This window comes from Columba livia, chromosome Z (assembly GCF_036013475.1).
Source record: "Columba livia isolate bColLiv1 breed racing homer chromosome Z, bColLiv1.pat.W.v2, whole genome shotgun sequence".
NCBI classification, from domain to species: Eukaryota; Metazoa; Chordata; class Aves; order Columbiformes; family Columbidae; genus Columba; species Columba livia.
Window position 1 is genome coordinate 3030033 of NC_088642.1, and position 121896 is coordinate 3151928.

Genomic DNA, 121896 nt, shown 5'->3' on the forward strand with positions numbered 1-121896 from the left:
AAAATGGAAGTGTTTGGGGATTTAAAGAACAAAACAAATCAGGTTCTTCGGAACCCGAGGACAAGTGACCTCAAAGCATCATGGACAACCATGTAAAATAGAATGTAGCAGCCATTTATTTATTAGTTAAAACAAAACAACAGCAACAAAAATTAAAAAAAATATGCCTGTCATGGATCTTTTTTTGTTGGTACCAAAGTTTAGGTCTTTGTGTTTTTAGAAGGACTGTTGAACTTGATAGAGAAAATGCTTTTGATGAATCGTACAGATAAGCTGTGAAAGGAACTGACAATACTTTTAATGCAACAAACGCTTGACAACACCTGCCAGTCACCTGTTGCTTTTGAATTGTGATTGTTTTATGGAAAGAAACGTGCGTTTTACTGGATGGGCCAGAACCACATTTGGATGGATGGATGGATGGATGGACAGATGGACATATAGAGCAGCATTAGCCATACACAGTGCTTTTTAAAAAGCAGACTGGAAATTCTCACACCCCTCTCCCTCATGCCCTTTCCTTCTCTGGTATTTTGCCTGCTGTATGAATTAAGATTGTACTCCTCTGGAAATATTTTACAATTTAATATTGAGTGTAATTAAGAATATAATCACTGGTATCAAAAAAAAAGGTATTTAACTCTGTTGTAGTTTCTTTATCATTCATGTGGATAAAAAGTCTATAATAAAAAAAAAAAAAAAAAAGAAAACTATGAGATAATAGTTGAGCTTCCCTGTAATTTAATACTACACTCACTCCACTAAAGGACCGGGAAATGTATCCCCAAGAATATCTTTTTAGGAATATTTTAATTCACAAATAATGTGTTGAAGTATTAAGTGGCAGAAATCCTCTACCTCTAGTAATTTAGGAAAGATTTGGAAGTAGATTTGGTGGCATTTCAGGACATGCTTCGTAGATTTGATTTGTCTTTCCTCCCACAGAAATAAAAGGAGACTTACGCCAAAACCAGTTAGTTTTTAAGTCCGCAGCCCTATTTTTCTAGGTCTTTTCCTGCTGATTTGCAACACCCCCATTGCCAGGGATTTCCTGAGGGAAACTTGTTGTCGTGCAGAAGGTCTTGGTCCCGTGGATGGTGTCATCCCCGAGCGCAAGGCTGTGGAGAAGATGGTCCACACCAGTGTCTGAAAGCGTTTTGAGATGTTGCAGAGTTGCTCTTTCAATATTCCCCCTCGTTCCCAGCAAATCCCTGGGAGATAAAACCAGCTGGTTTTACAGTTCCGTGGTACAGCCCCACAGATCTGGAAGGAAGAGCACAGGCTGTTTTCGTGCCCTTCCCTGCGTTTGTTTGCTCCTGTATTAAGTGAGTTGGCAAGACTCAGATACATATTCGCTGAACCGGCAGCATCATGGGTTTTGTAGCATGGGAAATAAAAAATAAAGCAATGAAAAGTGCCAGAAAAGCTGGACCAGATCAAACCAAAAGTTCATCTGTGCCAGAACCCTGTTCCCCATAGCAGGTGAAATCAGATACTTCATGAAAGCATGCAAGCAGGTAGAGGTAGTGTTCCCAGAATATTATTCTACCATCTAATGATTTACGGCTTGTGGGTTTTCTGATCTAGACATGATGTCTCGTTTTTCATAACCCTCAATGGATTTTTATTTCCCTGAGTTTGTCCAGTGACTTTTTAAAACCCAGCATCCTATGGCAATAAGCTCCACAGCTTAAATACGGGTTATGAGGAAAATAGACAAACCCACAAGCTTTTGACGTTTGGAGCTCATTTTATGCCCTGAGCTTTTCGTACTGGATGAGACAAGCTGCCAGTTGACTCCTGGCAATCCTTGTCCACCTTCTCCATGCCAGGTGTGATCCATTGAGACTTTTCAGTTGCTTTTATTCCAGGTTGAAGAGTCAGAGTCATCCCTCCTACAGAAGTGGTCCCTAGCTTTGTAGCCTTCATGTACTGATCAGCTACATCCTTTTCTTTGAGATGGATAATCAGCTGCATGTTCAGGATACTATCTAGATTACAGTCTAGGGTGACATGATACTTTCTGTGATTAATGAACTCGAGTGTAGCGTGGTGGTAAAATGTCTTACCGCTACAGATCAAAACTTTTTGCCCAGACATAAAATAATCCTGTTGCTCAAGATGAAATCACTTCTCTAATGGTTTCTGAGTGCCAGAGCTCCTGGATGTGGTCAGGCACGCAGAGTAATCCTTCGTTCCTCACCCTTTGAGAACCAGCCTGTTGAGGCCCTGGAGCAGACACGAAGGATCTACAGCAGATTTGTTTGGCTTTTGCTCCCTGCTCAGCAGCATTCAGACCATCACGTTCCCTGGTGACTTCCTGCAGCATGTAAGTAGTGCGGCTGTATGTTGTTGAAGTTGTGAAACTGTGCATTAAATGCATAGTTTACACAAATGATGCAACAAATACATTTCAATTTGAACATTCAAACTGGAAATGTCCAATTTGCATTTTGTTGTTTATGCTAAACTCCCGTCAGGAGATGGAAATGCCACTTGTTTGGTTTGTAACTGATCTACTGACCCCAGCCACCAATGTTAAAATGGGACATAAGTCTCAGGATTAAGCATGAATGAATAGTTTTGAGTTTAAAAAATCATCCCTCATGATGATAAAGCTCAAGAACGTGATCCTGGAAAACAAACACAGAGCAGCCAACTCCTATGCAAATCTGCTCCTAAGGAAATGTCTTATCACTGGTTGCTTTTTGTTTGCTTTCATTTTGTGCCAAAGTTTGTGCATGTTAAAGTAATGAGGGCCCCGTTAAACACTTGTGTTCCACAGACTCAATCCTCAACATTTCCACCAGCATCTCCAATGGAACAAGTGACAGGACAAGAGGAAATGGGCTCAAGTTGCGCCAGGGGAGGTTGAGGTTGGATCTTGGAACAATTTCTTCCCCAAAGGGCTGTCGGGCATTGGAACAGGCTGCCCAGGACAGTGCTGGAGTCACCATCCCTGGAGGGTTGGACAGACACAGAGATGAAGTTCTCAGGGACATGGGGTAGTGCCAGGGGTGGGTTAACAGTTGAACTTGATGATCTTGAGGGTCTTTTCCAACCAAAATGTTTCTATAAAGACAATTAAAAAAAAGATACTGGAAGATTCACCCAGTAGCTGATATGGTTGTATATGACACCCCAAGGCTGTGTCTGTACTGATCTTCTCCACCCTTGGCCCTGGCAGGGTTGTGTATGAGCCCACCAATGTCCTGGGGAGCAGCTCCTGGCATGCCCATCAACCCATCAACCCAACCACTTGGCCTTTCCCAATGGCAGTTTGGATGTGGCCAGCCTGAGCTGAAGGGTCTAGGTGTTGGGGTGTGCGAATGGTCCCGGCCACTGTGAATTTGCTGGGGTAAGGTTGCCCGTATTGTTGCTGTCCATAATATAAAATTAATGCCATGTTAGAGGGGAAAATAAACATTCAGCTTTTCGTACACATGATGTGCAGCCTGTCAACACCTTTAAGAAAGCCACAAGGTTGATCAAGTATTAATTCTGCAGCTGTTACCACAAGAGAGGCAAAACAATAGCTGTGTTACACATCTTAGTTTTAGCTTTTCTTCCAACAAAATTCCCTGAGAATGGCAAACCCCACAGCACAGGCTGTGATTTGAATTTTCCTGGGTGCTTGAATGAGCAATAAATAGATACAGAAATCTCATTAGTTCTTTTTATTTCTGCAGAGTTGCATTTCCTTGTTCCACCCATGTCTCCAAACCACTTGGAGCTCTGTCCTTCACACATGGTGGTGCTTCTACAGGACTTGTGACTATCTCATTTGCTTCTGAGATACTTCAGCATGGGTATGTATGTCAGTGAAGAAGTGCACCAAGCAAAAGCAGGAAGGTATGTGCTTGCCCTTACCCAAAATAAAGCCTTTGACACTGTATCCCGCAGGATTCTCCTGGAGAACCTGCAGCTCATGGCCTGGATGGTGTATCTGTGATGGATAAAGAACTGGCTGGGCTACAGAGAGTTATGGTGAATGGAGCCAAATCCAGTTGTTAGCCAGTCATGAGTGGTGTTCTCAGTGATCAGTATTGGGGCCAGTTCTGTTTAATGTCTTTATCAATGGTCTGGATGAGGGGATCAAGTGCACCCTCACTAAGTTTGCAGATGACACCAAGTTGGGTGGGAGTGTTGATGTACTGGAGGGTGGGAAGGCTCTACAGAGGGAGCTGGACCGGCTGGATCAATGGGCTGAGGCCAGCTGTCTGAGGTTCAACAAGGCCAAGTGTCGGGTCCTGCACTTGGGTCACAACAATCCCATGAATGCTGCAGGGTCAGGGAAGAGCGGCTGGAAAGTGCCTGGGGGAAAAGGACCTGGGGGTGTTGGTGACAGCAGCTGAACATGAGCCAGCGTGTGCCCAGGTGGCCAAGAGGCCACCAGCATTCTGGCTGGTACCAGCACTGGTGTGGCCAGCAGGCCCAGGGCAGTGATTGTGTCACTGTACTCGGCACTGATGAGGCTGCACCGTGAATCCTGTGTTGCATTTTGGGGCCCTCATCATAAGAGGGACATTGAGGTCCTGGAGAGAGTGCAGAGGAGGTGACAAAGCTGGTGATGGGCTGGAGCACAAGTGTGATGGGAGCAGCTGAGGGACCTGGGGGGTTCAGCTGGAGAACAGGAGCTGAGGGGAGATCTTATCACTGTCTACAACTGCCTGAAAGGAGGTTGTAGCATGGAGGCTGTTGGTCTCTTCTCCCAAGGAACAAGTGATACGACAAGAGGAAATGGCCTCAAGTTGCACCAGGGGAGGTTGAGGTTGGATCTGGGGAACAATTCCTTCCCCAAATGGCTGTGGGGCATTGGAACAGGCTGCCCAGGGCAGTGCTGAAGTCACCATCCCTGGAGGGGTTGAACAGATGTGAAGATGAGGTTCTTAGGGACATGGGTTAGTGCTAGAGTTAGGTTATGGTTGGTCTTGATGATCCTGAGGGTCTCTTCCAACTGAAACGATTATATGATTCTATGAAATCACAGGAACAAACCTTCTTGCAGGACCATATTTTTAGGTGCCTTCAAACCATCTGCCTCGAAGAGCTGTTTTACCTTTTGTTGACCTGGTTCTGAAATGGCAGGTGAAATCCAGTGAATCACGAACAAGTTATTTGAAGCCGATGGCATATCTGAGCACCTGCAGCTCCTGCTATCGATTGTGCTGACAAATCAATACCTTGATTATTACAAAAAGTTATCTCTACCCGAACAGAGCCAATTGACAAAGGTGTTACTGTTAAGACTTGGAAGTTTTGTCTGAACTGGGTATGGCAAGTGAGATAAGGCCATGCTAGTGAATAGTAAATAAAATTTCTGTGTGTTTTTTGTAAAGCTGATCAACACTCAGCTGTTCCTTTGAATTTTGTCTTCTGTGAGGGATTAAAGTTCATGTTTCCTCAAAATTTATTCCTCCTTTTTCATAACTTTTACGTCAAACTTCAAGGCAGTTGTACCAAAAGCTTTGTGTGAATTTTGTAGTGTACAAAAAATAGCACCTTCTCAGCAAACCTGTATTTTTTAGGCTTTACCAGCAAGGAATTAACAAAAACGAAGCCTAGCATTTGCTCTGACCCTTTTGGATAAGCACTTCAACCCCCTGGGCTTTCAAAGCAGAATCACTCTGCTAAGCAAAACTGTTGGGAGAGCTCTTGTAGGATGTCTCACTAGTTTCCTATAATCTTCTGTAGCTTTTTTTTCTGCCTCTAAGAGGTTTGTCCATGGAGTTTATGCCCGGATGAGCATGGCAGGGAGGTTGGAACTAGATGATCTTTAAGGTCCCGTTCAACTCAACTGGCTTGGATTATTTAGTGCTTTTTTGAAAGGCTGTTTTTTGGTTTTGTTTTCTCGATAGTAATATTATCCTTGATGCGTACACTGATATGAAATGTTTCATAAGTGAAACGAAACATCTCTGCGGCCACGTCCACACTTGGCTGGTTGCCCTGGCCTCACCGGGTTGGTTTTATCCGCGTTGGCCATTTGCGGTGCTGGACTGCACCCAGTCCCCATGAGATAACACGTTCCTGCAGGAAAGAGCTGCCTTCTCCACCACAGCTCCCCATTCTGTGATCTCAAGCTTCTCCAGTTTGGAATCAGGCAGATACTGGGATAAGAAAGGAAAAAAAATATTAAAAAGTTATACATGCCCATCGGGAATATTCAAAGCATCCCATTGCTTTTTTCCTAAATGTCTCTGAAGGTTCAATAAAAGGGCATTTCCATTCGTAAGAGATGTTAGTGGAGAAGAACGTGTCTCAGACACTTCCATCACGTCTTCACACGATGAGTGTCTTCAAGTACCCTTCAGGAGATGTTCAGTGGCTTGCAAGAATGGGGTCTGCTTTTCATTGAGCATCTTTTCCCCACAGACCATGGTCTGAGTGCCAGACAAGTCAGTAAAGAGACTCCCTTTGAGTTTGGTGAGCTTTGAATCAGACTCAGAGTCATGAGTTACGAAGCAATTTAAGGTTTTGGGTTGAGCTTTCTGTTTGTTTGATAAAGAAGGAAAGCACTGGCATCTGCCTGAATATCGAGTCTTTCTTCTCAGGAATTTTTTTTGAGCCATATATAACATGGAAACGGTTTTTAACATCATGCTTGCTGTGGCTCAAAGCCAAATAAAAGGCCAATGATGACCCAGAGGAGGGAGAAAAGGTACTTAGGTACTGAGTGTCTTCCTCTACTGGTGGTCCAGAATGGAAAATTGGTGTGTGGCTTAACCAAAAACAAACCTACATATATCTACAGGCCTGCTGTCCTGTTCACCTCTCCGTAAAATCTATTAAATGTAGTTAATTTGCTGTTTGCTTACTCCATAAAAAATTCACAGCCATGGTCATTATCAAAACGTGCACGGTGATTTGGACTGTGGACACCTGAAACCCTGCCAAACAATCTCTGGGGAATTTGGAGAGGTGCCTTGGTCCTGTTTGATATCAGCAATGAGGGAAGAGGAGCTTCAATTGTTTTGCAGCTACTTATCGAGGCACAACAGAAAAATGCGTCAACCTCTATTGTTAGTTTTGAAACACCTGCCAATCTGAAGTGTGTTAATGTTATTCTGTGTGAACTTATTAACAAAAAAGGAGTCTCCACCCTGGAGCACCACTCCTTCTCTGATCACAAAGCACAGGTAATCACATTTTTTTCATGAGATAAGTCAGTGCCAACTCAGCTCCAATGTGGCAATAAGGACCAGGGGCTTTTGCAGAGCAAAGTGAGGTGCAGATCTGCAGAGATGTGGCTTCACCAACAGAGACACAAGAAGAGGCAGGCGAAAGGGATTGACGATATCCTCCTGCCCACGGTGCGTGAAGAATGGCTAAGCCAGGCTGCAAGGAAAGCCAAAGAGAAGCACATCTGAAACCCAACCCTAAACTGTCCACCACCAATGAACAGCTCAACAACAACTCCTTAAATTAATACCTCATGGTTTTCAGTGTGAAGACCCAAAAAACAAGGACTGGGCTCAAACTTACCATGGTCTCTTAGTCACCTCTTGGCCATAAGCCATCTCAGCTTGGGGAGGTTCCTGTTCTCTCCACCCAGCCTGCTGGAGAAGACCCAACGCCACTGCTCCTGGCACATTTCTGCAATGACTTCTGGATGCAGACTTCAGGGATGGTGTTTCTGGAGGACTTCATGCAATCATGGCATGTACAATGACCGGCAGAAGCCCTGGAATTCTTCTAGGCAGAGTCCAGCTGCGTCTCCTGCTCTACCAGAAAAGACTTACTTAACAAAAGGATGGTGAGCAAAGCCTCTCCTTGATCCACCTCCGCATTTTATTGATTGGCTATAAACGGAAGAGATTATTCTGCCCTAATATAAAGCACGGTGAGAAGAAAGCGATCAGCAGAGGTAAGGGAAGTCAGCACTTAGTCTGAAACCCTTGAGCCCAGCTTTACTTTCACTCAAGTTCCTAACAGCGTGATGCCGACGGAAGGATCTCGAGCAGTCACAAGGTAATCCAGAAATTTGTAATCTTATTCTGCTATAGATTTAGATTACCATGGGTTATTTTCTTTTTCAAGAGACCGAGGTGCTCCTTAGGACATCTTACTGCTGTGAGGAAAAGAGACTTGGCTTTTTTTTCCTATGGGGTTGTATTTTCTTCAGTCACTCGCTTTTTTCTTATGCAACCTGTGGCTATACAGATTTTCCACAGTAATTCCATTTAAAGCTAAGCTTACTGATGCAAAGAGAGTAGAATTTAAACTGCAACATCTAAGACTTTAGACACAAGCTCATTTTTATACCTGGGAACATACTGGCAGACAATTTATTCTTGTGTTTATTAACTGGATGTCATCAGGATACACACTGTGATTCCCCATTTCGTTTATATTCCAGGAAAGGAGCTAGAATAGAATAAAATAATGATCAGAAATCTGCATATCACACATGCAAACTGGAAATATGTGTGTGTGTCTGTGTTTTTGTGGCAGTATTAGTATGAGGTGACACCTGAATCTGACTTGAGCACTTGCTTTTTATCCATTATACCTTCCAATAATAAGGTGTATCATAGTTTGAAGCTTCTACAAGAGGAATATTACCACGTAAAGGAATAAAACTAAGAGGCAGGAGATCTGCTTGAAATTCCCAGCAGTGCCACAGACTCTCTGACTTATGTAAGGCAAATCGTTTGCCTCAGTTTCCCTATCTCGACAGCGGGTTAATGATCCATCCCTGCCTCACACGCTCGCTGGGAAGAAAGTTTATCCCACCATTTTGAGAAAATTAGTGCTTGAATGAGGGTTTTGGTAACAATATTGCTGTGGAAAAAGAATGTTGTTCTTTGCCACAAAGCAAGAAACTGTATTTTCCATCCCCACTATCTTTCCGTCCGCTTTTTGCTCTTTCTTACTTACTTCTTTATGTGACAGCTCAGATTTTTTTAATGGAATTAAGCACTCCACTTCTGGGGACAGTAAAATGTAGGTATAACCTGGGCTTGAGAAACTTGGGCCTTGTCCATGCCCAGATTAGATGCCGTAGACAAACACGAAGTCAAACTAAAGGCACCTGGGGAAGTTCATTGCCTTAAGAGGAACATTCAGCTTTATGACAGCGGATTAAATTCTGCTTTTGTTTGGATCTGTCCCGTCTTGCTTTGATCCCCCAGTCTGTAAAACGCCAATAGCAGAATCTATCTCACAGGGAAGCTGTGAAGATCATTCACATTAGAGACGGTGACGTGTTCGGTTGCCATAAAATGGATCTGAAATAAATGTGCTGATTCTCATTAAACTGGCATCTGAATGAATATTGGCTTCTTTTTTTGTTTCAGGATGGTCCGCTCTGGTGGAGGTTTGCACAACACCATGGTTTCCAAGGAAGGAGGTGCTTTCCTTTCCTGTTTTTTTAGCATTTTAAATAAGTTTTGCAGTGTGTATTTGTGTGGCGGCCCTTCTGAGAGGTGCCAGGCAACACTGGTGTTATCGAGTACATAAGAGCAGCAGAAACAGAGCGTTGAATGTGCTCAAAAGGAATGAATTAGCCATGTTAGACCAATTTCTGTTGGGGTTTTAGGGAGGGGAGAATGGTGGAAATAACAGGAGCTGCTGCAGCAGAAAAGAGGAGCAGAAACGGGGGTAGGTAGGGGACATAAGCCAAATTTCACCCCATTAAGTTTGGAATTAAACCCAAGAGACAAAAAGGATGGAAACTGAGATTGATAAAGGTGGAAGCGGAGGGAAAGTGCTGGCTAGAGAGGCAGTAAGATTTGGGATCCTGCTATGGCTTTATTGTGAATAGGCGGATAATATTTGGAATAATTTTGTGGTCTTTTCCACCCTGAGATCCTTAGGGCTTGGTTTCAGCCTTGCGGAGCAGTTTTGCTTTGTACTTTGATAGGTAAATACCAACAAGTTAATTCACTGGGCTGTGAGATTTGTGAAGAAAAAGTTGTTTTCCAGACCAGGTCACCTCTCTCCGTCCACAGTTTTCAGCAGGACAATGAATATTTGCAGCCTGTAACAACCTGGGCTAATTTTGCAAAAGGTTATGTTTCTTAAAGCTCTTTGTTGGCAAAACCCACCTGTGATTTCTTCAAGGTTCATCAGCGTCTACATATGACATTATCATGGTGTCTCTCAGTGGAAGCCTCTTACTGTTGGTTGCCATCAGCATCGCAATCATCGTTCTACGGAGGTGAGTGGTCACGCAGTAGGAAAAGACACGGGGTTACCACGAAAATGTGGGCAGCAATTAATTCCTCTAGGAGCCAACTGCAATCAGAGAGCCTACGGGGAGAACTGCCCAAATCCTGGTGCTTCCTGGGGTCCTCCTTTGTGTAGGTTCTTTCTCCATTAGCCAGCAGGAGAGTTTATTAATGATGGTTGGAGAATTGCTATGCTGGGTGCTTGGGTAATGCCAGTTTAGACTCATAAAATCATTTTGGTTGGAATGATGATCTTCAAGATCATCAAGTTCAACCATTAACCCAACCCTGGCACTGATCCATGTCCTTGAGAACCTCATTTCCGTCACTTCCCCATCCCCAGATTTTAGTGAAATGCATATTTATATGTATTGACATTTTATTGAGGAAATTTAAGAGATCCCCTAATTTCTAACTACTGCCAACATGTTCTTTTTTTTCAAGAGCAACCTAAAGTCACAAGAAGAAGGGCAATCCTTGAGATGTTTATTTCTATAATGAAAAAGTAAAAAATATATTTTGAGAAATTTCTTCAAACAAATAATTTGTTCAGCTCTAGTTTGAATGCAGTTTGCCAAGTGGAAGAGGGTGATGGGGCCAGAGGGTGAGTTTTATGTGAAAGGGCAGAAGATTAGGGGGAGAGGAAAAGGTCACCTCCATAATTAATTAAATTATCTCTATCTCGGCTATCAGTTCTGTATTGCCATTAGTTGTATCCTGTTTTAATTGGATTAGGTTCAAAATACAAGCAGCTCTTTGTGTTTATCTAACACTTAGTGATTTGTTTTGCTCCATTGCTGTTGTGCCAGGCACTGCACATCAAACCGTTCCTCCAAAGATCTCAGCACACCTGTACTGGTGGAAAACATCACGGTGACGAACAACAGCTCAGATAAAATTTCAACGGGGGATTTGACTGGCCCGGTGTGTATAAGTTACATTTCTGACAAGGCCACTGGATCCCCCGACTTGGCCATCTCTGAAGAGATGATTTCCATTTTTGAGTTGCCGTTCTTCTCCTTTGCTTTCTCAATAACACCCCCCGATTCAGCACCAGAGCAGTGATGGGCCACGTCTTTCTTCTGGAGAGAAAAGCAGACGAAGGACTCGGGGTGAGCTGAGGGACTGACGTTCCTCTCTTCATTCCCTCCACCGTAGCTTTGGACTGTGAACCTCTACCACACCAGTATTAGAAAATGCAGGAAAATTGAATTATTTTTTTTTCTGGAAGTGGAGAAAAAGCGTAGCTTTATGTACCTTATCTCTGTGAAAGGAAAAAAAAATGCAGGGGATAATTTCTAGTAATTTTGACAAAGATTTCCCAGTCCCTGACTCACACCTGAATCCCACACATTACGCTGAGACTGAACCTTTTGCACATGGTTTCCTACTGACTGTACGATTGTGGCTCTGCGAATGTTATCAGACATATTGCAATTTCTGTGATTTTTTTTTTCTTTTTTAATCAGCCCACTTTTACAGCCCAAAGGAAGATACCATCTATTAATCTTTAAACTGAGTGCTGCAACTCTCCCAGCACCGGTGACCTCTGCCTCTTGCTAAGGCTGTGCTCCCCGCTCAGGTGGCAGTTCCAGGGGACGGGTTAGTCTCGGGTCTGGCACACAGAGGGTTAGGCTTGTCCTCCCTGGCTCTGCCCAGCCTAGTCCAACTTCACGCCCTTTGCCAACTGCTTCTACGAACTCTGCAAGAACTGTGGGATATATAATTGGTATATAATTTTCTATTTATCTTATCAACTAGAATCACAGAATGTCCCGAGTTGGAAGGGACCCACAAGGATCATCGAGTCCAACTCCTGTCCCTGCACAGGACACCCCACAGTTCACACCGTGTGTCTGAGGACTTTGTCCAGTCTCTTCTTGAACACTGTTGGTCTTGGGGCTGTGACACCTCCCTGGGGAGCCTGTTCAGTGTCCAGCACCTCTGGGTGAAGAACCTTTTCCTCATGTCCAGCTGACCCTCCCCTGGCACATCTTCTGCCATTCCCTTGTCGTTGGTCACTAAAGAAAAGAGCTCAGCCCTGCTCCTCCTCCTCCCCTTGTGAGGAAGCTGGAGCCACCAACAAAATTCATTTCTTCACTTCCAGCTTGGGGTTGGTTGGGCTGATTTCCAGCCTTTTTTGTGTCCTAAAAATATTCCTGCTGAGGTATGTATGTCTGGATATGTAAAATATCTAAAGAAGGAAATTGTCAAAGCCAGTTCAGAAAAATAAACTCAGAAGATGGTGGCACTCCTCTTAGTGTCCACTTCTCCAGGCTGAACAAACCAAATGACTTTACCCAAATTTCTTGACCTACCCACTGCACATTTTCCATATAACTAGATGGAACACTGACGGAATAAGGAGAAAAGCCCTTTGGGCAACGGGTATTCTTCCAAAACGGGGTCTGGCGTGGTCCGTTCCTCTTTGTGCTCACACGTTGCAAAGCACTTGAAGTATCTGCAGGATCATTAAGGCACTTAACAGTCACCAACGGGTTGGAAGTGTTGTTGGCATCAGTGACTGGCCTTTCTGTGCTTAAAGGGGACTGAAAGAAAGATGGGGACAGATTTTTGAGCAGAGCCTGTTGCGACAGGACAAGGGGTGATGGTTTTAAACTAAAGGAGGGAGATTCAGGCTGGACACGAGGAAGGAATTGTTGTCCCTGAGGGTGGTGAGAGCCTGTCCCAGGTTGGCCAGAGAGGTGGTGGATGAACCATCCCTGGAGACATCCCAGGCCAGGCTGGACGGGGCTCTGAGCAACCTGAGCTGGTGAAGATGTCCCTGCTCATGGCAGGGGGGGCACTGGGGGAGCTGGGAAGGTCCCTTCAGCCCAAACCACTCTGTGATTCTATGACTGTGCAGACATGGAAACCAGACCTGATTCTGAAGCTGAGGGGACACGTCAGCGATCCCTGGTCAGGAACCAGCAGGGTTCTTTCTCCTCTGACATCAACCATATTTCCAACCAAAATATTGCTTCTGACACCATTTTCCACAGTCAGATGGAGACATGTTTGCACATCCATGGTGACAAGGACCAACTCCTCTGCCAGTGGACAGACCAGGATAAGCAGAGACTTCCAATCCCCAACAAAGTCTGTTTGTTTTCTTGCTGCCCCATCTCCCGTGTTGCTCGGCTTTAGATATCCACTGTTTTCCTGGAAAATCCCTGAAAAATATCTATATGGTAGCGAGCATAATGGGCTTTGGTTCTGGACTGGTGTATTCTGGCATGGAAACAACGCAAAGGTTGACTGGGGTGAAGATGCCAAAAATCATAGTACAATATAATGTAACATAATGTAATACCGTACTATTGATAAAGCAAAATGAACAGCAGCATGTGTGTGTGTGCATGCACTGGACAATAAATGACATTTTGAGGCTGTCACAGAGCCAAGCATGATAAACTTAGGAGATGACATCAATAAACTTAGGTGTAAATTCAGGTTTTTGTGTTTATTTTTTCGTTTGTTCCTCAATATCTCTGTATGAAGCTATATTAATGTCTTTTCAAGGTACAAATCTTAGGAAGGCTGTCAGGCTGTGTTTTTGAAGGGGACAGCTATTTCTGAATATGCACGGGTGGAGACGATACTGCGCAGCACATTAAGAGTCATGGACAGGATAAGTATATTTTCTACACATAGCTGCTGAAGGGTAAGAACCAGACACACACTCTCTCAAATGTACAAAACCTTATTGCATTCCCAGCGCTGGTGGTTAAAGCGGACAACTGGATATTAAATCAGTTAAATGCTCAATCTGTGCTCACAAGAGATGTGTTACATCTGTACGAAGCGTCATGAACTTTCGCAGTAGTTTCGTAGCGTGATGGGTGTGATTGCTAAGGGATGACAAAGGCTTTAGTTTAACTGCAAAACGTAGCTATGGGATTTATTTATAGCACCTAAGTGAGCCCCAGAACCTACATTTTTCACATTATCAGAATTTTTCAGGTAATTGAATTACTCATGGTAGAGGTTGGTACTTGGTAGGACTCAACTCCTTGGTTCAACGCCCTGTTCCACATCACGCAATGCTTTGTGTCCGTTCAGAGCCCCGTTGAGGTAAAACCATGAAGTAGCACGTTGCCTTCTGGACTCCGAGGGTGAATATTTGAAGTTTGCTTATTGCTCATGAGGTATGACTCGGCCCATTGGCAAAACTCGTCTAGACACACGCGTTAATTAGCAACTACTTGGCAAGTAGTACCGAGAACAGACAGATGCCGTGTGCCCGTTACGGGACTTTCCGCTGGCAATGACAGAAGTCAAGAGTTGCCACCAACTAAATTCACTTCTTCACTTTCAGCTTGGGGTTGGTTGGGCTGATTTCCAGCCTTTTTTGTGTCCTAAAAATATTCCTACTGATGTGTGTATGTCTGGATATGTAAAATATCTAAAGGATTAAATTGTCAAAGCCAGTTCAGATAAATAAACTCAGAAGGTGGTGGCAAGTGAAGCAAAAGATGCAGAGATTGGATTTGTGAGAAATTTTCATTTGACCTGGTATTTCCTGACCAGGAATAAACTAACACAATCCTGAAAACTTTGATGCAACGAGCTCGAGTCTCGTTAACTGTAGAGGATAGTTAGACCCAAGGAGCTGTGCTCCGCCTGACAATATTGAGTGTTAAACTGAGAATAAAAAACGCCAAGGTCTTCACAATACTTCACCAGCCTGAAGTTTAATCCTTTGATACCTGTAAGGTGGTTTAAAACTCTCCTTTATGGTGATGGACTGCACTCTGCAGATGACACCACAGGGATTTACTGCCCTGAAACGTAACACCTTAATGAGTTAAAAAAAAATATAAAAGCTTTCCTTCTAATGCAAGCAACTTTATCTGGCTTTCCCTTCAACCACGTAAGACGATGATTCAGAGATAAGACGAGTGTGGTTGTTAAGTTGCCATGATGAATTTACAAAGGGGAAAATCACGTCAAGTTGATATGAGCTTGATAGCACTTGCTCTTTGGAAATACATCTTAATTATGGGTAAAAATACTAAGCCATGACTTGTATACTTATTTTAAACACCTCATTTTTTTTTTCAGTGCCATAATTCTAAACATTAGCTCTTCACTGAGGTTATATTTATTTATAGGTTGGATACCGTAAGGAGGTAGCCCAGGAAATTATGGTGGTTATTATATGTGCCTGTTAGTGACCCCTCATATTTATCTGTATTTAATTATAGAATTACTGCCATAATGCCCTAAATTATGTCCAAGAACAAAAGGCAGCTCCATTTGTCTGACCATTTTGTGCTAGCACTCACAACTTCTTAAAAAACAGTGACGACCTTCGGGATTAAATCTTTTCGCCCCATATTGACTTTCTCTGTGTGCATGGAGTTTGGTAAAATCAAGATCAGACTTTTATATTATTTATAGACACAGGGGAAAAGGATGGTTTGAATTATTTAAAAAAACCCACAACTTTTTGCAAATTTAGGGGCCCCTGGGTCACTAGAGATGGCTCAGTTTTTAAATGCTAAACGGATAGTTTTTAGGTTTGTAGTTATACACAAATTAAAAATATAAGTGAGAAATAAAGGAGTTATGTCGGAATTCCTGAGTGTGTTCACAAGTGCCAGCGCACTCGAGCAGTGCCGCTAACTGCTGACACACATGAGGTTAATCATACACATAAGTGTTTGCAGAATCAGAGCCAATATTTGGAAATATTTTGAGCTTTCATATAACAAAACACTTCAGTGTATGCTTAAATAATATAAATTTCACTGGAAGTGCAATAGGCGTTTTATTCACTTCCTTAAATTGAGAGTATATTTATTTTTGAGACTGAAATGACAAATACTTTTGATCAGATGACAAAACTCTGATAAATATGTGTGATTTTTGTCCTTTATCCCCCTTACTTAATATTAGTAATGTTGAGGATAATTCAGTAACAAAATATGCTGTGGCTCTGCTGATGGGCTGCTTTCTCTTGCTTCCAGTTCCAGCTGTTAAAAAGTAACATATTTTATTAGTAATGATTAATTAGATGCATAATACTACATCATTGACTACACTAAAGTTTTGGAAAGGAAAACTGAAGACAAAAGGCAGCTGAGGTGTGGGCTTCTTGTGGCTAATTTGCGTGGTGTCTGTTTATTGATCATACAGTCCCAACGTTTAATTAATCACTGAATTTTCAGATCATCTTGCGCTTGCTGGTGAGTGGATCTAAACCCAGAGCTGAAGCGTGGAGATATAATATTGATAAAGGGTGAATAATTTACCCAGATTGTATCAGAAGTCTGTGGCGGGGCAAAGAATCAAGGTGAGGTCTCTCCAGTCCACCACATTAAGGGCAAAGTTATCATTTCTTTCACGAAGAATGGGTTTAATAACCATCAAAGTGCAGTGATTATGCAAATTGTTGTAACCTGATTGAGTAATAAAAGCTATCAACCATCCGGAGTTAAGGGGTTTGCGTATTGTATGATTACTGAGAAATAAAATCAGAGTGATTATGCAAATCACCCCCTTCAGCCAATCGGACTGAGAGATGCAAGGGAAAGAAAAATATATTTATGCATCAATAACTATACAGTATCCCTGAGCTCCAGTTATTGTTATTTTTGCTATTTGACTGCAGAAGTGCCCAGAGGCCCCGATCAATCCAATATAAAATATAATTGTTTTCTTTTGGATTCTTTCGAGAATCTCGACTTCCGTAGACATCATGTTTTGGATAAAAACAATTGGGCTGATTTCCTGCCAGAACAAAAAAGATGGTGAAAACTTCTGAGCAGGGCCTGTTGTGATAGGACAAGGGGTGATGGTTTTAAACTAAAGGAGGGAGATTCAGGCTGGACATGAGGAAGGAATTGTTGTCCCTGAGGGTGGTGAGAGCCTGTCCCAGGTTGGCCAGAGAGGTGGTGGATGAACCATCCCTGGAGACATCCCAGGCCAGGCTGGACGGGGCTCTGAGCAACCTGAGCTGGTGAAGATGTCCCTGCTCATGGCAGGGGGGGCACTGGGGAGCTGGGTTCCAACCCAAACCACTCTGGGAATCTACGTATTGAAAAAATACCGGGGTAGCAGAGGGGGAATTTTTTCGTCCATAAAATTAAATATTAAAAAATAAAGTATTTTTGCATAGACAGTGGTTTGTTTCTGATATTAGATCATGAACAGGTGATGTCCATAAGAGGGCACATTCCAGCCCCTCAGCGGGACGATGTTTCCCAGCCAGCCCCCAACTATTTGGAAGACGCGAAATTAAAATGACTGGTGGAGAAAGCTTAGGCCGCTCCTTCCTCCTCCGCTGAGGCCGCGCTGAAACACAAGCCCGCTCGCTAAGGGCCCACGGGTGCCCCCAAACCCCGAAAACCCAGCGCAACCCACGGTTCTAGCAGCAACTCAGCCACGCCTCCGCGGGCCCGCAGGTCACGCCCCCTTCTCAAACCCCGCCCCTTCACAACGTCCGCCCCATCCGCAACCCCCGCCCCATTCACAAAGCCCGCCCCCTTCGCAAACCCCGCCCCTTCACAACGTCCGCCCCATTCACAAAGCCCGCCCCATTCGCAACCCCCGCCCCATTCACAAAGCCCGCCCCATTCACAACCCTCACCCCCGCCACGTCCCGCTCGGCCGCCGGTTCCCGCCCCGGCGGCGCGGCCATGGCTTTCACGCTGTACTCGCTGCTCCAGGCCTCGCTCCTCATCGTCAACGCCATGGCGGTGCTGCACGAAGAGCGCTTCCTGCGGCACGGTGAGACCGGGGAGCGGGGGAGAAACCCGGGGCCAGGCCCGGCCGCCGCGACGCGTCTCCCGCCTCCACACACACCCCGGCCCGGCGGGGCCTTGTGAGGGGAGGAGCCGCCGGCTCCCCGCGGGCCCGGGGATGCTCGGAGGCGGCTCGGCGGGCACGGGGAGGCCGCCCGGGGTGGGTGGGAGCCGGGGCTGAGGAGCGGCTCTGGGGTTTTGTTTTTAAACTTGAGTTTCCTGCCTGTGTGGGTGGATTTTGCTCCTGTCGTTGCGTTATCGCTGTCCTTTTTTTCCCCTATAATCTTCTTTTTTTTTTCTATGCTTTTCATCGCCATTTGTGCCGTTATCAGTGTGTTGCCGTAGCATGAGGTGGTTTCCTTCATCTTGTCCTGCCTTTATTTATTTGTTTTTAATGAGATAACGCTTCTCAGGCTTTGCACGCTCACGCAATTCTGAAGAAAGATCCCCAAGGCTGGGCATCCTCGCCCTTTAGAAGAAAACAAAACACAGAAAAGCCACCTACACAAATATCTGCAAAGATAAAAAACATCCAGAGTTTCCCAATTTCCTGATTTCTCCAAGTCAGGCTGCGCTTGGATTTTCGTCAGGAATGCAGATAATTATCCCTTCCTTCTCTTCTGCACTGGGATTCACCAGGGGAGATTTGCTTGATTTTGGGGTTTTCTTTTGCTTTCCTGATGAGCAGCTGGATGAAAAGGGCGATGCGGGGACTGACAGGGTGGGTTAAGCCAGTTGTTGATCCCAGGTCAGGTTTAGGAATAACTCCAGGCCCATCGCAGTGGGAAGCAGTGGCTGCTGAGGGAGAGGACTCACCTACTGCCAACAGAATGAAGGAGATGGGAAAGTGGGGAAAACAAATCGCTCAGAAGTTGTCTCTGGAGAAAAGAAACATGCAGGTTGCACTGTGCAGCTTCAAATATTGACGGCTGCTCCTGTCCCTGGTCGGATCATCCCCAAACAGGACAGGATTGTTGTCCCCTTAAGGGCTTGGTAAACCTTCAGTACCGTTGCACTCTGAAAAGTTCCCAGTTTATTATTATTTTTTTAGTAGCAGTTACAAAAATCATCCTGATTTGGAATCTCTGACCATTTTCTATCTTGCAGCTCATTTCTTGGTGCCAAAGTGTCACTTCATACCCAACAATTATTTGCTGTTTTATCTTCTGGTAAAGGACTATGAACGGATTATTAGTTTGTTTTTATTCTGCTGTGTGTGGTTTCTTTTTAAGCCCAAATAAACTAATTTATTTCTCCAGCACCCAGTGTATTAAAAATTTAGGGTTTCCTTTAAAGAGACATTGATCTGTCATTACTGTTGCATTCATTAAAACTTTTCAGCATATTGTTTTAAAATCCCATCTTGAAACATATTGGTTTGTCGTTTGTTTTTCCAATGTTAGTGATAGTCTAATTCAAGCTAAATCGCTCATTAATATCGCTGATAACTTTCTATTGGGTGTTTTTTTCCTAACATTTCTGGCTGTTTTTATGTGACACAGTTGGCTGGGGGAGCGATCAAGGGATTGGAGGATTCGGAGAGGAACCAGGAATTAAAGCACAGCTAATGAACCTTATTCGATCTGTACGAACTGTTATGAGAGGTAAGGTGACGATCTTTCACTTAAACGTTATTGCCTGTAAAGTTCTGTTTCTGTGGTTTAATAATCTAACAACAGTATTTTGAATTATTATTATTACTTTTTTACCAAACAGTTACTATTTCTGCTCCTCCCTTCCAATCTTTTAGCACGTGGGCTCTGTATGAGAGGGTGCAGGTCCTGGCGTGCGGTGCTCACGCCCTAATTTTGATAAAGTCTTGCTAAAGTTCCTTTAAATAACTTTTTGATGAAGTAAAATGTTCCCCGACACTGGCTCATTGTGCCACTGCTGCGTCTGGTCTTTCCTCGGAGTTTTGACACTGGGAGGGGGTGAAGTGTGGTCATCAACCAGTGTGTAATTTGCTTCAATTCAATCAAATTCAATATTATATGAAGTACCTGGTGAGGGAAATGTAATTCCTGCAATTCTTAAAGTAAGACAGGTTTATGTGCCTCAAAGGACGGGGAGAAAAAAAATCATTTGTAAATTACTAAGTCTTCCACTATAAAGCCCACCAAAAATTTATTTTATAGGTGATGGTAAAGACGAAGTAACAGATATTATCTGTCTTGCCCATGACAGAGTAAAAACTGATACATTTCTACTAAATCACAGCAAGCCCAAGGGTAGAAATGGGGTTCAAGGTGTTGGGTTTTTTTTCTTATTTGGAGAACGGATTTTTTGGGTCAAAGTTATAACGTGATGGGCCATATAAAAATATATATGCTACTGCTTCCTCATTTTTCGTGTCCTAGGTTTTTGATCCTGTCTCTGTCCATTAATCCTGATTTTTCCCTAGGAAAATTCAGTGTATTTTTAAAATTTTGATTGATTTTGCTCCTTAAAAGTCATTCTCCAAATAAGAAATTGTCTCACTTTGTGACATGCAGAAGCAAATGTTCACAATTGCTCTTATTTTTTTTTTCCTACAGTGCCATTAATAGCATTAAACTCGGTTACGATCGTTCTCCTCCTTTTGTTTGGTTGAAAATACCTGTTGCGGAATCTTTTTGGACACCCAAAGAAGCCAGTTGCTGATCATCACCGCTCCGGATTCTCTGGAATCCAGCACGGTTTAGCTGTCAATTTGACATTCAACTTAAAAATAATAAAGACACTATTTCTATTTATCCTATTTCCTAATGTTCACTTGCAGTTTCATTAAACAAGATAATGGGATCAATGCAACAACGCTGCAAATATACTGGACTACGACCAGTTCTGTTGCTGCCTGTTAAATAGTGTCGACTGTTAAATATATGTCGTTAAGATATTGCGCTGATTGTCGATAGGATGTGTTTTTTTCAAATGTCTCATTACTCAGGGATGAATTTCCTTCAGTCCACTTCCCGAATTATTATTAAATGAAGAAAAAACAAGTGGTTTTTGTTTCAGTTACTACCAGAGTACTACATAAAGAATACAGATCAGGTGTTGAAGATGTTATAAATTATTGAAGTACAGTTGTGATATTGAGGGGGATAAAACTAGATGGGTAAAGTCTTAATTCAGTTCACATTGCAAGGTGAATTTTCCCAGTTTGAGAACAGGATTTTTCTCTTGCGTGTTTAATAAGACTCTTCAAATCAAGAATGTTCCATGCTGATGGTTAAGTAAGTTGAAAATAGGTGCAATTGCTATGCAAAAATCTAAAAAAGCTGTACGTAAAGCTGGGCAACACTGTTGTTAATTTAGACTAGCAGGCAATATTAGTGATACAGCATTTGTTACTGTTCTGTCGAGAATTATTATAGTTTTTAAAATGTGTGTTAAATTTCCACGTGGTGATTAGTGTGTTGAAAGTGGGGAATCATTTGTAGTCGGAGCTTCTTGAGAAACATGGGAGGGGGGTAATGTGCCCTTTCCAAATGCAATTCTTTGTCAAAAAACAGTGAGTTTTCAGCCTCTTCTATTAGTGCTTCTTCCCCCTGCCTTCCATCTTCCTTTGCTAAATGAACAATTTGCTGAAATGGAAACTGTGAGTGTGATCTTGCAGTTCTGTCACAGAGATTATTGCTAACTGCAATCTTATCTCAATTAGGACTGCTGGGTTAGGTCCAATGTCTTCTAACAAGTCTGAGCTAAAGAAATCTGATTCTCATGTACTGTTTTAGAAAAGCTAGGAGTCTTCTGTCTGTTCCTCTGCTAAAGTGTTATAGCTTATTTTTAAAGTGGGGATAGCCACAGGAAACGTGGCAGTTTCATTAATTTAAAAGTTTATCATCCCTTCTTCTGGCGCCTTGATGACTAAAGCATGCACGGTTGTATACAAAGATAAATCTGTAAAATGTGTAAATGAATCTAACGCTCTTCAGTTGCGGTGTTTTGCAGAGTAGAGTTTATCCACGAGGAGAGTTTGCTGGTGTTTTCTTTTTTTTTTAGTGAAAACTTGTAAATAAATTTTTAATTTCTAAGTTAAAGCACTTTCTTTCGTAACTCGCTCTATTTCTGTCTGTAGTGGGAGTATTGCAAAACTCAGCATCATCCTGTTCCAGATAACCAGCATTACTGTTTTCACATGAAATACTTTTTTCCCTGTGGCATCTCTTGTTCGCTACAAAGTTGTATTTTGCTTTATGTGGCCAAGCTAATGAGCAACAGTAAGTAACACTGGCCAGAGGCAGGGTAGGTTCATGGTAGGCTTTAAATTCTTAAGTATGTAAACCTATTATAAAATATTCCTTATAATTTTGTGTAATTCAGAGGTGGCAAGGGTACAGTCTGGATCAGTTATTTTCATAGATTTATTTTTCATGGCAAGCGGACAGTATGTATGTGGAACGGATAAAACACAGAATGTACACAGGGAGTTTTGTAAAACTTTTGTAAAAAGAGCAGTGTTTCCATTGCTGATGCATTGGGAGTACCAAACTATTTGAAGCACAGCTAGCATATAATTTCCTTTTGATATATATTGACTGTTAAAACCCTGTTTCTTCCTAAAATAAAAGCCAGTACTGAAGATTACAAGCAGCAACTTTAAAAATGGGTAAAAAGTGTTTTTTCCCCATCCCCCTGTCCTTTCCAAAAGGCTGAACTTTTAATGTGTGGCTTAAAGCACGTGGGGAGATAGTTTTAAAATCAATTAGGCACGTGCGGTAAAAAGGAGCAGTGGTTCTCTGCAGCAGGGATCCTGTATATTTGAGGAAAAACTGGGACGTGTTTTACTTGGCAGATGGAAAATACTGATTCAAAGTGGGGCAAGGGCTGAAGATCAGGTCTCCCAGGTAATGAGCAGGGAAGAGGGCAAAAGGGCAGCCACAAAACAGGCCAAGAAGGGAGAGCAGAGAGAAACCATGAGGGAGTAACTGCGGTGCCGCTGCCTCCTCGTGTGGCTTTGAGCTGTTCTGCAGTGACTAAAAAATGTTGTACCTGCTAAAGAGCTCCACATGCAGCCTGTGCTCCAGCGGTCACTTCAAACTAGGAGGAGCTTTGTCACTTGTACCTGGCACAAAAATGACAATAACCAGGACATTTAACAGATCAGAATACGGACTAAGGCTGTGTGGTGAAAGTGAAGCTTGCGGGAAGGTTCAGAGAGTCTTTAGTACAAATACAGACAAAAAAGAGGGACCAGTTCCGCTGGGTGCTCAGCACAGGACACACATGGACCTGCTGGAGAGGGGCCAGAGGAGCCACAGGAATGATCCGAGGCTGGAACAGCTCTGCTGGGAGGACAGGCTGAGAGAGTTGGGGTGTTCAGCTGGAGAGGAGAAGCTCCGGGGAGACCTTATTGCACCTTTCTGGACCTAAAAGGGGCCTGTGAGAAAGATGGGGACAGACTTCTGAGCAGGGCCTGTTGTGATAGGACAAGGGGTGATGGTTTTAAACTAAAGGAGGGAGATTCAGGGTGGACGTGAGGAAGAAATTGTTGTCCCTGAGGGTGGTGAGAGCCTGTCCTCTACTGTTAAAGGTTTTGTTTTGGAGGGCATGGGGACAGCTGAAGGGAAAAGTTAGGTCTCTTTGAAATCTCACGTTAGGTTGCAATGTTATGAATTTAAAACTCTACTATCTAATATACCTTGGATTTTTTGATGTACCATCACAATATAAAACTGTGAATGTATATAGTATGTAATTAATTGATGTGCCCTCCTTTCTTATGAAATCCTAACTGCAATAGCTTAAAATGCAATTGCATCAACCCATGTTTTCTGGAGGTTGCTTCTCCTGCAGATGAGCATGGAGTGTGCTATTGCCCTCACATCAAGTGGTCTCCACAGGCCGGGGATTGCTGCTGCCGTAGTCTTTACAGTTACCTGTTACCCACAGAGCAGCTGAAGGAAGCCGGTCTTCAAAAGTGTCCACCAACACCTTGCTGAGCGGTGGTGGGAAGTGCACAGGAGCTGATAGAGACCAGAGAATGGTTTGTGCTGAAGGGACGTTCCCAGCTCCCCCAGTGCCCCCCCTGCCATGAGCAGGGACATCTTCACCAGCTCAGGTTGCTCAGAGCCCCGTCCAGCCTGGCCTGGGATGTCTCCAGGGATGGTTCAGCCACCACCTCTCTGCCCAACCTGGGACAGGCTCTCACCACCCTCAGGGCCAACAATTCCTCCCTCATGTCCAGCTGAATCTCCCTCCTTTAGTTTAAAACCATCACCCCTTGTCCTATCACAACAGCTCCTGCTCAAAAGTCTGTCCCCATCTTTCTCACAGGCCCCTTTTAAGTCTGGAAAGACTGCAATTAGGTCTCTCCGGAGCTTCTCTTCTCCAGCTGAACACCCCAGCTCTCTCAGCCTGTCCTCCCAGCAGAGCTGTTCCAGCCTCGGATCATTCCTGTGGCTCCTCTGGCCCCTCTCCAGCAGGTCCATGTGTGTCCTGTGCTGAGCACCAAGCGCTGGACCAGCACTGCAGGGGGGTCTCACCAGAGCGGGGCAGACGGGCAGTCACCTCCCCCCCTCCCACCCTCCCGCGTTCCCGGCGGTTCCCGCGCTGCACACCCGCGTTCCCGGCGGTTCCCGCGCTGCACACCCGCGTTCCCGGCACATCCCGGATTCGAACTCCTAGCAGTTCCCGCCTTCCCCTCTGAGGCGCCGCGCGCCCTTTGCACCTCAGCCCCTCCGCGGGCTGCCCGCCGCGCTGCCTGTCGGCGGCTGCCGGAGCCCAGGCGGCGACAGTGGCCTTTGAGGGCTGAGCGCTGCCGCCCTGCCGCGCCTGGCGGTGGCTGCGGCTGCCGTGCCGGTACGCCGGGTACCGGCGCTCTGAGGGGCAGCCCCGGCTCCGCGAGGGCCCCGCGGCGGGCAGTCCGCAGGGGCGGCGGCGGGGCGGCTGGAGCCAGGTTAGTCTCTGGCGGGGGGGAGGGCTCGCCGCCATGCTGCTCCCCCTTCTCCCCGGAGTGGGCCCGCCCGGCTTCTTCGGGCGCGAACGGGCGGGCGGAACCATACGCTTTAGGGGAAAGGGGAGCCCATCGAGTTCGGAAGCTCCATCGCGGAAGAATGGACCAGCCCATCTGCTCTTCGTAAAGTGGCGGAAAGAGGCGGTACCATCTCCGTGGCTGGGGTAGGGAAGGGAGTTGTAGCCTCATGCGCGCTGTGGTGCGGGGACAGGATGTGGGGCAGGTTGACAGTCGCTGCCCCGGCTCCTCAGGGACAATGGCCGGCCCGGGGAGGCCGTGCGGGCGCCGCCTGGAGCTGTGGAGCGGCCATGGAGCTGCAACCCCGTCCTCTCAGCGCAGCCTCACCTGGGAAGCAGCTCTGTGGAGACCTGGGAGTCCTGTGGGCAGCAGGCTGACCATGAGCCACCAGTGTGCCCTTGTGGCCAAGGAGGCCAATGGTCCCTGGGGTGCATTAGGACAAGTGTGACCAGCAGGTGGAGGGAGGTTGTTCCTCCCCCTCTGCTCTGCCCTGGTGAGGCCACATCTGCAGTTCTGTGTCCAGTTCTGGGCTCCCCAGATTAAGGACAAGGAATCACTGGAGGGACACAAAGATGCTGAGGGGTCTGGAGCATCTTTCTGATGAGGAGACAACCAAGGATAGGACAAGGGGCAACTTGAGAGAGTAGAGGAGCTGAGAGGGATCTTATCAATGTGATAAATATCTGCAGGGTGGGTGTCAAGAGGATGGACCAGACTCTGTTCAGTGGTGCCCAATGACAGGGTGAGGGGCAGCGGGCACAGACTGAAGCACAGGAGGTTCCATCTGAATATGAGGAGAAACTTCTTTCCTTTGAGGTGCCAGAGCCTGGCCCAGGCTGCCCAGAGAGGTTGTGGAGTCTCCTTCTCTGAGACATTCCAACCCGCCTGGACACGATCCTGTGTGATCTGCTCTGGTGACCCTGCTTGAGCAGGTGGGTTGGACTGGATGATCTCCAGAGGTCCCTTCCAACCCCAACCAGCCTGTGATTCTGTCCCTCATGGTCTGACCAGCCTGGGGTATCATACGGCTTCATCCCCTTGCTGTGACTGTAATGCCAGCACAAAGGTGACATTCCCGTGATGCGCTGGGCTGCAGTTGTGAAAACTGAAGTTTTTTAGGACCTTCTTGTTAGACCCTGAGTTTTATACTTAAAATCGTCTGTGCTGGAAACTGGCTCTGCGAATACCTTCCATACTACCCAATTAAATACACTGCGAACTGGAGAACCAACAGATCTAGGGTAAAAGAGGAATCAAATAAAAATTCAATTTTTGCTGAAGCAAGGTATTCTGTCCATGTCCTTAGCTGTGTTATCCATGCAGGCAGGGTGCAGTTGTTCTGCAGTCGTGTCTTTGCCTAGAGAATTTCTATAATAGCACCTTATTCAGTCCTCTTTTTAATCTCTCTCAGCACTCAAAAATTCCCCATGCTGGAGTTGGAAGTGCCTGAGGGAAGAGAGCTTTTTTTGTCATGGAGATAATGTAGAGTCATGCAAATTCCATTCTGTTCAGGCTTTTTTTCTGCATTAAGTATTTTACCCAGAGAAGGTGTCTTAGGAACCTGGTGCCCTCTTCTCAATTGATGACGCTCCCTTAGGAGTTCTGTTATCAGCTCTTTTTCGTGGACTTTTAACCTTGGCCTGTGTAGCAACAAGCATACTATAAAACCAACTTTTGAAAGTTTTGCTTTGCTTATTGCAGGGAAGCAGCAGGAATAATGAAAGCAGAATGTGAAAGTTTTCTACAAGTATGTCTTGTACCTGAGACATCAAGTTCACATGATCATTGATAAAACCGTCTGCAGAGATAAAACTGTCCTGATAGAAAAATAAATTTATTAAGGTGGGTTCTAAGCCTTGTGATGACTAGTCTGTGTGTTTTTTAAAAGCACACACATGTTACGTGTCCTGTTTTTAACCAAAATAGCTCAACATAAAATCGTGATGACTTGCTAGTGATGACAGATTGCAGTTGTTATTGTCGAACAAACAGGAGGAATTGGACATTTGCAAAGAAATAGCTCAGCAAACTTGCTTGTGGGGCAAAATACAGTGCTTGCAGCACACGTAAGGAGAAGGACAAGTTTCTGAGACAACTTTTTAGCCAGGTGACTTGAACATCACCTCACCGTTTTCTTCCCCAGTGTCTTTACCCTTTGAGTGCTGGCTTCTGTTTTGGGCTGAGTCTTGTGTGACACCGAAGTTTGCTCTAGAAAAAATATTTAACTGTTGTCTTCATGAGAGAGTAACCCTTCAGGGTGCTGAATATCCTCGAACGCTGACAATTTGCAGGCTAAATCCACAGGCACTCAACCACCAAATAATTTAGGAGTTAGGGCACCTGGATTGCATTGTGGGCTGGATCACCATAGATCTCGCTTACAAAAATAAAATTAACGCTACCCACTTTTGCAGAGCATTTTGAGCTTTATAGTCAGAGCTCTGTATCGTCGCTTAGTCGTATTTTATTTATTTTTACTTGAACAATGCCATTGGTGTCGGTGGGACTTGACAAAATGTGCTTGCTGAGGCCTTGAGCCGGCAATACCAGACCTAATGATCCTCTTCCCAACAGCCTTGCTTGTTTAGAGACTTTTTTTTGACGCGCACAAATAAAGGCACTTAAAAAACAAATAGCACCTGATTTCCATATATAGAGTCTTTGGGAAAATACCACCCCATCAATTATGTATTTTTTTTAAATGTCGCCTTTTATTTCTCCGTCTAAAGGGGCCCATTTAATACTGCGAGTAATGTTCTGAGTAATACCGGGCTTGGCACAAATGAGGCGCTTAACTGAGTTTCTTATTTTTATTATCCATTGTCTGCTAACCGGTTTGTCGTTGTTTCATTTATTTGCCTTTTCCCCGGGGAAGGAAGGATGGCAGCTCGGCGCGCACTGAAAGCCGTGCTGGTGGATCTCAGCGGCACGCTCCACGTTGAAGACTCGGCTGTGCCGGGCGCGCAGGAGGCTCTCAAAAGGCAAGCGACTTTTTTCTATTCCCTCCGATATCTTATGTCAGTGCCATTTGCACAAAGACACTTGTTTAAGTAAACGGGCCCAAAGCTTCTGCCTTTTTATACTGTCATGGATAAGCGAATATGCAGCCAAATTCTGCTTTTATTTACACCTGTGTTATTACCATGAGAAATCAGCAAAGATAGCAAAAAGTTGCCGTGTATCACCTGAACCCCCTGCAGCTTTACAGAGTTGCTCTCTAGGTCTTTTCTAAGCCTTTTCTAGGTAGAAAAAGACAATATTCAGAGTGTTTCAGAGAGAACAGCCTGGGCCAGTGAGCAAGGTGTCCTCTGCAGAGTTCTCGTTTCATTTGTTCTTTCTGCCAAGGCTTTGCTGTATTATTTTTAAATATTCTTTCTGCTAGGTAAATGGTCTTGGTCGTTTTTTAATTTTGAGAAACATTTGATAATACAGTCTGTCTTTTGTAGGAATTTCAACACGTTAATAAAGAGGACAATTAAGTACCTCATTCTCTTCTCATGAAAAGGTGCCTAAATAAACTGAGACGCAGTAAAATGACTTAATCTGTCCGAGTCAGTGGCAAAATGGGATATGCAACCCCAGCGGTCTTTGTACTGTGGTCTTGACACTGTTTTTGTGGAGGAGACGTGTTGCAATGGATGAGGAAAACCCCAAAATGATGTGTGCCATCATGACGAGGGAGAGAGCACACCTTAATGTGCTGGGACAGTAAGAATTAATCAAGGTTGAGGTTGAATTAAGGATGAGATGCTTTTACTGGAGTTGTATTGCTCAGTTTTTTATAAAGCTGGGCTGTAGCTCAGAGGAAAATTCACAGCAGGAATAGAAAACTCTGCATTTGTTTTCACAAATAATTCCACGGAAATAATAATATCTTAAAGATGTACAATTGCAAGAGGGTTTGATGCTGCAGGGAGAACTCATGCCAGTTGAGAGTTGGCGTTCTTAAAAATCCATGTTTTTGCTTAGATGTTTGAAGAAAAAAAGGATTTTCTCAATGCTCTTTTCTCCTGGTCCATGTCGTTGTTCTTACTAAAGAGATGCCGAACTGATTGGCTGCAGCTTAGGGAAGAAATGGATAGATTCTCAATATTTCTCAATAGTGAGGTCCATAGGAAAAAAAATAATTATTTTATTAGCAAACCGGGGACTTTGTAATAGTTTATACTTGTGAAGGGTCAATATATGTGACAAATGAGAAAAAGGTGGCATGTGCGAGCAAGTCTCCAGTGTTGACCAACTTTATCCTGACGTTCTCCATGCAGCAGTGATGCTGGTGTTTGTCACTATAGCAACAAAACCAAAGTGATGGTGGGGGAATAATTAAAAGGAGCGCCGTTGAAATTGTTGCTTAAAATTATTTGATTGTTTGGTAGCTTGTACTGTCAGTGTAGGGCAATAATGTGTTTTTGTGTGATGTCGGTGTTCCTCAGTAAAGGGAGAAGTGGCTGCAGAAGCTGACGAAAGAAATCATCATGCAGGTAATGTGGGCTTCTGGAGAATCCTGCATCTCCAGATGCGCCACAGCTGCTGCGAAATTCACCCAGAATGCGGAATTCAATATAATAATTTAACAACAAGGTTCTTTTGTTTGTCTATTTTTATTCAGGCTGCTGTTGATCCAGTACATGGGGCTGGTTTCTTTATTATCCAGTTTGAATTAAAAGGCTTTTCCAACTAGTTGGTGTTGCTACTGTGATGGTAGAGATTGGAATCCCCAGGCTTTTCCTGGTCAAAGCAAAGCAGGGGAAGCTTGGTCTTGTCCTTTTTCAGTCTCCAAGGGACGTACAGGTGTGAAAATAGCGTTCTGTGGCCAGTTTCCTTTTGCTCTTTGTCCATCAGGCTGCGCAGCGCTCCGGTCACCATTCGGTTTGTGACGAACACAACGAAGGAGTGCAAGAGGGACCTGCTGGAAAGGCTGAGGAAACTGGGGTTTGACATCACAGAAAATGAGATCTTCACCTCTCTGACGGCAGCCAGAAATCTGCTGGAGCAAAAGCAGGTGCGGCCTCTCCTCTTGGTGGACGATAAAGCTCTGCCTGATTTCACAGGTGAGGCGGCTGTTGCATTAAGATGATTAATTTAACAGAAGTTAAACCCCGTGCAAGGCAGCTGGGTTGAACTGTTGAGTGACGCAAATAACTTCACGTCAGCACTATAAGTCTAAATGTGCTCAACGGCTGGCCTGGTGCGCAGATTCACTAATAGTACACTAATGTTGAATTTGCACAATGAGATTCACAAATATTGCAGGCCAGTTGTGATCTGTGCTCTGCACAGACTCACAAATAGTATAATATGTACTGTAGGTCTGGGAATGTTCAACGAGGAATTCTCACAGCTAGATCCACAAATAAGGAGGTTTATTAAAGCAACCAGCGCAAGTTCTTTTAGATGCCATTGATAAACACACTGCCTGCAAAACAACACTTTAGTTGCAAAAATGCACTTTAGTTGAAATAAGATGTTAGTTGGAAGAAATAAATATCAGATATATATAAATTCTAAGATGAGTATATAGTGCTATTAATGTGATTACAAATACAAGCTTGAAGTCTAAACTTGGGATAACGAGGTGCACAAATCTTACCCAAGAAGACAGGCTCAGCCTACTCACTGGTCCTAAAAGTCCCGTTATACTGTTCCCTTGGCTTCTCAGTGATGGTGTCTTCCCCCCACTCTTTCTCGGTTGTTAGGGTATTTTATACTATTTTCTACGTTTAGGTGGAGCTTGAGAGGCTCTAGCCATACAAACCTTTGTTATGGGCTGGTTTAGAAGTCCTCGTTTCAATTTTTAAGGTAAAAACCTCACTATGCATGCGTGAAGGTAGGCTGGAGGTGGGTATCCTTTGCGATGGAGGTGTGTTTTGCTGTTATAATGAGCAAAGTTCATCTGTTGTACAAATTCCTGGCTCAGTAACTAGCATTTTGGACAGAAATGAACGCTTATCCTTTTTAATTGACAGCAGCTATACGTTCTCTTCAAAACTGGCAGCACCTCTACCATCTGGTTCTTGTACCTGCGCCTTGTTAAGAGGGCCCAGCAATGATATTTCCATATTACTCTCCCCCCTGTATCTTTTAATTGATACTACACGGGGCTGTAAGTGAACATTAAACAGTCTGAAGTCATCGCTTCTTGAGGATTAGTGGAAACAGCAGCCAAAGCCTTCAAATAGTCAGGAATTTGAGTAAAACTCAATACTTTGTATTAATTTCTAGTATAAAAAAAAGAGATGCTTATCACCAGATCACTGGAGATTTATTGTACCTACCAGTGCTGATTTGTTTTATAGCTATGAATCAGGTTTCCCTCAGCTATTGTACAGAGGTTTTGCTCATATAGAGATGAAAAGCCAACGTGGAGGTACACGCAGGAAGTTATTTCTCTCTTAATAGTTTATTATTAAATGTAAAATCTCCAGGTAGTTATTGTTACTTATGTTATATTGAGCATTTAGGTCTCACTCCACGTGTTAATAATTACATTATTAACACTTTGATACCTTTATTGGTGACAGAAGGTTCATCGCCCCGTCTTCTCTAGATTGTCATCTCTAAAGACCTGGTTGAAACTTGCTTTACTTTTGGATGTTCCCATTTCTCTCCCTCAACAATAAAGGAAGTAGAAAATGTTATATCCTAACTTGGACACTTCTGGCAGATGCTTGAAACTGAGACAGTTAGTCTTGACTTAACCACATCACTGTTTTAAGAGTAGTGAAGATACCCACATTTTTAACATACTCAGAGTTTAAAATTGTGTATTGTGTGTTCAGGCTTTAGATAAAAATTAAGGCAGAAAAACTGTGTATGGCTTAAAACCGTTCCCTAACGCTTGCCTATGAACTAAAATCCTTATGGCTGTACAATTTAAGTAGGTTCTAAGACATTCTAGACATGTCCTGTTAAATTTTAGTGCCGTAATCTAGTCGGTAATCTTCAGAAAGATAAGTGTTCAGGAGAAAAGCCTCCGTGGGCTCTGAGAGCAACGAAACCTGATAATCTGTTCCACCTAACATCGTATCCAGGGAAGCACGCCCCCAGCAATATTCTGTGTTTGTGCTGTCAGACAGGCTTTCTTGGGTCGGAAACAGCAGAGGCAGCAGCTATTTCACCAAAGGTGGTTAAATCAGTTTAATCTCTGTGTATTTGGGATATTTCCATTGGTTTTACAGCAGTTATTGCTAATTTGGTAAAAGACGTCAAAGACAGAGGTGTCAGCAGAGCACATTAGTGTCACTATCCATGTTGCTTGGATCTGGGATGGATTGCTTTGTTTCTTTTTGCTGCAAGCTGTTTGTCTGCTGCTCTTGAAACACTGAGGTACGATGGATGAAGTTTTAAATTCCTGTTAGTGGCTGCTATTGAGCTATTCTTGGCTAATCTCTCTATAGAGTTGGTCACAGATGGATGAACGTAATCTATTTTTTGTCGAAGGACCCAGATGCTATTAGGTGGTGTCACAAATCCACGTTGGTGTCTCTTGAGTGTACGTTTTGCTGTCTGAAGGACATACAGCAAGAGACATCAGACACTCTCTGTAAAGCCAGGAGCTCTAGCTATCCCAATAAAGGTGCAGAGGATGTGCTGTGTGAATGCGGAACAAAAACCCCAGCAAGTGCACGTGAAGCTGACGCTTAACCTGCCCTCAATAAAACTTCCCGCTATTCCTGTTTCTCCTGTAGATGCTTCTCTGCTTCCATTGCTGGTTCTGTTTAGAGGTGGCACCACCATGTAAAATCAGTCGTGCTCCTCCAGAGAAGTGCAGGACAAAAGAGGCTCAAGCTCTTCTCAAGGGGACTAATCCACCTTAAAAGAAAGACCTTCCAGACGAGACAAAACTTATTTAGTGTAACACCTTGTAGGTCGTGCTGCAGTACATCATAACTAGACTGATATATAGAACAAGTCAGGCTTTATACCCTAAGTGGAGTTTTCTGTGACTAGAGGGAATAGAAAAACTGGATGGAATTCACTAATCTTCCTGCTCTACTGTCTTACAAAGCAGATGAATGTATGTAGAAAGAAATTCTCGGATAACAAAAAGTTTAAAAAATGTTTTATATGGTCTGCTGCATTTCAGTGTAAGCAAGGAGAGAGTCACTGTTGAACAGTCACTGTTAAGACAACCCAGCTGCAGAGTTGTGTTCATCACAAAGGACAGCAGAGTCTGGATAGATCAACACCTTTTCCACAGACCTAAAGACCTTTTAAGACCTTAGGTCTAAAGATGTAAAATGAGTCTATGTGATCTACCTTTGTTGTAAAATGCTATTTTTTCTTTGTTTTAAAGTCATTCATTGCACTTGTTGAGTGTCTGTTGCTAAGTATGAATAAAATTCTCTTTGTTCAAAGTCGTGTTTTGATTTTCCAGGGATAGCCACTGATGACCCCAACGCAGTGGTGGTAGGACTGGCTCCTGGGCACTTCCACTACGAGATGATGAACAAAGCATTTCAGTAAGTCAGATCCTCATGGCTGGGTCTGTTTTCTGTGGGGCTCCCTGGATTTTGGGTTTTAACCACGAACTTCAAGCAGTCTGGCCCTGGTTTTCATAGCTCGCATCTATAAATAAACTGTAGAAGTGGAGCTGTGGGTGTCATTGAGGTGAAAAAGTTAGCAGTGCTTCAAGAAATACACAAAAACAAGGATGTTGGGATGTTTTCAAGAGACAGCTTCTATGTTCATACCATAGCTATCAGATATAAAGTATTGTAGGGAAGGAAATGTAGTATTTAGGACAGATTATTCCTTATCTACCTCATGCAGGATGTCTGGCATTATCTTCTGAAGCATCTTGTATTTGGGAGTGGCCAGCACAATACGCTGGGCTTGGTGAACTGTGGATCAAATCTGGTCCATCTTATTTCTAAAGCTATTTGTTTTTTTTGTTGATTAAAGGGTAAAACATAAAATTTGTTTGTGACTGTCCACGACCCAGGCTGCAATAGTGTGTGAGAGCAGCCCTGTGGTGGGGAATGCGAGATGGGACATGAGCCGGCAGTGTGCACTTGGAGCCCAGAAACCAATTGTGTCTTGGGCTGCATCACCAGGAGCGTGGGCAGCAGGTCAGGGAGGTGACTCTGCCCCTCTGCCCCGCTCTGGTGAGACCCCCCTGCAGTGCTGGTCCAGCTCTGGGTGCTCAGCACAGGACACACATGGACCTGCTGGAGAGGGGCCAGAGGAGCCACAGGAATGATCCGAGGCTGGAACAGCTCTGCTGGGAGGACAGGCTGAGAGAGTTGGGGTGTTCAGCTGGAGGAGAGAAGCTCCGGGGAGAACTTACTGCACCTTTCCGGACCATTCCGGAATTATTCCATAGATGACGTTCTTAGGGACATAGTTTAGAGGTGGACTTGGCAGTGTTGGGTTAACAGTTGGACCTGATTATTTTAAAGGTCTCTTACAACCAAAATGATTCTATCACATTTTGGATAAAAAACAGTTGGGATCTGAGCTGATTTCCTGCCAGAACAAAAAAGAAAGATGGGGACAGATTTTTGAGCAGGGCCTGTTGCAACAGGACAAGGGGTGATGGTTTTAAACTAAAGGAGGGAGATTCAGGCTGGACATGAGAAAGGAATTGTTGGCCCTGAGGGTGGTGAGAGCCTGTCCCAGGTTGGCCAGAGAGGTGGTAGATGAACCATCCCTGGAGACATCCCAGGCCAGGCTGGACGGGGCTCTGAGCAACCTGAGCTGGTGAAGATGTCCCTGCTCATGGCAGGGGGGGCACTGGGGGAACTCTGAAGCTCCCTTCCAACCCAAACTATTCCATGATTCTATGAGGTGCATTACCATGCGTCCTTTTTTTCTAGTTTCAGATCTTTACAACCACTAAATACATAGAGGGAGTATCAGTTACTGCTCACCAGTATCTTACAGAGGCTCCTTGGTGCAGGAAGCCGATGCTGTCCTTATCTGCATGACAATTCCTCATCATAAGAACATGTATTGAACCAAACTGATTCTCTGGCAGTCTCATTAGTGCATGTTGCCAGTGGCATCGATTTTAGAGTTTTACAGTCATGAGCGGATTCTAATTTCACAACTTAACCCATCATGTATTCCAGTGCTTACATCACTGGGTGGGCTCTGTCTGATCTTTAGTGTCCCACTGACTTGTTCTGGGTTTATCCCCCAGTCCTTTATTGAGGGTAAACTGTTCAGCTGGTGTCAGCTTTATTTGGTCTAATGGTAATACTGGCTACTGGCCACATACTCTTCTCGAGCCTTATGCCATGTCCTCATCACCTGTCCTTTAAGTCACTTGCGGTTTGTGTCGCTCATAGCAAAACTTCTAAGGCGAATCTGATTAAATGCAGATATCTACAGTGCCAGTGCCTGTATCTGAGCCGGTGACCTGGCCTCCTGAGGGAGAGAGGACGTGTTTGTAAGGCATCATTCATTTTTCCAGACTGTGTTCAGTGGTGCCCAATGACAGGCTGAGGGGCAACGGGCACAGACTGAAGCACAGGAGGTTCCATCTGAATATGAGGAGAAACTTCTTTCCTTTGAGGTGGCAGAGCCTGGCCCAGGCTGCCCAGAGAGGTTGTGGAGTCTCCTTCTCTGAGACATTCAAACCCACCTGGACACGATCCTGTGTGATCTGCTCTGGTGACCCTGCTTGAGCAGGTGGGTTGGACTGGATGATCTACAGAGGTCCCTTCAACCCCAACCAGCCTGTGATGCTGTGATTCCCCAGTGGTGCTTAAAGTAGGGCAGCTGAACTGTGCTCTAGAAGAGCTTTTTCCTCTCCATTGACTGTGAAGACTAATTACCTGGTAGGCAACTACTTGGTTGATATCCAACATGAGGTTAGGTAAATCCAGCTCAATATTAGTCCCCAAATGACATACGCAGGGTAAGGCCATTCTCTAGGCACCTTTTACAATGACTGAGACTAAATCTCTCTTCTTCATACATGGGATTTTGATGCCACGTTTAAAATAATTCTCTCGAGTGAGATGTTTCTTGCAAACTGCTGCACACGAGTGGTTGTGGCGCCGCTGTCAAATTAAGTTTTTCTGTATCCTGGAGGCATCCTCCCATCGTGAACATATCTGGCTGCTCACAGACACAGATGCCAGCTCTCTTCTTGAGCTTGCTTTGGAATGCATTGATTCAACAGAAGTGCTTTTTGATAATTCAGTGAAATATTATCATTTCTGTATTGCTCAGAGTGCCCAGGCTGCTCCACAGGCATGTGAAAAGGAGCAGACATCCTCCAAGGAGCACAAAATTCACCTCAGGCAGCCTCTTTGAACGGAGCTGCAGCAGAAAACCACTGAAGAGTCAAAGCAAGATTGGTTTTTTGTTTGTTTCTTTTAGTTTTTAGTAAATTTTATTTCCTTAAGGGCATTTTTTTTTCTTAAAAAAATTCATAAATCAGGTGTGGTTAAGAGGAAAATAATCTGCTGACTTTTTGCTTTGAACTCTATTCCACTTGTAATCTCTGGTTCCCAGCAGCAAGGAGCCCAAATCCAGCTTTGTTTCCACGAGGCTCAGCGCTGTCAACTGAAGAATTTGGTGGGAACGTACCTAATATCTTTATGCTTTTTTGTGTAGCTTACTGTAATTTCTTCAATGTTAAAATACAAATTTAAGGTAAAATGACTCACCTTCTCCCTGGGATTCATGTGAACACCCATCTCTGCCAGAAACACACAGTTGTTGATACCAACAGGCCCAAAAGCTGCAGATTTCCTGACAGAAGCCGCTGTGTTTTCAGTCCAGGCCAGGCCATCAAACTGCTACCTACAGCCACTGCCTGTGGTTCATTTAATTGATTTTAAAATATTTGCGTGGGGAAATCAGATGGGTGAAAATTGAGGCTGCTTAGTGAGATCAAATTGCATGAGAGGTATGGACAGGATTTAAAAATAGTTACCTGTTAAAATACTGAAGAGAATAAATTCTTTATTTGGGGGATTTGTTTTATTAGCTGTTTCTGGGGAAAAGGAAGGAGCTTTATGTAAGTCACCAAATGCTAGCTCTCTTTATGATTTAGAGCTTCATAAAAGTCAGTGGGAGTTTTGTCATCACCTTAAATGAAAGCAGGTTGATGCCTTCAGCTGTGAATAGCGCTTGTTTAATACAATTTTTGTGCTTTCTTCTTTAGATTAATTTTGGATGGGGCTCCTCTTATAGCTATACATAAAGCCAGATATTTCAAGAAAAAAGATGGCTTGGCTCTGGGACCTGGACCTTTTGTCACTGGGCTGGAATACGCGACGGACACCAAAGCAATGGTGGTGGGGAAGCCGGAGAAAACCTTTTTCCTGGAAGCTTTGCGGGGGACTGGCTGTGCTCCAGAGGACGCCGTCATGATCGGTGATGTACGTGGCGGCTCCTTGTAGCTGCTTTTATGTGGCTGGTTAGTGATGTGCGAAGCAGAGAGTGTCACAAAAAAACCAAACTTGTTAACAAATAATGTCTATGAGCACTAATGAGCTGATCTGTTCTGTCCCAGGACTGCAGGGATGATGTTGGTGGCGCGCAGAACGCAGGCATGCGTGGGATCTTGGTCAGGACCGGTGAGTGCTCGATGGATCGGTTGTTCCAGGAGACAGTGGCACAGTCAGTGGCAAGAGGAAACGGCCTCAAGTTGCACCAGGGGAGGTTGAGGTTGGATCTGGGGAACAATTTCTTCCCCAAAGGGCTGTGGGGCATTGGAACAGGCTGCCCAGGGCAGTGCTGGAGTCACCATCCCTGGAGGGGTTGAAAATACACACAGATGAGGTTCTCAGGGACATGGGGTAGTGATAGTGTTCGGTTAATGGTTGGACTTGACGATCTTGAGGGTCTCTTCCAACCAAAACAATTCTGTGATTCTATGATTCTACCTTGCCCAAGGCAAAGGTGCGTTCCAAGCCCTGGTGCCTTGTAGAGGTTCGACATTCCTGTTGCCTGTTACACCACGGGGTTGCTCAACACCCTGTGTCCATCACCCTGTTTATTTTGGGGTGAATTTGGCAGATATATTTCCTCAGCTGTAGCGTGGCAGGCTGGCAAGCTTAATGAAAGTCAGGATAGGTTGTTATATTTAAAGTTTCAACAATGGGGCTAGAGCACACACCTCAAACTGAGAATAGGATGTAAATAACATAATAAAGTAATAGATGATCTTGTAGGTGTGAATTTTTTGCTTGAATGACTCAAAGATCCTGAGCACCGATCAAAGAACAGAGAGAACTGTTACTGTGACATTTTAGATTGCCAAAATCAGTCATCACGATGTAACCTCTGATCATTCAGGAACTCTGCTGACATTCCCTACTAATTACACTGGTAATTATAAAAGTCATTTTGCTTCAGAGAGAAGCGGAACCATAAAGGACTGACAAGTATTACCAACGTTATTGATGGTGCCAGGGACTGCTCGTGCCACGGTTTGTTATGTTGAAAGCAAGTCATCGTGCTCTTCCTCATAAAAGCCAGAAGGGAAGATGATAACATTATTTTTTCAAAAACCTGCAAGGCAAATATCTGAATAGTCACTGAAAGAGTAGTACCAGTAGAGTACAGAGAAACCAGTGTATAAATAACACTTAATGTTGACCCGGAGCTGCCCCTGAGGAATCTTCTGTAAGGCTCGGTGTTTGTTTAGGGAAGAATTTTGAGATGTTTGTTGCAGGAGAACCTCAGATGGATGTTCCTCCTGTGTCTGGTTGTTACCCATCTCAGGAGGCTGCAATTTTTGTGGAAAAAGAAGGGTACTAAGTGGAGCTGAATAAATCTACTTCTTTGTTAATCTCTTACAGGTAAATATCGACCGGCAGATGAAGGCAAAATCAATCCGGCTCCTTACTTAACCTGTGAGAACTTCCCAGAGGCAGTGGAACATATCCTAGAGCATCTGCTTTGAGAAAGGGAATAGTCAGTTTGAAGAAACATCCATTTTGCTTAATTTCCATTACCGTTGCTTCAAAAATTAACATCACAGTAGCAATGCATGTCTTACATTGGAAACCTGGACGTGGGCTCCTTCCGCTCAAGCCGTGACAGGACAGAGGAGAATTCCGTTTGTTTTCAAGAAATAACTGATGAAAAGCCCTGTCTGGAAAGTGTCAATTTCTTCTGCTGAATAAGCAAAACTGAAAAAAATATCACACTGGAAATAAATAAATAAACCTCAAAGAGTAACATAGTCAGCCTGTAGTGATTTCACCAAGCATGTGTCTGCTCTAATTCAGAGATTACGCACATTTAGAAGTGACTTTTAAATTAAAATATCACCTCTGTTTAATAATAACTACTGTTGATGTCTTTCCTCTCATTAGAACAGATCCTGGGTTTTGTTTTTCAAATTTCACATAAAATTAAAACTGTCAGCATTATACAGATGTTTTAATTAGATGCTGTTATTAAAAAGAATGGTACAGAAACGAAAATCTGGTATTAAATGCTTTAGAGACTGTGAATTTTTGAAATTAGACCTCAGCAGAGTCCTATTAATGCTACAGTTGCAAAATTTCACTATTGGTGGGTTGTTTTGTTTCTTTTTAATGTTAAGGGAAAAATCCTTGACAAGCCATGGGGACAGATTCCGTTTTTCACACAGTTGGTTAATAGAGCTGTAAAATGAAATTTAATTCTGTAGTACACCGTGCTTTTCCTGTGCGCTAAATCCGCCCAAAATAAACCAAGTTTGTAATGATGGTAAATAGCTTTTCTGGTCCATTTGCAAAGTGTAATAATCAAAGTCCTTTACAGTTGTTTTACAGGGCTCCTGAGTGTTAAATTATTAGTTTGTAATTATACATTACTGGAGTATTAACCTTATTGAAAATATAGTTTTGTGTTAATGAGCCGTGCTCGTTCTTGTTAAGAAGAATCATCGTGGTGAAGGAATGGGAAGATCTGTCTGCAGCCTCACGTGGTGGGTGGTCACCTAAAGTCAGACTTAATCTCCCTCCGAGACAGAAAGTGTGGACAGAGTAGACTCAGCAACAGAAACACAAGAAACTACAAACCCCCCAGGGACAAAAAGGTGGTTTTAGATACTATTCGTGTGCCCTCGTGAATTGTAACCTACGGTTTTGAATAAATTCACGCGTGTGGTGTTGACGTCAACAATTCTGAACCTGCGTTGGCTTCTGCTTTGGCCCATAGTCAGAGTCAGCTTCAGGAGGCAAGAGATCTGTAATATAAGCTGATTTGCTACAAACTCGCCAAGTCCCTCTAATTCTTTGCCTTTTCCACTTTGGAGATACCCCAAACTGACTGGAAAGCAAAACATTTGGTACATCAAGGCTTGGATCGCAGCTGAAAATGATGACAGACTTAACCGAGTTTAGAAAGCACTGCTAAGCTCCTGAATTTCACTGAAAGCAGCCAGATTTCATTAAAGAAAGGCAGAATGACACTAATTATCTAACCATTCTTAAGTTTTCTGCTCCAGTTCTATGCCAGATCTGTAAACAACCATCATAAAAAACAACTGACAAGCAATTGATCTTTCAAGTCTTTATACATAAAATTAAGGCTGGAGTTTTCATTACCTGGCAACCGCCGTTACATTATTTCTACGAAGAATGTTTTTTTAAAATGGCAAATAAAAAATAAAGCACCTCTCCCCATCTGCCTTTTGAAAGATTTCCCCTTGATGTTTTCTTGCCTGGAAACAACGGCGCTTCCTTCCCCATCACCGTTTGATGCTTTGGAGATGAGGTGATGCCATTCTGGGTAGCGAAAGTCTTGGAAGTTTTCAATCTTTCTCCTTTTCCCCCTTCTTTTCAAACTGACTCGAATTCTCTCTGCCAAGCCGCGTACTTCTGGCTGAGGTTCTTTGCTGACGGCTTGGTGTGGGCGATCACATCCAGGAAATCTGCTGTTGTGATCGTGTCTAATTGGATCACGGGTAAGTTACTGTTACCTAAAGAGAAGAGAATTTATCAAATACTGTTATTATTTCCAAAAGGAATTCATGTCCCTGCCTAATGCAGCACTTAACATATGAAAACAACAGAATAAACCTAGTGAGATCGAGAAAAAGTTCTATTTGAGCACAGATACTGACAGCATTAAAAAAAACCCACAAAACCCTATTGTCAGAAACATTCACTTAAGTAAATGTTGTAGAAATGCAGCTTCAAACTTTTCTAAGCAGAGAACAGAGCTCCACCTGCTGGGGTTAACGTTACGATTTCTAGAGTGACCGCAGCACATCGGCATTTCCCAGATGGGATTTTCTGATCGGTACCTGGCCGATGATTTTCGAGAGCATCGAAAACTTTCCTCACTGGTCTCATGGCCGCTTCCTTGCACACGAGTTTTATGTCTGAGCCGGAGTACCCATCCGTTTCCTGCAACCGGATCAGAATGAGACCACAGGCTTAGAAATCGGGCGTTTAGAAGCAAATATATTTATATATAATATTTGTAAAGTCTATTCCTGACCGAAATAGATGTGTATACATAAACACATATATAATTTTATGTGTACCCTCCACTCAACGTTATGTTGCCTGTTCTTGTAAATGCCCACAGGACTTTGTAGCAGCAAAGGAAATACTGGGTGTTTTCTTTCTATAGGGCAATTTTCTGTAGGTCAAATAAAACCTGCCTTTTTTTGCCTCTGTTCCCAGCTTTTCTGTGAGCAAAATAACTATGTTTTCTTATTAACATTTATGAAACGAAAACTGAGCAGAATTGTCTCTGTGGACAGACATAAAAAGGGACAACTGGGTAAGCTGTAAGAGATTTTTGAAGAATTTAGGATGTGACAAAGGGCTAAATGAAGAAAACCTGGTATCTAATGCATCTCTTCGTTCCTTTCTCTCGCAGCGGTGGGGCTGTGACAAACCTTCCCTTCACAATTAACTGTTCATTACCCTGATGAATTGGAAGTGCTCCCAGCTTGGTGAGAAGAGGGACAAAATAGAATGTTGCTGGAAGTCTCCCTGTATTTAAGGCTGAAAAGCTGGCCCAGCAGAGAGGAGCAGGAGACACCATTTTTAAGCAGAACTGTGTGATATCCATGGACAGGCATGTGCCTGGGAAACGCTCGGCTCCATGTCTCCCTTTGGCTGGAGGTTCCAGCTGAGCCAAGGTCCTTCCCCCAGCTGCTATTGGTGATGTACAATCATTTTGGTTGGAAAAGACCCTCAAGATCATCAAGTCCAACCGTTAACCCAACACTGGCACTGCCCCATGTCCCTGAGAACCTCATCTCTGGTCTGTTCAACCCCTCCAGGGATGGTGACTCCAGCACTGCCCTGGGCAGCCTGTTCCAATGCCCCACAGCCCTTTGGGGAAGAAATTGTTCCCAAGATCCAACCTCAACCTCCCCTGGCGCAACTTGAGGCCGTTTCTTTGTGTCCCTGTGTCCCCTCAGCTCCTGTTCTCCAGCTGAACCCCCCAGGTCCCTCAGCCGCTCCCATCACACTTGTGCTCCAGCCCCTTCCCCAGCTCCATTCCCTTCTCTCCACTCGCTCCAGCACCTCAAGGCCTTTCTTGGTGTGAGGGGCCCAAAACTGCTCCCAGGATTTGGGGTTTGGCCTCCCCAGGTCCCAGCACAGGGACGGTCACTGCCCTGGGCCTGCTGGCCACACCAGTGCTGGTACCAGCCAGGTTGCTGGTGGCCTCTTGGCCACCTGGTTGTCACTCTTCCATATAGTTCCCACCCAGAAACACCTCGAGCAGTGAGTGGGCATCGTCCCCACTGCCGTGCTGTCCCACCTGGCCCAGCAAGCTGTAGTCCAGGTCCGTTCTCAGCTCCACTCCTCCGCTGTTGCTCACAGGGGGCAGCCAGTGCTGGATCATCACCCGTCGTGCCTCTTTACTTGGGAGATCAACCAAAATCCTCTTCTCCAGCCTCCGCAGCATGGCAGAATCTAACTCCCTGCAAGCAAAGGAGGAGAGGAATCATCTCAGCATGTCTCTTTGAGACACGGTGTTGATAGCAAGCGCCTCAATGCGGGGACTGATATTTTTCAATCCCACGTGTGATTGTCTCAACCTAGTTTTGAAAAAAGAAAAATGGATTAATTATCCAGTGTATTCCTGTTCAGCATGTTAGTGATACATTGGCTTGTGACAATGAGGCTTCACAACAACAATCAGAAGTTGTAGTTATCTTCCTTGACTCTGGTACTCATCTCCAGCATGTCTCATCAGCAATAACCTCTCCTTTTCTCCCTTTGCAATTAAGGAGATACTGCAAATTGTCTGTCTGGGGCAGTGTGAGGACTAATTAATTGCTACTTTGTAAGGGATGATTATTAGGTATGAAATACAGACTGAAGGTCTTGTGAGGGTCATGTTTATGGCAGAACAAGACATTGATCTGAGACTGCTCCTGCAATACAGATTATAAATAACACAGCCACAAAGGAAAATATCCTTATAAAAAGGATCATGTGAAGGATGGATGGGTTGGATAAATGTGTCAATGAACCAAATAACATGATGCTGGCAACATCAACACTGAGAAAGGTGTTTGCTAGAAGTGAAAATAAGCAAAAAGAAGAGAAGAGAGTAAAATCTAAAAGACCGGGCACACCAGCTCCTCTCAGACTCTGAACAGGTAATTTTAATCTTTTGCCAAGTGCTTTTCAATTGTTTTCATCTAATGGTAACACAACCAAATGACTAAATGCCAATTCCTACTCCAGTTCATCCCTTGTCACTTGTGTAATGGGAACAGTCTACAGCTACCCCAGTAATTATTACCATTTTCAATAATAAACATCTACTACTAAATATTTACTCGCTCATAAGTCTCCGGTGCCTTCCAGGAGCTGCTCTGTGCTATTACCCTTCTCAGTGCTGTATCAGTCTTTCTCTACTGGGCCCATTCAGTCACAGGCTTCTTGTTTCAGTTTAAAATATCATTCGGTCCTCAGACATGCTGAGAAACTCTTATCAAGGGGAAACTCATGTCAGCGCGTGTTGTGCAGACAGAAAAACTCAAGCCCAAAGCATCATCTCAACCTTTGTTGGCTGAGCCAGATAATAATTTATGCTTAATTAACCTGCCTCTACCTTTGCCAATTCACTGGGTGAAACCTTCTTGCCAGCAAAGTCAACATTCAAGGAACATCTCTTGTATGAAGCTCCTCTTTAATTTACAGGGAGCTCAAAACACACCTGTAGCACCAATAGAGCTTATTTCTGTCACCTTTGGTGACTCATCCTTGTTTTGTAACAGCAAATGTTTTCTACCGGTATAGCACGTGATAAAGAAACCCCAAAATGGGCTCTCAAATCCCCATCGAGGTGCCTGCCTAGGTTTTCCATAGACCTCAGCAGGGGCAGCATTGTCCCCTCTCCCCAAAAAGGAACCTCTTTGTTTGGGAGAGCTTGTTCCATGTGCGCCGAGCAAATGAAAGCAAAGAGGAGAAAACCAGATCGATAGGAACTCAGAGGACAACAGGAATCCACCCGGATCCATCCCAGTACTTCTAACCAAGGCCTCAGAAGAAAATACCAGTTTGCTAATCAGTGGGTGTTGGTATATTGATGTTATTATTGATGTTTTTACGCTGTTTTAGATGCCATACAGCATTCAGCGCAACGCCTCTTGCACAGAATCCCATCCAGACCAGACAAAGAACAATTCCAGTCCCCGCTTTCCACCCAAATGTATTTTTCAGCTCAGCATCTCCTCAAAATGGTTTGGTTTGGCTGGAAATATTTGGTGTGTCCCCCAAGATCACAGTTTCACGAGCTCCATGTTCTGTAAATAATTCTGCTGATAAACAGAAGTTGCTCTGTTTATCCAGAAAGGTTGTAGTGACCCTGCTTGTCAGCTAAAGAGGAAAATAAATACATGATATTTTTGTTATCTTAAGTGTTTAGGTTGTTTGCTAAATTGTTTTGTTAGTGACCAAATGCGAGGTTAAGTGACATTAAACAGAAAGGCATAATAAGCACTGAACCAATGAAAATATCCTCTGAAATAATAGCCAATAAAAGTATTACGAAATGTTCATTAAAAGATACACAAAGCTGTACAGGAGCTACAAAAAGAGTGACTATTTGGAGTTCCACCAGGTTGACATCCCAAGGCATCACACCATGTTATCACTCCCAAATTTCATGAACCTAAACAAGACACCAATTTTCATTTCCAGAAGGAAGAAGGGTAAAAAATGTGTTTTAGGCAGAAACTAAGAGACATCAGCAGAGGTGAACCCAGAAACAGCAACAAGGGCTGACTGGTCTGTAATTAATCCTGGCCTAATGTGATCATCACTCAGTGCTCTGGAGGAAAAGGCACCAAGAACGAGCGAGCTTCTCATCCTTCCCACCTTCCATCCTTCTGGGCAAAACCCACAACCTGAGGACTTGTTCTAACTCTACATCTTCTCCTTGTCGTGTTTGGGCTTCCTCTGTTCTCCTGGGTCGGTCTCCTCCACCGTACGCACCATGCACTGCTGAAGGAGAAGGAAAGGCTCACTACAGGGTAATCCCAGGCCTGATTTGGATTTCACGACCCACCTCTTGAACTCATCTTCGCCATGTGTTCATGGCTCTGACAGGACACGCTTGGCCAGAAGGGAATAGTATTCCAGCCTGCACCAAAGCTTCACCCACCCTGAGGCTGGGGAGGGAGAAGAACGCAGCACTGCAATGGAAGCAAATTAAATGTACTCATAGAATCATAGATCATTTTGGTTGGAAAAGACCATCAAGATCATCAAGTCCAGCCATTAACCTAACATGTCACTACCCCATGTCCCTGAGAACCTCATCTCTGTGTATTTCCAACCCCTCCAGGGATGGTGACTCCAGCACTGCCCTGGGCAGCCTGTTCCAATGCCCCACAGCCCTTTGGGGAAGAAATTGTTCCCCAGATCCAACCTCAACCTCCCCTGGTGCAACTTGAGGCCGTTTCTTTGTGTCCCTGTGTCCCCTCAGCTCCTGTTCTCCAGCTGAACCCCCCAGGTCCCTCAGGTGCTCCAAAACATTCACTATGTGTTTAAGGATCACTTTATTTCTTCACTAACAAGGCCTTGATTTTATTTAATTACATTGAATCATTTCAACGGGTAATTTGTCAATAGAAAGCACCTTGCTGATAAAAAGTGAGAAGTGAAGCTGGGCAGCAAGCACTGGCTGAAGAAGATCAATAACTCCAGCACAGCTTAGGACAGCATAAAGAGCTTTGTTTAGGCTTCTTTTCATTCATCTAAAAGCAGCTTGGTACTAATTTTTTTCATGATCAATAAATACCCAAGTTCAACAAATCTCTTGAAATCCAGCTTAATACCAAATGTTTGCAAGAACAAAGGGCCTGTGCTCTGAATCCACAAACTCAGACGGTAATACTTGGTTTTTTCATAGAATCACAGAAGGGTTTGGGTTGAAGGGACCTTCCCAGCTCCCCCAGTGCCCCCCCTGCCATGAGCAGGGACATCTTCACCAGCTCAGGTTGCTCAGAGCCCCGTCCAGCCTGGCCTGGGATGTCTCCAGGGATGGTTCATCCACCACCTCTCTGGCCAACCTGGGACAGGCTCTCACCACCCTCAGGGACAACAATTTCTTCCTCATGTCCAGACTGAATCTCCCTCCTTTAGTTTAAAACCATCATCCCTTGTCCTATCACAACAGGCCCTGCTCAAAAGTCTGTCCCCATCTTTCTCACACACCCCTTTTAAGTCTGGAAAGGTGCACTGAGGTCTCCCCGGAGCTTCTCTTCTCCAGCTGAACACCCCAGCTCTCTCAGCCTGTCCTCCCAGCAGAGCTGTTCCAGCCTCGGATCATTCCTGTGGCTCCTCTGGCCCCTCTCCAGCAGGTCCATGTGTGTCCTGTGCTGAGCACCCAGAGCTGGACCAGCACTGCAGGGGGGTCTCACCAGAGCGGGGCAGAGGGGCAGAGTCACCTCCCTGACCTGCTGCCCACGCTCCTGGTGATGCAGCCCAAGACACAATTGGCTTCAGGGCTGCAAGCGCACATTGCCGGCTCATGTCCCATCTCTCATCCCCCAGCACCCCCAAGCCCTTCTCCTGGGGGCTGCTCTCCATCCCTTTACCCCCACCCTGTGCTGATACCGGGGGTCACGCCAACCCAGGTGCAGGACTTTGCACTTGGCCTTGTTGAACCTCATGAGGTTCACATGGTCCCACTTCTCGAGCTTGTCCAGGTCCCTCTGGATGTCATCCCATCCCTCAGGAGTGCCACCTGCACCACTCAGCTTGGTAATACACTCATGGTAATACGCTCAGAAGCTTTCAGTAGCTTCTCATCCCCCTCAAAGACCTTTCCAAGCACCCACTGAGCCACATTTTAAACCACATTATCTGTGGTAGGCACATTTCTGCCACACAACCTAGTCGTTACAGTCATAGGTTGGATTTGCTTAAGAGAGGACAAAAAACAACCTGCCTTTGAGCAATGCTGAGAACGTCCTAAAGGAAATTTCAAGCTTTCAGGTATAAAACTTTCAAAAGCGGGAGGTGGCTTCTCACAATGGCTCAGCTGACACCCTCGTACCGACACAGATTGCTAGCTTTCTGTGGGAACAGTTCCCCCAAAACAGAAATCTTGTCATTCTGGATCTACCTTACAAAAGCTGTGTCACTTTTGATGTTTCCAAGAAGCGATTTTGCAGAAATTAGCACTCCATCATTGCATGATCCAAAAATTAAACGTGTAAGATGCTCAAAACTGTATTCTGTAATTTTTGCGTGACTTTCCAGGAAGAGTTTATTGGTTGCATCAGGCAGACATACGTTAACACAGCAGGTGCAGGAATCTCTTTCCCCAGAAGCAAGATCAGCTTCTTGCTTACCTTAACACATCTCCAAGATCACCAGCCTCGCCGTGACCTTCAGACCAGTTGCCAACTCTTCCTTGGTGGGTTTCACATACCCAATTTTACCTTTTACACCAGTGTAGGAAGACACGGATCTTCTAAAGACATCTGATCCTTTTTACTGCTGCCATGCTGCAGCATTGCATGTGAAGCTTAGCTACTCACAGGAGAATTTAAGATACCACGAAAAGGTGCAATGCACCGCTCAGAATTTCTCTTTCTAAAAAAGCAACAATGCTACAATAAACATAAACATTTATAGTGTATTACTAACAGACCATGAAGAGACAAATGTATTATTAATGTATTAATTCTCTTTCAAACTTAACTGTTCGCACACACAGTAGCTATTTATTTTTCAGCATTTTCTCGTTCCAATGCAACATAATTAAATCAAATTCTGTTCAGTTCCTTTCATGTAGACACACTAACAGAAAATGGGGTGGATTTTGTCCTGATTTAAATTCATGAGCTTGTCCAAGGCATAAATCCTCCAAATCTACACACAGGTTCTGCTATTACGTCTATAAAAGCCAGTGATGTATTGTACTCCCATTGTTGGACCAGGGTAGGAACCAGTCTAACTTGTACATCTAATTTCTACATAAATTTTAGGTGCCCACATGGCCATTTTCCTCACTAAAGAGCCTGAAAGCCCTGGGCAGACCCACTAAGAGAGGCAGATGGAAGCCTCTGAGTATGTTGCCTTTTTGGCACTTGAATTTCAGCAGGTAAGGTGTCTGCCTGGTGGCTTCCAGAAGGATCCTTCCTCGACTGTATGGGAAACGTAAGGTTTTGCATTAGGAAAGAAAATGTAGAGGGAAAGATGGGTTTGTAGAAGGAGGAGGACTGGATCTCTTCCTGTGATGGGCAGAAACTCCAGCTTTTACATCAGAGAAGAACTGAGTAATTCTCAAGTGGCTTCTCAGGTATTTGTTTTAATTTATCTAATTTTAATGAGGGATACTGAAGGGTAACACACTTCCTGTTTTTATGAAGCAACTGTGCCCCTATGCCCGACTTAGAAGACCCCTCCCATCGGGCTTTCTTACATTCAGAAGAGAGAAGTACTTCTAATTGCTCTCACAATACCTAGATATACATCACTTGTGCCTTGATTTACATCATCTCAGAATGGCTGAGGTTGGAAAGCGTCTCTTGGAGAACATTTAGTCCAAGCCCCTGCTCAACTCAGGGTCAGCCACAGCGGGTTGCTCAGGGCCACATCCAGCAAGGTTTTGAGCATCTCCTGGGATGGAGAGCAACCAGTGTTTGATCACCCACACTCAAGCTTTCATGGAGATTCCTGTGGGATCATTCCTCCAGGCTGTCAAGGTCCCTCTGGATGTTCTTCCACTGAAGATTTCATGGATTGGTAACCCACGGACAGAGGGAATCTTGGGGCAGGCAGAAATCCACAGACTAATTCTAGATCTATGAAAACTGACTTCAAAAACAAGCCCATCACGAATGTGCTTCAGTTTCTCGTACAGGTGTTGGCTCCTACTCTTGAAAATGTTTAGTGAGCTACAAATTAGACTGTTAAAAATATTAAAAATAATAGTTGTGTTGTTACACTACACGTTACCTCCCTACCTGATCCTTTCCTGTCTGTCTTGTTCTCAAAACATGTCCTGCCCAGTTTTAGAACCAACACGATAAAATGCCATGCTTTTGGTCTTAAACTGTTTATTCTTCTATTCTAAATTATGTTAAAGAAACTGAAGAATTTTGTCTGTCAACTTTTAAAAGTCACATTTGATACCAATAAAATCCAACATTCCTATTTATGGAGTATCCTTCTAAGCACTAGATGTTTTAAGCACCTTACAGTTCCAGGCTGAAACCCTTCTTAGCTTAAACATAGTAAATAACTTGCCTATAAAGTCAAATACTGCATTTTAAATATTAGCAGCTGGTAGCACCAGCATATGTTGACTTGATTATGGATTATTCTCATGTGGCACAAACAGCAAGAATTGTAGAGTTTAAAAGTAAAAGCTCCAAATTAATCTTTAAATGCTTTAACCAAATATCAAGGCTTTTTTTTTTTTTTTTTCTGCAAAAGTCTAAATAAAATCTTTATCCGTGCTTAGAAGCTCATGCAAATGTATTCAAAATGTACTCTCTGGATCTCTTACCATGGCAGATTGGAAGCTGCTAAAACAAATACAAGATCATCAGATCGGGCCAAGCCATCCATCTGCACCAGTAATTCTGTTTTCATCCGCCGACTTCCTTCGTGTTCACCACTACCAAGATTCAGAGAAATATTATTTGCTCAGTGCATTAAAGTAATCATCTTTATTTATACAGTGTCATTCACAGCAACTGAGCCCTTGTCACAGTTTTGCCCCAGTTCAAAGCATGATTAAGCTCCATTAGCTAACATCTAAGCATTAAAATCAAGCTTTCTAATGATTACTTAAATGGACTCTTCAGTGCATTAAAGTGAGGAGAATTCACTATTACTGAATCCAAAGAAAATATTTAGATTTATTTTTTTCTCCACGCAACATTGATGTTTACTGGAAAACAGCTAAGGCTTTGATTGATGTATCTATATAAGAGAATTTTTATAATGTGATAGCTGCCATTAAATAACTAACTCACCTACTTATTCAGGGCAACTAATGGCGTTTTTCTGTGAGTGAATGTTAAGGGCACAAGAAGACAAACCTACTACTGAATTCAATATTTTGAAAAATGTTTTAACAAAAGCAAACAGAAAAATCTGCTGTATTGAAACATTTAAAAATGGGGCAGAGACCACCTAGAAAAGGATCCTTCCTCAAAAAGAGAAGGGGAATTTAAGCAAAGCGCTGAGAATTCTGGCCCTGCTCCAGCTAACCAATTTTGTAGGAAACCACTTTGAATTCGTGGTTCCAGATGTGGAGTTCTTGGAAACTTCTGGATCAAACCCAGAGAAAACATCAGGGCCTTCAATGCTAAGAGTTTAATGGCTTATTTTTGCAAAGGCATCCCCAGATTGGTGCTATGTCAATATTTTATAAGGAAGTGTGAAAATAACTACATAATCTTGGAGAGAAAACCTTATTAAAATATATAACACAGTGACGTTAATGAGAGCTTTTAAAAATACATCTGAAGGCAAAATTTGGCCTGTAATTTACAGCTATTAACTGACAAATATTACAAGTTGTATCTTTACTATATGGCATATTGTATTTATATGTCTTTGTGAACATATAATTTACAGTACACAAAATCCACTGAGATGGGCTCCTAATGGTTATAATAATATTTTTATATTTCTCCTGCTTCTTCCTCCTTCCTAACCTTTTAATCTGTTTTTAACTATAAACCGTCTACACCATGGATGGCAATAATAACACCCTCTCATTCCTGCATCTCTAAGTCTGGACAATGCCACCAAAATTTGTCCCGTTAATGGAAATATCACACCACGGTGTACACTCCGTCTTACCCTGATATGCCTACGCCTGTCCTAAGTGTCCCAAAATCAGCTGATTCTCACCTCTAACAATCTGTTGTCTCCTCCTCACTGCCTTTATTTCCACTTATTTTAAAGTACAGCACTACTGGTTATACACTCTTGCACCTGCCTCCTTCTCATGGTCTTGCTAATCTTCACAAAACCTGACTTTCACACTTCCTTCTCTATTAATTTCATCTATGAATGAAAAAACCACCACATCTCTCTTTTTAAATCCCCACAGCGTATACAACACTTCCAAAAATAAACTTTTTCAGAGCTGATAAGCATCCTGACAAAAACACACTGTGAGGCTCCTAAAGCTGACAACAGAAAAATATAAAAAGTCATGAAAATTACCGTTATCACTCAAAGTAATGATAATGTCAATAAAAATCTGTAAGACGGGTTCTTCAGGGGCCCAATCAAGCTCCTATTGAGGTTTATGGAGTAGCCTCAGGCTTTAGTTTAGCTAAGGTTTGTTTCTAACAGGTACAATGTAGGATTAAACATCGGTCAGCACCTCAGCACACACATACTATTGAAAAGACGCTGTAAAAGGGGGATAAATATTCTCCTAAAGCCATAATTTACCCAGAAATAGTGCCTCTTTGACTCATTACTGACTCCAGCTCGTCCAAGAAAATTGTGGAAGGAGCATGGTACCGGGCAAGCTCAAATAACACCTGTTTAGAGAGAACAGTAAACACGACAGAAAAGATTAACAAGAAAATTAACACAAAAAGGCATTAAGGGCCACTGGCACAGGAGATAAATATCCGTAGCCACATTCTAAACTTTTAGGATGAAAAAGGGATATTTGTTGTGAAAAAGCTCCGGGTAGGCTGAGGGTCCCTGAATCCTCTCAAATTCTGAAAGGTTTGCAAAGGAGATATAAAGAACACAGGCTTGTAATCCTGTCTTTGTATGTAAATCTTCCTGGCTAAATCCTATCAGAATACCCTGCGAATAATGGGATAGAAGACAATGATCCATCAGAGGATTCTGGGAACTCCTAAATTGTTCTTGGAGATTAAACATCCGCCTTTTGTTGCTGCTCCATTTGTAGCTTTTTTAAATAAGGATTTGAGAAAATAAAAACCGAAAGTTGTCTGAACTACAGTTGAAAGAAAATGGACTGATTCTCTTGATAAAAATAAAGCAGTTATTTTGTTGTTGGTGTTTTTTTTTTTTTTTTGTGGTGAAAACAAACTGCTTGAACAACCAAGATTAAAAAAAACAGAATATTAAGCTGACACAAAAGAAGTTCCATTTGTTTTTCTGTAAACAAAGAGAGGTTTATATTAGCAGTAAAAAGATATTGTCAGTTCTCCTTCAGTGAAGTGTCCTTTGAGTTTACAAATAAATATCACTAACAATATATATTAATCCAGGACTACTAAATCTGAACACTTAAAAAAAATTAAAATATATATAGTATTTTCCACGCTTTGGATATGAAGCAGGTGGTTTAAATTACTTGCCCAGAGTCACAAGTAGTCCATGACCAGGGTACAATTTTACTACAAATTTAAAATATAAAAATCACACTAATACAGCTGAGAACTGAGGAAAACGGGATGAGTGGACATGTCTCCAAATGACCACAAAACCCACATGTACTTCACACAACTTCAGGAATCTGCACCAACCTCACATCTGTTTAAGATATAAATTCACACAACACTTAGAGCTGTCCCAATCCACAATCTTTTATTTCATTTCTGGATTCTGCCAAAATCTCAACTGAGGGTGAAATGCCACAAATTCAGTATCACTGCAAATGCTGCAGCATGTTCACAAAACCCCTTTTGGTGTCAAAAAACAGAGTGTCCCATCCCTACACCTGCCAGAAGGGAAACTTCTAGGAAGCTACTGAAACAGACGTCAAGAGGATCAATAACATTGGGAGGTGAATGCCAGAAGAAAAATGTGCCATTTTAAAGGACAAAGGACACGGGAAGAATAATTACATCGCAGATATTGCCTAAATTTCAAGAGAGATTAACAACGCCTGTAATACCATTTGCTGAGCGCAATCTGTTACGATTATTCATTTTCAAGAGCTCTGTATCTATTGAAGTGTAGCCTAAGAGATGAATGTAAAAGAAAATTAAGAGCTTGTGGATTTCTTACACTGAAATAGGGGACATTACAGAGAGATTATGATGGGCATCTTAGGGCAAGGACGCTACACCTGAATGCCTGAATTTTTTTGTACCACAGATGAACCACACACGCTAGTTACTGGTTTATATGCAAAAATACATTTACCCATTTGCCATTAAACTACTTTCCTGAAAACAACTTTATGTGTGTGTGTCAACGGAACTCTTTTTTCAATGCTGTGACCTGAAGACTAAGAATAGTAGTAAATTTAGGAATCTAAATAACACTTTCTAGGGAGCCTGGAACCCAACCCTTGCAGAAGAGACATGAAGTGCTTTGGAGGAGTCACTAAGCAAACACTGTTGTATTATAGTTGTGAACTCTGCTTGCCTGTGTCTTATTCAGTGAGTCAAAAATCTTTGCTGCCTTCAGGATACCTACTTCATTTCCCATCACAGAACTAGAATTCCACTATGAGAATCTATTGTGAGTATTCTGCAGAAGTGATGTTATTCCCATTTTAAGAACTAGATATGAACAGTGTCACATGTTTTGTCCAAGGTGGGAAAGATTATGAGCATCAGAGGCATATTCACTTTCCAGTTCTGTGGTAAACTGCATTTCTTGAAGTGGGAACCTGACGTTTGCTAAAGTATAATGAATAAGAAGATAATTCTTACCCGGACAAGTTTTTCTGAATCACCTCTCCATTTGCTGACAATGGTGGATGCTGATATGTTGAAAAACGTTGTATTGCATTCTGTGGCAACAGCCTTAGCCAGCAAAGTTTTTCCAGTACCTACAAACAAAAGCACTGAAGAAATTCAGTCTCTAAAGAAACACAATGCAAATATTTGAATAGAATCATAGAATCGTTTTGGTTGGAAGAGGTCTTCAAAATCATCAGGTCCAACTGTTAACCCAACACTGCCAAGTCCACCTCTAAACTATGTTCCTAAAAACCTCATCTACGGAATAATACCCTTCATCCTATTATTGGTCAGATAAAAACACTAAAATAGAAAAAATCCTAGCATCATAGAACAGTCTTGGTCTCTCCTTCAGTTTAAAACCATCACTCCTTGTCCTACCGTAACAGGCCCTGCTCAAAAGTCTGTCCCCATCTTTCTCACAGGCCCCTTTTAAGTCCAGAAAGGTGCACTGAGGTCTCCCCGGAGCTTCTCTTCTCCAGCTGGACACCCCAGCTCTCTCAGCCTGTCCTCCCAGCAGAGCTGTTCCAGCCTCGGATCATTTTATGGCCCTTCCAGGATCGTCTGGAGAAACTCAGGTAATACAGAACTCCAAATGCACTCCCCACATTCTGAACTGCTACATGCTGAAATGGTCAGATGCCTTCTGTGGCAAGTAAATTTAAACAATCGCAGGAACAAATGGAGTCCATGACACACTTATTCACATTTTGTAAGATCAAGTCAAGTTGAACTTGATTTATCTGGCCCAAGATGAGTGAAAACAGAGGTATGAGTTCTCACTCCTCTGAATGGTTAGTATAAGTACTTTGTTTTTGAAGATTCAGGTTTGAATGTAAGAGACAGATGTAATCATCCACCATTGCCTCCTTTTATTTAACTTTACAGAACATGTTCTATATTAACACATTTGATTTAATTACCATCAATGATTTATCCGCGGGACAAAAAAGTAGTGATGAACAAATGGATATGGTATAACGCTCTTCATACCTGGTGGTCCATAGAGTAATAATCCTTTCCAAGGAGACAGAATTCCTGTAAACAGCTGGGGATACTATGGAAGACGAAAAGTAATTCAGGGATTGAAAATGTATCATGTATAACAAAACACAAGAGATTCTAACCCCTAGCCTCACTGCTCTCAATGCAGTCAGGAAACATAAGAGATTTGAAGAGAGGAGGGAAAAACGCTTCAAAACAATACAATATATACGATCATGATCTTTTGAGGTCCCTTCCAATCCCAAACATCCTGTGATACTGTGATCTGATTACCGAGAGGAATACTGTCAATACAGTATTTGAAATTAAGTCCATTCTTCAAATGCAATTGGTCTGATATTCTCTCCTGCAAGTCATTTTCCATTTAATTAAAATAGGCCAAATCCAGCACCTCTTACGTTTGCCAAAAAATAGGACCCAAAACCTAGAATTTTAATACTGAAAGGCCATTTTTCTATGGGAGAATGTGTATGGAATTGTCAGATGAAACAGGAAATTGAATAGTTCTAACATGAACTGCCTACAAAAGCAAAGAAATAGCGATAACTTTAAAACACCGCTGTAATCACAAGGAAATTGCTAATGATCCCAACAGTATTTTACTCAAAACTTTCTAGCATCTTACCCTTATGGGGTAAACAACTGCTTCTTTGACCAGCCTTTTAGCTGCATCCAGCCCAATAATATCATTCCACTTCACGTTTGGATTATGGAGATAAATGTCCTGCAACAGAAATTGCAGCCTGTTAGCAGATCTTAAATTCTTCCGTACTAGGGTTACCACCTCTGGCAAAGTAAACCAACTCAGTGAAAAAGGAATAGTGGCATTAAAGGATAAAAACTGTATTATTTAACCCTACGTACTAGGCAGCTCACAAGAGGAAAGCATGTACAGCAATCATTTCTACAGGATTGCTCCTTAGTTTCCCTATGAGCATATATGCTGCCAAATGTATATGCTGAGTGAAATCTGTTTTTCAGATCAGTTTTCTGTTAGTTGGTTTTAGTAACTAATTAACATATGAAGAGCTATCATGATATGAAGCTTCACCCAGCTTAATATTTTATCTCTGGTGTCGGTAGGTATTGGATGTTTAAAAAATACATAAGCAATAGGAGTGACATGTTAGTTCATATTTACATCCATGTTCTGAAAATCTGCAATTGAAAAACTCTGAAAATTAAAATTATACCCTTTTCTTTGAGTTCAAACACCCTTTGACATTCATTCTTCAGCAAATTTCTTTTACCTGTTTTCGAGCATGATTAGTCTGTAGTAATGAGTTCCACAGTTTAATCATATGCACTGTGAAAATACTTTCGTTTGTTTTAAACTTGACACTCAGTAACTTTATGGCTGCATCTATTACTTATGTTATTACTTCTGTTATAGGTAACAGTAAGAAATTGCTATTTACCCCACAATATGCAAGATTTTACATGCTGCAAGAAAAGGTGTGAGAAGCTCCGTAACAGGAGGAAAATTTTCCCTTAAGCATCTATCAAAAGATAGTCGGTAATTAGTCTATGCCCTGAAGCACTCACTAAATTAATTTCATTTAATTCATCAAACTTTGCAAATCTTCTGTGAATCTTTCCATTTGCCTTAGTCATATTTTGTGGCTTTGTGTTCCAGTGACTAATTGTTCTGCAGAAAATATCATATCCTCAGTACAAATACTTGGGATAAATCCTGCTCTCCAACGAAAACAGGCAGTCCCCAGAGACTGAAGAAAAATTATGTGCTTATATCTGAGGGGAAAATCTGATTTCATACAATTAGAAAAATTATTTATATAAAGTAGGTTCCACTTTCCTTTTCTATTAACAGCAAATTAAGATGAATCAGTTTTATGATACTAAGTAGAGACTTCCATAATTGTTTCCAAATTAAATTAGATTGTGTTGTGAAATAGATACCACATGCTATTTATTTGTATTGATTTACACAGTGTTGATTACCATAGCAACTAGGAAAATACTAGCACATTTTAAAAAAAAACATACCATAATGAAGACTAAAGCAACCCTATCGCTTTTTGCTAAAGTAGCAGCAAGAACAATACTATTTTAAAGGTTTACCATATATTAAAAACCAGGCAGGAATTGAAACGAACGAGAATTTTCTTACTTCAACGTTGGAAATTTCTTAAGACTTCAGTTCTAAACTGCGAATGCAAATCTGCTGATCAAGAATTTGGGACATACGTAGCTCTAAAAAGCAATCCAGGCTTTTTAAATGAGTTCATTTTGAGTATGTGAGAGCAACAGTTGATACCATTTCTGGAATGGTTGATACCATTCTAGAATATATATCTAGAAAGAGTCACAAGACGATCAAATATTGTGATACTATGAATCTTTTTGGATAAGTACATAGCAGGGTTTGGTAGATGATGCATGTGAAGCATTTACCTGCTTACATGCCTTGAATGGAACTGAGCCTATAACGTTGAATTGAGGTTTTCCCAGCCATTTTATCACAGTTAGATACTAGTTGGTGTTAGCTAATATATTTAAATTTCTCTTTTCAGTCAATCATCGTACATTTTCTGCAGCAAAAAGAACAACAGGAAAAGCTATGATAGTCTTGTGGGTACAGGATGATTAGATTACACATTCCCTCTTAGAAAGGAATGGTCTTAATTACTTCCTCCCATTGTGTATTGGAAAGAAACATCATGACATGTAAAGAAATTACTGGCTGGGAGTTGCATCATAAGAAAAATAGCTTGTAAATTCAAGAATAAGCCCCATCAGTGACAGTAAAAAGAAACAAACAGCATTCTCAGATAACAAAGAGAACCAAGATCTCCATATAACTGAAACAGAGATCCGATCTTACTTTGCTTACAACAGTTGCAAGTTCTCTCATCTCACCAGTCATGGCCATAAAAGCACTAAGGGGTTTCAATAATCGTTCCTAAAAAAGACAAACATAAATTCTTGTCAGGCTTCAATGATTTTTAAATAGATGAACTATGAAATAGTTCCAAAAAAAGCTGGTACACCATAATAATATAAACTTTAAGAGCTATAAAAATACTAAATAAGATTTTGGGGTAACTCTTCATGTAACAAAATCCAATCCTCAATTAATAATGAAATGAGCAGGTCTCTTGTTGCATAAGTAGTCGTAAACATAGATTAAGAGGAGTGAAAAATATAACTGTGGGTCACCGCATTGTCACATTTTCTGGTATGAAAGTCTCTTCAAGTGTCGCAACTCTGCTCTTGTCTCAGCTGAAGTGAAGGCTAAATAACATATGGAATTCAAAGGAAGCAGAATTTTACCCTCAGAAGTTCTGTGGGTTTCTGCAATTTATCTTTTTTGTGTGAATCATGAGGTATAATTTGTATTTGTTGCCTGCTTTCCTGTTCAAAAACACCTATAAACAAATTAGACCAATAGAGTGTATTACTGTCTATTGAAGAAGGAAATATGCCACTCAGAAATCTAAGCCCTTTTTTAGCAGTTGGGAACAAAGGCAAGATTCTTGTGGTATTTTATTTTGTTCCTGGCTATGTAAAACCAATGTTCCTTTTCACTGGATGGAAATAAGAACAGAAGCACTTACAGATGGATCTGGATCATAATTAAGGCTGTTCAAGGCTATTCCATTAGATGATACTTTGAGAGCATCTTGAATTATCCCATGGTAGTCAATTACTTGGCCCTAGAGGAGAAAATAATGTTGCGATAAGCTTTAGTTTGAAATGCTACGTAATGCAAGCAGAGCTTCCTATGCAAAGAATTACTGCCCAAATCATAAAATTGACCCTTCAGCTGATTACACAGGAACATTTTATACAAAAATAGACACAAAAAGCTTGCATTTGGTATTTGTGAAAAATTTCCATGTGTTTTTCTACATATACACTTGTATCATAAATCAGATACGAGGTTTCTAGCAACCTTTCTTGGGTGAGCGCTGTCTCCTCCAGATTTGATTGCCGAGATGCTTAAGCCGAAGTCAGATTGATCCAGTGTAACAGCACTGTCATTATTCTAAAGAAAAAAAGATTAAAACACATGTATTGCCAAGTAAATGAGTTGCAGATATAATTCCATATCATCCCACCTCTTCATACACACCCAGATGAACTGTATCATTTCATGGAAAAGCTAATTTTTTTTAAAGAGTGAGAGAACTGGTCAGAAATGAGATCCACCCTAGGCAGGAATATGGACAATGACTTAAAAAAGAAGAGAGACTCTCCTTCACACAGTTCCTCAAAAGCTATAACAGACACAGCGCTTGCTCACCAACCTGCTGTTCCTGATCCCTCCTCTGTAAGGGGTGGTAATAAAGCCATTTTCACAGCCATCTTAACAAAATGAGACTTACAAAACTGAAAATTACAGTGCCAAATGACTCTCCCAATCTCAAACACCTTATGCACAGTGAAGATGTTTACAACTGACACCAGACTTTCTACTCTATTTGTTTGTCTGGCTTTCTGGCACTAAAGGACAAATCTACTGGTGTTAATGGGAAAACCCGTTGCTTTCTATATACGTTGGATTATATGACACCTTTTCCTCTAATTTTTGCCTGTGACTTGCTCCTCAACTCACAGCCATAAAGCATATTCTCCTGAAGTTTTGCATCCTCAAACTGCATAATTAGTAAAAACCATTAGTTACACAATTACTAATCGTGTAACTTGCATTTTGTTGCTGCCTATAGCCTCTCAAAATAAAAAAAAACACATTTATTTCAACTGTAACGCTGTCAAGGTAAAACACGTTTAAACCTGTTTGGGGCTCTCCTTGGTGGATGATTTAAATTCTGTTGTAGTCCCAGGTGAAGTTTTGGACGATGGTCGTTGCACTGTCTGATGTTTGAGCTTTGGGAGATTCTGAGAAGAGCTTGCTGCCCTGGAATTTTAAGAAAATATATATACTGAAAGGCTTCCACAACTTTTTGCCTTCAAAATAGCAAAACATTAAAAGGCAGAGTTTTCCAATAAAGCACTTTTGGGGTAATTTTGTTGCCACTGGAGTTAAAGTACCAGTTTCAATCACAGCAAAATTCAGTGCTTACTGCTTTCAAACACACCACCTTAGAAACTTCGTAAATTGTTTGCATCTCTCTTCGGGAAATAAGTCTTTATTTTCCTCTAAAAGATACAGAAAAATACACCACACAGTCAGCAGCATGATTCTAGGCTTTAGTATTCCTATGGTATCAAAATAATCTTTTAAACATATGGTATATTGCTTTTAGAGGAAAATTTTCTGCCCAGAAAAAAAAGAAAACCCACACACTTCTCTTACCTTCTTGGTCTTCCTCCAGTTCTCAGCTGTTGTTTATTTTCCACTGTGGCAAAATTAATATCAAAATGGAAATTAATCAAAAATTTTTAAAATAGCAACTTTTTTTTTTTCCCCTTCAAACATATATTTGAACACACATTAATGACCTTGGAAATAACAATGTATAAACAGGAACAAAATTATTATAAGCAATGCAAGCCTGCAAAAACCTTCTGAAAACAAATGGATATTGGAGAGAGTAGTTTGGCTTCATGCTTGTTAAATTCAAGGCTCATTCAGTCTTTGGTTTCTTGGCTTACGTTTTAAAACCAGTATCATTCTCACAGTAAAATGGACACTACCAGAAATTAGATCAAGCACAATAAACTAATTTAATAAACTGCACAGGATGCTTATTTAATGCCAATAATTTTTTTCATTGCTGAACTGGAAAATAAGAATTTACATCATTCTTATTAATAATAATTTTATCATGTTCAACATACCAAGACAGCCTAAATGTCACATTGCAATTGTGGTTACCAAACTATGTTATTTTTTGCACTTACATAATTTGAAACAATTTCTGTCAAAGAAAAGCACTTTTTTCACAAAATGTCAAACTCACAAAGCCCAGATGTGAACTCGCAAAGCTCAGGGCTTGTACCACACTAGCAGGTTTCTCTGAAGACATGACCTACCCCAAAATAAGCCTTACCACGATTTTTCAGGTTTCTTGTGAATGCTCGAAATATAAGTACTACTCTAAAAACAAGCCCTAGTTATAGTTCATTAAAAAGTCAATTTAAATAGTTTCCAGGCACCTATACATGACAAAAAGTAATAAGTTTTGGAGCAAAAATTAATATAAGACCCAGACTTATTTTTGGGAAAACAGGATAGTTGTTCCAAAATACATCAGTGTTCTTTGTGCAATGCTCTTACACACAGATTCTCATACATTTACATAAAACAATCCTTCCCAAAAAGCTGTTTCACTGAGAAAGTGGGGGAACACTGTGTACTTGGAGGCAGCAGAGCCCATGAGTGAACTTGTAATTCCCGCAGGTGCATCTAAAACCCAGAAAACTGAAATTCAGCATGAAAATGAGTGGGTTCTGTAGGACTTGCTGACAGTATTAGAAATAATTTTGTAGGAATGAGCACCACAGTAACTGTTTTGTTTGGCCTGTGTATACCATGATCTGAGCACAGACACAATTTAATGACAGAATCAGAGGATCACAGACTGGCTGGGGTTGAAGGGACCTCTGTAGATCATCCAGTCCAACCCACCTGCTCAAGCAGGGTCACCAGAGCAGATCACACAGGATCGTGTCCAGGCGGGTTGGAATGTCTCAGAGAAGGAGACTCCACAACCCCTCTGGGCAGCCTGGGCCAGGCTCTGGCACCTCAAAGGAAAGAAGTTTCTCCTCATATTCAGATGGAACCTCCTGTGCTTCAGTCTGTGCCCATTGCCCCTCACCCTGTCATTGGGCACCACTGAACAGAGTCTGATCCATTCTCTGACGCCCATCCTGGAGATATTTATCAACATTGATGAGATCCTCTCCCAGCTCCTCTTCTCCAGCTGAACAGCCCCAGCTCTCTTAGTGTCTTCTCATCAGAAAGATGCTCCAGACCCCTCAGCATCTTTGTGTCCCTCCAGTGATTCCTTGTCCTTCTTAAACTGGGGAGCCCAGAACTGGACACAGAACTGCAGATGTGGCCTCACCAGGGCAGAGCAGAGGGGGAGGAACAACCTCCCTCCACCTGCTGGTCACACTTTTCCTAATGCGCCCCAGGATCATTGGCCTTCTTGGCCACAAGGGCACACTGGTGGCTCCTGGTCACCCTGTTGTCCACCAGAACTCCCAGGTCCTTCTCTGCAGAGCCGCTTTCCAGCAGGTCAGCCCCTACCTGGACTTCTGCATGGGAGATGAGATACATGCAGGAAGGAGGCTGGTCAGGCTTCAAGGAAAAAGCACAATACCTTCCTGACAGGACAGAGACAATTCCAGGCTTGGGTGTGACACAATACCCCATGTCTGAGTAGCTTTACTGACCAAAAAATGGTACTGAGAACTTGTGTCTATGAGTAGATTTTTGGGATTTTTTTTTTTTTTAATAGTAAACAAAGCAGTGACAACTGCTTTGTAATACATTTTCCTTCTTGACTCATAACAAATCCCTTGGGTTTTGTCCTGCAAGGCTGCTCCTCTTTGTATTAGCACCCATCAATAGGTTCTAGCCATTAATCTCTCTTTCATGTATATAATGCAGCTAGTACTGTCCTTCTACTAGTAGCTTTAATACCTTTCAAAATCATTTCATCTACACAGGTAATTTTATTATATTGATATAATGCTTAATTTACCTGTGATTTCAAAGTTGCTGGCAGCCATACAAAACAATGACAACTGCCCAGAGATGTTCCCTGGCTAATCAACCCCTTCTTTGATTAATATATTTTTCTTACGAGACAGATAGAGAGGTTGGTGTTTTCTATATCCTTCAAGCTCTCCACAACTGATTCTTATACAGTTGTTCTTATGGCTTCTATAAGTTACATTTTGTACTCAAGTATAAAATCATTCAGGCTCTCATGGCCAAAACAGAATGCGCATATTCTGATTTTCCTTATTTTGTATCATTTGTTTATACATCAGACTTTAAGTTCTTTGGAACAAATAAACATATTATTTGTTTGGCATTTTACCTTTAGTATATGAAAATATGCAAAATAAATGGTAAATGAGATGAGTGGTGATAAAGTTTTAAGCACTAGCTTGGATGAGCTAAGATACAGTATTTCATTTAAGTGGTTTACTTTAATTTAAAAATTAAATAAAAAACAGAATAGACCTATCACTCTCTCCCAATGAGAAGAAAGTGAATATGTTATATATATTATAATACTTTGGGCTTACACGGCATTTTCCAATATCAAAGCAGTTTTTCAAAGACAGAAAAATATCACCTTCTTGCACATCTATATAAAGAGAGAAGGAAGAGCAGAAAGGCTCAAAGCCCCATATCTCCATTTTTACGTCCTATATGCTAGAACTATAGCTTTGTAACTGTAAGAGAGTTCAAACATTAAACCCTGACAAACACAAGAAGTGCAGTAAATGTATCAGGCGAATATACATTATAAGCTTTGAGAAACAAAAGCCACATACCAGTGTCCAGGACCTTTTTGGTAATTTTAGGATACTTTTGAAATTTTACAAAATAATAGCTTTCATATTCCATCAGAATTGTCTCAAGATCAATGTTGTCACAAACTTCAAAGCCACGTAAACTTAATTTCGTCTCCTGTTCCAAGGCATTTGCAGCATCCACATACCTGGTAATTTCAAAAAAAACAAAGATCAAAAAACATAGAGTCATTATCTTACACTAATTTTTGAGAGAAAAAGCAAACACCAGCATTAGTAAGCAAAAAGTATTTTTAACCTGTCCACAAGTCCTTTTATTACTACTATAAAAGCATAAACTCTATTTAAAAGCCCTCTGCTGATGGTTCTAAAGTATTTTAAAATTATATAGTACATTTTTGATCCAGGAATTGAAACAATTTAGCAAAGTGTAAATATATATATATATATATATATATATATATATATATATATATAATATTATAGGATATATAATAGTAATCTACCTCTTTCTCACATCTAACCAAAGGGCCATGCTGTCCATCCACCCAACAGAGGACAGAAGAGCACATTATGGGAGGTCAGACACACACAAACCCACAAATGTACAGCACCATTACTTAAAAAACATACCCTTCATCCATTAAATAGTGCAAAATTAGAATGAGGAGATTTTTTCGACGAGCTTCTGTTCGCATCTCATCCTGTGAATTAAGACAGAACTCTAGATCAAATGTAATATTCTCTTTATTGCTGTAAACAGCATCTAAATGTAGCCTGTGGAAACAAACAAATTAAGACAACAGCATGTAAGAACTGTAAAACAACTCACTGTTAATAAACAGAAGTAAAGTGGTTTTCAATGTAATTTTTCTTACACATTATCAGGGCTACTGGATGGGTTGAAACCTTTTCCTAGAGAAGAACAAATTACTTTGAGGTTGAAAAATAACTTACTTTCCCTTACTGTGGTTACAGATCTCCAACACGCTCAGGATGCTGAAAATTTCAGGGTAGGACTCTTGCAAACCTCATGTCCAGCATCTCCAGGAGCTATGCCAGAAAATCTTCTGCTCCAGAACCTAGAAACCCGTTTTCTGAGTGCTTGTAGAAGAGGGGATGGAAAAAAGGTCTGAGATCTGCACAACTACACTACAAAGCCCAGCCGTACAGTGTTGGCACCTCCCAGTTCATGGACTGAGATATATAAACACAAGTGAAATACAGAATACTTGAAGAATTAGTCATTTGGGACAATACTAGACTTGCCCAATTTTAACACAGAAGTGACCAAAGTCGGGTCCTGACACACAGAAATTTCAGTACAGACTCAGCCTCATGGATTTCTTCACACGTTGGAGAACCCAAAGTCATTCACAAGGCAGCATAAAATATCTTTGCCACCATTCAGCGAAGCTACATCGGGGGGAGCATAAAGTGCAACATCAAGTATAGCAAAAGGGACAGTGGTAACGGAAATCTTGTAAGATACCAGAACAAAGTCTTAGTTTGATAAAATGTGCCATAAATACTGAGTGCTTGCAGAGAAACCCTGAAATTTTAGGATTGTAACAGAAGTTGTTACCACGAAAGCTCTACAAATCAGCATATTGACTCTGGTCTGCCTCATTGGTATGTGAAGCTGGAATCACAGGAAAAGCGGGTATGGCCAAAGGCACATTTAGGCAAATAAATTAGTTGCTTTCTCCTTCAGGATGCTGACATTCAGCATTATTTATGAGGATCCAGCATGAGCATGAAAGACCGGTACTTATCCAGAGGATGGGGAAAAAGCAGTAGCTTCTATTGCTTGCATAGCTTGTAGATATTCCTGATTACCTTGCACAGTGATGCATTTACAGACTCCCACTTTTACCCCCAGTTTTTCTCTCTTCTATGCTGATCAACCACTGCCTGCATCTGTCTCCAAGAAAAAGCCCAGCCCAAGTGTTAGGGACCTGCAGGAGACAAATGCACGAATTTTTGGTCCCATCACACTGGAAATGGAGCCCCAGCATCTGTAGCGATGACTTTTGTTGCTCTCTGCCAGTGCCCGGCACACAAAGAAGCTAAAAAATTACTACTGACCAAGGCGTAAGTTTTTAAATCCCACAAGATGCACGTAAGGAAGATCCATATGGAAAGAGAATTACCCTATCCTTTCTTGGAAGGAATCATAGAACCGTTTTGGTTGGAAAAGACCCTCAAGATCATTGAGGCCAACTGTTACCCGACCCCCGGCACTACCCCATGTCCCTGAGAACCTCATCTGTGTGTATTTCCAACCCCTCCAGGGATGGTGACTCCAGCACTGCCCTGGGCAGCCTGTTCCAATGCCCCACAGCCCTTTGGGGAAGAAATTGTTCCTAATATACAATCTAAAGTATCACTATAGCAAACTGTGGATAGTGGAGAACCATTTATTCCTACAAGCAAATGTGTTTTGGGGTGGAGCAACGCACTGTAAAACCAATGTACCTCTTCAGTGTGCTTTTCATTTACTGAATTAGACTGATCTCCTCCCTCTGTTCTGTACACAGCATTACGTATCACACAGCACTGATACTTGAGATAAAACAATATTTGACTGCGCTGTTTTCAAACTAATACCTCCCAGTGTGTTTGCCAGTCTCTAAAAGTAGCAGGTAGGGCTGGCAGAAGATCTCCAGTGTAGCAGCTATTTTCTGGGATGTTTGCTTCAGATGTGGGGCCATCTAGTGACACAACTAGGAAAAGGCTGGGGGTTGCTTTTATTTATAACAACCTCTCCCGCATGGTGGAAGTATATTTTTATTTCACATGCTAGCAAAAAGATCGGTAGAATCTTCATTCTGGTTTTCTATAGAAAGGGAATCAAAGCGTTTCCAGAAAAGGGAAGAACCAATATGCCACTTGGAGCCTTTACCGCTTTTTAGAAGTCACTCAATGTCATGACAAGAAAGGCCTTGAGGTGCTGGAGCGAGTGGAGAGAAGGGAACGGAGCTGGGGAAGGGGCTGGAGCACAAGTGTGATGGGAGCGGCTGAGGGACGTGGGGGGTTCAGCTGGAGAACAGGAGCTGAGGGGACACAGGGACACAAAGAAACGGCCTCAAGTTGCGCCAGGGGAGGTTGAGGTTGGATCTGGGGAACAATTTCTTCCCCAAAGGGCTGTGGGGCATTGGAACAGGCTGCCCAGGGCAGTGCTGGAGTCACCATCCCTGGGGGGGGGTTGGAAATACACAGAGATGAGGTTCTCAGGGACATGGGGTAGTGATGGACTTCACAGAGTTAGATTAACAGTGGACTCTGTGATCTTAAAGGTCTTTTGCAATTCAAAATGATTCTCTGATAAAATTATGCAGCCAAGATAAAATTATGCAGTTTCCAAGTCCATAAGGAAGCTGCAATACTCTTGGCTAAAGATTGGTGGCCAAAGATTGTTTTTTTAAACCATTTTAGGGAGATGTAAATGCTTGGTAGATCAGTAATTCTTCAATTAAGTAAATCAGTTCCTGAGAGGTGCTGCAACAAGATATGAACCAATTCAGAGAATGGTTATGAACAAAGAGAAATCACTGACACCTTGGGATGAAAGGATCTTTTCCTTCTTATTGTTTTGAGGCGCTGGTTTTTGGAAAACAGATTTTGAATTATGGACCTTTTGCCATTTCTCCAGATGACTGGAATCTTCTGTACAGGGTTGGAGGTGCAATAAAGAAGGTGGAGTCATCACTTGCTGACAGTCCCACCTGTACATTCTTCTAAACACAACTGCTCCTGCTGTTTAAGGCTGAGAAAAATTAACTATCGCTTTGCCCACAAATCAAAAGGCAAGAACACATCTACCTGGGAATATTTAAACACAGGATAAAAACAAAGCGGATGCCACAGAAGTCAAACACGTCAAGTGTTTCATGTTTGGGCATTTACAGTAATACTCTGATGAGAGGAATTTCATCTGCCTGATGGACTGGCAGGGCTTACATCCATGCCTGGAGCTTTCCTTGAAAATAATTTGTGTTCCTGTGTGTCTTCTGCTGGTGCTAACCCCTCTGCTATTCCTAGAGGCATTTTAAATTCTAGTATACACAGTAACATAGTGATGGACAACATCTCAAACACTCTTTTAGGTAGAGACTTGCTTTGGTCAGCACAGGATAACATGTCTGAGTATTATAAGAACAACACACTTCAACCTTAACATAGTAATGTTTTTCTTGTGTTGACCAAGAAGAAGAAAAAGTGAACCTTTACACTAAAAAAGAGCCCCACTTAGAATCACAGTATCATAGAATATCAGGTTAGAAGGGACCAAGAAGATCATTGAAGACAGTTTAGACTGAGAGGTTAATTCTGCCTTTATCTTCTGTTAATAAGAATGCAAACAGCAACAGTTAATTTTGAGAAGTCAGACATCTGTCTAAAGAAAATTAACTAAGTTGATTGGCTGACAAAGACCTGCATTACATTGGATGTGAAAAACTGAACAGAGATATCAATAGCTCTAGTCCCAGTTCTGTGACGTTTGCATAAAAGAAAGAAAAATTAAGGACCTTTCACGATGTAACTTACCAAATCATAAATCTTGTGAACTGGGGGAGCATAGATCATTGCTTTCTTGATGAACTCCACAAAACCACATCTCCCTGCCTTCCACCAGACTGTCTCTACCACGTGCCCTTTCCAAGAGGTATTATAAATGAACCGCTGCACGTGTTGGTGCCACCAGCAGCTTTAACCGTCCACTTAAACCGCTCTCTGCCCACACTGGTCTCATTTGCTGAACTCAGCTTTATTCTATAGGGACCAACCCCTACTGCAAATACGTCCAGAACATGCCTGGCATCGTGCAGACAGATACTAACACTGCCCAGGACTTCTGCTGTGCTTAGAGAGGAAATGGTAAATCTTATACAGCATGAAAAAAAAAGGAGTACTTAGGAGTGCAAAGTTACTTAAAATTCAGTTTAGCTTTATAGTGATTTAGCCTTCCCGTTTAATTAGTATTTAGAATTGCATGTTGTTTATAGCCACTGGTATCTCGATAGATGTTTAAGTGCTTAAAGTTTAATAAGCTTCCATTCTTAAAAGAACAAAAAACGTATGTAATTAAATTTGCAATTACTATAGGGGATTTTGGGGTGCATGCAATTAATAAAAGCTTAAGGCACTTAAGCGTGATCTTGTTTTAAAAACTAAATAGTTGAGCACTTAACTAATTAGCTCCAACGCTTATAGTGTATTTTATTTGTTTCTAGCTTCACGGAAGACTGGTAAGTATTCCTTTCTTTGCAGCCATTTAAAATTAAACTCTATTAGAGTCATGTATCTTTAAATGCAATTGTTCGTTCAGTCATTTCCGCACCTTTTACTGAAATGCATTTACATTATAAATCAACCTAGTCTCTTGTGTAATTCCATCAAATTAATGGACCTACTAAAAGAGTAATTTAGAATCATAGAATCAAACAATAGTTTGGGTTGAAGGGACATTCAAAGCCCATCCAGTGTCACCCCTGCCATGAGCAGGGACATCTTCACCAGCTCAGGTTGCTCAGAGCCCCATCCAGCCTGGCCTTGAATTTAACCCTGTAATGTTTCATTATTATTTGACCCTATATTTCCACATGAATGTATTCAATAGAATTAAGAAAAAAGTTACAAAGTCATGGTGTGGGAAGTTTGGAAATATTAACTATATTGTCATAACACTGTGCCCTTGTGCATCCAACTGAGGCAGTTGATAAAATGAGGTCAGAGGGACCTGAGAACAGGAATTCAGGCAGGAGGCAAGTGGGTAGCTCTGCAATCACACAAGGAAACATCTTATCGTAATACACAGGCAGTGTCCCTTCCCTCTTTTTGCTTTGGGATCCCAGGACAGCTTCCACCTATGAGGTTCTTCAAGATCATGTAGCAGGACAGACAGAGTATGTGAGACGTGATGGACTTTCCCTGTTTTCTTCCACCCCACATTCCCACAGCTTTTTATAAGGCTGCTGTTCAATTACTGGCTTGCCGACAGCATTTTTTTTTTTGGGAAATACAAGCAGAGAATGGAAATGGTGACTTTTAAACAATGTATAACTTGGCTGCCATTGAATAGAATTTCCCAGCACAAAGAAAAGGCGCTGCTTCACTCTCTTCTCTCTTCCAAATTATACAAGGCTGCTGCGAACAAAAGAGTTGGTGAGGTTTCTCAAGAAGGACCACAAATAGCTTTCATAATTACAGACATACAGCAAGTTCACCGCAGAAATTAATGGCCGTCCTAGTAGTAACACTAGGAAGTATTCGAGAAGTGTTACGTTTAAAATCCAAAGGCATTTTACAATTTGGGTGTGGTGTACTGAAAACAGAGACTTGATTTATCCCCAGACTGCAAGTTACATGCCATCTTTCATTAATTAATTCTCTGATGCTAAAAGCCACTCACAGACCACTATTTTCTCCCTCTTTTAAGAGGAACATTGCTGAAGCCAGGGTTTACACTGCCCACATTTCATTAATTTGAAGTTATATGTGTTATGAATACATAAAAATGAATAGACACAAACTATGGTAAATAATTAAACAACACAATTTAAGGATGCTGAATTTACAAATTAATTAAGAATCATTAATTCCCTTTCTCATTCACATGGATTTGCAAAGTTCAACTGCAGATTACAATAACATTGCTTTTCAAGAGTAATTTAAAGAACAAAGAAAATATTTAACAATTAAAAACAGTGAAAGGCCTCACAAAACAAATTTATTTTATTATAAGACTACTCTGGGTAGTTGCAAACAGCCACAATATTATATAGCATACAGGAATTTATTTTTCCCAAAACTGGTAGAAAATAACCTCCCCTCTACAGAACAAATTAATGGAAAAATGCAACACAGACAAGGACAAAGCTGGGGAACCAGTAATTACAGTAATTATTTAGTGCTACATAGTGAAGATGTAGCAGTGTAACTTTTCGATACTGCATCAGAATACTGGAATTCAGAAAACAGAAATTAAGCTTCTAGGATCACTCCACTGAAATCAAGAAGTTTAGAGCAATCACTGACTGGCTTAAACAAAGCAGGTTCCAAACTTCTGCCCCTCTGGGGAATATGAACATGTCCTTCTACTTTGTACCCCAAATATAAAATCTGATCTTCACATCCATCCTGCCAAAAAGCTGTGGAGAAATCAGGTTACAAAGCAAACCAACATAGCTCAGGAGAAAGAGTTCTTGAGCTTCGGGTGCTATTCCCACAAATGTTTCTGCATTTAGTGGTCAAAACCATCCCTGAGGCCAGGGCCACCAAAATTCCTATTGGTGAGGTTACACATTCCGCCCCTTTTTCTCCCATCTTCCTTCTGCACATTAACACTGTTTCAGTACCACACCATTCTCAGTGGCTGGGAGCTCAATCTGATTCAGAGCTCAGAGACTGTGCTGGGGGCTCCTATCCCTGGGTAAATATAAAACCTACTCATCTAGTGAGGTGGACTGTGAACTGGCTCAAGGGAAGAAGCCAGAGTCGTGGTCAATGGGGCAGAGTCCAGTTGAGACCTGTATCTAGTGCAGTGCCTCAGGGGGCAGTGCTGGGACCAGTGCTATTCAATGTATTCATCAATGATTTGGCGGAGGGAATAGAGTGACTGTCAGCAAGTTTGCTGGTGACACCAAGCTGGGAGGAGTGGTGACACGCCAGAGGCTGTGCTGCCATCAGAGACCTGGACAGGCTGGAGAGTTGGGCGGGAAAATGTAATGAAATAGAACAAGGGCAAGTGTAGAGTCTTGAATCTGGGCAGGAACAACCCCAGGTTCTAATATAAGTCGGGAAATGACCTATTAGAGAGCAGTGTAGGGGAAAGGGACCTGGGGGTCCTGGGGACAGCAGGGTGACCATGAGCCAGCACTGGGCCCTTGTGGCCAGGAAGCCAATGGTACCTGGGGTGGGTTAGAAGGGGGTGGTCAGTAGGTCAGAGAGGTTCTCCTGCCCCTCTGCTCTGCCCTGGGGAGACCACACCTGGAATCTTGTGTCCAGCTGTGGCCTCTCAGTTCCAGCAGGACAGGGAACTGCTGGAGAGAGTCCAGCGCAGCCACCAAGATGCTGAAGGGAGTGGAGCATCTCCCGTGTGAGGAAAGGCTGAGGGAGCTGGGGCTCTGGAGCTGGACAAGAGGACACTGAGGGGTGACCTCATTCATGTTTACAGATATGTAAAGGGTGAGTGTCAAGAGGATGGAGCCAGGCTCTTCTGGGTGACAACCAGTGATAGGACAAGGGGCAATGGGTTCAATCTGGAACACAAAAGGTTCCACTTAAATATGAGAAGAAACTTGTTCGTGGTGAGGGTGTCAGAGCCTGGCCCAGGCTGCCCAGGGGGTTGTGGAGTCTCCTTCTGTGCAGACATTCCAACCCGCCTGGACACCTTCCTGTGTAACCTCATCTGGGTGTTCCTGCTCCATGGGGGGATTGCACTGGATGAGCTTTCCAGGGCCCTTCCAACCCCTGACATTCTGGGATTCTGTGATCTAAGAGGCTGACATAATCTAAAGCTCAGTCTCAGAACCCCTCCTTAAACTGCCTTTTCGTGAGTAGCGTTATCATGTACAGTGAGGAGAGTCATTTTTGGATGCACACAGAGCATCTAACACGTTTCTGGGGAGGGATTTCAGCAGTCCTGACGCCTGTTTTATTCCATTTGAATCTGACCAGCAGGTGGAAGCAAAAGAACAGGTTAAGAAATTTAGCAAACTTCTGGGTTTCCTGGAGCTCGACTGGTCTATGGGATGGAGGCCCTGGCTGACGGGAGCTAAGAGAGGAATGAATACGGACTTCCGCTATATTTTTGCTGTTTTTGCGCCTGCCCATGACCACGCAACGGACTAGGGCTGAGGAGAGCCGCAGTCGGTGGGGTCCGTCCGCTGAGGAGAGGGCAGGACAAGGAGCCATTCCCTCCTGCCAAGGGAAGGGAAGCGAGAAGGAGGGCCTGTGGGAAGCCCCCACCCTTAAGCAGAAGTCGGACCGCCGTCCCGGCGATGAGCTCCGGGGCCTCCAGGCCCAGCGCTTCCCTTTCCCCGCAGACCCATTTCGGTCGCCATAGCAACACCCCCGGCGCCTGCGTGCCGCTATCCCGCGCATGCGCAGAACTGCCCCCCCGCAATTTCCATAGGAACAGGGACGCGCGGCCTGCCCCGTTCTTACCGCCTCCCTCGCCTGGTGGGTGGTCCTCAGCGTTTCGCAGGACAGCTCCATCGGGGCGGGCGGCGGGCCCGGCCACCGACTGGCACAACCCGCGGGGGAAGGTCACAGCGAGGTCCCGGCAGCGCTTGGCCCCGCAGCCCGCGAAAGCCAGCGGGGGCCGTGAAGGATAGCCCCGCCCCACCTTCCTCACGTAGCCAATTGAGACGCCGAAGGGTGAAAGATTGCTCAAAGAACTGCCCAATCATAAGTGAAATCGGAGGTGGCCGTTAAAAGACGGGCCAATAACGCTGGGGAAGAAGGCGGGGCTGGCAGTAAGGCCGGCCAATCGCCTCTAGGCTCACCTGAGTGGGGGAGCACAGCGGTTTGGCGGGCTGTGGGGGGAGTGACGGGATGCTGAGCTGAGGGACCCGTCTAGGCGGACCGAACCAGCCCAGCCCAGCCTAGCCTAGCGCAGCCCACTGTAGAACGTGTCCAGCTCACCTCACAGGCGAGGTGTGCCCGGGGAGAAGCAGAGTGGGATCTGTTTGTTGCGTCAAGGATGGCGGTGGGCCTTAAGATGGAGGTTGTCAGTGTACTGGTGCTGAGGGAACGCAGGGCTGTGAGAAGGGCCCTCTTCTGAGCACCTGAAAGCCCTTGTTGAAGTCACAGAATCCCAGGCTGGTTGGGGTTGGAAGGGACCTCTGTAGATCATCCAGTCCAACCCACCTGCTCAAGCAGGGTCACCAGAGCAGGTCACACAGGAAGGTGTCCAGGCGGGTTGGAATGTCTCAGAGAAGGAGACTCCACAACCTCTCTGGGCAGCCTGGTCCAGGCTCTGGCACCTCAAAGGAAAGAAGTTTCTCCTCATATTCAGATGGAACCTCCTGTGCTTCAGTCTGTGCCCGCTGCCCCTCACCCTGTCATTGGGCACCACTGAACAGAGTCTGGTCCATCCTCTTGACACCCACCCTGGAGATATTTATAAACATTGATAAGATACCTCTCAGCTTCTCTTCTCCAGCTGAACAGCCCCAGCTCTCTCAGTGTCTCCTCATCAGAAAGATGCTCCAGACCCCTCAGCATCTTTGTGTCCCTCTCTCCAGTAATTCCTTGTGCTTCTTAAACTGGGGAGCCCAGAACTGGACACAGAACTGCAGATGTGGCCTCACCAGGGCAGAGCAGAGGGGGAGGAACAACCTCCCTCCACCTGCTGGTCACACTTGTCCTAATGCACCCCAGGGACCATTTGCCTTCTTGGCCACAAGGGCAACATGGTCACCCTGTTGTCCTTCTCTGCAGAGCCGCTTTCCAGCGGGTCAGTCCCAACCTATACTGGTGCCTGGGGTTGTTCCTCCCCAGGTGCAGGACCCTACACTTGCCCTTGTTGAACTTCATCAGGTTCTTCTCTGTCCAGCCCTCCAGCCTGTCCAGGTCTTGCTGGCTGGCAGCACAGCCTCTGGTGTGTCAGCCTGTACTTCCAGTTTGGTATCATCAGCAAAGCTGCTGCGGGTGCACCTGGTCTCTTCATCCAGATCAGTGCAGCTTTCTGGGTTCAGGATGTGAATTACTTTTGGGGTGATCTGTGCCTGCTGGTAACTGTCCTCAGCTGCAGGAGAACATTAAAAAAATCCCTGAAAATACACGGAAGGGAGATTAGAGTCTGCAAAATGCTTGTTCGTTGATGGCCAAGAACAGTGCATGAAGGAGGACAGGAGAGGTCAGAGGTGTGAAGAATAATCCTTTGGAAACACCCACGGTACATGAGAGCTTCCCCCCACCATGTCCTGCTCATTGTGGACCAGCAGCTACTCAGCTGTTCCACCAGCTGTTCTTAAACAGGATAACTACTAGATTCTTCACACCATGCTATGCCTGCTTAGCATCCCCAAACACACGTTCTGCAGATGTCCAGACCTTCTTCCAAATGCTGTCTCCTCAGTATAACCTTTTGGTGCAACCCTGTTCCTACTCAAGAATGTTTCTGCAGCCATTTTCTTAAATCTTTCCAGTCCAGTATATAGCAACACAAGGTTTCTCTTCCTTCAAGCTCTCTTCACTAAGTATCTCCAACTGCACATACCTCTTCTAACCCTTCGCACTCCCAATATGTCAAGGTTATCCTATGCAAAAACAGGACTTCAGCATATGTTAACTGCTCAGTTAGTTGCACTGCAAATTGAATGTAGTTTCATCCTGTTAAGCATGTGATTGAATACATATATTTTTAATTAAATTTGTCAATAAAACATGAAGTTTTCAAAGTGGATCAGATTAATGTTCCTGTCCTCTCCTACTAGACTATGTGGTTAATATCGTGGTGTTAATGCGGTAGTAGAGTAATGCATTCATCTTCCATTATTGGGCGCTTCTTTTTTATAGCCTGGAAAGAGAAATTCCTATAACTGAAGTTAGGATTGAACCCATGACAATTAAGTTTCCAAGATCATATAATTGCTGTTGAGAGAATAGTCTGAGTTCTGGGCTTTGCTTAACTAGAGAGCTTTCTACCATGTCTCCTAAAGAGGTAGTAGTACCTTGATGTGTGGTTTGCTGCTGTTTTGATGGACAGAAAGAGCGACTCTTTAATCCTTAGAATGCAAACTTGAGGGTAATTTCCACCATATGTTTGTGAATGAATCTTTCAAACTGTCTTTGGAGACTAACCCACTGTTACAGTCTGGGAGCCTGCGTTCAGGACTCTGAAAGCCCCAGGAAAGCTCAGGTGGTTAAATCTGCAAGGGCAGATCTCTGCAGCTGAACAGCGCTGATTGGTAGCATCAAAGTGTCACAAACAGTTCAAGAACCTAAAAAGAAACCTTGCTAGGGTACTCGTTATCTAGGCCTTACATTCAACAGATATCATTTAATAACAATAACAATGGGCAGGTAAACAACTTTATAGCTAACGTTTAAATATTTCCTTGCTGCGCTAATAACCAAAAAATAGGTGCCTCACCCTGGTATGCTACGATAGGCAAGTCAAACTAATTAACATGTATTTCATCATCAAAACTGTTTAGAAAAATAAAGAACAAATCAGATTTCTAACCTACATTTTGTCTATATTACTTTAGTTAATATGTCTTGACATAACAGATAGATTATTTCCCATCTAAGCTCTATTTTGTCAATTAGCTGCATAGAAAGTGCAGATACAAAACACCTATATGAATTATTTCTTTCCAATAAATAGATTAAGTATTCATCTGAGAGCATCTACTAGTCAAAGCCCACATTTTTAGGGGCAGCAGAGCAACTAAGGGGCCCTGCGAGCCTCCATGCATTAAGTACCATCCCTTTACATTTTTGCCATCCACTTTCTCTAGTGTTACATTAAAAAATAAATGGCTAAGGGATAGGAAAGCTGATTGAGAAGCCCCATAAACTTATTTCCTTTAAACACCGCACATATACATACAAAATCTACCTTCAATCCCATCATCTCAATCTTGTCAGTGCTTGTGATTCATATTCCAGCTGGTTAAGCAGCACAGGAGGAGTTTGTTGAGGTATTATGCTGAGGAGTGTAATTGCTGCAGTGCTGGGAACAGCTGTAGGATGCTCTGGGTTTTTGGTTTTTTTTTTAAACTCTCTTCAGTGTGTATGTGGGAAGCAGGGAGAGTTTATTTTGATGATCCAATGTCCCTATTTCAGTAGCTAACAATGTGGAAAGAGTCAGGGCTTGTATGGACGTACTGTGCACAGTCCTAGGAAGATTACTGGAGAAGGTTGAAGCCCAGGTGTATTTCTTTTTTTTCCTAACAAGCCTAACTCCATTTAGGGGCAGGGTGCTTAGCATCTGCAGGCTCCCTTCTTACCTTAATTAGAGCCGATTGGGAAAAACAAACCAACAAACTAGCAACTGCTGCAGTGATAGCCTATAAGATCAGAGTATGAAATTATGTCTTGGAGAGGGGTAAGCTAATATGTTAACTCTCATTATCTTATGCATGTGAGGTGTTAAAACCACAAACTATAATCTGTTTGCTCTTATCCCAGTGGATACTGGGGGTGAGATGAATGGGAAGGTTGAAAGATGTGGTTATGGAGTGAGAGGTGAGTACACATGAGAATAAAGAGAAAAAAAAAGCTCAGTGCTGATGTGAGTTGGAACATTGATGACTTTCCCATTGTATTTGAAAGAAGAAACATGTAAGGGTGTGCTGAAAGAAGAGAGAAGGCTTTGATCTGGTGTGGGCTTTTATGATCGAAGAGATCCCAACCCACAGCTCGTCCCTTTAGCCTGGTGTTGAATTGCAAGGAAAAAGAAATGTTTGATGGGCTTGAGAGCTGAACTTGTGCAGTGGTGCGGCAGACAGCGTGATTTATTGAGCTGTGAATCCCTGGTTTTGACTGATGTCCTGGTTTTGTTAAAAAACAAGTTTCTCTTGCAGTGAATTCTGCCTGTCAGCTAAAGCCTTCATATTAACTGCATTTTCCTGGAGAACCAGACACATGTGTTGGTAAACCTAGCAATGGAATGCGAACTTATTGATAAGCATGGATGGACATCTCGCAAGAGGGACAACAAGAAACAAGTGACCAAGAAGCTGACCAACTGTGTATAACATTCCATTCACATCAATACTTCATACAAAAGTGTGAGATCACAAGGATCTTGTCCCTTTTCCTTTTCCCTTCTGCTTATGGCCGACATTAGGAGAGGACCTTGCTAGTCATCCCTGCGAACTGAGGCCTAGTGACAGACTGAATCCAGCTCCAGTTGGCTGCAGAGTCCAGTCCAGGACATTGGTTGCCGGCTCTGCAGTCGCTGAGACTTTCAAGATTGGTTTTAAATATTTTGTATTATTTTCTCTATTCTTATTAGTAGCATTAGTAAAACATTGTTAATTTTTCCAACTCTCTTCTCTCTGTCCTTTTTTCCCTCCCAATTACCTGTGGGAAGTGGGGAGAGGGAGGGGCAAAAGGGGGAATTGGGGGGTAGAGGAGGGTAACAATACGTCTGCCAGGGTTTTATTGTCACCCCGCAATCCAAACCCTCGACAACTGATAAAAGGGGTTTGAAATATAATAAAGTCCTTACGTTTAAATCTTCAAGGAAGTTGCTGTTATAAGGGCAAGCACAGAACTAGTTTATGCAGAGAAGTGCCAGCTATATGTGGTTATGGTTAAAAACTTTGGCAGAACTAAGAGTTTATCTTGGACTAGCTAACAGTAAATAAAAAGGAAAGTCTGCCTCAAAAGGCTGTTGCGGAATTACCACTAATAATTTTAAGTATTGAGTTCCTATGTGTCCAGATCCTGTCGTGATACTGAGTGACCATAGCCAGTGTGGTTGTGGGTGTCACTATCCTCTATAAAAGTTCAACTATTTGTTCCCAAAATTGTGTTGGATTCTCCCCTGGCAGAGCTTGCTGCTGATGTGGGCCATATCTTGGCCCATTAAGGAGCTCAGAGTTTGTTCTGAAATAGTTGTAGTTACCACTCTGAATCAGTCAATCATCCAAAAAATTGATTTTGGTGAATATGGCCAAATATATTTTGCATTTCAGACATTTTTTTTTGTTCCAGTGTCCCTCTCCAATTTCTCGTTTGAGTCGGTTTGGCTGCTGGCCTGTTTGCTGGCTTAGCCTTTGCATTTTCTTTTTAATTGCAATAAATCGGTTGTTTGGTTTAACGGCCCAGTTGCCAATAAAACTGAATATTGTGACTAAGTAATTATTGTGACTAGATAATGATCTCTGGCTGCTTTTGAAAATAATATTCTCAGCTGCACCGCGATGTTTATTTTTCTGTAAATGCCTCAACGTTTCCCATAGAGCAGGAAACCCATTATTGTGTTTTGAAGCTTAGTGACATTTTTAGCTTCATTTTTTATTAATAAAACATGTCACATCGCCATTATAACACAAATTATGGGGATGTTTTTGATGAGATGGATGAAACCAAGCAGGTTATAAAAACCACAGCACAAGCCCAACTTTTCAAGTGAATACACTACTAATGGCAAGACTGTGTTATTTGCTGTTCTTTTTGTGTGTGTGCACTGAAAAAAAAACTGTTTTTACATCACGATTACTCCTTCTTTTACCTTATGATTTTGTCTTATACTTTTTTTTTTTTTTTGGTCTTATACCGTTTTCTTCAAAGCAAAAACACTGCTTTAAAAAATCGCTATAAACAGACACAGGGAAATATACAGGTCCTACAATGCCCCTCACTTCTTTTTACCTCACGATTCCCCCCCCCCCCCCCCCCCCCCCCCCCCGCTTTTCCCTTTTACCTCACGATTCCCCGCCTGGAGCCGGAGGCCCCGCCCACCCGCGTCACGTGGCGGGGGCGCGCGCGCAGGTTGCGCGATGGTGGCGGCGGCGCCCGGTGACGGCGGCGGCGGCAGCGGGTAGAAAATGGCGGAGTTCGAGGAGCTACGGGTGAGGAGGGGAGAGAAGAGGAGAGGGAGGCGGCGGAGCGGGGGGAAGATGAGCGGCAAGATGTCGCCCGGCCGTTCACACGGGACGGGGGGTACGGGGTCGTGTGTGTGGAAAAGCGATGCCCCCCCACCCCCCGGCTTTTCCTCACAGGAGCCCCCGCCGCACCCCTCGGTGTTTGTGTGTGTGTGGGGGTGTGAACCGGCAGCTCCTTTCGCTCGTAACGGCCAGAAAGCACCGAGGCCTCTTTCGGAGGAAGCGGGGGGCGGCGGGATGTGCCTGAGGGGAACCGGCGCTGTCACCTGGGCGGGTGGGGCCCGCGTTGTGCTGTCGGGGGGATCCTTTTCCCTCCCAACCCCGACATTTTAAAAGCCTTTTCTGGGGGCTGGGCGCCTCGCATGGCGCCTCGGCAGGGCCCAGAGCCGCCGTGCCCTGACTGCAAACTGAAGGGAGAATGCTGAATAATTAACCAGTTGTTTTTTGTGTTGTTTTTTCTTTCTTTTCTTTTTTTTTTTTTTTTTTTGGAAATACTAATGCTTATTGACTCTTTGAAAATTCATTAACCGGGAAAACTGTGCCTGCGAAGCATGAAATCCAGTATTTTTTACAGACCTGTTTGATCATTGTTTGAATGTCTTTTATATTGCTCTTGTGGACTTTTCTGCAATAGATTTTTTCTTTTTTCGATGTGTGGGGGTGACCTTTCATATTTGAAGGTGTGTACACAAAGAGCTGACTACATTGTTTCTGTTTTTTCCTTACGTTTCTTGATCAATCTGTATCTTTGCTCAGAAGGAGTCACCATCCGTGGAGGGGTTTAAAAGGCGTTTAAATTGGGTTCTTAGGGATGTGGCTTAGTGATAGTGTTGGGTTATGTTTGGACTCGATGATCCTGAGGGTCTCTTCCAACCAAAATGATTCTTTGATTCTAACGTTGCCTTTTCTGCAGCATCCTCACCTGCAGAAGTGCCGCCGAGGGAACCCTGCAAACACTGACCCCCCCTTTCTGACCTAGGCTTTCCTACAGAGGGAATAAAAGCCGGTTAAATAGGAACCAGTGTGAGTTAGCCTTTAGTGCAGAGAAGGGTCTGTTGGCTGAACTGACTGTAGTCTGACCAACTGTGTACACATACGCAGGCACGTTGCAAGAAGAGCAAGAGGCCACGGATGCATTGCAAAGAGCAGGTTTTATTTTAGTTCCCTCTCTACTGGAGGATCTCTGCAGCCACACCTAAGCTCGCAGGCAGAGGTGACACAAGCGGGGACGCAGGCGCTGGTCAGTTCAGCCCTGCTGGAAGATCACGGGGCCTGCTGAGCTCGCCTGTATTTCAAGGCTTCAGGCAGGCGCAGCCTCCCGCTCTTTCTCACAACAAAGCAGGAATCTCAGACATAGTGATAAGGTGCTGTCGGGGGTTTAGATTGCGGGGTGACAATAAAACCCTGGCAGATGTATTGTTAACCTCCTCTCCTCCCCCACTGCTCCCTTTTGCCCCTCCCTCTCCCCACTTCCCACTCAGGACAGGTAATTGGGAGGGAAAGAAAGACAGAGAAGCGAGTTGGAAAAATTAACGATGTTTTACTAAGGCTACTAATAAGAATAGAGAAAATGATACAAAATATTTAAAACCAATCTTGAAAGTCTCAGCAACTGCAGAGCCGGCAACCAAAGTCCTGGACTGGACTCTGCAGCCAACTGGAGCTGGATTCAGTCTCTCACTAGGCCTCAGTTCACAGGGACAACTAGCAAGGTCCTCTCCTAATGTCGGCCATAAGCAGAAGGGAAAAGGAAAAGGGACAAGATCCTCGTGATCTCCCGCTTTTATATGAAGTATTGATGTGAATGGAATGTTATACACAGTTGGTCAGTTTCTTGGTCACTTGTTTTTTGTTGCCCCTCTTGCAAGATGTCCATCCATGCTTATCAATAAGTTCGCATTCCATTGCTAGGTTTACCAACACATGTGTCTGGTTCTCCGGGAAAACGCAGTTAATATGAAGCTTTAGCTGACAGGCAAATTCACTAAAAGAGAAACTTGTTTTTAACAAAACCAGGACAGGTGACTAGAGTTTCTCACAGGCCTATGTTATCTAACACAGGGGTTCTACTCATCAAGCACACAAGCTCAGTAAAACAATTAGTGTAATGTATGTGCTTTTTCTACAGACAGGTGCAAGTCACCTGAGTGTATTTACATTTAACTAACCTCCTCGCCAAATCTTCCGCTATATCCCCATACACCAACAGTGGGAAATGTGCTGCCATCTCCAGAGAATTTCCTGTGCTGAAGCTTCTTTTAGCACTTAACAGGGCTTGCGTTGAAGGAGATGGAGTGTAGCTGAGGAGCTCGGTTATAAAAACCTCACAGAAATAATTGCATTTCATTTTAGGACGACAGTGCTCTATCTCAGTCCTAGCTTTAAGAAGGGTTGGGTTAGTTTTTCCTAAGTTAAATTTGTGTTTACATGTTTTTTTGTTTAGCGTCCTGACTAATTTTCAGCCCTCTTTCTTATGTCTTTTGAAGGGTGTAGCTACGTAGGTGGCTAAACCCTCAGTGTAAAGTTTGTAGAAGAGATAACTCTTCTTTGTGTAGCTCCTCCAGGCTTGAATTGGAGCTCTGATCTGCATTTTCCAAAGCACCATAATCACTTGCCTAGATATGCATGAGTATTGGGAGACTCTGTTTGGGAGTTGGGTACCTAAATACCTTTGAAATTATATACACATCTGAGTTTCTTGCCAAAAGTAACACAGAAATATGGAGGGAAAAGGGAACTGGGTTTCAGGCCAACTACTACAGTGCCCTTTTGTCACTAAAAATAGTAGATATCAATAGTTAAAAAAAATACTAGTCTGAGAAGTGGCATTCCCATTCATCTTATTTGTAAACTGGAGTGCCTGTGAAATGGATCTATTAGCCTGGAGCTTCTCTAAGTGTTCAATTTCCAGCTGATAGTAGTTATTGATCCATTTGGGGAAAGCTCTAGATTGTTTTTTTTTTTGATATAGCAGACTGCCTCGTGTCTTCAAGTCCTTTACTGCTGTTTGGTTGTTTTTTTTTTTGAAGAGGGTATATTTGTGTCTGCTTGAATACCAGGCACTTGGCTTGCAGGTTTAGTTTTTTCTTCAGACAAACAATTCTTCCTGCTTTTGGCCAAAGAGACACCCCCTTCCAGCAACAGATTTCGTTAATTCATCTTTAGGAGTGATCTTAAGTTGCTGTTTTATAGATTAATGTATGGGATGTTTCTATGGTAGTATTGTTTGCTGCTTTCTTGTTGATTGCTGTTTCCTGTAGTATGAGATCTTTACCTGCCTTATAAAAGGCCAACAGGGTGATTTGGAGAGTTGGATTTATTTCAGTAAATTCTTAAGGACTTACTGAAGGCAGGAGGCCAGAATTCTCTCTTAAATCCTGTTGTTGAAGGAAACATGGAGGGCCAGCATTTTTATACTCTCAGGGCAAATGGTCATTTTAATATTTGTTAGTACCATCTCTGACATCCTCTGCATCTTCAGACTGAAAGTTCTGGGGACCTGTGACCAAAGGATTATAATAGAGACTGTAGTGAAAGAAAAAAAAGAAACTCAAAGGAACAGGCTGTTAGGCCATTCCTTCTGGAAATACTCAGTTTTGTTAAGGGATTCGGAAGCAGCTGTAACCATAGTCAGTACTTTTCAAGATATAAGATATAAGATATAATTTCAAGTATAAGGTTTACTATTCCAGACCTTCAGATTAACCCTTAATTAATTAACAGTGTTTGTTGAATTCTGTAGGGTACCAGTTTCTGAAGTATTAGGGAGTTGCCAAGAAGATGTGGTGAGCACAACTGTATGTTTCTTGTATATTTTGAGACACGGTTTCCAGACCTGCTGGTTACAGATGTGGTTTTAAGCACGGCTCACGCCTTTATCCATAATCCTCACTCCTGAGCAGCCCAGTGAATGTCAGAGGGGTCACACAGGTGTAGATGGACACGGAACAGGAGTCAGCAATCTGGTGTGGAGGCCAGAGATGGAATTTGAACAGCAGTTTGAACAGAATTGGCCCAGGAGTGGGGAACTACAGCTCCTTCTGAGAGCTGTCTGTGAGAAAATTATTCCGGCTCCCAACAAATTCTGATCTCACTGAAGTTTGACTTTGGTTTTCATCCCAGCAAAATCCTCCAGATAATAGGATGGGTTACATATTATTACTTGGAGAGAAGATCTCTTGGGTCCCCTAAGTTTCTCCTAGCATCCTGACTTTAAGTTGGAACCAAATAATACAGAGTGAACACTATCCTTGAAACGTTGCAGATCCTCAGTTTAGAAGACAACAGCTTCAGTCTTGCAGTTTGTATTTAATCAGGTTTTGAAGTAATGTGTTGGCTTCATCTTTATGAGAAGTAAAAGCTCTTCATAGGAGAATGAATATGCCTGTGCCAAAACTAACTTGTGTGACATTAGTGATTAGTTTCACGGCTACCAAGGAAAAAAACTTAGTGAGAAAAGATACAAGTGTGCTTATATGTTCTAAGTGGAGGGAGAAATTATAAAAAATTTACTGGAAAATCAGGGTTTATAAATGCTGAAAGTCCCGCTTTTGATTTTTGATCTTACACATCCAGTACTGAAGTGTTGCGATTTAAATGTGAAGAGCAATGTGGTTTGGATACCATATTCAAATGCAGAAACTGAAATCTCGTTCTTGTATGTATTTGATCTCCTCTTCATAGTAGATTCAGTGTCTTTTCACTCCTCTTGATTTTTCCAGTTTAAATGCACAATATTTGCCGTTTTACCAGGTGAAGCAGTGCTTGCTGCTAAATTGTTAGCTAAGAAAAAAACACAGAGCTATTGTCCTGTGTCCTCTTTGAGCTTGTTGCCAAGCACTCTGTTGTACTCTGTTTTATTTTAGCTGTGTTAATATCATTGTATTGTATATGCCAGACACTTTGGGGGTTTGATGTAGAAATCAAATTCTGCATGTTGATCTGGGATAAACTTTAAAAGATGGTCAGAATAGATATTGAAACATTCCTGTTGATGATGTAGTGATCTTTAGGTTGCAGGTAATGTTGAGTGTGTTAAATAAGATAAAAGTACATTATTATAGGTCATTAACAGTATTTTATCAAAGGTCATCTTGTATCTGTATGTAATTCCCCTGTTTTCAATAGGCACATAGTCACTTTTTAACACACTTCTAGAATAATTAACAATGATTACGCTGAGGTACAGTGACAGCAGAGAGGAAGGAGATAATGTAATTTATGGTACTGAAGTGAGGCAGCAATGAAAGGAGTCAAGCTTTGTTTTGAGCATCTTAAGTGAAAAGAACATAAGTACTTGATTTAGGATTTTCGCTGTTATATTAAGTGCATGCAGCTTCAAAGACTAGTGCACAAGTTAGGAGCCAGACTAGAGTTAGTCCTAAGAAAAATCCCCATAATAGTGACGACCTGATCGTCGTGCTGTTAGCACCAACCGTTGTGTTCTTCAGAGCTGCTCTTACTGTTTGGGATGACTTACACAGGTTTAACTTGTGACCTCCTCATTCTTTCCCAGGACTTGTGGTTTTTTATCTGCTTCCGTCAATTTCCAGAATACCTTTGTATTTAGGGTCAGCATGGAGGTCTTCAGCCATCCCAAGGCACAAGTTGCTCTCTCTTACCAATATTACACATTTCTAGCCAGTTACAAATCAGTAGGCATGCAAATTTATTGTGAAAGTTGTAGTTGCCCTAGAAGCTACAGTTATTGGTAATTGTTGTAGACATATGTCAAGAATTTAACATGCATTCTTGCTGTCTTCATATTTACATATATAAGTACAATGACTTTTAAAATTGCAGGTAGCTTTGGCAGGGAGATTGTGCACGTAGCTCTTGTTTGAGAGAAGTGTTAGGTTGCTTACTTTGCCCTTAATTTTAGCAGTGTGTCAGCATATCCTGGACTCCTTAACATCATGATCCCTGTGAAATGAATGCCATTCCAGATACACCTACAGCTTAATGCTTTAGAACAATACTTCTGCTTATGAATCACAGTTGCTATAGTTTAACAGTAAGAAACAAGAAAACCCCGTGAAACTTCTTATGACCTTCAAGTATGAATTTCAGTGGAAAAAAAGTTTCTGAAATATAGAAGTACTTGCATTATCCAGTCTGATTTCCTTCCTTAAAGGTCTGTCCAACTAGTCCCTGTATTCCTGGACAAACGGTAAAAATGAAATGGCCTTGGTCTTCTGTGTTAAAAAAGCTTTGTATTAGGTTGTGCGGCTCTAAAGAACTCCTCTGAAGAGGAAACTGATGGCATTTACATGACACAACTTGAATGTCTTAATGCAGTGATGTGAAAAGCATGTTAATAGCTAGGCTACAGTCTTCTACAGTTTTTCCGGAACCCTGAAAGAAAATAACTTGAATTATGGAATAGTTTGGGTTGGAAGGGACCTTCAAAGCTCATCTAGTCCAACGCCCAACTTGGTACAGTCTGTTAAAAGTAATATCTGTCTTCCACCGTAATTATAAATGCTCTCAAGCATAACTCATGCTTCATAAAACCTTGTTAATTACGAGTGTCCACTTTGATATGTCTGTAAATGGAGCAATAAGTGAAAACGTGTAGATCAGACTCAATGCATTTCCATGCATGTGGTGGTTGTTGCCTTAAAGAGAATGTAGAATTTCCTTTAGGGGGAAAAATGTTGCAAAAGCCGTTGTTTAATTACTACCAGTAAAACTTACTTTTGCAAGACTTCTTTCAAAGGCATATGTAAGATTTTTGTGTTGATGGACGAAACTATGTGGGTTTTTTTTGTACTCCCAACCATTTTTAATGGAGGTGACAATTTCAAATCTTGCTGACTATGGTATTGAAGCCAGCCTGTGTCTTCTAATAAAACAAAATCCATCTTGTAACAAAATGCTAGTTTGTGGAATTTCCACATAAAATGTGAGCTGTTTTGAGGCGTGATTGACTGCACATTTCACCTTGATTAACTTGCAGGAATGCACAGAAGACAGCAGGCAGGATAATAGACAGTATTTTGCAATAGATGCTGTGTAAAGGATTATTTTATTCATTTGCATTCTGATTATGGAATCCAGAATCATGCTGACGTTGCTATCAAGCTTATGCAACTATCTATGGAAGCACGTAACATGAAGTTCTTAGTAAAGCCTTGAATATCAGTATTATCTTTTACAGCTAACACAATTTCTCTTTTATGTGCCATGACTATAAAGCTGTTACAGTACTTCAAGCTACTTTTTATGAATACTGAAACACTTTTTCTTCACCCTTTTTGACTGTGTGTGTAAGGAAATGTAGCAGGGGAAGGACAGGCAGAAACGAACCTCCAGCAGCTTGCAAACTGGGTGTACTTCTGTCTTAGTCTCCTCTTTTCTTGTATCGTTTTGGTGTTCAGAGAAGTTTCTAGGGTGAAATTAGAGTGACATCTGCTGTTGGTCTCTCCTTTAACTGGCGATTATGTCTGTGGTGCATTTATCACCGGAGTTTTGGGGGAATCCCGGTTGCTTCGTGATAGCTACTTAATAGAAACCTTGCTGTACCCAAACTGGCTGTCTGAAAATATTGAATTTCAGTGTCTGCAATGGCATACTCTCATCCCCTACACAATGAGGAGGTGGGGGGTGTGATGAGAGTATGACCGTAGTATCTTTGATGGTTGTTTTGAGATGTGCAAATAATGTGTCCCTTGAAAAGGCGGGTCCTGGCTGCTTGTACAAGTTCAGTTTTCATCTGGTTCAATTCCCTGGTCTGTCTTACTGTAAAAACAATTTTCTCAACACTAAGGAGAGACTAGGGAGCAAATAGCTGGGGACACAGGAGGCATTCAGACCATTTTGGAGGTTTTTTGGTGGCTGAGTATATGGTTGTAGCATAGTTGTGTTAAAACTTCAGCTGAGCTCAGATCTGTGTTGGGATACGTGGATCTACACTCTTCAACTGCATAGTAAGGATTAGGGAAGGTAAACCCAAAACATGGCATTTTGAGTTGTATCTCTTCTGAAATCAATGCTGTATTTTGGGCTACTGTTTGAAGGCAACAATACGCTTTTGAATTGTTCTTTAAATATTTTTTATGATCCCAGATGTCTACTACTTCATGCCTTCTGTCAGGTCCTTCATATGCTGGTCCTCGAGTCTGGAGTTGGTAAGGTACAGTAGTACAGATTAAAGTCAGATGTTCTTTCATCTTTACGACTTAACCTCCTGGTTACAGTGGAAGAGTCTCAAAGAAATAGGAAGGAAATTGCCTAGAAGAATTCTGGACAGTTTTATACCTCTGAAAAGAGAGCTTTCTCGAAAAAATATGAAATTATGCACCTGTGTTAAGTTACTTGTTTGTCATAATATGGGGCAAAGATCGCTTACTCTTGCATAGTGTGTTTTTTATTTCTTGTTTAATTTATTTTTTTTTTAATGAGAATCTTTATGAACTTCAAAGTTCAATCCTCAGTCATCCACAACCGTGATAACTAAGTAAATACTATTATTTCCTTTGAAGAGATCTCTGTGTCACACAGTACCAGAACATGATACAAAAAGAACACAACAGTGACGTTCTGGCTGAATCAGTTAAGTTGGTTAAACAGTTTGTTGGAACAATATAACGTAGCTTTTTAAAAAAGTGTCTGTCTTGCTGTGCTGTCCTTTCAGGAGTGAAACCTGATGTGCCTGTCTTTGTTCACGTGTGCATTTAACACGCTGCATAAACTAAAGGCTGTTTCAGAATAAACTACATAGAACTTTAACAGTTGCCTATTTTATGTCTTAAAATGTGTTGGAAGGAAGGTGGTAATAGTGATTCATCTGACTTTTTGTTTAATGAAATGAGACAGATTTTGTGATAAAGCTTATGCTTCTGGCTGTGAATTTAAGATCACAGAATCGACTGGGTAGGAAAAGACCTCAGAGATCATCGAGTCCAACCCTTGGTCCAACTCTAGTCTGTTTACTAGATCATGGCACGAAGTGCCATGTCCAATCTCAGTTTAAAAACCTCTAGGGACGGCGAGTCCACTACCTCCCTGGGCAGCCATTCCAATGCCTGACCACTCTCTCTGTAAAGAATTTCTTTCTAATATCCAGCCTAAATTTCCCCTGGTAGAGTTTAAGCCCATGCCCCCTTGTCCTATTGCTGACTGCCTGGGAGAAGAGACCAATCCCCACCTGGCTATAACTTCCCTTCAGGTAGTTATAGAGTGTGATGAGGTCACCTCTAAGCCTCCTCTTTTCTAGACTAAAATGGCACTGCATGGGTTGCTTTCTTTTTTTTTTTTTTTAAGTGGGGAAAACAATCAGAAGTCTTTGAAATCAGTAACACCACCAAACTCAACCTTCATCCTGGACACTTTGTTTATTCTCTTTAAACTAACTATACTGTTGTGTTGGGTAAGAATATGAATCATAGAATCATTTCAGTTGGAAGAGACTCTCAGGATCGAGTCCAATAGTAACCTAATTCTGGCACTAAACCATATTCCTAAGCGCCTTTTCAACCCCTCCAGGGATGGTGACTCCACCACTGCCATGGGCAGCCTGTTTCGTATGTGAGTATCCAGGATGACAGGTGTGAAACTACAAGGTGTTTCACAAAGATGAATCCGATTTGGAATCACTATAATATTTGAAATTTGGTCCATCTTTGTGAAATACCTCATGGAGTGATGGAAACTCGGGTGCTTCACCATTCCCTGCAGAAAGAGATGCTGTTAGTTCATCTGTGCTTATCTCTCTTTTTCTCTCTAGAATATGGTATCAAGTTTTCGGGTTTCTGAACTACAAATGTTGTTGGGGTTTGCTGGCCGTAATAAAAGCGGGCGGAAACATGACCTCCTGATGAGGGCACTGCACTTAGTGAAGAGCGGCTGCAGCCCAGCAGTTCAGTTAAAAATCCGAGAACTCTATAGGTATCGGTACCCAAGGCCAATTGAAACACTTTCGGACTTATCGGCTATAAACCCTCCGGTTTTTGGTTTGGACAGTAGCTCCTCTCCTGTTGAGCCTGACCTGGCTGTTGCTGGCATTCACCCACTCCCTTCCACTTCAGTCACCCCTCAGTCTCCTTCCTCGCCTGTCAGTTCTGTGCTCCTCCAAGACACTAAGCCCCACTTTGAGATGCAGCAGCCATCTTCTCCGATTCCACCTGTTCATCCCGACGTTCAGCTGAAGAGCCTCCCTTTTTATGATGTGCTTGACGTGCTCATAAAACCTACAAGTCTAGGTAAGTGTTTAATAGCTCTGTGGGTTGTGTAATTCATGATATAGGTGTTGCTTGTGATTTCTAGACTTAATTAAATTTTTGCAGCTGGGGAAAAGTGGAAGCTCCCTTCCCTTCTCATTGCTACCTTTGCCCTCTCTGCTGCTTGTCCCCAAAAGTGCCAAGCCACACTTCAGAAAATACTGTTCTCTTCTGCTAATATTATGTGATTAAAGATCTTTGTCTTTTGAAGATTGAATAATAGAGTAGTTCAGTTGGAAGGTACCTACAAAGATTGTTTGATGGCCTGACCACCTCAGGGCTGACCAGAATTTAAAGAACAATAGTTAAGTGCATTATCCAAATGCACCTTAAGCACTGACAGGCTGGGGACATCGACCACCTCTCTAGGAAAACTGTTCCAGTGTTTGACCAGCCTCTTGGTAAAGAAATGTGTTCTAATATAGAGTTTGAGCCTCCCTTGAAGTTACTTTTGACTGAAAGATTTGGACCTGAAGTCTCAAATGGGGGGGACACAAGTAAAGGATTTCAGGGTGAGTAATTAACAAGGTGCAACAACGTAAAGAGAACAAGTTCACTGGCTTTTTAGTTTACACTTCTCTCACTGCAACAGTTCTGCAGGTTCTGGTGTCTGGTACTGAAGTAAATACTTCGTGAAACCAAGTTCGGTGTTGGTCTTAGTTTAGTGAAGATTTCTCAGCCTACTAATTATTGCCATATTGTTTTTTAAAATATACAGTGGATCTTTGTTTTCCAAATAACCTGAAATCCCAGTTTAGTGTACTCAAAATTCCTCACTCTTACACACATTTAATTATTTGGAAATACTTTGTTTTCTGTCTTGAAATTCAACCTGTCTTACTTTGCATGATAGGAAGTGTTTCTGAGCTATTTAGTAATACTGTTTAGAAATACCACAGCATTTTGTAAGCTGTTTGCATCCTCCTAAACCTTTTAGTTTCTTAACTGATAATAGTGTTTTAGGCTGTGAATTGTACCTCAGTGAGGCATATACTGATGGTTGGTCATCCTTGACTGCCTAAAGCAGCAAACTTTACTAACAAGCATTATTTACAGTGCCTGTTGTCTCTTCTGTTTGTGTTGTGACACCTTTTGTTCCTGGTCAATGATAATCTAGAGGTGGTGGTCATGTGCTAGAAATTTCTCTAGCAGCTGTTTTCCTCAATTTTGGAAACAATCATTTTTTTTTTCCTGAAAGGAAAATGCTTCCTTAGGGGTGTCACCATATTATAGTTAGAGCTGTGTTTAAATTCCTCTTTCCCTTGAAGTCTCTAGGCTAATATAAAATAAATATATAAAAAGCTGTCCATGCTCTGTGTGTGCACACGTATATGCACAATGTAGTTGTTTTGAACTGTTTGAGGAACTTGCTGAGTGTGTCTGCTCCACCTGGATTCTGTTTCATGTTTGTGACTCCTTTTGTGTCTTCGGGGCATAGCGATCATAATCTCTGAATGTCACAATGTACAAGACAGTGTAGGTCTTCCAAATTTGCCTGGTTTAGTTTATTTTTAATTTTAGTGCCATGTTTGCATTCATCCTTGCTGGTTAATTTAAACTATTGAACAAGTCCAGTCTACCTTTATTTCAGGTCAAGATTTCTAACTTCTCAAGTTAGAAGAAAGTTGAAGAGTAACATGTACATACTATGAACCCTTAATACTAAAATATTACTGCTTCCTATCACTGACAGACAAATAGGATTCTGATATGAAAGTTGTATTCTTTTGAATTCTTTTTTTTTCCAAATGCTAGCAAAGGTTAATTCACAGATGTGAAGTCTAGATGGCTTCTCTGGCATTAGGGCTTGTGCTTCTTTCCTTCCTCCCCAAATGATTAGTTACCTTTACCTTTTGCTGAATTAATTTTCCAGCTTTCCATAAATAACTTCTGGTGTGCGTTCTCTTGTTGTACCTTAAAATAGTTCTAAACGTTTTCTCTGTGGTACCCTTTTCCCCAGATATCGAGTGTTGTATTTTGTTGTGTGTGTTTTTGATTATAACATGGCTTGCCAAGCTTTTTTAGTACTGAAGTGTAATGTGATATTAAGCCATTTGAATGTAGTTGTATGAATTATTTGTTCCACTGCTTTCCTGTTGACAGTTACATGCAGTTCAAGCACAATTTGAGTATATTCAGTGGCTTGCACCTTGTTCTAGACAAAATTCAATTGCAGATCCTGTTTTAATTTATGACTTTAATCGCCACGGTTAATCCTCTTTTATGTCTCTTCTTTTTCTAGTACAGAGCAGTATTCAGAGGTTCCAAGAGAAGTTTTTTATCTTTGCTTTGTCACCTCAGCAGGTCAGAGAAATCTGTATTTCCAGGTAAGAAGAGTGTGGCATAATGTAGGTAAACTTTTGCAAAACTTCAGGATAAAGTGTGGACTTTTTGGTTCATTTTATGCGTTGCATAAACAGATGTGGGGTGATAATCCTCAGCAAAATTATGCTGAATTTCTGTTTTTCTTCAGAAACTACTATGCACAGAAATTATGTGCAGTTAAGGTAAATTCTACACCACTAAAGAGTTAACAATTACTCAGTTCTGAATAATTGTGGCTGTTTAGAGAGGTGGTAAGCTTTTCTTTCCCCTGTGTGTTTCCTGGCTGCAGGAATGGAAGGCTGCTTTTATTTTTTGTCTCAGCGTTCATGTTGTTGCAAGACCTATAGTGGAAGCCAAGAGAATTCATCGGGATTTTCCTCTCTGGCAACATCATACCTTGTTGATACTATAAACTCTTGAGTATGATGATCTTAGTCCTGCTTAAGTAGCTAAACAGAAGTGTTGCTCATAAGACTTGTTCATAGCTCAATAAAAGAAAAACAAGAGCAAAGTTTAGTGATGTTGGGGCATATATGTCAGTACTTTCTGATTGTGACTGGAATATGAAATCTGCTAAGTGAGTTTTTATCTCTTTTTTTTTTCTATTTTCCCCTTTGTCACAGGGACTTCTTGCCCGGAGGCAGGAGAGATTACACAGTTCAGGTTCAGCTAAGGTACTTTTTCGGTGTTCTCTTAACTTCTAAACTAATGTAACAGAAACCTAGACGTTTGCGGAGACATATGAATGCAATGACACTTCGAAAATTATGCTTTATCTTTTTGGGAATATAGGTTATGCCTAGCGGAGACAAGCTGCCCTCAAGAAGATAATTACCCTAATAGTTTGTGTATTAAAGTTAATGGGAAGCTGTTTCCATTGCCGGTAAGCTTGTTCAAACATATTTGTGGTTTCCTTGTGACTTGTGCTGTGTTTTTTTTTTTTTCTGTAATGTTAACTTTCTAAAGTAATCAAGTTGCTTATTATTACTCAAGTTTCTTCCTTTGTTAATCTTAGGCGTATGGTTTGTACATTTGCAGTGTGAGATAACATAATTAATAGCAGTAATAGTTACAGCAACTGCATGGATTAATTGTGTTTCAGCCACCTATAGCAAACCTCATCTGTTATAGTTAACAAAATATGTCAAAACCAAACCAGTGTCTGCATGAGGAATCCTCCTCATGGGTTTTCAAACTGCATTTATTTGACTGGATTGGTAGTAGCCCTTGCTGTTTGGGCTATTTATATTTGTCTGTTGGCCTGAGTTCCTTCTTGTTAGGAGGGGATGGCATCACCTTCTTGTGTACAAGTTTGTAGAGGAACAGGCATTTTGGGCTTCCCAGCATTTGCTGATACAGGAACAGGACACTGTTGGGAGCTGTACAGCTACTGGTGTCTGGTGTAGGCAGGGTCACCTCAAGGTTTGAATATGTACAAAATCGAAAAGCACTCATCCCTGAAAAATCTCTGGCATGGGCATCTTTATACAACAGAGCAGAGAGAAACTCTTATGCAACCCGTTCTGAAATGTATAGGAGATGAAAAAAGTAGTAGTACAGAGAGTTTTTTCAGCAGTGCATTTGGAAAAACACTGTGTGGGGAGATGAGGTGTGAAATCTCTCTTTGAGAATGTTTGTCATGTTCTTGGGGTGTCAGATGTGTTGTCCTGTACCCCTCCTCTTGCCATATGTGACCATCACTGCTTTTTGTTTACCTCTGCTCAGCTCAAATGAGACTCTCTAGCTTCTCTTCCCCCTACTTCTTTAACCATTGCATTGCTGTTCTCTCTGTCTTCAGTGTGTAAGTGGATTTCTTTCATATGTTTTCTGGTCAGTGTTTTCTGCAAATGCTGGTTATGTTCTCTGTGATAAACTTGCAGGATTCTCTCCTTTCTTCTGCAGTTTTTTCTTTATTTAAACAACCCACCAAAAAGAACTGGGTCTGGTATTACCTGTGGACATCAATGTCTGCTGGCTCATAGTCTTGCTACTCTGTTTCCCCGAAAATGAGACAGGGTCTTAGAGCATCTTTTGGAGCAAAAATCATTACTTTTTACATGTATAACTGCCTGGACACTATTGAAATTGACCTTTTTAATGAACTGTAGCTAGGGCTTGCTTTTGGAGTAGGGCTTATATTTATAGCATCCTCAGAAATCCTGAAAAATCATGCTAGGGCTTATTTTTGGGGAAGCGGGGTAATATAATTTATGCCCTGCTATGCTGTCTTATGCTTTCCATTTTGTGTGTAACATGTCACAGCTGCAGCAAAAATGGTTTGTAGTCTTGGATTCTTGCTTTGTTTTAGATCTAAACCCTGTAGGTTCTTCCTGCACATCCTGACTCTTTTTATCTGTTCAACAGAAACTTTAGGTGAGAAAGTGAATAAGTGATTATTGTCTTGGCAAGTTCTGTTCCTCTCCTCCTTCAGTATGAGCTGAATGACAAATACAGTTCAGTCTGAGTTCTCCTGCAAATATTTTTGTTGTTGATTCGGCCACTGTCCACATCACTCTCGTGGTTCCTTTCTGTTGCAGGAAACGTAAGATAACTTATTCTCCTCAAAGACCACTGTGGTCCAGCTTTGTAGTGTTAGTGTTAGGTAATTAATCCGTGATGCCAGCCTTTATTGCCAATTTGTACAACTCTTGAGTGAGTACTGTCTTGTATTTTGTTGGTATAGCAGTTCATGCCTCTGCAGAGGTCTGTAAATTATTCTTGGTCATCTCCTTGGCTGCAATCCTTACCAAAAACTTAAGGGAAATGCCGCCAGCATGCCAGTACTGCTTCAGGTTGTGGCAACTCATGCTAACGTGGTGTCTTGTTTTATTTCTACAACTGTGTCCTCGTCTTCTAGTGTGCGTTCTGACTTAAAAAGGAATAAATGTAGATACCTACATGTTGGTGTCTGGTCTAGTAACAAGGATTTTATATGTAATGCATTACAGCAGGTGTTTCTTCTCTTGACTTCTCTTGTAGGAAAGACAAAATGAAAAAGTCCAAAAAGGTAATTTGTTTTTCTTCCTGGGGGACCTCTGCAGACCACCACGGGTCTGTTTTTGAGGGCAAAACCAAATATGTCAGGGCAGGCTGGAAATAGCCACATAAAAGAGCAATCACTCTTTCTGTTGGTAGTTTTTTCTCTTGCTCTACCAGATTCCACCTATTTTTTACTGACATGGTTCTTGCAAGAAGACTTGGAGACCCAAACAGCCACTAGAATTGGCAGCCTAACTAAACAGTGCTGTTGTGATAGGCAAACAGAATGCTTTTTACTTAACTCCTGGAAGGCTAGGAAAGGAAGATTCTAAAGTGTTCTAGGAGTACAAGATTGAATCTGATAGCAAGATCATTGCTCCATGGAAGAAGACATCAAAAACTTGACTGAAATGAAGCACGTGCACTGCACTCTGTAAAAAAAGAAGTAAAAGTTGGAAAATATAAGAGAACTAGCATCCTTGCTCTCTTGAAAGCAAGGCAGCTTCATTTTAGGTTGGAGACCAGCAGGGTTATTGTGACTGGTACAGTATGTGTGGAAATACTCCTCAATGTTGCAGGGAATGTGATTTTGTTGACATAAGCTCATTGTAAATTCACCATAGTGGAGAAAAGCCTACTGCAGCAGAGCAATTGGGAAATATGCTCTAAAAATGGCTGCAGCTGTTACGTCTGATTAAATAAGTGGCAGAATGTTCATTCTGTTAATTCTGTGCCGCATGCCTGGTATGTTCTGAGGCAGAGCACGTGTGGTAGGGTGCCTGGTGCCTACTGGGTCACTCATCATCTGGGGTGAGAACCATTTTAGAAACAATTCTTCAGCAATTGGTTGATGCTCTGGCCCAGCAGACCTGCTGGTAGAAGCTCTGAGTCCCTTTTCTGTCACTGCAAGTCCCAAGTTAACAAAGGGCGGTGGTAAGGCACAGCCAGGGCTTGGTTGTCAGGTGAAGTGTGTGGATGGGGCATAGAGCTGCTTTGGAAACCTAGGAAATGACATGACAACTATCGAGTCCTCCTTGGCTTAAAGTCTGTGATTATCCTCGGGTATACTTGATTGATGAGTGGAAGAGGCTCTTTATTTCTGTTTCTTATTTTCAGAATCAGCATCTTTCAAAGTAACTTTTTTGTTTCCAAGCACTAGGCTGTGAATGTGTGTGTAAAACAATATATGTCTGTGGGTTTTCAGCATATCCTTTCTGGGAGAGTTTCTTGTATGGAACAACACTGTCTTGAACTAAATTAGATCTGCCACTTGGTTCTGCGCAAGACATAGGGCTGTGATCTCTTAGTGTCATCCTTCTGGGGCAGGATGAGTTTTTGAGGTGAGTGGACTGCAGGTTGTTTGTGTGAGCTGAGAAAAGAGATTTTTCAGAGTTTCTGTTACAGACTGGCTTGCTTTCCTTGTGGCATATGCAGGGCAAGAGGAATAAGCTGCAGTTAGTCCATGTGCTCCCTCTCATAGCGCAAGTACTTTCTGCTCACGATGTGCTGGAGAGTAGGTGCTTGCCTAGAAGCAAAAGGGGACAGGATGCCTCCTGATTCAGTTCACAAACATCATATAGGAAATAAAGCTACAGAGAAGCAGTCCAGGTTATGAAGGTCTTCATCAAAGCTGAGAAACAATATCTAGTTTATTTTGTTTCTGCAGACAACAGCAAAGCCTGTTAGCACTTAAACACAGCTGATATTTCATGTACAGCTGCTCTTCAGGAGCTCTGGCAAAGCACAGATGAGAACCTGATGCTGATGGAGCTGGTGTAGTTGGTGCGAGGCAAAGCAGACAGCAAGGAGATGTGGAGCTCTTGTTCAAAGACTTTATTGTTTCCTAAATAGCATCAACAAAGTATTTTCTGGGTGTGAAACACAGAATTAACTTTTCATGACTTACTGTGTCCTTGTGATGTCCCACTCTTTCAGTGGGATCAGGGAGTTAAAAAAAGGACCAAGTATTAATATTGGCTTTTTATTCTTCCAGTGAACTTACCTGGACCAAAACTGTCTTCTCCTTTACCTTTTCAGAACTTTGGTAAAACCATTTAAAACAAAAAATGCTGTAAATTTGTGGTTGACCTGTGGTATTAAACTGTCAAAGACTGATATTTCTCAGAGTAAGTGTTGAATTTAGTCTGTAGCCTAGAGAGCCTCTGGGTTTACCTGCGTCCCACAGGTCTGTTTAAAACTAACAAGTCTGTTCAGCAGATTTCAGAATACAGCGGAGAGACTTGTTAACACTGTCCTTGTCCTTTCTTCCCCTAGGGATACCCTCCACCACCAAAAAACGGAATTGAACAGAAGCGACCTGGGCGCCCCTTGAATATAACGTCTCTAGTTAGGTTGTCGTCAGCAGTGCCAAACCAGATTACCATTTCCTGGGCTTCTGAAATTGGAAAGGTAAAATGTAATTTCTGTAGGATGCAGAAAGTCATCTAAATAACATAATTTAGCATTCCTTCTCCCCTGCTGCCTGGTATTGCTGGTAGGGCATGTTCCAGCAAGTGTTTAGTATGAGGTGGTTGAGCTTATCATCAGGAAACAAAGTTTGCGCTGGAGTTGTGATAGTTTACAGTAATATATAGAAGATTTACATACAGATGGCAAAGACTTTCTTAGAGAATTCACTCACATTAGAAAGCCTGCTGTTAGGTGTTGGCTGAAGTATGCCAAAAATACCAAAAATCTTTGTGGTGTAAATGGTACAAAGCAGCCCAAATGTGACAAAACAACAAAAGGAAAACCTCAGTTCTTGCTTGAAGCCTGATGGTGTTGTAATATGAAATTATGGCACTATGTCTTCTAAGGTGCATTTCTCAGTATCTATTGTAACTGCCCTTTGGAAAAGGCTCTTTAAATGGACCAGATGTGCCAAGGCCGTGGGGGTGGAGACAGGCATTTGCTTTTGAGATTTTTGTCTTTTCTAACACCAAACAATTTTACAAAAGCAATTTTTGTTTCAGAGGAAGAACTAGTTAATGGATATTTCCATCTTTATTCTTTTGATATTCCTTTTTTACATGAAAATGGCCTCCCTGAATTGATATAAAACTTCACTTGTAAATAAATCAAAACGGGTGGAATTTCCAGCTCTGAAAGCTCTTAGATGACAGGTTGCTGGGAGGGCTTTACTGGGGAGGTGTCACGCTGCTGGTGTCAGCTCTTCCTGGGCTTGGTTGATCTCAGCCACGCTTGGCTGGACCAGACTTGTGTGGTGCGTTTGTTTGTATTGTAGGATATCTGAGCAGGGTGGTTTTATTCTTACAAATGAAGGAGTATTCCTGGAAACTTGGGTGACTTGAGGGAGAACTGAATTGATGTGGGGAAGGATGGAGAGCTTCCACTTCATGGAAAGCTGCATGCTGGCCTTCAGGTGGCAGGAGATAAAAGGGGTGGTGACTGAAATGTGATACCTGTTGCTTTCTGGTGCCAAGTTTAGTCACAGTTTAAATGGAATTATCCTTTAAAATGTGTGGCTGTTTAGAAATCCCCCTATGGATTTACAGAAGAACTTCTGAATTCTTCCTAGGTCTAAAGAGCTGTTGCAGCAGCCTTTTCGGCTGTTGGGAAGTCAAGAACTAGTTGTTTTTCTGTCACTAGTTGTGCAAATCTTTCTGGATTCAATTATCAAAGTAGCTTACCTCTTATATTTTTCTTCAAAATCAAAATCTGTGGATCAGAGACACCACATGTTTCCAAGTGAGACTCCAGTATAAGCTTTTATACACTAAAATATTTTAAAAAGATATTGGGGAGAAAGCTCATTTTCAGAAAATAAATGAATGGCAGTGCTGACAGGAGTTTTTTCTAAAGCAGAGGTGGAGGGCAAGATCTAAGCAGTTGCTTCCCAATCATAAAGCACAATAATCTTGAAATAGCTGCAGGGCTGTGTGTGGTCTCAGCCTCTCCTGCTTGACCTCGGCTTTCTTTCCCCACCTTGTATCTGCCAAACATAGTCTCATGGAAGTGGATAAACTGGAGGTTGTCCCACTTTTCCACAAGAGGTAAAGTTCTCTGGTTTCATGTTGGTGGTAAAGGAGGAGAAAGGCAGCAGATGTTCAAAATTCTTGTGTAATACCCAGACAGTATAGAAACCATATGAAGGTGACTGGCAGGGAGTGGAAATGACCTGGATGAAAAGACCAAGTGCACCCTCAGCAGGTTTGCTGCTGAGACGAAACTGGGAGGAAGGGCTGACACACCAGAGGCTGTGCTGCTGCCATTCAGCAAGACCTGGACAGGCTGGAGCACTGAGCAGAGAAGAACCTGATGAAGTTCAAGAAGGGCAAGTGTAGGGTCCTGCACATGGGGAGGAACAACCTCAAGCACCAGAACAGGTTGGCATTGACCTGCTGGAAAGCAGCTCTGCAGAGAAGAACCTGGGAGTTCTGGTGGACAATGGGGTGACCATGAGCCAGCAACATGCCCTTGTGGCCAAGGAGGCCAATGATCCCTGGGGCGCATTAGAAAAAGTGTGACCAGCAGGTGGAGGGAGGTTGTTCCTCCCCCTCTGCTTTGCCCTGGTGAGGCCACATCTGCAGTTCTGTGTCCAGATCTGGGCTCCTCAGTTTAAGAAGGGCAAGGAATTACTGGAGGGAGTCCAGTGGAAGGACACAAAGATGCTGAGGGGTCTGGAGCATCTTTCTGATGAGGAGACACTGAGAGAGCTGGGGCTGTTCAGCTGGAGAAGAGAAGCTGAGAGGGATCTTATCAATGTGATAAATATCTGCAGGGTGGGTGTCAAGAGGATGGACCAGACTCTGTTCAGTGGTGCCCAATGACAGGGTGAGGGGCAACGGGCACAGACTGAAGCACAGGAGGTTCCATCTGAATATGAGGAGAAACTTCTTTCCTTTGAGGTGCCAGAGCCTGGCCCAGGCTGCCCAGAGAGGTTGTGGAGTCTCCTTCTCTGAGACATTCCAACCCGCCTGGACACGATCCTGTGTGATCTGCTCTGGTGACCCTGCTTGAGCAGGTGGGTTGGACTGGATGATCTACAGAGGCCCCTTCCAACCCCAACCAGCCTGGGATTCTGTGACTTCCAGAATTTTCTCTTCATTAGCGACCTTGAAGAGATGGTGAAGGCTGAGGAAAAGCAGCTAGCAAGTGGTGTGAATTAGGGAAGAATAGTAAATGCTGGGGAATGTGGGCAGCCTTGGAGGAGTAGATATTGTGTAACAAGGCTTGGCTTAAAGGCTAACAGATTGACACTGAAAAAACAGGGAAGGATTTAGGAGACAAATGTGACAAGTTCTTAAAGACTGCATGTATGAGAAGGTGTGTCATCAGTCTAAATCATCTTTCCCAAAAAAGAGCCCAGACTGTTTCTTGGTTGTGGAGTTATTCTTCTTAGTTAAATCACAATTGCAGTAGAACAATTGTACTTAAGGATTCTGGCAGAATATTGGGATATTTCACAGTAATGAAGTCATCTGCCAATGATTTTCATAACTTTTAAGTAAAAAAAATCAACATTTTTGTTTTTACTGTATGCTATAAAGTGTAAATAGTCATATGTTGTCATAGTTGAAGTATGGTACGAAACCACTATTTAATCTTTAATCCTTTTTTTTTTTGTAGAGTTACTCCATGTCTGTGTATCTTGTTCGTCAGCTCACTTCAGCTATGCTTTTGCAGAGGCTAAAAATGAAAGGTATCAGAAACCCCGATCATTCCAGGGCACTAAGTAAGTCAAATTAATTTGCATCTCTGTACTTTTTCAGGGTGGTTGGTGGCTCTTTAAAACTAGAACTGGTAATATTTAGGAAATTTGCAGCATTTTGAAAAGAAAGGCCATGCCCAGAGTATCCAAGGTTCTCTTTGCTGTTGCTTGAGCCATCATGCCTCACTCTCTGGTGATTATTTTATTTCATCTCTTCACATGTTGGGTTGAGTTTGCTCCACTAACCACTGTGGCTGGTGCATCTGCTGCACATCAAACAATCTTGTGATGAACAGTGTTTGCCAGTCACTTACAAAAAACTCAAAACTATTGTTTGATATTGCTATGAACTAGTTTCTTAGATGCTTAATTGTTTTTTTTTTTTTAAGTGGCTGGAAACAGTCAAGTCAAGATTATAATTTTAAATAATGGTGTCTAATTTCTTAATTTATTTTAATAGTTAAAGAAAAACTAACTGCAGATCCTGATAGCGAGATTGCCACAACCAGTCTGCGGGTTTCTCTGACGTGTCCTGTAAGTATGGCAGGAAATAATCGTGTACAGATTTGTGTATTCATCTGTGGTGCAGTTGGGCTGCTTTTAAAAGGCGCTGCTTTAGGAGCTTCACTGGTTTCTGGTTTATACCAATTCATGAATATAAAATAATTGGGCAGGGTGACAGAATAATTAAAGGGCACAGTGATAAATAAAACTTTAAATCTGCTCATCTATTGCTATAACAAAAACAAAAAGAAATAAAAGGATTTCCTTGTAACAAGGTGATGCTGCCTTGGGGTTTCTCTTCGCAGGTAGAAACTGGCCTTGTTTGTGACTGGCTTAAGTTAGATGTTAAAATGGGTCTAATGCCATTTTGAGTCTAATATAGTTGGAACTCACAAAATCCCATGAAATATTTGGCTGAAAGAGAATGATAAAGCGGGTTCAAAATCTTAGGAATAACATCGGCGCGCGTCCATTAGAAATGTTTCTGACTGTTTTCAACTCGGTGGGGACTTTGGGGATGGCTTTATTGTTCCTTCGAGTGCACCGTATGTGCTTGGATTGGGTGGATTTGCCTCTAGTGACCTTAGCACTGGGCACCTCTGCTGTGAGAAGAGACAGTTACTTCACCTCCGATTTAATTGTTAGCCATCCAGGCCTGCTTTGCTCTCTTCTGTTCTCACACTCTTTAAATTCATCTCCTGCAGCTGGGGAAAATGAGACTGACAATCCCATGCCGCGCTGTGACTTGCACACACCTGCAGTGTTTTGATGCTGCTCTTTATCTTCAAATGAATGAAAAGAAGCCTACATGGATCTGCCCTGTCTGTGACAAAAAGGCAGCTTATGAGAGCCTAATATTAGATGGGTAAGAGACTGGGTTTGCAGAGTACAAAATTACTGGAAATTTCTCATCATGTACTCGATAGCTACTTTTGTGACTTGAGGTTTAGCCATTTCGTGCTATTTTCTTTGTCAAAATATTTTAGACTGGAAGTATTTGGCTCTGCTGGTTTCTGATCCTATGTAATGAAGTACATAAGTTTATCTTCTAATTGCATCATGAAGCTCTTGAGCCTCAGCGTATTTCCTGTGGAGGAACCCAAATGTGACATCCAGGGGTAGGGTTCCCTTTTATATGACCCTGTCTCTGAAGCAATTAACTTTAACATTTAAACTTAAACTTTGGAATCGAATTTCACCCAGTTTCTAAGACAATGATTTCTATGTCTGTATGGAAATCTATGAATTGCATAGGTAGGTTGGGATACTCTCCTAGGTTTTGATGTCTGGGTGTCCGCAAAGGCTGTAATTGCAGACGTTTAGGTAAGACTAATTAGGGTGCCAGTACAGGCTGTGGGTCGAAGGTGACCATAATCAGCTTTTCAACTGTGTCTCCTTTTCACTTGGCAAAAGCCTGGAATCAAAATTGGAAACTGCTTTTATTTTTCAGGCTCTTTATGGAAATCCTTAACGAATGTTCAGATGTGGATGAGATCAAATTCCAAGAAGACGGTTCCTGGTGCCCCATGAGGCCAAAGAAAGAAGCTGTGAAATTCTCAAGTCCACAGTGTGGCAAAATAGAAAGTATGTACATCTGGGTGATGGTTGCAAACCAACAAAAAGTCTTGGGAGACGTAGTTATCGCTGGGATATAATATGTGTAGATGTTGATGTTTGTTCGGTGGGGTTGATATTTCTCAACTAAAAGTGTGATTTTGTAGATTTTGTATTTGCTTATTTTAATACAGTTAACTAAATGAATGGCTGGTGTTGTTTTAGGTCCTTAAACAGATAAGAGAAGATCAAAGCTTATACTTTAATAATCTCAACATGAGACAGAATACTAATAGAACTGTCCTGTTCCTGGGCCATAACATTCTCTGCAATGGCCGGGAAGATGAGCTTAAACCAGGATTTGAGATATTGGTTCTGTTGCAAATAGAAACTTTTAAAGGCTGCTGGCATTAGAAAAACAGTGATATTTTATTTTCTTGCGTAGGTTCCAGTGTTGTTAGCAAACCCAGTTCTGTGACGGTGACCAGTGAGATAAACAAGAAGAAAGTTGATGTTATTGACTTGACTATAGAAAGCTCTTCTGATGAAGAGGAAGATCCTCCTGCCAAAAGGAAGTGCATATTTATGTCTGAAACGCAAGGAAGCCCAACCAAAGGGTTTGTCAATTTTAAAGTTAGTTTTTATTCTGTAATGTTGCAGATTAACTGATGTGTAGATGAAGGGACTTGTCATCTCTCTTTGGGATCCAGCTCCCCACTTCCAGAGGAGAATTTCTAGGCCTCTCCTTGCAGAAGGATGTATGGATCCGGTACCTTTGTACTGGCAAAATGCTATTAAATAGTTTTACATCTCACAAAAGACTTGCGCTCGCTGTTGCTGGTTTTGCAGGGATATTTTTCCATAGAAGATGAAGCTGATTATGGACAGGATTCTTCTAGATGATGCCAAGTGGAGGAGCTTTATGCATTCTTGCTAAGTTAACGTCACGTGAAAGGCTTCCTTTCACTATTACAGCCTTTATCTAATCTGTTCTGGTGCCCAGGAAATTATGCTGTGTTGTTTGTTTCATCCCTCCTGTCAGTTCTAGAAGGGAAGTGCTTTGCTGTTTTGAATCAAGATGAACTTTTCTTCCATCATTCTGTTAAACTCTGGAATGCCTTGGACACTGTGGTTACCGGTCAGTTCTGCACCTTAATTAGCACAACCAACAATTTCCTAAGTCTGCTGTCAACTGCTCCATCTTTGTAGTTGTGTCTGACTTCAGTGGCAGGTGTGACCAGCTGGTCTGCTGTTGTGCTGCCTTCTGTCTGTCCCAATCCATGCAACTCAGCTGCAGTTACTCTTTGTGGCTTCCAGAAAGCTCTTGCTCTTGGTCTGCAGGGCGCAGGAGACCTGCAGGGAGGTGACACAGGTGAACCTCACCAGCAGTTGCTGCTCCATGGGGAAATTCCACCTGTCAGCTTTTCGTTAGTGTTGCTGCACACATGAGGCGTGTGTCCGTGTCTCTCAGCGTAGTGCCTTATGTCTTGTGCTAAAACAATAGGAATTAAAACAACGCCCTTCTGTTTCTTCAGCTCTTAAAGTAATGAGCAGGTGTAGTGTCTCTAGTCCACAGGAAAGTGTGGCATTTGGGGAGCAAATAGTTGGTTGTCTTCAACAACTTGCAGCGGTGATACTGAAATGCTGTTGTTTGTTGTGAGGGCTGTGGAGGAGTCCTTCTGCAGGAGATTTTTGTTTCTTATTTTTACAAGAAAAAGTAGCTACATCTCTTAATGAAGTTTCAGAAGGCACCAAGCCTTCCTTCCATGCTTCTGTTTTGTCCGAGATGGCTACCTGCAACCATAATTGTAGAAGAAGCGAGTTTTCTTGTGTATCTGCGACCAATGAGTTTTCCTTACTGTTTGGATATGGAAATGGCATGTTTTCATTCCTTAAAACCAAGTCAAAGCCAGGCTTTTGGGGGAATAGCTTATCTCCTGTAAACAATCTTGCCTGAATGCTAGTTTTGGCAAAACCATGTCTTCTTATAGGCAGAAGCAACATAGGTTGAAATGTAAGATGTGCTTGAGAAGGGAAGGTCTGAAATCCAAGCTTTTAAAATCAGAAGTAGCATAAATGCACCAGTGCAGCAGTGTAGGAAGATGTGAGTGGGTAACACAGCTGGAGGGTGGGATGCAGGACTCTGGTTATTTCTACCTGCCTTGGGGTTTTAGAAGGTATTTTTATGCACATGGCTGGTGCTCAAACGCCTGCAGTGTCTTATTTAACAGTGCTGTGAAGTCACCAGGCAGAAAGTGAGGATGCAGGGGGGTTTTAACTGGTTGTGTGGTCATAGAGAGCTGAACGTAGATCCAGCTCAGGCTGTGAGTAAAGAAGGCTTTAGTATTAAACTCCCATGTGTGTAATCTGCGCTCCTGGGGCTGAATAACAGTCATGCCCTTGGTGTCACAGGTTAACACTGAGGAAACGTGGAGAAAATGAAACGAGTGCTCTCCTCCTGGCTCTGGCTCTCTGCGCATCCCTCCCGGGGTGCTCCACAGATCCATTTCTGTCTCTGGGTGGCAGACTGGTATAAATGACTCCAGCACTGTACTTTGTTTTAATGTCAACTTGCTCTTACGTCACAGTGACTGTTGAGTGCCAAGATATGGTCATGGTATTAAGAAGACTGTTAAGAAAGAGTGAGTAGTGAGTAGCCACGCCATAGTTGTGTTGTAGCGTAGTGACCTTGTGACTCAGAGCACACAGCAGTGTGTGATTTCTTGTTGGTAACTAACGGCCAGGTTGTTTGTAACTTCCCGTGCTGTTTGAAACAGGGTTCTCATGTATCAGCCATCCACTGTCAGAGGGCCCAGCGTGACAACGGTCGATGCTGCTGCTATTCCTCCTTCATTAACAGACTACCCAGTACCATTCCATCACCCACCAATGTCCAGTATTTCATCAGACTTGCCAGGTAGGTGGTGGCTATTTTCTGTCTGTATTCTAACAGCCTTATCGGTTTGGTGGGGTGGGTAAAAATTGGAGAATTGATCAACTTTTTATTTAATAGAACAAGACTATATGAAGTATTGTACTGATGCGATGTCTAGACAAGTCCAGCACAGGCTGTCCTTCCTGTTTCAGATGGTGATGTGAAAAACAATGCTTCTGGGGTACAAATTGGCATTTTTGGAACAGCAGCCAGAAACACTTCTTGCTTTAATGAGTTAGACTTTGTGTGAACGTCCGGTTGTTACGTGTTGTAGACACAAGGGAGAGCAGCTGCTTTATTTAAGTTCTGCAAACGCGATGGCGCTGACTCATCCCAGTCCTAGATGTAGAGATGTTCTGCTGCCTGATTCTACTGGTGTTCTGTCTAGAATTTATGAAAAAGGTTAAGGTGAGCTACAATATGTAAGCTGACCTCTATTGACTTTCTTTACCTAGACATACCCTAAATGCCTATGATGTATTCTTCAACACTGCTGCTAAATATCAGACAAAAAGGTGGGGATACTGATTGTTTTCTACCCTGGCTCCTTGAAAAGAACGCTGTATATAGGGACTCTGGGGTTCTCTTTGCCGGCTCTCTTTGACGAACCCAGAGCCCAGGAGATGGTGACTTGTGGTGACAGGTGTCACGCTAGCCTCCTGTACTTCCCTCTCCCCCACTCCATTGCCTGTCTTCATTTCTCCCCTGCAACATCTCTGGGTTTTTTCCTCTTCTTTCAGCACCAGTTTGGCAATGGGCTGGATATCATTCCCTTTATTTCTCTGTCCATTTTGGTTCTCTTACTGCTCCCTCCCTCCATTTCTCATTCAAAAAATCGATTGTCTTCCTAAATTGGAGAGTAACCTGAGAGAATGGATGACTCGAACTGTTTCGTCCATGAAGTCCTATAAATATGCAAGAACAAAAGAAGCTGTCAGTTCTGTAAAAGCAGCTGAGCTTGCTTTTGCCAAGTAAAGGTTGGACCAGATGATCCTTGTGGTCCCTTCCAACCTGGTATTCTACAATTCTTAAATCTCCTTCAAAATTCTTTTCTAAATGGAGAAAAGGAGGAGAGATGCCGCTGTCCGGAACAAATTTGGAGGTGAGGGGAGAAGGGAGGGAGTAAATTTATCATTTCTTTCTGTTGACATAGCAAACACAAGGCCAATATTTAGAAACAAAACAAAAAAGGCTGTGATTTCTCATTGGTTTCCTAATTTTAAACATCTTACCTTAAATGCCTACACACTAATGGTGTATAAGACAGACACTAGTTGTTGCTGCTCTTAGAGGATACACATTCAACTACTTGTAGTTTCCTCTTCTTCATTCCTTTTATTTGTCTAGACACAAAACGGGGATGATATTAGAAATGTTTCCTTATTGGCTGCCCGTGGGTGGAGGAAGAGACCTGCTGCTTGTTTTTGGACTTGTGCATGTTGTGACTTTACTTCATTCCAGCATCTTTAATGTGATGACACTCTTCATGTCCCAGTTTGGCCAAGTCAGGTACAATACGCAGTGAAACTCGCATTATGAACCAACAGCTCCAAACAGCAACCTTCATCTAAGCAACCACATTGAACCACCCTGCAATATCCAGTGAATAATACATCATTATGTCATTCTCATTCTTAAAAAGAGCCACTTGTACTAGATAACTTGTGTTGCTGCTGCCTGAAGTAGTCGTTGAGAGTGGTGTCACTGTGGTATATTCCATTTAGAAACTTGTGTAACAATTGCAAAATCTATTCTACGACCACAAAAAAAAAGTTCCTTACGTTGTGATGAAGAGTCATCAATTTATTATCCTTCTTTTCTCTCTAGGTCTGGATTTTCTTTCGCTAATCCCAGTCGATTCACAGGTATGTGTCTGAACTGCTCTGGGGTTTAATTTCCAAGTCTGGTTTTTGTGACATACTGCTCGAGTGCTGTCATCATCTGTATCATGTTTGCAGTTAGACCCAACCACAGACTGGCAAAACCCATTTTCCCAACAAGAGGTGGTGATGAAGATGCATTAAGGGAGGATTCAGTTTAGCCTCGTTACGATAAATCCAGGCATGGAAACTCACTCTTTATTGATAGTTTTTGCCTTTCCAAAGTGGATACTTGCACAGCACTAACTTGAATACACCCTTTGTGAACTTCAGTCTTGGTTTTGTGCTGTGTATCTGTAGGCCAGGTTAAGCTCTGTATTACCTCACTGATTGCAGTTGGTTTTCATATTAGCAGGAGATTATTCTAAAAAAAATCTTCATTAATTTGATTGGTGCATGGCTGAACACTTTCATAATAAATCCCATTGGCTTTGGATTATATGGAAATTCTGTAGGTCGGAAGTAACCAGGTGGTGTTTTTGCTTTCTCTGGAAACTTAAACTTTACAGAATTAGGGAGAACAATTCTTACAGTAACTAGATTCTTACACAGACAAGACTACAATCTTGAAATGTGGGGGAATATTGGCTCCCTAATTGAGACAAGAGGATCTGAAGCAGACCCTCTGTTTCATCTCTCTGTCACTAGAAGACAACAGTAATAGGAGTCGACTTTCTGGTGCCTTAAAAGCAAAGGATGAACTTCCTCCTTTTCTTTCCACTTACTGCATCTTGCAATACTCTGTGCCTGACCTTGAGATCTGAACTGCCAAAGTGGGGATAACAGAAGTTTGTTGATGTGAGAGGCTGGAAGCAGGTATGCTGCTGCGAAGTGTCCACTTTGGACAGTTCACACAGTTCAGGCTCAGTTCCAAACATAAGCCCAAGCTTGGAATCCACAGGGTAAGAGAAAGTCAAGTGTGTTGAACAAGTGTGTGTGTGTGCATGGGGGTGTCTTAGATCATCCTCTTTGACACCTGGCAACCTTGTTCTGTTTCTAAATGTGTAAAATGTTGAGCTCTGCTTTGAGAAGGCTTGTCTTCCACTTCAGGAAATTGAAATCAACTGAGTCATTTTCCTTAATTAGACTTGATCAGGGATCGTTTATCATTGCTAAGATGTTTAGAGACCTGCACGTATAATTGCGGGTGTATACTATGAAAATGTTGATTAGTACAGAGCTGCCATTTGAGGGGATGAAACGATTTTAACCTCCATCGAGGTAGCGGAATGCTTTTTTGCTGCTTTTTCGTGATGAAAGGAGCCTGAAATAAGCAGTTGTGCCTGTGGGTAGTGGACATTTTCCAAACACTATGGGTGTTTGGTGTTTTTTTTGTGGTCATTAGAATGTTTCTTAATGTGTTAGTAAGTGCTCAAGCTAACCATTTATTAAGAAAAAATAAGGAAAGGTGGGAGGATGAGGGAGAAGGGCTTGTGGCTTCCACCTCTGCTTGTCTCTTGCTGGCTTGCAGAACTCCGGTTCTTGCCATGCATGCCTTAACGAGGTTCTGCTAGTTAACGTGTTCCGCGCTTGTCGTAGGGAAGATGTATCTTCAGAGCATACATTTCCCTTGTGCAGTTAGTCTCTTCATTCTTCATTGTTTGTTTCAAGCAGTACTGTCCTCCTATGTTTTTGGATAGTCTCACCTCAACCTTAACAAGCAGCACGCCTGGCAGCATCATCACCTCGACCAGTCACCACGAGAGCAGCACACACGTTAGCTCCTCGGGCAGGAGCGAGCCCGGGGTGATCACCAGCGGCGGCAGCGCTCCCGACATCATCTCGCTGGACTGAAACACGGGGCAGCTTTTTGGGGACTCTAGGAGAAATCACGTAGAGCTGCCGCCTCCCCTTTCTGGAACTTGGGCATCTCGGAAGTTGTTCTGGTATTTATTGAGGGGATTTGCCTTCTGGAAAATGGATTAAATTCATCTGCGTTAGGAACAGAAGTTATAGATTGTTCTATTATTATCTTCCTCATTAAAGAGCTGGTATAGTCCCATTCAGAACATGCTTGTATGCTTTTGGCTTGTTCTGAGGAAACTGACCTTTTATTGCTGGGTGGATTCCACAAATGTTTTTTAAATTTTGTTGTAAAACACAGCAATAATGTAAAAAAACCCAAACTTTTTCTAAAATAAAAAGAGGCACTTAACTACTCTAGAACACCAACAACCTGGGCAAAAGTGCAAAAGTGTATGCATCGGTGAATTTTTACTATTTTCACTGAGGCTTGTAATAGACTTCACTTAAGACAATGAAGCTTTGTGAAGTGGCCATGACTTTTGTTTTATGTCTCTTGTTCTCCACTGCTCCTTTACTTGGGGATGTGGGAGAGCCCTCTGTAAATGGAATTTTTTTTTTCTTTAAATCCTGATTTAATACTTTTTCATAAATGCAACAACATCCTAAGCTGTGACTTCTTCTTCTTCTTCTTTATGTTCTTCAGGCTGGGGAAGGGACAAATTATCTATGCAACCCCTGCATCACACCATCACTGTGCTGTCGTGTCAGAATTAGGACATCTCCCCACCACCAAAAAATCCACACTATGCACAGCTGAGTTTTAGTTGAGTTTCTGGCTTTGATAACTTTGAGGTGACAAGGGGGAAAAAAAAGCCTTTAAACTCAAATTTAGGTGATAAGGTTCTTGGTGCCTCCACCAGATGAGCAGGTGAAGAGCAGGATTTCTGTGGCAGCTGTGAGGAGACAAGAAGGAGTTACTTTGTCCAGTGCAGGTTTATTTTCTGTCACTTTGATAACTGCTGTGTTCCTCTTGGGAATACCGCGCTCTGATGTGCCACAGGGGATGCTTGGCTTTTTGGGAGACAAAAGCTGTATCTGCAGAGTTCACACCTGACTGGAATTATGTGTTCAGGGCTTAACGATGTTTTGTCCCACATTATGTGGCCTCTGAATTATGGATTTTCCGATCCACTGGGAGTAAACCCCTCCTGTTTTACTCCTCTGAGAAACCTGCTGCTTAGTCATATCTGGTGCTTTTTGCCTTCCGTTACTTTATGGTGTTCGAACGAAGTACCTGGACAAGAAATACTGAAGCAGGATGTATTGTAGCTCGTCTGCCCTGTACTCCCACCTCTAATGCTGTGTTATTATTCCTCATTGCCATTTGTGTATAATCTTTCACTCCAGTCTTCAGTTCACATGTTGGTCTTAATATTGCACCCCATCTTTCTTCTGTTTTCCTTATCTGTTGAATTTTTTTGTACCTGTTAAGGATCAGTTTTTAGCATGACTTATTTCCAATAAAGCCATGCTACTCCTGAAGCTTTTTTTCCTAATGGCCTGTGGCATATCAGTGGTTTCTGCATCACAGTTGCACAGTGACTTGAACGGTAAGAGTTGTTGTTCCAGAGTAATTCTGAATAAAGTGTTTAAAACTGCTATCTGTTGCTGAAAATGCTGTTTTTATTCTTAATGCCTACCTGAACTGTGACTTGGGCAGTTGCTGAACTGGCTGAAGGGATTAAATATCTCACATATGTCAGAAAAGTGTGAGAGTCATTTTTAGGACGTGTCTTAGATCTAAACCATTTATGGTATGATAAAATATGGCTAGAATTTTGTTAACTACTGTGCCCTGTTAGTAGTTACAACGCTACCTCAGCCCTGAAAAGTTCTCCAGACGTTTTAGGCAGGAGTTTTGTATCTGTGTTTAGCTTTAACTCTTCAAGACCTGTGACACAGATGTCAAATGCAAACCGAAGATGTTTGAGCCTTAACCCATTTAGGAGAGAGCCACATTGTAAGACTGGGGTGTGAGGGAACTGCTCAGGTGCACAATGCCGTTGTCCTGCAATGCTGATGTGCACACAATAGGTAATTACTAAGCTTTTGTAATGCCTAAATCCTTTAATTCACTTTTTTTTGGTATTTGAGTTTGTGAAAGATGCATATAGTCATGTCACCCATTCCATCCGCCTTATTCCACAAGACAGCAATAAATTTACTTAATCAGTGATGGGTGGAGGGGCTGGGGTTGTAACTTAATCGAGGTCTATACCACTCCAGCGTTGTATCCAGAGGAGGTTTTGGTTTATTCTTGCTTCAAGTTCTAAAAAGCATCAGAATGTCTATTGAAGAACTTCTAACATAAGAAAAATCTTGAAGAAAAGGGTTAGGTGACTTCTTACCTCTTTGTTCCCACTATGGAGGTATCTGGTTACTGCTTTGAGTGGACTCTATCAAAGGTACCTTCAAACCAACTGCAAAAGGAAAGTGAAGCTCATTAGATTAATCCACAGTCCGTTATGGCACAGAGAACCAGCCCTTTTTGTGCAACCAGCTGTTAGCTACATTGTTTTTTTCATTTTGTAGAAGATAAGTGACCTTCCTGAAGAGACCTAGCTGCTAATATACAATATTAATTACAAAAAGGCTACACCTAAAGCGTGTTTTCTAATTTTCATACTTCCAGCTCATCTAAAGCTGTCTGAAACAATCTGTGTAGACAACAATATAGCACAAGCCCCAGGAGGTTCTGCACCTGTCCAGCAGCATTTCCAAAATTAGTTGTGATTTTCTATATCTGCCTTAAGGTAGAAAGCTTACCTGTAACTGCAAGCCTTCAGTCTTCAAGAGCGCGGAGGATTCGAGTTTGGAAATGAAAGAACTCATCTTCTAGCTGAGAAGACAAAACCTGACCAGTTTAACAAGAATTTCTGCAACAGCGAAGAGAGCTGCTTCCTAGGTTAAAAGAAAGTTGTGAATTAGGCAAGCTAAAAACCATCATTAGAGTCCTAAATAACTGATTTTTTTAATGTATATTTTCGACACAGACATCAGTGACCGCAGACAAGATACAGGCAACAACAATCCCGTAAGCCAAATTAGTGTTATTTTTGTTTCTTTTTAGTAGGTGATCATGCAACCATCGCAACATGTTAACACTGTGTACGTATTCAATGTAACGCTCTAAAAACTTTTAATTCCCTTCCTCGTTTTTTGAGGAATCCGTATGAGGACAAAACTGGACAGTGTGTCCCACAACATGAAACAGAAGTGATCATAACTTATCTAGGAAGTTATCCAGGGGTGGAATTCCCTCCCTCAAGCTTTTGTACTTACGTGTTTTGGCCACAACTTGCCAAGGATGAGAATTTGCATCGTAAGGATCCCTGGGCAAAAATCTGCCAGTGATCGAAGACACACTGTGGAAAAGTCTGGTTACCAGTGCTGGACCTCAAGTCTCCAAAGAATTGCGGAAAGATCTGGTGTGATAAAGTAAACTGGCAATAAAATGCCAAACAAAATTGAACTTGGATAGAAAAGGATATGGGGAAAAGTATGTTTCGTATGTAGCAGGACCTAAACTGCTCAATACAACTCAGTTTGAGATCTTGGAGCTGTTTTAAATAAGTTACAAAAGTGTTCAGTGCTCAGCAGCAGTCAAAAAGAGACGTCAAGTTTTAGCACCTGATAGGAAAGGAACAGAAAACCAAACATTATGTCCAGTGAAATCTTGCATCTTGGATACCATGTGCAGTTGTGGTTGTTTTATTATAAAAGCAGAAAAGGTTCAGAGGAGGGGGACACAGATGACCAGAGCTCTGAACTGGCTTCCATGCAAAGAAACTTGCTTGGCAAGCTGGGATTCTTCAGGAAAGAGCAGCCATATAGTGGGGAGGGCTAAAAATTAAAGTGACACAGACATGGTGGATAAAGATCAAAATGTGCCTGTTCTCGTTTATGACAGAAGGAAGCACCATTTGGAGCTATCAGGAGGCAGATTAGAGACACAAAGAGAGGCCATTCTTCCCACATCTTGATCTGTGGAAGTCCTGGCCGGTTCTCTGGATGCTGATGTTTGAGAGGGAGACTGAGAAACACCATAAAGAAATCCAGTGAGACTTACTAAATTAATCCAGAAGCCACTTCTGCCCCAGGAAGCCCCTGAAAGTGGTTGTAAGAAAAAAAAATGGGTAAGATTACACCAGTTTGCTCTGTTCTTTCTCTAATTCCTTAAGCACTCACTTTCAGCTGCTGTGAAAAACAATAATCTGGGCTAATGTGACATTTAGAATCATAGAATCGTTTAGGTTGGAAAAGACCTTTAAGATCATCGAGTCCAACTGCTACCTACCGCTGCCAGGTCCACCACTACCTCATGTCCCCAAGAAACTCATCTCTGTGTATTTTCAACCCCCACAGGGATGGTGACTCCAGCACTGCCCTGGGCAGCCTGTTCCAATGCCCCACAGCCCTTTGGGGAAGAAATTGTTCCCCAGATCCAACTTCGACCTCCCCTGGCGCAACTTGAGGCCGTTTCCTCTGCTCCTGGTGCTTGTTCCTGGGGAGCAGAGCCCGACCCGCCCTGGCTCCAAGCTCCTTTCAGGCAGTTCAGAGATCAGAAGGTCTCCCCTCAGCTCCTGTTCTCCAGCTGAACCCCCCAGGTCCCTCAGCCGCTCCATCACACTTGTGCTCCAGCCCCTTCCCCAGCTCCGTTCCCTTCTCTCCACTCGCTCCAGCACCTCAAGGCCTTTCTTGGCGTGAGGGGCCCAAAACTGCCCCCAGGATTCATGGTTTGGCCTCCCCAGGTCCCAGCACAGGGACGGTCACTGCCCTGGGCCTGCTGGCCACACCAGTGCTGGTACCAGCCAGGATACTGGTTCCCTCTGGGCCAGTTGGGCGCACAGTGGCTCATGTTCAGCCGCTGTCACCAACACCCCCAGGTCCTTTTCCAGCCGCTCTTCCCTGACCCTGCAGCATTCATGGGGTTGTTGTGACCCAAGTGCAGGACCCAGCACTTGGTCTTGCTGAACCTCAGACAGCTGGCCTCAGCCCATCGATCCAGCCAGTCCAGATCCCCCTGTAGATCCTTCCTGCCCTCCAGCAGATCAACACTCTCACCCAACTTGGTGTCATCTGCAAACCTAGTGAGGGTGCACTCGATTCCCTTGTTCAGGTTGTTGATATTTAGTCTGATGATACAGGAGCTTTACATTCAGCTGAAGAAATATAGGTTTTTCCTTCACCATTTGCTCATCTTCATAGCAGTGTCATCCCCTCCTTCTAAGTATTCAGTCCCCTGAAGAGCTGCTGCCTGTGAACTGAGACTCTGCCACCATAGAACTGCTTCTAACCTCTAGTTCATGGGGACTGAGATATTTCTCTGCAGCTTTTGACCACTGTTTTAGGAAGATTCAACAGCAGTTTTCTTAAGGAACCACAGGGAGAGTTCTGCAAAATACAGATGTTAGATTGCTATTTAAGTTGATGCTGACATCCCAGTGTATTACACATGCTACCGAGTCTAAGCTTACACTTTTTGTTTTTCCATGTCTGGAAAATGTGTCTCTTTATGAAATGGTTTTAAGCTCTGTGGAAACTCGGAGAAAGGGAAAAAAACCCAAAATACTCAAAACCCATCCACACAAACAGATGTGTAAATCGTTCTTTTAAGAAGTTGCCAGTTTAGACTTTGAAAGTGAAGTATCTCTTATTTCATCACTGATTATTATAGCAGTTACCAAATTAATCTGCTCTGGCAAAGAAGCCCCTTCCAGAATAAAACATTACGTTTCTTACAGTTTTACCACGTGGGGAGTTCCAAGCACGTCCCATGAAACTGGTAAACTTTCTGTCACAATGTCACAGAAAACCCTTGAAGTGCATTTTTAAACTGAGAGGAGGGAAATGGGACACACAAAAAAACCATAATACCAGAGAGAGGGCTCTGTACCACGCTGAAAAGATGAAGTTTCATGGCCAGCGTATTATTTAAAGGTAGTTGGAAGATTGGCAAGAGGGTTTAATGCCATTTAAGCTCCTCAGATTTGCACTCTTCCACCTTTTAAAGATCCAAATTGGTGTCAAATTTTCCAGCCTGTTGCTGCTGAAGACCAATTCTTTCTTTCATCTAAGCTTGTTTTAAAGGAAGACCATGATTTAAAATGATGGAAACTGAATCTGGTGTACACGGAAAAGTCTTAATGTGCAGAAGATGCAACACATACTTTTGGCACCCTCTGCTGGCATCAGAGCACAATGGAGTAAGCTGCCAGAAAAAGGAGGAGTAAACTATTTGTTCTGAACTGAAGAAGCAAAGAGACAACAGGAAGAAACTTGGACCAAATAAAATGGGAATTCCCAAATCTCTTTCATCCTGCAGTGGTCTGTTTTTAATTGCATGTTGAAAACAACAACAGAAAAACCAGTTGTCTTACCAAATGGCTCATTTACAGGGTAGCTATTCCTTGACCACAAACACTGGAGTTCTGGCCAACTGGGATTCTTCAAAAACATGTTGCTTTTTCCTCTTCAGCACATCACAGAACCCATCAACCTCTTGTTCTGGACACTATTATAAAAAAAACCAGTTACAAAACAGAAGGAGATCACCAGTACTGAAAACACCGCCAGGCAGCTTTAGACTATCCCTCTAGACAGGTCTCTTGATGTTTTTCCCATGGTGGCTCCTCACTCAAGAGAAATTTCTCTTATGTGTGACAAGTAGCTTCACTTTCACGTGCAAGTCGTCTTTCAGAAGCTCTACCTGCCCTGTGTACCTCACATGACGGTGACCTCTCCGGTTACTGTATTTTCTGACTGGACTGGATTCCAGTTTACAAACACAGGTCAGGCGAAAGGGCATATGCTCAGTGAATTGCCTTCAGCAACCTTTGGGCACAAGAAAACAGAGTCCTCTAGTGCTTCAGAACAAAGATGAGGTTCAACAAGGCCAAGCGCCGGGTCCTGTATGTGGATCACAACAACCCCATGAATGCTGCAGGGTCAGGGAAGAGCAGCTGGAAAGTGCCCGGTGGAAAAGGACCTGGGGGAGTTGGTCACAGCGGCTGAACATGAGCCAGCGTGTGCCCAGGTGGCCAAGAGGCCACCAGCATCCTGGCTGGTACCAGCACTGGTGTGGCCAGCAGGCCCAGGGCAGTGACCGTCCCTGTGCTGGGACCTGGGGAGGCCAAACCATGAATCCTGGGGGCAGTTTTAGGCCCCTCACACCAAGAAAGGCCTTGAGGTGCTGGAGCGAGTGGAGAGAAGGGAACGGAGCTGGGGAAGGGGCTGGAGCACAAGTGTGATGGGAGCGGCTGAGGGACCTGGGGGGTTCAGCTGGAGAACAGGAGCTGAGGGGACACAGGGACACAAAGAAACGGCCTCAAGTTGCGCCAGGGGAGGTTGAGGTTGGATCTGGGGAACAATTTCTTCCCCAAAGGGCTGTGGGGCATTGGAACAGGCTGCCCAGGGCAGTGCTGGAGTCACCATCCCTGGAGGCGTTGGAAATACACACAGATGAGGTTCTTGGGGACATGGGGCAGTGCCAGGGGTGGGCTAATGTTTAGAATCAAAGATCTTGAGGTCTCTTCTAACCAAAATGATTCTGTGATTCTATGAAATGCGTTTACTACAGGATGCAAATTTTATACAAACAGGATCTCGCCATCTTAGAACTTACAACATGGCTGAGAAGCACTCTGATAAAAATTGTACTTAAAAAACCACATTTGCTTAGAAACACACTACTAAGGCTGCAGATCTCCCCTGCTTTGTCACAATACATCTCACCAAGTCACTGAGGTGAAAAAATTCTCCACCTTCCTGTTTCATCCTTACTTGCATTTATCTTCCTCAGCCCTCAGGGCTAAAGCACTTTTAAGCAACTGACCCGGCAGATTCCCTGCCCACTGCCCAGCACTGTACTAGTCTGGAATTAATTTTAAAGCAGGTTTTAAATCTTCCAATTGCTTTTAAGACAGTTAAGACAAATTGATATCTGAATAGCTGTACTTAGTGACCAATAAATTCTTCTAGCATGGAATATATTTTCCAGGCTCTTTCATGGAATAATTTCTTTTACCAAGAAAATCCAGTTATTCAAAGGACAGAAGCCCAAAAATCGCTTATTAAAACCCCTGAAATTTCCTTGCTACTCTTTCTCGTTATTTAGGATATGCATTGCTGCTTCTCCTGAATGTTTACAGTGACAGAAAAAGACGAAAAAGAAAAAAAATTATATCAAAACTTTGCCAAAAGTACTGGCAATTCACTACCCCACCAACATTTTGCTGTTTCCATTTAACCTTTTTCTAACTTTGGCATGAAAACCTGTCCTCACACAAAGTCTTCGCATCCCTGATGTAAAGGACATAGAACAGAACTATCGTGGTTTCTTGGAAGAGAATGTGGAAACATGGTTAAAAGACTGGTTGTGACTCTGTTGTTGGCCATGCTAGGCTTCTGGTTGGACCTGATGATCTTAAAGGTCTTTTCCAAACTAAATGATCCTGTGATCTCAGATATAATACTCTGTTGCATACCTGTATTTCTACGAGATAGACAGCTCCATAAACCTGGGCTGTGCTGTAACAATAGAGGCATGCAGAACTCTCCTCACAGTAGTAATGACTTGCTCACTACCACAGTGAACAGTGTCAGCATGTAGAGTGGCATCACAGATATCAAAACAAACACCTCTCATGGTCTCACACAAGACGCCCTGTAGTGTCAAAAGTGGAAGAACGGAAGTGTGATACTACCCAGAAGTTTTGGAGATATATTGGGAGGAGTGGTGACACGCCAGAGGCTGTGCTGCCATCAGAGACCTGGACAGGCTGGAGAGTTGGGCGGGAAAATGTAATGAAATAGAACAAGGGCAAGTGTAGAGTCTTGAATCTGGGCAGAACAACCCCAGGTTCCAGGATAAGTTGGGGAATGACCTATTAGAGAGCAGCGTAGGGGAAAGGGACCTGGGGGTCCTGGGGACAGCAGGGTGACCATGAGCCAGCACTGGGCCCTTGTGGCCAGGAAGCCAATGGTACCTGGGGTGGGTTAGAAGGGGGTGGTCAGTAGGTCAGAGAGGTTCTCCTGCCCCTCTGCTCTGCCCTGGGGAGACCACACCTGGAATATTGTGTCCAGTTGTGGCCCCTCAGTTCCAGCAGGACAGGGAACTGCTGGAGAGAGTCCAGCGCAGCCACCAAGATGCTGAAGGGAGTGGAGCATCTCCCGTGTGAGGAAAGGCTGAGGGAGCTGGGGCTCTGGAGCTGGACAAGAGGACACTGAGGGGGGACCTCATTCATGTTTGCAGATATATAAAGGGGGAGTGTCAGGAGGATGGAGCCAGGCTCTTCTCAGTGACAAACAATGACAGGGCAAGGGCCAATGGGTACAAACTGGAACACAGGAGGTTCCACTTAAATTTGAGAAGAAACTTCTTCATGGTGAGGGTGACAGAGGCTGGACACCTTCCTGTGTAACCTCATCTGGGTGTTCCTGCTCCATGGGGGGATTGTACTGGATGAGCTTTCGAGGTCCCTTCCAACCCCTGACACTCTGTGATTCTGTGATATGAACCTTCACTTAACAGGATTCTGGCCTGATTTAAGTCACTCATGCTGATGCTGAACAGTTATATTCAGACCAAGGCAGTGCACACTATACGCACAGAAAAGACTTCCAGAAGCGTTGTAAACTAAAGGAGGGAGATTCAGGCTGGACATGAGGAAGAATTTTTTTATTTACACTGAGGGTGGTGAGAGCCTGTCCCAGGTTGGCCAGAGAGGTGGTGGATGAACCATCCCTGGAGACATCCCAGGCCAGGCTGGACGGGGCTCTGAGCAACCTGAGCTGGTGAAGATGTCCCTGCTCATGGCAGGGGGGGCACTGGGGGAGCTGGGAAGGTCCCTTCTCTTCCAAACCAAACTAATGTGTAATTCTATGATTTGAGAACCAATATTAAAATGCCCACAGGCAACCATATTTTCATTCCATAAGTTGAGTGACATATATTCTTCAGTGGGGACAACTTCCAGCTGGCCCACTATCCTGTTCTTATCAGTTATCAACAGTTTTGAAGATTTCACATGAATAAGAACTACAGAGCTCAGATACATTTTAGTAAAGCAAGATACAACATACAGATCTACACCTACCTCTTTTGTAGCGCACTGGAAACCAGCAACAACACCAAATTTAGTTTAATTAAGATACTGGACACCTTTTTTGATGTCAACTGGTATTTGGACCACCAGATCCAAAGCACCAAATCTTGTGAACCTCAGACACATCCCACTCGTATTTCTCTGCCAGATAACGCACTGACCTCCCCTTTGTCTACATTCTCTGACAGGCCATCAGGAAAGGGTTGCGCCTTCATATAGAGCCTGTTGTGTTTGTTGCAAGATTTGGATAATCACACTTGGCTTATCTCTTTACCAACTGTCTCATGGCAACTTGGTCTGATTTCTGTCAAGTAGATCAAAGACAAAAAATTCCAAAATACAAAGCTGATCATTTCCACATGTCAGTCAAAAGCCATCCAATGAACTGTGGCTTCTCCTCATAAAGCAGGATGCTCCCACTTGTAACCCTGGGCCTCCTTTTCATGTGGGTTTTAACATACCTGAGGAGAACAAGAGTTACTACAGGAAATGGGCAGTGTCTTAAAAGCCTTTGTTCTGGACATTTAGTGCTACACAGAAAATGATCATGTGCTTTCGGACATCACGTTTCAAAATGTTCACTGGAATCCAGAAATGTTCTGGTATATATAGGAATTTGTGACAGCTAATCAGAAACTGTGTTCCTGATTACACAGCCACAGTATACACATGTGGCCATACATTTTGTATTCACATTGGTTTTACACCTCAAGAAGAGGGTATTGGTGGTTTTTATAATATATGAAATAAAAATTTTTTGCCTTTTGTTAAATCAAAACAAGTATGTCTTCTGTATGTGCAACACACCTAAGTCCTGTTGTCTCTCTAGCAAATTCAGTGCAATACATCACCAAGCACTTTATTTCAAATCACGACACTCCTGGCACACAAATTAACTGACCACCTTATGAAAAGACAATTAAGGTGAGTTTCTGCAGATTTTAGAAAGACCTTAAAGTCTGTTCTCATTACACAACTCAAGGGCAAGAAATTGTAATGAAGGAGAAAGGCCGAGTTAGCTTAAGAAGGGGTTTTCCCCCCTTTATCTCCATCTTCAATGTCTGGTTTGGTATGGAGTTTCTCTATGAGTTTGGCTACCTCTTCCTTATTCAGATTCATAATGGCATCAAATATCTAAAACAAGTATGTAATAGACAAGTTTTGATTACTGTTTGTCTTAAACACGTCGAATGTCTGAAAACCTCCTGGTTTCTCTTTTGTAGGCTTTTGTCTGAGAAACTATTCATGAGGATCACATAAATTAAGATTCATAAGTTCTATCAAATGTTTCTTACTCCAAAGGAAATTTCAAACTCCTGTCAGAAGAGGTTACACAAAAATCTTTAATATAACGATTAATAGAATATGTTATTTCAGTGAACAGACTGTTCAGATTTGCTGCCTTTTACTTCTGTCTCACCTTTTCCACATTGTTCTTATGCTGCAGAATTTTTCTAGTCTCTGTAGAAAATATGGACCTACTTTATGAGAGGGATGGCTTTCCTAAGAGCTAACTTCTAAACTAGAAGTCTCTCCTTATGCGCCTGCAAGCAAATCAAAACAAAATATTGCTTTACCTTAAGGACAGGATCCAGAACTACATGGCAAAATGTCCTTGGCAACTTCTTTCCATCTGGGCTAGTGGCTGATTTGCTGAATTTTCCAGTCGCTGTGTCAAAATATCTGAAGGAGATATTTATTTTTACTCATCCAGTTGGAACTTGAGGAGTCTCCAATTTTCCTGCAAATTTCCACTTAGTTATATTTAAAAGAAAACTTTGTAAACTTTCACATTTAAGCAGAGATTGAAATAGCAGAAGAGTAGCCAATCCTTAAATGAATGTAGCAAAAACGGTTAGATGTTTGGGGAGGCAAAGGATGACTTTTTGTTTGTTTAGGGTTTTCAGGTTTTTTACTACACTTAAATACACTAACTTCAAGGTGCATTTTTAGGCTTTTCTGGGGGCCTTGCTAAAATAGTTTAAATAACATACAAGATAAATCTCTGAGTACCCTATGAGCTAAATCAGTCAAGGCAGGTTAACATATTATAAGGTGTCAGAAAAAATATATATTAAGCTTTCACTCATGTATAAATCATTCAGTTAACAGCAAGTTGTGTATATATCTAATATGAAACTAACTCCATCATTTATGAGAAGGAATTTTATGTTCATTACATTCACCGAAATACTCACTGGTATCAAAAGTCTGGATTGGGTCCATCATCTTGTATTGTGTATTAAATTTACTTATGCAGTTCGATAAAAGCATTTATGTTCTGAGAACGAATCTTCTTTCACTGCTCTTATGGAGCAGATTATCAGAGTTCACCGTAGAAGGCACATGCAGCATATCTGTATTACAAAAAGTTAAAAGAGGAAAGAAAAGTTAATGCATTTCACAAAACACTGATTTTAAATGTATCAATTGCTTTCAATGATAGGTAGCAATAGTGAAGATGCCAAATATTTTCTGGAACATATAACAGACCCCTAAAATGGACCCCTAAAATGGGTCTATTCAATACTACTTGGAAGTGAGAGCCTTACTTTGTCACACATGGTGAAACTATTTAAACCAATGGCTAAAATAAAAACTTCAGAAAACTATTTGTAAAGTGCTTAGTAGGATTTGGGTGATTATGACTTTGTAAGGAATATTAACTGAATTGTCAGGGAACTTTCTCTGGAAATTAAAATACGGGCAGCTCATTCCTGGCACACTGATAGAAGCACAGAATGTCTTGAGTTGGAAGGAACCCACAAGCATCAGAGTCCAACTCCTGTCCCTGCATATGATAAACCTGGTCTGACTTAAGAATTGCTGAGATTTGTTGAATTGAAGAATTAGAACACACTCCTAGGCAAGAGTCCTTTGTTCCAGTAACCGGATTATGCTGCAATCTTAGTCATAGAACAAGCTAATTTATTACAAGCACATTTAAAAAAACAGGGAACCAGGTTTGAAAACTCAGGTGAGAAGGTTCATCTTGGAGATAC

General features: G+C 42.5%; 5 protein-coding genes across 28 annotated transcripts in view; 4 read left to right on the forward strand and 1 right to left on the reverse strand.

Annotated features, from left to right (window-relative positions):
* The window catches only part of SKOR2 (SKI family transcriptional corepressor 2), a 27921-nt gene extending 27133 nt beyond the window's left edge, over positions 1 to 788 (forward strand). Inside the window, exon 8 of the mRNA XM_065046869.1 lies at positions 1 to 788. This exon is cut by the window's left edge and continues 76 nt beyond it. The gene's annotated coding sequence lies outside the window, so the exon portion shown is untranslated.
* A 16927-nt stretch (positions 789 to 17715) lies between these two features.
* IER3IP1 (immediate early response 3 interacting protein 1) lies at positions 17716 to 21942 on the forward strand. Its single transcript, XM_065046870.1, has 3 exons — positions 17716 to 17906; positions 19423 to 19524; positions 20455 to 21942. The coding sequence occupies exons 1-3, from the start codon at positions 17816 to 17818 to the stop codon at positions 20508 to 20510; spliced, it is 249 nt and encodes an 82-aa protein (XP_064902942.1). The 5' UTR covers positions 17716 to 17815; the 3' UTR covers positions 20511 to 21942.
* Positions 21943 to 24638: 2696 nt separating this feature from the next.
* Positions 24639 to 39541, forward strand: HDHD2 (haloacid dehalogenase like hydrolase domain containing 2). 15 transcript variants are annotated; one of them, XM_065046876.1, is made up of 8 exons: positions 24670 to 24800; positions 26577 to 26717; positions 27751 to 27856; positions 29718 to 29926; positions 33253 to 33337; positions 36997 to 37213; positions 37348 to 37411; positions 38639 to 39541. In XM_065046876.1, exons 3-8 carry the CDS (start codon positions 27756 to 27758, stop codon positions 38740 to 38742), a joined length of 780 nt encoding a protein of 259 aa, XP_064902948.1. In that variant the 5' UTR covers positions 24670 to 24800; positions 26577 to 26717; positions 27751 to 27755; the 3' UTR covers positions 38743 to 39541. The 15 variants fall into 15 exon arrangements, with proteins under 15 accessions (XP_064902956.1, XP_064902948.1, XP_064902953.1 ...); XM_065046881.1 differs by having other exon boundaries at positions 27755 to 27856; XM_065046875.1 differs by lacking the exon at positions 24670 to 24800 and adding an exon at positions 24831 to 25021.
* A 787-nt stretch (positions 39542 to 40328) lies between these two features.
* On the reverse strand, positions 40329 to 72714 carry KATNAL2 (katanin catalytic subunit A1 like 2). Of its 4 annotated transcripts, none has more exons than XM_005500414.3 (16): positions 72511 to 72714; positions 63973 to 64043; positions 63361 to 63527; positions 60200 to 60242; positions 59677 to 59800; positions 58835 to 58927; positions 58497 to 58595; positions 57764 to 57841; positions 55544 to 55642; positions 54907 to 54970; positions 53884 to 54002; positions 51689 to 51780; positions 49779 to 49889; positions 42558 to 42720; positions 41080 to 41182; positions 40329 to 40752 (listed from the first exon to the last, which is right to left on the reverse strand). In XM_005500414.3, the coding sequence occupies exons 1-16, from the start codon at positions 72559 to 72561 to the stop codon at positions 40613 to 40615; spliced, it is 1617 nt and encodes a 538-aa protein (XP_005500471.1). In that variant the 5' UTR covers positions 72562 to 72714; the 3' UTR covers positions 40329 to 40612. The 4 variants fall into 4 exon arrangements, with proteins under 4 accessions (XP_005500471.1, XP_064902944.1, XP_064902943.1 ...); XM_065046872.1 differs by having other exon boundaries at positions 63973 to 64116; positions 72511 to 72659; XM_065046871.1 differs by lacking the exon at positions 72511 to 72714 and adding an exon at positions 64297 to 64383.
* A 6024-nt stretch (positions 72715 to 78738) lies between these two features.
* PIAS2 (protein inhibitor of activated STAT 2) lies at positions 78739 to 110387 on the forward strand. 7 transcript variants are annotated; one of them, XR_010469160.1, is made up of 15 exons: positions 78739 to 78881; positions 88642 to 89116; positions 91377 to 91461; positions 92083 to 92133; positions 92252 to 92342; positions 96713 to 96847; positions 100028 to 100133; positions 100570 to 100643; positions 101318 to 101478; positions 102064 to 102197; positions 102613 to 102784; positions 104945 to 105084; positions 105558 to 105617; positions 106930 to 106967; positions 108597 to 110387. XR_010469160.1 is itself a non-coding variant. In XM_065046889.1 (14 exons), the coding sequence occupies exons 1-14, from the start codon at positions 78858 to 78860 to the stop codon at positions 108774 to 108776; spliced, it is 1869 nt and encodes a 622-aa protein (XP_064902961.1). In that variant the 5' UTR covers positions 78739 to 78857; the 3' UTR covers positions 108777 to 110387. The 7 variants fall into 7 exon arrangements, 3 of the variants coding, with proteins under 3 accessions (XP_064902961.1, XP_064902962.1, XP_064902963.1); XR_010469161.1 differs by having other exon boundaries at positions 108623 to 110387; XR_010469158.1 differs by lacking the exon at positions 105558 to 105617 and adding an exon at positions 106450 to 106611.
* The last annotated feature ends 11509 nt before the right edge of the window (positions 110388 to 121896 follow it).

Bases quoted from the DNA above. Each gene is read 5' to 3' on its own strand.
- IER3IP1 (XM_065046870.1), top strand. From the start codon at position 17,816: ATGGCTTTCACGCTGTACTCGCTGCTCCAGGCCTCGCTCCTCATCGTC. The intron at 17,907-19,422 runs GTGAGACCGGGG...TATGTGACACAG, and splicing joins AGAGCGCTTCCTGCGGCACG to TTGGCTGGGGGAGCGATCAA. The intron at 19,525-20,454 runs GTAAGGTGACGA...TTTTTCCTACAG, and splicing joins TGTACGAACTGTTATGAGAG to TGCCATTAATAGCATTAAAC.
- HDHD2 (XM_005500417.3), top strand. From the start codon at position 24,834: ATGCTGCTCCCCCTTCTCCCCGGAGTGGGCCCGCCCGGCTTCTTCGGG. The intron at 27,857-29,717 runs GCAAGCGACTTT...TTTGTCCATCAG, and splicing joins GCGCAGGAGGCTCTCAAAAG to GCTGCGCAGCGCTCCGGTCA. The intron at 37,214-37,347 runs GTACGTGGCGGC...GTTCTGTCCCAG, and splicing joins ACGCCGTCATGATCGGTGAT to GACTGCAGGGATGATGTTGG.
- KATNAL2 (XM_005500414.3), bottom strand. From the start codon at position 72,561: ATGGAGCTGTCCTGCGAAACGCTGAGGACCACCCACCAGGCGAGGGAG. The intron at 60,243-63,360 runs GTATGTGGCTTT...ATTTTGCCACAG, and splicing joins CAAAAAGGTCCTGGACACTG to TGGAAAATAAACAACAGCTG. The intron at 55,643-57,763 runs GTAAGATCGGAT...TTTCTGTTGCAG, and splicing joins TTGCAACTGTTGTAAGCAAA to GACATTTATCTCCATAATCC.
- PIAS2 (XM_065046889.1), top strand. From the start codon at position 78,858: ATGGCGGAGTTCGAGGAGCTACGG. The intron at 100,134-100,569 runs GTAAGTCAAATT...TTATTTTAATAG, and splicing joins CGATCATTCCAGGGCACTAA to TTAAAGAAAAACTAACTGCA. The intron at 102,785-104,944 runs GTTTGTCAATTT...TGTTTGAAACAG, and splicing joins CAAGGAAGCCCAACCAAAGG to GGTTCTCATGTATCAGCCAT.